Here is a 138,220-nt window from a genome sequence, read left to right as displayed (position 1 = left end):
GGATGTCGATTCAACAGCAGTTCACTGAGGATCACCGGCACTGCCTGCAAGGCTGCCCTAGGAAGACCGTGACACAAGACAGTCTGTCTTTAGGATTCCAGCGTAGGAAAAGTGGACACCCCTACCACCTTGAAGGTCAAGGATTTGGGAAAAAGCGAGTAACGGCATCTAACTTTGAGTTGTTGTTTTTAAAGAAAAAGAGATGTCAGTATAGTGAAACTTCATTCTCGGGGTGCTCTATGACACGTGAATCCGATGAGATGCTCCTTAGAAAAATGGATCTCGGGACTTCCCTGGTGGCGCAGTGGTTAAGAATCCTCCTGCCAGTACAGGGGACACGGGTTCGATCCCTGGTCCGGGAAGATCCCACATGCCGCGGAGCAACTAAGCCCACGCACCACAACTACTGAGCCTGCGATCTAGAGTCCACGAGCCACAACTATCGAGCCTGCGGGCCCCAACTACTGAAGCCTGCACATCCCAGAGCCTGCGCACTGCAACTACCGAGCCCACATGCCGCAACTGCTGAAGACCGTGCACCTGGAGTCCATACTCTGCAACAAGAGAAGCCACCGCAGTGAGAAGCCCGCGTGCCGCAACGAAGAGTAGCCCCTGCTCGACACAACTAGAGAAAGCCTGCACGCAGCAACGAAGACCCAATGCAGCCATAAATAAATAAGTAAATAAATAAAGAAAAATGGATCTCACAATCAAATTATTTGGTATATACTACATATTCTCCCTCTTAAGAGATTCAAGATGCATACTGGTGTGTTAAAGGCTCTGAGAAATCTTGTAAAAAAAAAAAAAAAAGAAACTGTTGAATGCATTTAACCCTGATTGTCAAACTCACTGGACGCTGGAACCCTCATTTTAAAATTAGAAACTGTTGAATGCATTTAACCCTGATTGTCAAACTCACTGGACCCTGGAACCCTCATTTTAAAATTTTCTAATTTAATGAATTTTATTCCCACAGAAGCAGTGTCCCACTTATAGGGAAAGCTCTGTCAAGTGATCAGGGGTGGTCCTGGCCTAGAAGCTGGCAGATGGATGAGCTGGCCCCAGGTATCACATTCCATAAACAAAGCGCAGCACCCAAGCTCTCGCCTTCCAAATGTAATACAACAAGGTACCAAACCACCTTGTGGCAGAGAAACTAAATCACTCTTAGAATCACAGACCTGTATTTTCAGAGCTGGAAAGACACCTTAGCAACCATTAAGCCTAATCCCTTAATTTTAGAGTAAAAGGAACTGAGACTCAGAGAGGTGAAGTGATTTGTCCAAGGTCACAAAGCCACTAAACAGTAGCGTTGATGTTAGGACGGAGATTTCTTGACCTTTAGCCTAGCTCTGTTCCTCTATTTTCTGTTGTTAAAACTTCAGGACACGGATTTCCCTGGTGGCGCAGCGGTTAGGAATCTGCCTGCCAATGCAGGGGACATGGGTTCAATCCCTGGGCCGGGAAGATCCCAAATGCCACGGAGCAACTAAGCCCGCGAGCCACAACTACTTAGCCTGCGCTCTAGAGCCCGGGAGCCACAACTACTAAAGCCCACGCGCCTAGAGCCCGTGCTCCACAACAAGAGAAGCCACCGTAATGAGAAGCCCGTGCACCGCAACGAAGAGTAGCCCCTGCTCGCCGCAACTAGAGAAAGCCCGCACACAGCAACGAAAACCCAACACAGCCAAAAATAAATAAATTTTTTTAAAAAAGTCAAGATAATATTAAAAAAAAAAAACAAAAAATCTTCAGGACAAGGCCAGCACGAGGTTTATCACAAACATATACTATTTAAAAGCTTCACCCAGACTCCCTTTTTCCTCTGGGACTAAGGCCTGGGCCTGTCTTTTCCACCCTGCCTTGGCCCTCACCCCCCCCCCTTTGGAACCCTGCAGCATCTACCTGCCTCTGGAGAGTCTATTCCCAAAGGAGTGGGGATGGGGGCAGGAGTTCGTGCTTTACAGACTCTCCCTAAGTGTTCCTGATACCCTGGGTTCAGAACATCAGCACTAAGCCATCTCTGCCCTCCCTTCCAGGATACCCCCGACCCCACTATGCATCACTGGTATCAACACAAGGCTTCTACTCCCATCCCAGCCTCAATCCCAATCTGGTCAGGAAACCCCAAATGTCTCCTGGGACACCTCCTGCTGTATTCCTAGCAACTTTCCCTTTTCTTGTCCTTCTCACTTTGGCATCTGGAGTCCCTGAGGTTGCTTAGCCTGGCCATCAGAGTCCTCAAGAGGAGAGGCTGTCTTCAACCTGCAGGGACACACATCTCATGAGAGTGAGGAGACCCTCGGAGACCTCAGGAACCACGGCTTCCCCAAGCTTCTGAACATCCACCATCCCGCCACAGCGTGGGCCCATCTTTTCCAGCACAGCCCTTTGGGGAGCTGATGGACAATGGAGATGGATGGAGTCTAGCTCATTTCAAAGGTTGAGAACGCTATTAAATTGGGTTTTTTTGGCCATGCCATGCAGCTTGTGGGATCCTAGTTCCCAGACCAGGGATCGAACCCGGGCCCTCCGCAGTGGAAGTGTGGAGTCCTGACCACTGGACCGCCAGGGAAGTCCCCCTGTTAAATTGGTTTTGCTCTCTGGGTCCTGCTGTGTGAACGCTGCCCAGTTCACGGCCACCCTCCCGGTACAGAAACACACCCACAACTTCACAAGTGATGACTCTCTTCACAAGACAGCTCGCCACACCATCGGAAAGACAGAAGAGCTCTGAAATACAATTCTGATTTGCGGAAGAGGTCTACGTCCAAATTTGCAGGAATCACAAGGTCCCTTGGAGCTCCAACCTAAGAGTCTGTAAGAGAACTGGCTGACCCCTCTCCTCCTTCCCTCCCGTGTACCTGACAGGATGGCCTTTTGTCACTGGGCTCACAGAGCCGCTTCATAGTGTGCCCCCACTGTCCACCTGCTGACTACTCCCACGGCTGAAGAATGATCTGATAAAGGGGGGGACAAAGTGGAGTCAACTACCCAACCAGGGAGGGCAAGAGGTATGACCTAGATGTGCTCACAGGTCACATTTTTTAAAGAAAGCATTTTAGGGCTGCTTTTATCCCTGGGGAACATCTTTGCTAAATTGTCCCCTCTCAGAGGTCAGTGAGAGAGGCCAAAGTCCAGCCTTCCAGGGTCATGGATTCCAAGCCAGTTCACTTTCCCTTCTAGAGTCTGTTTTATCTCCCCAACACCCAGGCACTGAGCCGTTATCAGTAGCAGAGGCACTCCGAGCTGCAATATAAATGATGATTATTCTATTATCAAATAATGTTGCCAAGCCTGGCCGCTCCCTCCAACGGTGGCGGCAGAGGCGAGCTACAAAATTCAACATTGATAAACCGTATATGGTCTTCTAGAACCACCCCTCTGCCTGACAGCCACTCTCTAAGGCTCCCACCATTAGCAGCAAAGAAGGGGGAGAGACTGGTTAGCGATGGCCTCTGGGGGGTGGGACCCTCAGGGAAGATGAAAAGTCCTCCAAGCCCACCACTTCCACAGCCCAACGTGAACCCCCCTACCCTTCAGGAGGGTTAATCTCAAACAAAACTCCCCAGAAAAATCTAACACTAGTGAGCATGAAGGGGAACCACAGTGTGATCCCATCTCTGCCACTCCTTCAGTGTGGCACTGGACTTCCTGTATTCCTTCTGGCGCTGACCTTTTCCAATTCTGCAGCTCAGCTCATGTCTTCTAAGGCTACTGTCAGATTTCTTTTTGGTCCTGAGCACTAAAAAAATTAGGGTCATGGTAGTAACTTTTCTAGGGAAATGGCTTAAGACCTTGAGCCCCAGACTGAAGGGCACACCAGATCTGCTCCCCACTGCAGGACCTTTGCACTGTCTGTTCTCTAAGGCGGGTGCATTTCCCTAGACAACTGCACACCCAGCCACCCCGCCCTCCCTCCTGCCCTTTGCTCAGGAGGTCTACTTGACCTCATATTTAATACTGACTCCTGACCCCACCCAGCCCCTTTACCCTGCTCTGCTTTTCCTTTTTTCCATTGCATTTATTACCTTCTATCTGACTTACTTGTTTTATTGTTTATTTTCTACTTCTCGCCTCTGGCAGGTAGGGATCTTGGCTTTGTTCAAGAATGTATCCCACCTATAATAGTGCCTGACACATAGGAGGAGCTCAATAAGTATTGGAATGAATGAAGCTAAGGTTAAAAGCGTACATGTTTCGGCCGGCCCCATCTGACTAATTCCATCACCTGGGGCTGGGTTTCTACCTTCTGGCAAGAGGGCTGATGAATACCCCACATCCTCCTCTGTCTCCATCACTGCCTGCAGAACATGCCACTCAGGAAAACCTGGATGTTTAAGTGGGATGTTTCCTGCTGAACCTTGAGCACTTTCCTGACCAGTGCTCAATGAGGCTGCTGAGCCCTCCTCCACAGACTTTAGTCCCCTACTCCAGGCCACCCCATACTAAAACACCAACCTCTACAGCCCTGATTCTCCAACTGGAGTAAGCACAAGAGTCACCTGATACGCTTCTTTACAATGCTTATTCCCAGGTCACCTTTCCAGAGACTCTGATTCAATAGGACAGGGGAAGGACCCAGAAATATGCATTTAACAACTCTCCCCATTCCCCAAGGTGATTGTAATAACAGGTATTGTTTGGGCCACACCTTGAGGAACTCTGGTGCAGACCAGAGCTAGGTGACTTACTAAGTCACCATTTTTCTGTCTCTTCTCTAAATCTACCTAACTCTAGTATGTGGCTCTGCCTAGGATTAGGACCAGAAGAAATGGACCTGTGAGGTGGGCGTGCCACTTTCTTTCCCACCAGAAATCCAACAAATTAAAACTGCACTTGGAGAAACAAGAAGAGAAACTGAGTTAGTGGAGGAAGGCAGCAGTGTGGAGCTAAGGTGAAGCACGCCCACAGGTAAGGGCACACACCAGAGTCTTGACTCTGTACCTTACTTTTTTTTATATATAAATTTATTTATTTTTGGCTGCATTGGGTCTTCATTGCTGCATGCAGGCTTTCTCTAGTTGCGGCGAGCAGGGGCTACTCCTCATTGCAGTGTGTGGGCTTCTCGTGGTGGCTCTTCTTGTTGCGGAGCACGGGCTCTAGGCGCGCGGGCTTTGGTAGTTGTGGCGTGTGGGCTCAGTAGTTGTGGCGCGCGGGCTCAGTAGTTGTTGCGCATGGGCTCAGTAGTTGTGGCTCGTGGGCTCAGTAGTTGTGGCTCACGGGCTTCAGTAGTTGTGGCTCACGGGCTCAGTAGTTGTGGCTCGTGGGCTCTAGAGTGCAGGCTCAGGAGTTGTGGCGCACGGGCTTAGTTGCTCCGCGGCATGTGGGATCTTCCTGGACCAGGGCTCGAACCTGTGTCCCCTGCATTGGCAGGCGGATTCTTAACCACTGCACCACTAGGGAAGCCCTGTACCTTACATTTTGACAGCCTCTTTAGCAGTTAGGTGTGAAGTTTAAATATCTCATCTTGGAAAGTAAGCAGATAAAAATGAGCATGTCTTCTAGAGCCCGTGCTCCGCAACAAGAGAAACCACAGCAATGAGAAGCCCGTGCACCGCAATGAAGGGTAGCCCCCGCTCACCGCAACTAGAGAAAGCCCACGCGCAGCAACGAAGACCCAACACAGCCAAAAATAAATAAATTAATTTGTTTTAAAATGGTCTTTTGGAAAGGGGTGGTATGAAAAAATAAAATATGATCCAGAAAGGCAGATAAAGGTCTAGAGCACAGGGTGCCTCAGTGAAGAGGGATCTGGCAGCCATGCTAGTCAGCACAAGATACAACAGTTCCCGACAGAAGGTCGGGAAGGAGAGGGGGTGAGTGTGGCCAATTTCCTCCATCCAGGGCAATCTCTGCACAGAATTTAGCCATAAGGGAGCCAAGGATTCCCAGGCATTTGCATCTCTTTGCTGAGGCCAGAGCCTCAGCCTTGTACCTTCCAGTTTTACCCCCTCCTCCCTTTTTCCCTCTGCAGATTGCAGAAAAATCCCAGAGCCCAACCAGACATTTTCCTCCCAGCAGCTCCTGGTTAGGAGGAAACAGAGTTGGCCAATAGGATGCTGGCTCAAATCAGCCTCATCCATTTGGGAGTCCTGGCCAGCCAGAGCCGGCAAGCACAGTTGGAAATAAGGGAGGAACTCAAAGTACATTCCTCCCTGCTCACAGCCAGAGCTAGATCCAGGATCACCAGTTTGCTGCCAGTTTTGATAAGCTGGTCAATTAAGCCTCTCCAACTGAATACTGCCTCCTATCCTGTACCTCTGTAGGGTTTCTGTCCCAATTATCACTCTATACACAAAGAAGAACAACGCTCTATACACAAAGAAGAATGTGTATGGAGGGGAGGGAAGTAGGAGGTGGTGGCATGTTTTTTCTTTTCCTTTTTAAGATAAAGAATGAATGAAAAAAAGCCTGCATTGTGGGGTGGTAGAAAGGAAACTGGGCTAAAAGTCAAGAACTCTAAATCGGCGTCTGGCTCTGCAACTCACAACTCATGAACTTGTGCTGTCCATGTCACTCCCTGAACCAGTCTCTTCATGCAAATGAGGGTGCTGGCCCATGTGATAACCACATGTACAAAGTACCTTCTATATGCCAGGTACTATGAGAAATGCTTTATACTTATTTCCATTCCTTGTAAAATTCTATGAAGTAGTTATTATCTTCATTTTGCAAACGAAGCAACTGAGGTTCAGAGAAGATAGGTGACTTGCTAAAAGCTATGCAGCTAGGGAGTTGAGTTTTAAGGTCAGGTTTTTTCAGATCCCAAAACGCATTAAGCCATATGCTATTGCTAAACGACCTCCAAACTTCCTTCCAGGTCTAATGCTCTGGAATTTCTTGAATGATCCCTCACTGTCACTTTTTTCTTCATTCATCAGTTCATGCCATCAAGATCTGGAAGCTAGGGACTTCCCTGGTGGCGCAATGGTTAAGAATCCACCTGCCAATGCAGGGGACACGGATTCGAGCCCTGGTCTGGGAAGATCCCACATGCCATGGAGCAACTAAGCCCGTGCGCCACAACTACTGAGCCTATACTCTACAGCCCATGAGCCACAACTACTGAGCCCGCATGCCACAATTACTGAAGCCCAGAGCCCACGTTCCGCAACAAGAGAAGCCACTGCATCAAGAAGCACGCGCACTACAACGAAGAGTAGCCCCTGCTCACTGCAACTAGAGAAAGCTCAGGCGCAGCAACAAAGACCCAACGCAGCCAAAAATAAATAAATAAATTTATTTTAAAAAAAAGAAGATCTGGAAGCTAAATTACCCAATTGTACTTTCTATGGCCACAGAGGCAAACACGCCAAATTATTCAAGGACCCCAGATCCCCAGGGCTTCAAGAGGCTCTTACCCCTCCACATATTTATTCTTCCATGACTCACATAGGAGAAAAATCAAGCCTTAGGAATAGAAGGCTTCCTGAATTCATCTTTCTTTTTCCTCTGATAATTATTAAAGCAACTGAACTTTTTTTAATTTTTATTTTTGGCTGCATTGGGTCTTCGTTGCTGCACACGGGCTTTCTCTAGTTGCACTGAGCGGGGTCTACTCTTCGTTGCGGTGCGCGGGCTTCTCATTGCGGTGGCTTCTCTTGTTGTGGAGCACAGGCTCTAGGCGCGCGGGCTTCAGCAGTTGTGGCTCGCGGGCTTAGTTGCTCGGCGGCATGTGGGATCTTCCCGGATCAGGGCTCAAACCCGTGTCCCCTGCATTGGCAGGCGGATGCTTAACCACTGCGCCACCAGGGAAGCCCAAGGCAACTGAACTTTTTAATGTATCAAACAATGTTTATTTCTTCTCATTTAATTTTAGAATTGTTTGTTTCTCATTGTTGTTTACTTATTCCTGTGTCTGTGATCCAAAAGACGGCAGGGCAGGCCCATTTTCAGTCTGGGTGCCAGCCAAAGCTGCCCTATAATCAAGAGGCCTCTTGATGAACTGATGATGATCCCGCCCTTTAGTGGCTTCCACTCAAGGTAGCCTGACCCACACATTCTGAACAGATCACAAAAATGTGGAATAACAACAGCTAGTAAACAAAGAAAGTGTTAAAGCAGAAAATAAGCAGTTCGTTGAAACAAAGTGTTACGTAATTCTTCAACTTGCCTCTCCCTGTGCCAATAGGTAATTGAGATAAGTCACTCTGGCTGTAAGCAGGGTTATGCCTGAACCACTGCAGACCTATCACTGATTGCAGGAGGGAGATGCAGACAGGCAAGAGGATGTTCCAGAAGAGACACAAGATTTAGCCTCTTAAAAAAAAAAAAAAAAAAAAGTCTATGTATGTCAGAGAACAGGCCCAGGACAGAGGTCAAAAATAATAGGGGAAAAGTTACCCTAGAGTTTAATCAAAAGAGATCTGTCAATATTTGGCCTGTTCTGCAAGAGACTATCCAGAAGAAGCAATTAACATAAAGCAAATTCAGGGGAAGAGCTGCAGCGTGTCCTGTGCTGGCAAGGGAAATGGCACTCTCACAGGCTGCCGGTGGAAGTATAAACTGGCTTATTAGCCTTTTCGGAGGGCAACTTCAGTCTCTATTAACATTTCAAACTTCTATCCAGCAATTCTACTTCTAGACATTTATGAGAAAAATAATTTAATACTCTTTACAACAACAGTGTTTAGAATAATTCCCATCATTAGGGAAATAGTTACATAAACTATAGACATTATGTAGCAGTGAAAAAATTGAGAAAGACCTTTAGGCAGAGATATGGAAAGATTTAAGATATATTATTAAGATAAAAAAGCAAGTTATAAAACCCTATGTATAGTGTGCTCCCATTTATGTAAAAATAAAGTAACTATAAAACACTCACAAAACCATGTATTTCTGTACATACATAAATACATGGAAAAGAATCCATAAGATATACATGAATTTGATAATAGTGGTTGTAAGAACTGCAGTGAAAATCAAAGGGGTTTCCCTTATCTGTATTGTTTGAAACCTGCTTTAGAAATGTATTCATGTGTAGTAAATAATGACCAACACCCTCTAAAAATGAACTAAATTATGTATATATAGATATATACACCTTTATATATGAAATGAAAGATGTTCAAGGTATGTTTTTAGTGTAAAAAGCAAGTTACCAAACACCAGGCATAGTATAATCTAATGATGAGGGTGGAAGGTAGAGGGTAATGAACATCAGCCTGGAGTAAGAGGCCTGAGTTCAAATCTTCACTCTGCCACTTAATGGTCCCTTGATTGTGGGTAAGCTGCTTAATCTTTCCAAAGCCTTGGTTTAAGAATTACCTAGTACATGGAGTGCTATGGGGTTTAAGTGAGAATGTATAAAAAGTACTTTCCACAGAGCCTGGCACAGGTAAGCACTCAATAAATGGTGACCATTATTTGTATTAATAATAATAAATTCAGTATCAAAAATTGGATCTCTGAGATCATTCCAAAGAGAATCTATGATACTTGATGATTTAGTTGTAACATTAATCATTATTTTTTTTAAATTACTAATTCTGTGAGTTTTAGTCATTAAATTTTAGACCTGAAAAGAATCCCAAGAATTCATCTAACGTGATGGTCCCAAATCTGGCTGCATAGTAGAGTTAGCTAGAACGCATTAGGGGAGGAAAAGAGACATTCCAAGGTTCCACTTCAGACTAGATTAGAATTTCCGGGAGGTGGGATCAAATGATCTCTTTATTTACAAACGTTCTTTATCTATACATGTGCTTATACATGCATAGAACACCTCTGGGGAGGGAAATGAGGGACAAAGGTACAAAGGAAATTACATTGTATTCCCTTTTGTAGTGTTTACATTTTTTACCTAATCAAAAAATAAACTCTTTTAAGGAATATAGGGACTTCCCTGGTGGCGCAGTGGTTAAGAATCCGCCTGCCAATGCAGGGGACATGGGTTCGAGCCCTGGTCTGGAAAAATCCCACATGCCACGGAGCAACTAAGCCCGTGCGCTACTACTGAGCCTGCGCTCTAGAGCCTGTGTGCCACAACTACTGAGCCCGCGAGCCACAACTATGGAAGCCTGTGCGCCCTAGAGCCCTGCTCCGCAACAAGAGAAGTCACCGCAATGAGAAGCCGCGCACCGCAACGCGGCTACAAGAGTAGCTACAAGAGTGGCCCCCACTCGCCGCACCTAGAGAAAGCCCACAGGCAGCAACAAAGACCCAACACAGCCAAAAATAAATATTTTTTTAAAAAAATTAAAAAAGAAAAAATAAAAATAATCATAACCTCCTTCAGGTGAATCTAATGCAGTCACTCCACAGACCAGAATGGTGGTCTTTATCCTTTGGCCCAGAAATTCCATTTCAGAAAATTGCAAAGACTCTGTATGAAGATGTGGGTAGCCGTCACAGAAGGAAAATACAACGACAAACCTGCAAACATCATAAATGTCTAACAAAAAGAAATGATCTTATAAATTATGGTATATACATGATGAGATATTACGTGTTAAGTATTTTTTAATCCGACTTTTTAATAGCATAAGAAAATACACCACTACGCTAAGTGAACAAAACAGGGTACAAATGTGTACAAATGGCCTAACCATAATTTTGGAGTGGGAAGATGGTGAGAAATGTCTATAAAACAGTAAAAGGAAATACAGTACATATAAAAATAAGCCTATGTCCTTTCCTCTGCACTCCACTGCCACTCCTCAGCCCCGGCCCCTCTTTAGGAACTGGCTTAGAATCCTATTGAGGAGCCTAAGCACTATTATACTGTGTAGTGACCTCCCTTGGGCATTACATAATTATCTTACTCATCATCATACTTATTGTAACTTTTTGTGTCCTCCCTCCAGAGGACAAATATTTACCACAACTAGGAATGTCACAGACTCTAAAGCAACTATTATACCTTGATATATGGCTCTATGCCAATTCAACACATTTGCCGAACAGCTGGGAATGTGTAAGTCTTTAGGCTAGTGCTATGTGTACCTCAATTTAAAGACCTGGATTTCTGCCCTCAAGGAGCTAGCATCCCATCTCTGTGGACAGCTAAGACACATATATAAGAAAGAGTAAGTAACAATATAAGAGGACACAAAAGCAGCACAGGGAATAGGTGCTACAAGGAGTTCACACCCATTTGCACATAGACACACAAAGTGAGTTACTGCCCTTTATTGTATATTCTTTATTTCCCCTTTGAACCAAAATATAAACCCCTTAGATGTAGCAGTTCTATCTCATCCCTTATTTTTATATCTAAACCTAATGCCTAGTTTGTCTGGCAGATAGTAGGTGCTTAATAAATGTTTCTTAATGACACTCTTTACTCTGCACGTTTAACATGCAAACTTTTGAGTGAATTAATTACTGCAGTATGAATAACAGTGGGGAATGCCATCTAAGTGAACGGTGGTTAGGAGAGTAGACATGATAGAACTTGCTCCTGGTGTATTTCAGACTGAAAACAGTTGGGAAACACTGGGATAGCTGCCATCAGGAGGCTCTGCTAACCCAAGGGACTCCTCCCAGACTTCAGTTCTTTGGTGAAGGGCTAGACAGGGAGGAGTCTCAATCTGCATTGAATATAGTCCCTTTACTTTTCAGAGGAGAAAAACGATGACAAGCAAGATGTTCCTCTTTTTTTCAGGTCGGATCACAGTAGTGACCTTAACAGAATCTTCAGTGCCAACCACACCCTTGTCAATGCACACCCCAGCCTCCCTTCTTCTGCTCCATATACATCTGCAGCTCTTCTCTTGTCTCTCCAGCCCTCGGTCAAGGACAGAAGCCACGCTAGCCATCAGACAGTCATCTCTTTGAAATCCTAGCTAGGAATCAGTGCACTAAACACCCCAAGGAAGTAATTATCTGATTTGAAGAGAAGGCTCATCTCAAAAATGTTGACTGGACCACAGAGATCAAACTCAAAGTTCACCCTGAATGCAAGGAGGAAAGGGAACTGAGAATGAATCCTGAATTTTCCTATCCTGGATGTTCTTGGTTCTCCAGGACACAGTACACATTTAAGGATTAATGTGTCTGTCTAGAAAAAACCTTCAAAGTTCATCCGGCTTTGGGCAAACTTTAACCATTCTAGACAGATAAGAATTTATCTCCCAAAGAGTTCCTTCACTAGAGCATGTCACTGACTTGCAAGGAGGAAGTTCTCCTTCATTTCTAACCTAAAGCACTCTTATTAAAATTGAGATTTATTTCTTTAGAAGACGTTCAAGGCAGCAAATTAGCATCCTCTATATCATTATTTCTCAGGTTATTCATGCATGCTAATGTTTGAGACCCACAGCTCTACCTCTAATCTTTAGAAGCTTCAAGACACTCTCATTTCTCCAATGTTCCTAATTCTAATTATTCTCTTCAATAGGCTCCACTCTCCATGATTTCCCTTCCCTGTCTCTTCACACCTCCCTCAGATTTCTTTCTGCTCTTAGATTGTTCTTTCCTCTTCAACCCTTCAGCCCCCTTTCCATCCCTAAGTCTCCTATCCTAAATGGACAGAAGCTTTACCACCTCCTACTTTTCTGACCTAGCATTCTTCCCTGTAGGAATGTTAATTAGCGTGTGGGATTTAATTAATTCAGCAGCTAATTAAAAATGGGAGAGGAAGAGTGGGAGAGGAGGCGGGCGGGAGAGACAGAGCCCGCCTCAGTGCAGAAGGCACCGCAGATGGTTCTGGGTTGGTTGGCACCATGCCACCGCCCTCCAACCCTCCCCCCAACAGCACGCACGGCGACGGGGGAGGGGCAAAAGTGAGGGGCACAGCCTGGCAGAGCCTCTAGACAGACACATTCAGTCCTGCCGCCGCTTTGTGCTGGGGAGAGACAGAAAGAGGGAGAAGACGAGAGACGAGAGAAAGGGTGGGAGAAACAAGGACAGACCACACTCAGGAAGAGCCAAACAAGGGGGTGCCGGAGCCGAACGACCGGGAGAAGCGAAGGGGAGAGCTGTTTATCCCCAAAGACAGCCAGCGTCTTGGGGTTCCCTGGCTCCTGAGGACAAGATGGGGAAAGACAGCCACTGATCCTCTGGAGAAAAAGGGACCACCTACTCTGACAACCAGGGACCCACTCTGCAGCCATTCTTCCCATAGCATGCTGCTTCTTCAGTATGGGCAGGCGATGAGGAAGACGGCTACTGAAAATGAAAGACGGGGTGGGGGTGTGTGTGCGTGTGTGGAGAGAGAGCGGGCGCAGATGGGCGACGGTGAGCAAGTGGACGAGAAGGAGATTTAAAGGAAGAGGAATGAAGGGTATTCATGAAGGGAAGGGAGAAGTGGGACAAGGTGAAGGAGAAGAAATAATGGAGGAGAAAGAGGAGGAAGTCAGGGGCAGAGCCATGCTTTGTTTGCCAAGAAGGATAAAGAGGGCTGGAGTGTCTGTGCAGAGGACTTCCACATTTGATCCCGCCCAGCCTAGGCCAGGCAGGGGGGTACGGAGGCACTGCAGGGAGGGGGGCACGAGCAGATCCCTCTGAGGGTCAACAAAGGTGCCGGAGACAGGGGACTCATCCCATAGGATCTTCCTAAATTCTGGATACTTCTGCCACACCAGGAATTTATCAAAAGCAATGGAGAAAAGCTTCCAAATGAACACAAAAGGAGGCTAGGATGACAGGAGGCTGCAGAATCTGATTCCAGGAGCTCCAGCGGGGAGATGGGTGAGGAATGGGATTTTTAGCAGCACCCAGCAGGCTCTTTAAGGGTGTCACCTGACACTCTGAGGGAAATACAGCCATTAGGGGCTCAATTTGAGGACTTGAGGGATGAGAAAGAGAGGAAAGGCTGGGTTTCAGAAAGCACCCTTTTGGTGGGAGGCATCTAGGAAGCTTTGGAGCTTGAAGCCTTGGGAGGGAATAAAAGGGCAAGAGAAGCCTGCCATCAGCAATAGATTACTTAAGACTTGACTGAAAGAAACTGAGAAGGAGGGTATGAAGCCAGATGAATCTTCTCTGGTGTTAACTGCCACAGAACTGAACGCAATGGCAGACAAGGGTCATTGTAGCTAAGAGACAGGGTTTTCCTGGCTAGGAATTCTGATTTGATCTCTTTACCACCTAGTGCTTTCTGCAAGAGCTAGCAGTGAGTGAATCGAAATTGGGGAAGAGGAAGTAGACACTCAAGGGCTTTTTATTCTCCAGATCTCACCCGTGGGGCTAAACCCAAGGCTGGCAGATGAGACAAAGCAGTTCTCAGAGTAAGTTGCTACAGGCTCAGTCTAGTGGAAATACACGAATGCTTTCTGAGCTTATTTTCTAGTCTAGGCTTTAATTAACAACAAAAATTGTAAGAACATTTATTAAGTCACAATGATGCCTTTACAGTAGAGATATATTCTTTAAGATTTAGGATTATTAAAAAAAAAAAGAAATTTAGGATTATTAGCACTAATAGGAGGAGGTGGGTGGTCCACAGAGCCTTTTATTATTTTGTTGGTCCCCGGACCCAACAGTTAGTTGCAAATGAGCTGCAAGGCAAAAAACAGAGACTCCAGAGTTTCTGGCATCCAGCACCAACCATGCGCTATCCGGCCCTGAAATATTTTTAAGGGGGGCGGGGGAAGGCTTAGGGCAAGGGGTATATTAGTTAGCAGTAAGGTCAAATTAAACCTGGAATGGGCAAGAGCAGCCAAGACTTCAGAAATTCTCTACCTTGCTACTGTCAAGGCCCCCTCCAAGAGGCTGGACTATGTAACACCTGAGGGGAGTGCTAGCCCTTCCCAGGGAGTCGGCTACCTTCTCTGCCTGCACACCCCAGCTCTCGCACTGCTGATGCTCGCCCTCAGCAGGCCAGCCGAGGGTGGCTTAGCTACAAAACCCGACTGTGCTGCTGGCTTCAAAGCTGTCAGTGACTGTGGGGATGAAATGGGAACACTGGCTTCGATCGGGGTAGTCAACAAAAAGTCAGACCTAGGTGTCCGAGAGAATGTGGGTTCTAACGCCAGCTCTGCTAATGACTTATCTGTACAGTTTTGGGCAAACCACTTTCCCCTATAGCACCTAGTGGAAGAAAACAAAAATTTTAACCAATACAATTTTAGCTACAGTACCGTAAGCATCTAGAGAAGAAATAGTTAAAATTTTATAACTCTTGTAGAAGGTACTAAAGCTGAAAAGTCCCTACCATTCAGGCAACAAATATTTACTGAGCCTTGCTTGGGAATTCCCTGACAGTCCAGTGGTTAGGACTCAGCGCTTCCACTGCTGGGAGCCCAGGTTCAATCCCTGGTCAGGGAACAAAGATCCCATCCCACAAGCTGTGCGGCGTGGACAAAAAAAAAAAAAAAAAAAAAAAAGAGAGAGAGACCTTAACAGGTTTCTAAGTTACATGAGTCCACGACCCTAACTAGAGTCCCCCGAATAGGATGAGAGGTCTCTGAAAAGGACAGCAGGAAAATAAGCTGAGGAAACGAAGCAGCCACTGGCCCATTTGTCTCCACCAATATACACACCTTAAGACGGCAGGAGAGGCAGGCAAAAGAGAGGTTTCCATAGGTACCTCCAAGGCTCAGGTAATAAAGTGAAGGATGTGGTGTTTTGCACTGTGGCTCTTTCCAGGGCGCTGCCTCTCTCCATAGTCTAGGAGTCAGCCTTGACTCACACAGCAAGGAAAATGGAAGCCAGTCATTCTGAGGCTGCCATTTATGCTAAGGAAGATCTCCTCTCACCAGGGAATGAAAGAAAGAGGCCACACCATCCATCTTGTGGGCAATTCCTAGGCCATACACAAGGCGAAGACTCTGCACTATTATCCAGGGAGTTACCAGGATGCTATTAATCCACAAAAGTAATTCAATAAGAGGAAAATTAGCCATCCTAGAAACTGGGTAACTTTACAACCAACAACACTGCTGAGTTAGCTGAGGGGCTGTAGTAGTCAACACAATGAATGAGCAGTTTCCAGATAAAGTTAATAAGCAAGGTGGGGCAAGAGCAAGAGCAAGGGTACTCTCTGGTGAACTGGGGTTATATTCTGGAAGGACTAAACAAATAAAGGGAGCTATGGCTGAGTGGGGAACCCCATGAACTTGGCTGAGATAAAGGAGACATGGAATGATAGGAGGAGGAAGTAGTCCCAAGAGAAAAAGGAGGTTCTACAGCCAGAATTGTGCTCAGTAGTGACCAGGGGGCCAGGGTACCCACCAAGTAGGCGTCACAGCTGCCCTGGCAAGGACCATTTGAGGACTCAAAAGATCAAAAACAGGACATTTCCTAAGGGACCACAGGACAGGTTTTAGGGCATGGTTTTCCTCCAGATTCTACAAAACACAGGATAACAAAAGCACAGCTATCCTTAGCAATCTAAACCAAAAGTTTTGGGATGAAGCCCTTATTATCTGAATTCTTGTGACTCTCCATCTTCCATTTTCCCAGCAAGTGGAACTAAATTCTACAGATTCAGGTAACACCAGGTCCCTTGTCAGCTGAACTCTATCTAAAATCCAGACACTGAATAGACTTGGACAGCAAAGGATATGTGTACTTTCCCTTCTCCACTCATTCTCCCCAGAGCCTCGGCCTTCTCTTCACCTAGCCCTTAACACTGACCCCTGAGTTCCCCAACCCTGTCCTCTTCTAACTCACTCTCACCCATGGCCCCTTTTAATTACGAGTCATCAGAAAGATGCCAATGGCAGAAGAGATAAAGAAAAAAAAGGGAAGTAAGGAAGACTGTAGATTTTAGATAGGGGAGTGAGATGGAAATCCCACAGACAGAGAGAGAGAAATAGAGACAGAGAAAGCAAGGGAGCTGGAGCAAGGGGGAGGGGAAGAAGATGGCACTGCGGAAAAAAGAGCGCCACAAAATTAATTTGAGAAAGGGAACAGTAGAGGAGACGTTGGTGGAATAACAATCAGGCAGTAGAGGGCTGGAGAAAGGGGGAGGGCGCCAGGGGAGGGGAGGACCGGTGCTGGGGAGGACCCTACATGCAGAGCAACAGCAGCACCACCTATGGGCATGGCGGAGGGTTACAGACAGCAACAAAAGAGGCCCCCGCCTGGGCACGGGAGCCTGGGGTGCAGGTGGGGAGGGAGAAGTCATGGCTTCTGCCCTTCAAGCCTTTCAGTAACACAACATGCGGGCTAGAAGACTAAATTCTATATGGCTCTCCTGGGAAGACAGTGATTTAACAAGGTAAGGGAGGGGGACAGAGAACTCCTGGCTTTTTCCATTCCAAGGGGGTTTCCCTCTCAGAATTCAGGTAGTAGAAAAGAGAAGGGTAAGGAAGGGGAGGAATGCCAGGTACTGAAAGGCATGTGTGCGCCTGCTTCTTCTTTCATTAGCTGGAGGAAGGATTTTCTCTTTATTTCCAAGTGATTTCCTTTCCCCACGGGATGCTGGAGTATAGCTCCCTCCCTGGGGCAATGGATGCCCCTCACTCAGCTGCTTCCTCCCAGCATTGCCTTGAAATTCCCAACCATCATTAGAAACCCCCAGGGAGCCACCAAGCTCTGAGAAGGAAAGGGAAGGGTCCCCCCCAACAAACAGACCTGGGGGGTGGGCGTGGGGGGTAGGGTGGGAAGGAGAGAGAGAATGCAAAAGCTCTGCAGATGGAGGGGAGAGAGAAATGTGATCAGTGGTATTTGTTGTGCTTCCTGGGAGGAAGGATCCTTCACATTTTTAATAATAATAAATACATGAAGACAGATTTGCCAGCATTGCTCTGGCTCCTTGGGAAGTGTGGGGGAGGGGAGCCAATGCAGCTCAGCACAGACCAATATCTCCCTGGCCCCTTCCTCCATTAGATAGGCTCAGTATTGCAGCAGCCTACCCCTCCCCCTCTAACTGCAGTCCTCCCCATCAGAGCCCACCCTTTTCGTGGTCCCTTCATACAGCCCTGCCCCTCCCTCCTCCACCTCTCTCCCTCTCTCTACTCCCCCAACCCTAGACTCTATCCTTTCAGCACAAGTCCTCATTTAACACAGTCTCACTCCAGCTCTCAGAAGCTCTAGTACCCACCTAGGTATCGCCCAATCTGAGGCCCCGCTCTTTCCTGCCAGTGCCCTTCACAGCTGACATACAACACCTCCACAGAAGTAACCCAGCACAGCTCAGCATTTCCCAGATCCCACCAAAAGGGACTGCTTTTCCCCCATTTTTATTTCAATGTGACCTCCTTTCTCACAACCTTAAATATAACGGCCATTAAATGTGCTTGTACTCAGGGGGTGTCAGGGCCTCGGGACTAGGTGACTACTGCCACCTATTGACCCAAATTTGTTTGAGACAGACCTTTAATACACTTCTTACACAGCAACGCTCTGTTATTTCAAAAGCATCAATAGCTTAAACATGCAAAGGCATGGCTCTTGGGGCTTCTCTGAGACCCTCTGAACAATGAGATCAAAGAAATACAAAAGCAAGACTGGGCAGAGAGCCAGATCAATGATGCCTTTCTCCATGCAGAGGCAGAAAAAGAGGCCAAGCCCAAGGAATGAAAAAGCAACTTTCAGTCTCCTCAAGGGTCTGAAGGCAAAGAAGAGCGGGGGACGGACAGAGTTTTTCTCATGGGCTGTTAAAAACCTCGTGCATCACAATATGAATGATGTTACCAATAGAGCAGAAGGCAGTATTTCATTCATGTGACTCAGTCAAATTAGCCAAATCCTTGGATAAGTCTCAACATGAATCAGAGGTTTACACACCTAATAGATCCCAGGGAGGATGGGGATACTCAGGACTGCTGCTGACTCACACTCAATCCATACCAATCAGAAATGGAGATGGAACAGATAAACTGCGCTATGCGTAAGGGCAAGTCTACACCAGGCAGCTCTATGGATTGGTTTAGCTCTGTACCTTCCACCAACCCAAGGCAAGGAACAAGATGAGAAAGCTTGAACTCTCCATGGTGCTGAAAGTGGACATAATTGAGTCATCCTTCCCTCATAAACATGTTTTTCTAATACAGTAGCCATGAAGACTGCTGTGAACTCCTGACAGACAGTTGCCCAAGCCTTCATAAAATCATAACAAAACAAAGCTTCAGAGACAAAAAAGGCCTTGATCAAACCCTCTTCCACCCCCTCAGATGACAATACTAAGGCTTATCAGTACTGGAGAAAAGATTTTCTCTTTATTTCCAAGTGATTTCCTTTCCCCACTGGATGCTGGAGTACAGCTCCCTCCCTGGGGCAATGGATGCCCCTTACTCAGCTGCTTCCTCGGAACTCCCAACCATCATTAGAAACCCCCAGGGAGCCACCAAGCTCTGAGAGGGAAAGGGAAGGGTTCCCCCACCAGTCAAACAGACCTGGGGGGTGGGGGGATGGGGTAGAAAGAATGACAGAGAGAATGCAAAAGCTCTGCAGATGGAGGGGAGAGAGAAATGTGATCCGTGGTATTTGTTGTACTTCCAGGGAGGAAGGATCCTTCACATTTTTAATAATGACAGATTAAATAAATTAAAACAGGGCTTCCGGGTGGCGCAGTGGTTAAGAATCCACCTGCCAATGCAGGGGACACGGGTTTGAGCCCTGGTCCGGGAAGATCCCACATGCCACAGAGCAACTAAGCCTGTGCGCCACAACTACTGAGCCTGCCCTCTAGAGCCCGTGAGCCACAACTACTGAAGCCCAGGCGCCTAGAGCCAGTGCTCCACAAGAAGAGAAGCCACGGCAATGAGAAGCCCACCCACCACAAGCAAGAGTAGCCCCGGCTCACCACAACTAGAGAAAGCCCGCGCACAGCAACGAAGACCCAACACAGCCATAAATAAATAAATATAATTAATTAATTAAAACAGGTAATAATAAATCCTAAGACTCTCCTTACCATCACATGATAAAACTGAACAAGTGCCCATGAGCACTAACGATATACATTACTTAGTGAACGTTGGAAGTGATCTGCCGTTAGCACTGCACTGATGAAATCTGACATTCATGTGGTCTGAACAACGAGAGAACTAAATCTGAATAGGAATAAGAGAAAGAATAGCAAACGACAGCCATAAAGAAACCCTGAAATCTTCTCAGTTGCCCTGCCCTACTACTGTAAAAGTGAGTTTTAAAGTACATTCTATGGAGTTCTAAAGGTTCCTAGGAGCTCCTCAGAAATCCTGGGGAAAGTGGGCCATGAGAACTCGAAGCTCCAGGACCCCTCATCCCCGCTTCAACCACAGTAACCTAGCCTTTGCCTGTTTTACAGGTTGAGAATCCACGCAAAACTTTGTCAACAATGGACTCTAAACATTGTTTGATGACTCTGGTGCAAATATTCTCAAGATTACTCATTTTTTATTGGAAACCTCTTTCAAATATCGCCTGTCATCTAGAAGGCCAGGGATAACAAGATTTCCTAAGATTAAAGACTGGATTCAATTAATATAAGGTCCACAAAGGCAGGGATTTTTGTCTGTTCAGTTCACTCCTATAATACAAAAAGGCCAGAATAGTGTCTGGAACTTGTGGTTTCTTTGAAGGCAAGGGCTTGAACAGAAATGGTGCAGTAAAGAGGGGAGAGCTACAGGTCATAAACTACCTACCAATACATTTTTAAAGGAAAAAAAAAGGAAAAACAAAATCCTGAAGACGTTCATGAACCCCAGGACACTTGGCAGTCCTCCATCCTCTGTGTTCCCCAAGCACTGGTTCTCTAACTCATTAGTCGTGTAACCCTGGGTAAATAAATAACCTAAGTTTCTCAGTTTCCTCATTAGTAAAATAGAGATAACATATATTTTGCAAGGATTAAGTATAAAGCACTTAGCTCAGGATGTAACACAAAGTTAAGATCTTTTTTAAAAAAAGAGCATCTCCTTTTCCTTGGCAGTTCCCACAATCCAAAAATCCTTAATAAATTAGATGCAAATGCAACAGCTAGTCCTAAAAAGAGAATGTAGTAGTCCTAACCTCTTGTCCAGTTAGTTCAGCCAGAAAGGAAAAAGAATCTCTAAATATGTTCTTGAGGCTCTTTGCTTAGATTCACTCAAGGAGATGGAAGTATGAGGGCTCTGGGCACATCAGGGTCACTCAGATCTGCCAGGGACTAAGTCAGAGGCCCCAGGAGTAAGCGCATCTTGGTTACCATCCATGAGAAACAGCTCTAGGCTCTCTGGTTTGGAGGAAATCTCAGAGAGTCAGTCTAATACATTTATTTTTCAGCTGAGGAAAATTAAAGGCCAGAGATGTCACATGATTTGCCCAGGATCACAGAGTTAACAGAAGACAGTACTGGGTTGTCTCTCTTAACTACTTCCTACCAAGCTACAGCTGACTGAAAACAGACCCCCCCCCACCCCAACTGGGCAGACCAGTGTAAGTCCAAATTCATAGGACTTATAATCAACTAGGTTTTACTGATGTAATGATCCAAATTATATCCCTCTCCATGACACATCATTAACTCCAATGAATTACTTCTAGACTCAACTCTCTTCCCGTCCCTCTTTCCACCTTCTACATTATCCAAGGCCAGAGGGATCTCTCACTAACAGAAGTCATTCTCTGAACAGAATACAAGATCTCAGATATGTAACTCCCACCAGTCTCCTGACTTGGGCTGATATGACTGAGGGGTTTTCATTCTCTTGGTCTTCAGGAATTTTCTGTCTGCCTGCTTGCTGGCATTCTTTCACAAGCTCTTTGTAAAAGGGCTGGCGTTTGCTCACTGGTAAACTGAAGACTTTGTTGAAAGAGGGTCAAAGAGGCTGAAAAACACAAGACTATACTGATTCTTCACACTCCTCTCATTCACTCTACTGTTCTCTCCAGATAAACTCTACCTCTCAATAACTGACCTAAGATCAGCCCTACGTCCATGCTATTTTAGAAAGAAAGGAAAAATTTTCAGAGAAGTGGAGACAAGAATAACTCTTGGTAATGAGAAAAGGTTCTATCTAGCTTTTGATTATAGTCAAGCACCGAAGGAGGTTTCCTAAGCCACTAATGCCACCTGGTGGCCAGCAAGATACATTAATAAATCTTAAAATCCATATATTTCAGATGATCTGTATTATAATTATAACAAATCATACAGGAACTTGGGGCAACGTGGGGTTGAAAGAGTGGATTATACTACTCTAATCTCTCAATATTTTTTGATTAAATAACCAATTTTTAGTTTCTGGTGAAAATGTATTATCAAAGAAAACCATATAAAGCCAAACTTTCTTATTCCCCCCAAAACCTCATCCTTCCCTTTTCCATCACCCTCTCACCAAAAATACCCCATACCCAGTGATTCCAGTCATATAATACATGTGCAAAAGGGGCTTCAATTCATAAGTAAAATCAATTTTATTAATAAAGATCTTTCCACATGTCCAGAGCAAATAATTAATTCCGAGGAAAAAACCTACATACAGTGAAATTAGAAGTATCCCAGGATGACAAAAAATAAATTAAATATGTACACCCATAATCACCGCCGCCTCCGAAAACCTGAAAGGAAGGGAAACCAAGAATGAGGCAAAGGACAGTTGGGAAAAGCCAAAGGGACAGAAAAAAAGGACATCTAGAGAGAAGGGCTCGATAGGAGTGGGTTCCCTCAGCAATACTCTCTATATCCTCCCAGGACAAAAGACTAGAAGCAGGATAGAAACTGAAATGGGATAATGGTTCCTTCAAGTGACACTTTCATAGTTTACTTAAGGAAACCTGAACAGGGACTGTGGGGCCTTCAGAAATAGAATCCAGAAATCTCTTTTGTGAATGATGCTGATTTTCATCTTGGGAAAGAAAAAAATAAATGCCCACCTCTAAAGAGATTAACATCCAGTATGGAAGAGATACTATAAAGGTTGGTAAAACCTAGGATGGCAAATCTGGAGCTGGCATCCCAATTCGTAAACCCCATCCTGCACTTGATCACCCAAGTCCTAGTCATTCACTAACCTTTTTTCTTCTGACCTTTCTTAGGTATCTTCTTCCGCTTCTTAGTAGAATTCTGATCCTGGAGACACATGGAGAAGGGAAGGAATGGCGGTGAGCTTCCAAGTTTAGTGTCCCTTCCCAAGTTCCTCATGGTAATAAGCCCACATACATTTAGCTGAAAGCATGAAGGTCACCTCCCATCACTGTATCACTTCCTCACCTCATCAAGATGAGGGGTTCCTCCTGTCAAAGCACTGATGTCACTGAAGTGCGTGAGGGAATGAATTTGTGAGCTCATGACATTTGCTCGTTTTCGCCGTCCTTTCTCCCGCTTACTGACACTTAAACGCACCATCATGCTCTCCTCATAGTTAATCCTGCCAGAGAAACACAGACACCACTTGCAGCATGCTCAGACCATAGAGGCAGAAAGTTGCAGCCAAGAACCTGGGCCCAGGTGTTTACTCACTCCACGTTCAGACAGTTCTCAAGAAATTTCATAGCAAGTCACTATAGTATTTAGTGAGGTGATACTGTGTGCTCAACACTCAATGCTCAATACTCAATGAAATGTTCTCTGCACTAGAACTTCCCTCCTCCCCAGAGATGAACTCACAGCCCATCCACAGGAATACTTAAACTATAACAGGAAATTCTTTATATTCCAGTTCCATAAACAGGATCCTCTACATGAACCTTCTCACCCAAACCTACCAACTGCAGAGATGGACACCTGGGCAAAGTTGATGAGTCTGTGTTCAACTTATAACTGCTTTTCTACTTTTCTTCCCTGAACTTATCTAGCACTCTCCATGCCATTATAAAAACGTGACTTTCTTGCTTTCTGCAGAAAATAAACAGCAGTGATAGTGAAACACAGAACTTTAAAATCCTACTAGGTGGAACTGCATATATTCTCCTCCATGTAGCACTTGTTCAGCCTGAACCCCTGGGGGAAGAAAAAAGACATTTCCCCCGCTAGTTCCTATTCTGTACTTCAAACCGCTAACTCTTAGAAACCGTCACACCAAATTTTGCACTCCACTTTCTAGATAATGTGGGTTCTCTTGGAATTAGACTTAATCATCGTCATTCAAAGGCCAGGTCTCTACAGCATAGAAAACAATTTCTAAATGCAAGGACTCGGACCTGTGCTGATCCTCCTGGCTCTGCCGAGTAACATGAGGATGCCGAGCATCACGGATTTCCTCTGGAGCATCTGAGTACTGCTCCTTTAGTTCACGAATGACAGAACTGCTCAATGCCCGTCTCTTGGCTCGTTCTAGGCGCTTCTTCTCCCGCTCAGCTTCTGTTTCATCTATGTGATAAAAATCAGCAAGGGTTATCGCAGAACAGAGAAGAGAAACACAATTCATGCTGAGGAAGCAGCCTCCACAGTTCATACCGTAATGCACTGGAACCAAGCGTGGTGGAACATACTTCTTAGCTGTCCCTTTTCCAGATTTCTTCCCTGAAGCCCCAGACTGGCCTTCCTCTGCTTCATCTTCCTCCTCATCCTCAGAGCTCAACTACAAAAGGAACATAATGTCCACAAACTTAGGAAGCGTTAGTCAAACAAGTGATAAGAAAATCCAAAGATGAAGTACTCTGGGAAGGTGGGAATACAAACAAGAGGGAGAAAGGGGAATCTCACATTCAACATTCTAAGGCACGAGCTGGGAATCAATGGTAATAAGAGAATCCCAGGAGATCCAGGAGCATTACAAGGCTCATTCAGGCTTAGATTCCTGAGGAAAATCAGGATAATGCTACCTCTTACCTTGCTCATCATATTGCTGGGATGAGGCTTAAAACGGAGTGGGTCACTCTCACCTAAAATAAAAGACCCAAGAGATTTTACAAGATCTGGAACTTTGTGAATGGCCCACACATAACCTTACAGCTTCCCCCACTTACTGAGGCTGCCTGTCACTGCCGTCTTCACCAGTTTGTCAATTTGATACTTCAGTTTTTGGTCCAAAGGACGAAGCTTTTCCAAAACCTATAATGTGGTTAAATAGGATTACATGTCCTCCTCAAAATTAAGCATACACCAAAAGTCCCTATGTTAAGTTGCCAGATAAAGCACCTAAAATATGCACAAAGTAGAGCAAATGAAGACAAAAATGCTTTTTTTCATTTGGTTTCCTCCCTTAAACATGAGAACACCCACTTAAATGAGAGCTATTGTGTTAGTCCTGGAGTTCAGGATATAGAAACGCAGAACTCTAAGATGACAAATGCCTCATACCGTGCGAATCTCCACCAGTCTCAAAACTGCAGGATGTCCCTGAAGAGACCCTCCTGAGGCTTTGTCCAGAATGAGATGGCTCAGATCCATAAGGTACATTAACAACAGCTGATCTTTCACTTCCAAAAGGCTGAGACCCTGAGTTGAATCAAACAGTAGGAGATGCAAATTCAGTTTTAACCACAGAATAAGGAGGAGAGTCTAGGGAGAACACGATAACTTTTTCCAAGTTCAAATTTTTTTCCATGCAGTTCATATAAGGTATCTGGAGTAGTCTCAAGGAAGTGGCTGTACCTAAAATGGCCACAGAGAAAATTATGCTAACACAACAGAAGCACAGCTTAGAGAATTACTGTATGACAATAAGAGCAGGAAAATCAATAAAGTATCCCCCAAAATGACCATAGCAAGGTTTCTCAAACTCAGAGCTATTGACATTTGGGGGACAGGTAATTCTTTGCTGTGGAGCGCTGTCTGGGCACTGAAGGATGTTCCACAGCATCCCTGGCCTCCATCCATTGATGCCATCCCCCAAGCTGTGACAATCAGAAATGTCTCCATACAGTAATGAATTTTAAATTAATTTAACCAAAACAATCACTGATTTTATCCCCATACAATGGAATTATATGATATAGGTAAAAACAATGACCTGTACATACTGACATGGACTTACTTATGTCGACACACTTTCTACACTGTATAGAAAGTGTGAATAATGTGGTTCCAATTAAGGGGGGGAGGTGAGAAGTATAATACACACATTTTATATGTATAGAAAAATATCTGAAAATAACATAATTAGCAACTGCTACCCCTGAGGATCGAGATGAAGAAAAGCAAGAAACGGAGTGCTTGTACTGAAAAAGTGGTTTCCCATCAAGCATATATTACTTTTACAATCAACAAAATAAAAAATGTACCCCAGTGATTATCTCAGAATGGTGATTACACTGATTTTTAATTCTCTTCTTTGTGATTTTATGTATCTCCTAAACTTTCTAAAATTAAAAGTGTATTAGGGGCTTCCCTGGTGGCGCAGTGGTTAAGAATCCGCCTGCTAATGCAGGGGACACAGGTTCGAGCCCTAGTCTGGGAAGATCCCACATGCCGCGGAGCAACTAAGCCCGTGCGCCACAACTACTGAGCCTGCACTCTAGAGCCCGCGAGCCACAACTACTGAAGCCCATGTGCCACAACTACTGCAGCCTGCGTGCCTAGAGCCTGTGCTCTGCAACAAGAGAAGCCACTGCGATGAAAAGCCCTTGCACCGCAATGAAGAGTAGCCCCCGCTCGCCGCAACTAGAGAAAGCCCGCACGAAGCAACAAAGACCCAAGGCAGCCAAAAAATAAAAAAATAAAAAAAAAAAGTATTATACTTACAGGCAGAAAATCATAAATTATAAGTGTATTCTTTTAAATAAAAAAAGTCATGTGTGTAAGCAGACCTAAGCTATAGTTATTAAAAAAAAGGCACCGAAAAAAAAAAAAGTCACCGTGACTGCATAAAACGAAAATGAAAAAGTCCACAGCCCTCGGAAGACCTATTTCAGACAGATTAAATACTCTGCCTAGGATTACATAGTAATAGGAGTACATCTGGGATTCAAACTCAGCCTGACTCCAACACCCAAGCCCTAGGTATCTGTAAACCAACATGCTAAGCTCTTGAGATCAACACTAGCATGCTACAGGAGCAAAGGATTTAAAGACAGACAAATTGAGTTCAAGTTTTGAATTAGGCATTTAGCAGTCAAATATTGGGTAAATCATGACCTCTGTCTCCTCATCTATAATATGTACAGTAATTCCTTCCCACCCCCAAAAGTAATTATGAGGCTCAAATAAGATATGAAAGTACTTTGTAGCCTAAAAAGCACCTACTAGAAGTCTTTGATCCTGAAGGTTAATAAATATCTGTTCAGTGAATAAATATATAGTGATCTAAGATACACGTGCACAGCCCATCTCAAAAAGGCATTAAAATGGATGAAAGCATGATAACAGAATAAAGATAGCCAAGCATTTGAGAAATAGGCTCTTCTGACATGCTTGGGCATTGTCAAGTTGTAATGGGTTACAAGCGTATGAGAGAAAGACAAAATAAAAAGCGAAGATTAAAAAATGAGAAATAAGAAAAGAACGAAAATGAATGATGCAAAAGAAAAGGCAAAAAGAAGATACATTAAAAATTCGGGGACTTCCCTGGTGGCTCGGTGGTTAAGAATCTGCCTGCCAATGCAGGGGGCACATGGGTTCGACCCCTCACCCAGGAAGATCCCACATGCCGTGGAGCAACTAAGCCTGTGCACCACAACTACTAAGCCTGCATGCCACAACTACCGAAGCCCACGCGCTCTAGAGCCCGTGCTCAGCAACAAGAGAAGCCACCACAGTGAGAAGCCTGCGCACTGCAATGAAGAGTAGCCCCCGCTTGCCCCAATTAGAGAAAGCCCGCACGCAACAATGAAGACCCAACGCAGCCAAAAATAAATTAAAAAATTAAAAAAAAATTCGTGTCTTTTTAAAACACAATCCGCTGTAAATCTCATGCTTAAAAATCCTTCAATGATTTTTATTAACCTACTATGATTTGCATATTTCTGTTGACCTATGGAATGTTTTGCTTAAATGATATCTTAGGACGAAAGCTCAATACATAAAACAGGTAACACCCAAGTTTTCCAGCTCAAGCAGGTATGAGGGATCCAGAGACCATTGTTTTTTTTAAATGATTTTTTGGAAGTGATCCATTTTTAAAGTCTTTATTGAATTTGTTACAATAAACTTCTGTTTTATGTTTTGGTTTTTTGGCCGCGAGGCACGTGGGACCTTAGCTCCCTGACCAGGGATTGAACACACACCCCGTGCATCGGAAGGTGAAGTCTTAACCACTGGACCGCCAGGGAAGTCCCCAGAGACCTCCTTCTATACTGCCCCACACTCAATGGTCCCTGAGAAGGTTCTATAAGACCTTAATTTGAAAACTACCATATTTAATTTTAAGATAGACATCATTTTTATATTTTAACATCTCTGAAGTCAGGATACATCTTTAAATCAATGGTATCTTAGCATTATGTCATAGATTAACAAGCAACATTGTATACTCAATGTAAGTCAGTGATACGTCGCCAATTAACAGCATTTTATATTAAATGAAATACAGTTGGCCTACAAGGCTCTTCACACAGAGTGACTACTTCTCTGTCCCCAACACACACACAAAATGTACACCCAAGCACACTACACGACTTACCTCCTTTCCCAGAATATCACCATGCTTTTAGGTCTTTGTGCCTTTGCATACGCTGTTTCTTTCTATCCCTCTGACTCCTATTTATTCCTCACAATCCTGTTACCCCTCTGAGATGCCCCCGCTAATTCCCTCTGCTTCGTGATATTTAATCTTGCTCCTCAGCTCGCACAGCCGCTCATCATGACTGCTACTGCTTATACCTATTGCTTTCACCTGCCTTCTCTACTAGACTTCAGCACAGAAACTGGATCTTATTCATCTTCAAAGCTCCAGCACTAAGCACATACAAGACACTCAATAAGTCTACGATGGAAAGAATTGTTGAGAACATCAAGTCAAGGGGTGCTTACTCTTCAGTTATGTCCTACCTTCTCTGTAGGATAGGCTTTAGCTTGAACTTTTTTGGTCAGAGCTTGCACCTGTGCAGTGACAGCCATCACCTGAAATTAATCCAAATAAAACTACTGATTAGAATACATCAAGTTATCTCTGTGAGCTGTGAAGTGCAAAAGCTAAACAATGCCACCTAAAAATTATCTGAAACACTGCCTAAAGTACACCACTATCTTTTCAGTTCTGAGAAAATATAGGAGAGATGGTTTCTGATACTTCTTCAAAAGGTAGAAAAACCTTTCCACCTCTTCTTAAAGCTAAAGAGACCATCTTACCAAACCAGGGGGAGGGGCTGGGGGCTGGGACAGTGGTGATGGGGGCATTGTAGCTTTGTACCGGTTGAACTTGCAATGCATAGAACTATATAAACGTATATGAGCTAGGCACCCAAAGGGCAAATCGTGTCACCGTTTTCGGCATCGGTTTCCTTAGCTCTAAGAATAAAGAAAATTGATTCAGATGCTTTCTTTCTGGAGTTTTCTGTATTCCTTTGGACGCAGAAATCAATTACTCTGACTTGTAGCCTGAAAAGGTTTTCATTATATCATTTTGCTCTTACTGTTATCTGGTCATTCAAATATGTGCCCCCAAATCACGAAAGTTTAGAGGTGCGGCAAAGTCAAAGCCGATTCGTGACTAATCTATTCCGAAGGGGTGCCATTACTCACCTGCTCCTGGAGGTTTTTCAAAAGTGCTACGGCATTTGGCAGGTCTGACTCCAGCACCTCCTATGGAAGGGAGAGAAAAGAAAAAAACATTCTTTCCTCAGGATTATAAGATGAAACATGTGAGGTGGAAAAGCCCCCTCTCTCCTTCAAACACCCCGGACTTCCTGCCTTCCCACTCCGGTGCACATGCAGCCTCGCCTCAGAGCCCGCCAGCCTCTCAGGTCACTCGAAAGGAGCGGTAAATCCAGCCACGTCTCCCTACTACTGCTTTTGCCCCGCTGCGGAAGGGAGGGCGCCTCCCTGGAGTTATTTCCATCACCACCCTTCCCTCGCCCCAATAATTTGCCTCGAGGCACTGAGGAGAAAACAAACGTCCACAATACCAAGCCGAAGAAGCAAACACACTACACTCACCGGCGCCGCCATCTTCCCAAAGCCCGCCCCTTCCGGAACTGTACTTCCTGAGTGCTGACGTTGTCTTTATAGACGAGAGGCCGCCGCCGCTTGCAAACCTAAGCCAATAGGAATAAGGGCTCTCTCACTTCCGCCCCGAACAGGATGTACGAGAGGCGGGGCCGGGTCCAGCCAATGGAATAGAAGAACTGGTTAAATTCGTCAGACTTAGGAGGAGCTTTAACGACGTAAAGATGCTATTGGAAAGAAGCATGTTATTAGTAAATTGAGTAGAATGAGTGGAGCTAAGCCAGTAAAAACTCGGCAACTGATTGATTGACAGGTAGAAAGACCCAATGGAAAAAAGGAGTTAACTGAGCGAACTGAGAACGTATTGGCTCCTGGACGCCGCAGTACCCAGAATCTTTTTCAAGAGGCTTCTCTTGCATTGCCTGAACCCGCCGCTAGGTGACGGGCCTCGGCATCTCTCTCAGAAGGCGGCCACGTTATGAAGCCGCCATTGCTGGATGCTGTTCCAAGGCGGGCTGCGCTAGATTCCTCACAGACCCCAAGGCCCTTGTGTGATCGTGGAGAAGTCATTCGTTCTCTGAGCTTTTTTCATCTATAAATAGGAGAGTTGGGCCAGAGAAGCCCAGAGCCAGTTTAGACACGGACAGTAAGGACACTCACGCGCCTCATACGCACCTGGGGACGCTGCGGAGAGACGCCCCCAGCTGCAGCCCCAACACTTCCTACTAGTTCGGCGACGTGAAGGGAGGGACGTTTAACAAATGAAGCCAGTTCAGATTTACGTGACTTGCCCTGGTCACACAGGCCCCGGCAGAACTTGGTTTAAACCCAGCCTGTGCATATATAGTATTTCGTTATGCTCTGTCTCATCTTTCCCCAATACTTGAAAGTATGTCAGCTCACTCCTGCTCTCACAGGCTGATGAAGTCAGTTGGGTGGGTATTAATTGTTCCTATCGTCTGCCTTGGGAAGTAAGCACTGCAAGGGGAAATGATGGTCTTGAATTTTACCTGCAACTGTCGAGCAGAGCTAGGACTAGCAATCAGATTTCCTGACTTGGAGTGGTCTTCTGGAATTAAACAAGGAATAACTCCCATATCTCGGCAACCAGGGTGGGAAAATCCTGGTTTCTAAATCTTTTGAGGGATTCAGGAAGAAAAAGGCAGGGCCTAGGTATCCAGTCCTCATGCCTCTGCCTCAAGCATTTATTTGCTGTTTCAGGCCCAGCATGGAAGCTCAGTGTGCCTTGACAGCCTACTCAGTCCATTAACCAATAGTTTTATACCGTTTATCAGGATTTGTATTATGAAAAGTTTCCATTTCAACATAAATTTGTGACCTATTCAGATCCTCTGCCCATTTTTTAATCAGGTAATTCTTTTGCTATTTAAGTTGTATGAGTTCTTTATATATTTTGGATATCAACTGCTTATCAGATATATGATTTGCATATATTTTCTCCCATTCCGTAGGTTGCCTTTTCATTTTGTTGATGGTTTCCTTTGCTGCGCAGAAGCTTTTTAGCATGATGTAGTCCCACTTGTTTATTTTTGTTTTGTTGCCTTTGCTTTTGCTGTCAGATCCAAAAACAATCATTGTCAAGACTGCTGTTAAGGAGCTTACAGCCTATGTTTTCTTCTAGGAGTTTTAAGGTTTCAGGTCTTCCATTCAAGTCTTTAATCCATTTTGAGTTAATTTTGTGTATAGTGTAAGATGGGGTCTAGTTTCATTCTTTTGCATGTAGCTGTTCAGTTTTTGCAACACCATTTATTGAAGAGACTGTTCTTTCCCAATTGCATATTCTTAGCTCCTCTGTAGTAAATTAATTGACCATACATGTGTGGGTTTATTTCTAGGCTCTCTATTTTGTCCCATTGATCTATGTGTTTGTTTTTATGCCAATATGATATTGTTTTGATTACTATAGTTTCGTAATATAGTTTGAAATCATGGACAGAAATAACATTTAACCAACTATCTGGGCACTTCATGACTCAGTCAGGTTTACACATAAAATTAACCATCATGCTATACGTAAAAATACTCATAATCATTGACTCAGAAATCTATTTCTTGGAATTTATTCTGACAAAATCTTTCAAAAAAAGAAAAGAAGCCATATATATATATATATATATATGTTTACAGAGACATTTTTTATAAGTTCAAAAAACTGCAAACAAGGGGTTAGAGAGTGATTGTTAATGGAAGGGGGTTTCTTTTTGAGGTGATGAAAATGTTCTAAAATTAGGTAGTGGTGATGGTTACACAACTCTGAATATACTAAAAACGACTGAATTGTACACTGTAAAAAGGTGAATTTTATGGTATATGAATTGTCTCAATAAAAGTGTTATAAAACTATAAGCAATCTAAATATCAAACAAGTAAATTTTCATATATTATCACAGAAATAGCAAATAGCTCCATTTATTGAGTGCTTACTATATGCGAGGCATTATTCTGAACACTTTACATGTATAAATTCAGTGGTTTTTCAAAGTGTGGTATGGTACTTGATCTAGTAGTATCTGGAATGCAGATTCAGGCACCCCACCCTGTCCTACTGAATCAGAATTTCTGAGGCCAAGGCCTAAGATGCTTTATTTTAATAAGCCTTCCGTGTATTCTGCAACATGGTCAAGTTTGAGTGTCTCTGTTTTAACTTGTTTAATTCTCATAGTAAACCCATAAGATGGGCAATATTGTTTTCTCCATTTTATAGCTAGTAGTGGAACATCTGCCATCGTAAAAATGATAAAATCTAAGATTGCAGAAATCTGGAATTCTAATGGCTAGAACATAAGATTATGTACATATTGTATGTACCCACAGCAGCCCTATATATATACCATATATGTACTTTTGTATGTATGTATATAATAGAAACACACACACACCTTGGAAAGAAGCTGAGAATTGAAAATAGTTAATGTGATTTGGTAGGAGATCTTGGGTGTTATTTCTGTACTTGCATAGTTTCAACAAAGTTTTGTTTGTGTTTCAGGAGCAGCCCTGCTGAATCAAAAAGTACTTTCGTAGAAGAGCCACTGATACTACTACATATAAAATAGATAACAACAAGGACTTACTGTATAGCACAAGGAATTATACTCAATATTTTGTATTAACCTATAAGGGAAAAGAATTTGAAAAAGAATATAGATAGATAGATAGATAGATACCTGAATCACTGTGCTGTATGCCTGAAACTAACATGACATTGTAAATCAATTATACTTCAATTAAGAAATGCACATTAGAGGAAATTCCTTGGTGGCACAGTGGTTAAGAATCCGCCTGCCAACGCAGGGGACACGGGTTCGAACTCTGGCTCAGGAAGATCCCACATGCCGCGGAGCAACTGAGCCCGTGTGCCACAACTACTGAGCCTGCACTCTAGAGCCTGCGAGCCACAACTACTGAGCCCACGTGCCGCAACTACTGAATCCTGCACACCTAGAGCCCATGCTCTGCAACAGGATAAGCCACCGCAATGAGAAGCCTGTGCACTGCAACAAAGAGTAGCCCCCGCTTGCCGCAACTAGAGAAAGCCCTCGCACAGCAATGAAGACCCAACACAGCCAAAAAATAAAGAAAGAAAAAAAGAAAACAAAATTTTTTTTCTAAATGCACATTAGAAAGAATCATCAGAGGATCTCATCCATTCCGTCAACATTTTTGTTAGTTATATATATTGTGGTATTGCTGAATGTTTAATCAGAGCCAGCTAGGCCTTTAAAAACTTGAATTTCCACATTTGAAAATGGGAAAAATATAATTTTGCTACTCAGTCTTGAGAATCTACTGAAGCAAAGTATGTGTAAGTACATTATAAATCATTGTGGACTTCACAAGTTAATGATATTTTTTTTATTTTAATTTTTTAAAAATATATTTTATTTTACTTTATTTTTATTTTTGGCCGTGTTGGGTCTTTGTTGCTGCGCGTGGGCTTTGTGTAGTGTGGGCTTTGTGGCAGTGTGTAGTCTTCTCATTGTGGTGGCTTCCCTTTTTGTGGAGCATGGGCTCTAGGCACGTGAGCTTCAGTAGTTGCAGCACACAGGCTCAGTAGTTGTGGCACGTGGGCCCTAGAGCCCGCGGGTGTCAGTAGTTGCGTCACGTGAGCTCAGTAGTTGCAGAGTGCAGGCTCAGTAGTTGTGGCGCATGGGCTTAGTTGCTCCGCGGCACATGGGATCTTCCTGGACCAGGGATCAAACCCGTATCCCTGTCATTGGCAGGTGGATTCTTAACCACTGCACCACCAGGGAAGTCCCTAATGCTATTTTTAAGTGATTCTGGGATATATTGCTGACAATTTCTCTATTAATAGTGGAATAGTTTAAAAAAAAAAAAAGAAGAGTCACTGAGCAGTGCCTGGAGAGGCAGGCAGCAAAAGTCCCAATAAATTTAAAGAGGTGGGAAAGCCCAGCCTGGGGTGAGGGTACTGTTAGGAGACCAGTCATATCTGGAGATGGGAGGTTGTGAAGGGCTAAGTTGGGACAATCTGGGGCCAGTTTATGAAGTGTCTTTAAGTGCCAGTCAGGAATTCAGGCTTTGTCTCTGAGACAACATGGAGCCCCGGAAGTTTCTATGAATGACAGATATGTTAGAAGTGGTACTTTAGAAAATTGAGTCTGCCAGTCATTTGGTGAGATGAGCAGATGGAAGACTAGTTAAGGTGCTATTGCAATTATCCAGGCATGAGAAGGGGCCTTGCCTCATGACGTTAAAGAGAGAATGGGGAAGAAGGGAGGAGGCGGGACCTTTTGAAGGTGGAATCTACAGATGAATAGAAATGTGGTTGGCTGCCTTTCTCCTGAACCCCCTCCCCTTTCTCATGTCTAATTCTCAGCTTCTCTGGGTAGTTCCCTTCGTTCCCTATCTGTGACCACAAATCTAGAATCTCCTCTGCAAATGAAACAGAAATGAATCGGAAAATGAATGAATCCGAATGAATGATGAATCCGAAAACTCAATGTCACTTTTCCCAAGAATGACTGGTTATACCACCAATTCTATAAAATCAGATAATATAACCACCCCCCCACCCCAACCCTGCCACACACACACACACCAGCACCTTAAAACACATTAATTGAAAAAAAAAACAACACATTAATGGCTGCTCGGTGCCTGTAGGTTAAAATTCACACTCCCTTAATTTGGTTCATGAGGTCCTTTGTGACCAGCCTTCACCTGCCTCCCAGGCTCTTCTGCGGTCGGATCCCCCGATTACTTCCACTCTTTAGCCACACTGAGTTCACCTCAGTTCCTCTCAGGCCTTTGGACAAGCTGGTCTCTCTGCCCAGCTCCTTCTTTTCTTGATCTACTCCAGCTCATCTTCAAGTCTGACCTTAAAAGTCATTTCCTCCAGGGAGCCTTTCCCGATCTCCAGTCCAGATTAGGTGGCCTTGCTTTGTGCTCCAGGATTTCTTCCATCAGAGCACCTGGCACTTCCTCCATCACAGTACCTGCCACACTATACTGTCACTGCCTGTCCACTTGTCTGCCTCTCCGTAGTAATCTGTGAGCTCCTGAAGTCAGGACTGTGCCTGCCACAAAGTTGGTGCTTGATCAGTGTTGGTGGAATGAATGTTCGTTCCTGGGCTATGGTAGGGCACGCTTCCATTAACATTATCATTCTCATTAACATGAGTTGAACAATCAAACTGGAAGAAGCTGGGATCTGGAATTATTAGACAGGGCCCACTGAGATGGGGCAGATCCTGGGGAACATTGTCATTGCAGATGCTGGAAGAAAGTACAGACCAGCCTGGCAGCAGATGAAGGGAGTTAGTCTATTAAAGCAGTCAGAATCAGGAAGGTATTCTAATAAGAGGGCACTGGAACAGGTTTGGAAAGCCAAGCAGGCAAGTGGAAGTAATATTAATAGATACCACTTATTGAGCATCCACTGTTTGTTGGGAGCTGTGCCTATAACTTTTTTTTCCCCATCTTTATTGAGGTATATTTGACAAAAAGTATATATATTTAAAACATACAATGTGATGTTTTGATATATGTATACATTGTGAAATGTTTTCCACAATCCAGCTAACAAGCTAATTAACGTATCTGTCACCTAACATAGCTACCTCCACCCTTTTTTTGTGTGTGGGGGGGTCAGAACAATTAAGAACTACTCTCATAGCAAATTTCAAGTACACAATACAGTACTTTTTACTATAGTCACCCTGCTGTATGTTAGATCGCTAGAACTTACATCCTTCATATACGAAACTTTGTATACTTTGAGCAACATTTCCCCCACCTCTCCAGCCACTGGAAACCACTGTTCTACTCTCTGCTTCTAAGGGTTTGTCTTTTTTTAGATTTCACATATAAGTGAAATCATGCAGTATTTGTGTTTCTGTATCTGGTTTATTTCACTTAGCATCCCACTCTCCACCTTCATCCATATTGTCACAAATGATAAGGTTTCCTTCTTTTAGGGCTAGATAATATTCTTCATCCAGTCATCCATCACTGGACATTTAGGTTGTTTCCATGTCTTGACTATTGTGAAGAATGCTGCAGTGAACATGCAGGTATCTCTTCAAGACAGTGATTTCGTTTCCTTGGGCTATATATACCCAGAAAAGGAATTTCTGGATAATATGGTACTCCTGTTTTTAATTTTCTGAGGAACTTCTCTACTGTATTTCATAATGGCTGTACCAATTTTTTTTTTATAACTTCATATACATAATCCTTAAGTCAAGTATATGGGGTGGGTACTACCATCCACATTTTACGGTTAAGACTGTGGTTTAGTGCTGGGATTCAAAAATAGTTCTTCCTGGACCTGTCCTCTTTTCTCTACATGAGTGCTTCTCCAATTTTAATATGCATTAAATCACCTGGCAGGGGTCTTGTTAAAATGCAGATTCTGTTAAAATGCAGAAAGGTAACTCAGGCCTGGGTTGGGGCCTGAGATTCTGCAATCCTCATAAACTCCCACTGATGAGGGTATATCAGTCCACGGGTCATACTTTGAGTCACAAGACTCTGCACGATACTTCACTTTTTTCTCAGAGAGGTTAAGTAACTCACCTAGGTCAAACAGCTAGTCCATAAGCCAGGGTTTTTGATCACAGGCCTATTTGATGTCAAAACCTATGCTCTTAGTCATTAAGATATACTGTCTCCCTCTATTCGAAGGAAACAGGGCCCCCCGCTTCCAGTCTGGGGCTTAAGGGAAAAAATCTAATCCCTGAGAAGTAGACAGGCACCAGAGAAACTAAGAGGGTTACCAAGACAGGGCTTCTGGCAGAGGGAACGAAACCAGGGCTCAGTTACCAGACTGTGGCACAGGGTGGGGCCCAAGTCTTAGGAACAAGACAGAAGCTGCATTTCCAGAGCTACAGCACAGAAGCAAGGGTGACTTGATGATGACACTCCAAAGGTGGGCAATAGCTTGTTCTATCCCTCCTGCCTGGAGCCTGAAATGGGGCCAGAGCCTGGGGCAGGACTGATCCTGCCAGTGTGACAAGGTCACATGGGAGAGGAGAGAAAGATCATAGGGGTGGGAGCCACACCACCTTCACACCCTCCTCCCTGGGATCCCTGGCACTGCCCAGAGAGGCTAGGCCTTCCTAGGGCTCACCAGCATCCTTTGGGGCTGCTGACCCCATCCCCTGCACTCTCCCTTTCTACCTTCTCTTCTCTTGATTTCAAGCCCTCCTCCCACCTCAATCCTCTACATACCAACTCCCTGTTTGAATGACAGGATGGTTCCATATTTCAGGCCCCTCTCCTATTGACCTTGTTCTATCAGGATCCATAGCAATTACCTTAAATTTTTCTTTCTTTTTTCCATCACCTTAAATTTTGCCTTGTTCCTTTTGAATGCCCAGGGTATAGGTATCTGGGAAGTGGCAGAAACCAGGGACGCTTAGTACTGGCTAAGTCTGGGGTCTTCAGTGGGGGGGGCCCACAGGAGTAGCACAGAGCAGGGTGAGAATCAGGTGCGGGGTATTTCAGATGCTTCTGGACTTATGCTTCCACAGCAGGAAGCCGGCCATCCATGTTACACCAGCTGTCATCTCAGGAGCTGCATCAGAGTCATCAACTATATTAGGATCTTGGTCAGAACTTTTGATTGACTTCTGGCTAAAGGTCAGCAAAGGACAGGTACAAATGTGACCTAAAGGATAAGTTACAGAGCCCCAAACAGAAAAATGACCAGATAAATTTCTGAGCATGAAAAATGTGACAATTCAGAATTGGCTTTGCAAAATAAATTAGCAGACATCTTTATGTCAGTGTTAGGGTTGTGCAGAGACAGATATAACCTCTGCTGTATTAGGATAATTTCCCATGGCCCCAAAGCCCACCACATACCTCCTGCACTTCTGCCCCCAGGCAGAGTCCCTCTGTCCAAGTGACCCCTCTTCCAAGAGGAGGATGTCCAGGGACAAAGACAAGCTGAGACAAAAGGGGGATGTTTGTTGGTATCCCTTACATATCCTCCTGAGCCTCTTGGATTCATTTTCGTTTGGGTTCTTTTTTTTTTTTTTTTTTTTGCAGTACGTGGGCCTCTCACTGCTGTGGCCTCTACCATTGCGGAGCACAGGCTCCGGACGCGCAGGCTCAGCAGCCATGGCTCAGGGGCCCAGCCGCTCCGCGGCATGTGGGGTCTTCCCGGACCGGGGCACAAACCCGTGTCTCCTGCATCGGCAGGCGGACTCTCAACCACTGCGCCACCAGGGAAGCCCCAGTTGGGTTCTTTTTTAAGAGCTAATTACTGTTTAGCCTCTGGAGACTCTAGTAATCGTCCAAATGCAAGTTACTTGAGGAGGGACCCCTGGTAAACCTCCAAAAGTACAAACATTTCATTTTTGTGTATCCCAGTAAAAAAAAAAAAAAAATCCCAAGCATGTATTTTATACATACATATAAAAGTGTATCTGGATGGACACTCTCCAACTATTAACCATGGCTGCCTTTGCAGAATGGGACTGTGAATAGTGGAAGAAGCTTTACCTCACTTGCCTTGTAGAAGATATATTGTTTGAATTTTTAAAGTAACAAGCATTACTTTTATAATATGGGAGGAAGGAAAGAAAGAGGAAGGGAAGGAGGAAGAAAAAACGATTTGAGAGAGAGAATAAAAGTAGAAAGACAAAAAAAGAGGGAGGGAGTGAGGGAGGAAGGAAGGAAGGGGGGAAGGAAGGGAGGGAGGAAGGGTGAGAAAGAGAAAGAAAAAGGAACAGAAAGAGAAGCCTCCTCCACTCTCTCCCTGAATAAGATCCAGGGAATCTCATCTATGTCCCTATCCTGCAGGAGCAATTGGAGCCCTCATAGGAAAGAGAAGAGCAGCTGTTCACCTTCTTTGGTACATTATTCATCATGCATTTATTTTATTTAGATTCATCAGAGTTGAAAGAGCTCAAGATAAAAATATACATAATAACTTCTGGCCATTTAAAATATCAAAACAATGAAAAATATTTAAAGAGACTAGAGGCAAGAGGGAGGGCAAGGGGAAAACAGAAAAAGAACAAGAAAGAAACAGCAGTTTCAAGTAAATAGCAACAAATACCAGTGTGCCTAAAAATCCTGGAGGCTGCTGCTCCCCGTTAAGCCATGACAGCCTTGTTCCCTGGAGGCTGGGCCAAAAAGGTCGACATAGAAGCCTTTGTCGCCCTTATTTCCCCCGGATGGACACAGCTTTGGACAGTGGCCATGGATGGCGTTGCTCAAGATCCAGCCCTTTCAGGACCCACCTCCAGCTTACCTTCCGCAGAAACCTTCCCTCATCGCCCTCTCCCCTCACTGTCCTGCCTCTGCGTTCCTGCATTTATGGACTCAAATTTTCAGTTATTATACCCATGTTAAGTGTTGCCACTCCAGACCTGTGATCATGTTGGCCGTGTGTTCATTGATCTGAAAACTCTGAGGACAAAGGGGCCTCTGACCTGCCTCTTTACCCCCTCGGAGTCTAGGTGCTGCCTGGTCCACAGAGGGTGTGCAGTGACCTTCCTGTCCCCTTCCCTCCACCTCTCCACGCTCTTCTCCAGTGACAGTGCCAGAAGCCAGGAGGACCCTGGTTAGCAGATGACCATGCAGGCACGTCTGTCTAATTCTAGCCAAGGGCATGGGGGAAGGGACAGAGCCCAGGGCCCTGTGGCCTCTTCTCTGAGAGGACGCAGGGCTAAGAATAGGACGGGAGATTAGGGAGGGATTTGAACTGCATTGTTATCTCACAGGAATGGCGTTCATTTGGGAGTGTCTGTTTTCCAAGCTCTTCCAAGAGCCGCCCCACCTCCTCCCCTGCCCTGTGTCTCTGTAGGGGTGCCCACCACTGTTCTCTCACCAATTCTTTCTCTTCTCTTTCCATCTGCTCTTCTCTGCGAACGCCCATCCATTCCCGTCCCCTCCTCCTGTCCCCCGTTGCTCTCCAGCCCCATCCTAATTCCTCATCCCCTTTCTTCCTAAGTTCCTACCCCTTCACCTATTTTCCCTCCTTCTCTGCCTAGATCTGCTTCCTTCCACCAGGTTCCACAAGTCCTTCCCACTTACCTTTCCCCCTGCTTCTGTCTCCCTCCTGGCCCCTTTGCCCACCACCTCTCCTCACTCCTCACTCTTCAGCTTCACGTGCCAGATTTGTTTTCCAGGCTGGTGGCCTCTGACTCTCCTTTCCTAACACTTTTGGACCAGTGTCTTGTCCACTCCTCCCTCTGTCCTGCTGCTGTGTCCCCTCCCTCAAAGCTGAGCTGGACAAGCACAAGTAGCAGAGATTGAGGTGGGCTGACAGCCTCTACTCCCCTAACTACTAGAAATCATCAGCACTACACACCAGGCAAAGGGATACCTCTGAGGACGAGACCCAGGCCATGCAGGCCATAAGGGACACCTCCCGCAGCCCAGCCAGAGCTATTCTTAGGAACCCAGTACCACAAAAGGGCCTTTTGCTTTGTGTCACACCACCCCCATGGAGCTGCTCTTGGCAGCCGAGGCTGTAATCTCAGAGACAAGGGGCCCAGAAGTGGGAGGCTGGGCTGGAAACTGCCCCCTGCCCTGACTTCTCAGAGCATAAAGGCTCTGTCCTTGGGGCAAGGTCATCTCCCACCACAATGCACAGACACCCAGCTACACAGCTCTGCTGCTCTTTCTGCAGTCTTGGTCTGTTCACAGCTGAACCTCAGCTCTGCCGCCTCACCCCTTACTCCTCCGCTGTATCTCCTGGTCCCCACGCACCCTTTCCTGGGTTCTTCCCCACTCCCAGCAAACCAACTCCCCATCTTACTGCCTCCCCATTCTTCCTGCTCAATATGGGTCAGGATTTTTTTTATCTAGTCAGTCCATAGTCCTCTGATAAAGGCTCTTCTTTCCTTGCTGCAGGTGGGGAAGCTAAGACCCCGGCTCCGGTCTCTTGAGACCTTGAGGACTGTGACCAGCTCTCAGTCCCTAGTCTGGTCCATGGATCCGAGGTGAGCTGGCAGTCAGGTTGCCTGCTGCCCCTGAAAAGCTCCCCTGGGAGAAAGCAGCAGCCAGCCCCCCGGCTCCTTTGTTCCAAATCAGACCCAGGGAGGTTGCTTAGCGCCCCTGCCCCATGACAGGAAGGACCTGCGTGATGGATGGATGTGTCTCTTTGTGTTCTTAATCAGTTTCTAATATTTGTGTAGAACTTTGGGGCATATGTGGCAGAGGATGGGTATCAAAGTCCTGCACTAAAACTCAGGCTTGCAAACCCAGCAATAGGAAGGCTGCCCAGCACTGCAGCGCAGGCAGATCAGAGAAGAACCGGCCTCCACCTTCCATCCTCTTGGAACACCAGCGAGAGCCCTGCTCCAGGAGACCAGCCGTTCTCCCACGGCGGGTTATGGGTTGGGACAGGCAGAGGTACCTGGGTCGTCAAACCAGGAGCATCATCTTTCCAGGTGCAATAAACATACTCAGGCATAAGGAAGCAGAAGAAGCTGAACCACGGGTGCTACCCATGTTTCCAGATCACTCTGTAGGGCTACTCTCTGCCCTCCAGCCCTAGGCTAGTACTCATACCGTGGAACACAGGAGGCCTCAGTCGGTGAGGGCCACAGGATGACAGCACGGCTGCCCCCGTGCTCTGCTGTGAGCTCCCTGCGTGCATCTCTGGGAATGAGGAGCGAGCCAGCTGAGTCTCCTCCCGTTTGCAAGCCCACTTTATGGAGGCAGTCACCTCAGCCCTCCAAGTATTCCCAAACCACCCCTCCAGCTTCCCGAAAGAGAGAAGGAATAAGAAACTAGAACCAGAAAATGTAAAAGGGACTGGAGAACAAAACAAGGGCAACTTTTATCACCCCCTCTTCACAAGTGCAGGACTGCCCGATTTTTTTTTTTTTTTTTTTTTTTTTTTGTGGTACACGGGCCTCTCACTGTTGTGGCCTCTCCCGCTGCAGAGCACAGGCTCCAGATGCACAGGCTCAGCAGCCACGGCTCACGGGCCCAGCTGCTCCGCGGCACGTGGGATCTTCCCGGACCGGGGCACGAACCCGTGTCCCCTGCATCGGCAGGCGGACTCTCAACCACTGCACCACCAGGGAAGCCCAGGACTGCCCGATTTTTAAAACAAAGCAAATCGTGTTACTCGGCCCTCTTCCCCTTCTAGTTGCTGTCTAATCTCTCAACTCACTGCCAAGCTCCTCAAATGCAGGGGTCACACCCTCCACTTCCTGGCCACTCATCCTTTTCTTAATACCTTGCTGCAGCCTGGCTCTGCCCTGTGACTGCGGAAGGTGCTTGCTCCAAGATCACCCGAGTTCCTCCTCTCTGCCACCCTGACATTCAGTCTGTCTTTGGCATCTGACGCTATGGCCACCTGCTCCTCCTGAAGAACTTCTTCTGGCTTTTAGGAAACTGCCCTTTTCTCGTGCTCCTCGGTGCTCTTTGAGTCGCCTTCTCCAGGCTCTCCGATCTCATGGCCATCCCCCGAGGCAGTTGGTCTCATGTACCAGCCCTGCCCGCCAGTCCCATTAATTCTAACTTCCTACAGGGATGCAGACCATCTTCGTCAGATGCCCCACTGTGACCTCCAACTCCCCTGAACCAAACACGTTGTCCTCTTCCTGCCCACCTAAGAGCTTGTTCCCTTTTGCTGCTACCCCCATCCTTGCCAACATCACACAGTCATGAGTCTGTCTTCCTTATCTCCTGCGTCCAGTCTGTCAGCAAGGCATTTTATTTCTACCTGAGAAATCCTTCCAGCCTCACCCTTTCCCCTTTGCATCTGCTGGCCCCGCTGTTCTCCCGACCTTGATCGTTACCCTACCCTCCTCTCCAATCTCCCCGCCTCCAGCCTCTTCTCCCTCAAAGTGTCCAGTAATACCTGTGCTGGGCCCTCAAACTGTGCTGTCATGACATCACAATGACTGCTCCCAGGTCTACAGAGCTTTAGTCATTCTTCGCTGCCTCTAGGACACTGTCCGTTTTGCTGGTCTGGGACACATGGCAGAGTCAGCAGAAAGCACCCTGGAGTAAGACAGAATGGGGCTTGAATCCCAGCACTACACTTCCTGCTTGATTTTTTTAAAAATAAATTTATTCATTTATTTATTTTTGGCTGTGTTGGGTCTTTGTTGCTGCGCGCAGGCTTTCTCTAGTTGTGGCGAGCGGGGGCTATTCTTCTTTGCGTTATGCGGGCTTCTCACTGTGGTGCCTTCTCTTGTTGCAGAGCACGGGCTCTAGGCACATGGGCTTCAGTAGTCATGGCACGCGGGTTCAGTAGTTGTGGCTCGCAGGATCTAGAGTACAGGCTCAGTAGTTGTGGCGCACGGGCTTAGTTGATCCACAGCATGTAGTATCTTCCCGAACCAGGGCTCGAACCCATGTCCCCTGCATTAGCAGGCAGACTCTTAACCACTGCACCACCAGAGAAGTCCTTCTGCTTTATCTTGAACAAACCTCTTAGCTCTCTGGACCCCATTGCTGAACCATAAAATGCAATTTAATTGATTGGCAAATGTGAGCGTTAGGGAGATGATATGCATCAAACACCAGGCGTGATGCTTGGCACAGATAGGCACTCCACGTACGAACAGCCCTTTCCCCTCTTCTACAACATGAGCCCACCTGAAATCTCCAGAGCCCAGAGTCTGGCCAGGCGTATGTCCTCTGAGTCCTTACTACCTCACCATGCCATTCCCCTGCCATGCCTCTGGTCATGCTGGGATTCCCACCACCTGGACCACATCCCTGCTCCCAGTGCTTCTCAAAGTCCTACCTTCCCTTCAAGCCCCACCTAGAAACCTTTGTTCCAGCCCACACTGAACAAGAGCTTCTCTGCCTTGGGGCCGTCCTGGATGTGGACCACACTGTGTAGCCCTGAGCCATCTTCACTTGGTTTCCAGTGTGCTACCTGTGGCTTCCTGATGGGAATGCCTGTGAGTCAGAGGCCATGTGATCTTCCTGTGGCCCCCACAGACCTGGGCATGCAGCAGGCTCAGCAAGGTGCCTGATTAAGTGACTGACTGGGACCCAGATGGAGGGTGGAAGGAAGAATGAGACAGGCTGGCAGCTGGAAGAGAGGCATTCCTGGCGAGTTCATCAAACGCTAATGCTCTGTCTTGAGACTGGCTACAGATACGGCTCTGTCTCTGTACCATAGGTGTTTTGCAGAGATGTATACATACCCATGTATGTGTAAAGTGTGTAGGCACATGTGCTCATGGCCACTCACCTGAATTTATGGTAGGAGTAGAGGTGGGGAGACAGGCCATGGTACCAGGGAGGCTTGCTTAAGAAAAGGAGGTCTCTGACTAAACAAAAATAGAGAACCCCTTCTCCCCTTGGGGAGGGGCAGCCGATTACTCAACCTCTTGGTTCCTCACTGAGCAATTACCAGCCACTCCTATGAAATCCCGTGGTCTCTCTATATCCTGGGCTGATCCAGGCTTGGCAGCCAGGATACTGCCCCAGAGATGCCTGTGAACAGAGCAGAGGTCCTCGGGTTGCGGAGCCGGGGACCTGGGCTGGGTCCCCAGCTAGAGCCCAACACAGAGAGAGCAGTGTGCAGGGCTCCAGGTCTAACACCGAAGTGCCCAGGTGACTCCAGGTTGCTGGTTTTCAGTTTTCCCGATTATTTCATAGCACAATACCCTGGCCATTCTCCTTCCGGAGGTTCCTAGGCCCTCTACATGCTAAGTCTGGCTCAAGCCCAGGGATGGTTAGAACTGCTGAAGGAACCTCGGTCAGTCCCCTCGCTGAGGACCTCAGTTTTATCTGCACCCCTCCACACCCCAGCTACCATTCCCTAGGGCCAGCCCAGCTCCATTAGGCAGCTCCACCCAGGATCACTAAGAGCTTCAGGCCTGGACACACACACAAAATCTAACCGATGGTTGGTTCTAATGGTCAAGCAGCTTCCACCTCAGGGCATCTGGTCCCGTCAGGTGTCCTTGGCCAGTGTCACCACTTAGTCTGGGTGACTCCTGGTGGGACTCAGCACAGTGGCCTGTCAGTCACGCAGTGGTGTCTCTCCCGGCCTCAGGGCTGGGCTGTGGGCCTGGACTGGGCCTAGGACAGCCCGAGGACTGCCTCTTGATCATGCTGCTCCCAAGGGCGGCCACAATCTGGGCGAAAGAGACCATGGGCCTGCTGGATCTCTGACCTACCTTGGCCCAGACCATCCCCTGAACCAAGTGGACTTAGTGGGACTGAGGGAGATGTGGGGCACAGAACCTATGGCAGGGAAACCACCTTACCTGCCTGCAGTCAGGTCTGTGTTCCTAATGCCCAAAGCTGCCATTTAATATGTCTAGGGACATACAGTGTGTTGGAACTGTGTTGGAACCTTTATCTGTGCAAACTCTAATGGTCTTAATTGCCCGTGACTATCCCCGTGTTACAGATGATGACACTGATTCAGAGAGGTTCCGTGACTGACATCAACCACACAGCTGGGAAATGGAGGGGCTGGGTTTCAAAGTGGACCTCTGTGACTGACTCCAAAGCTTGCCAGGTTGCCCCTCGAATGCTCTCTGAGGCCTCCAGCCTAGATCCAGACAAGTCACACACCCCCAAGCCTCTCTTTTAGTGAGTTGTGCCCCTCTAAACACTCCCTGAAGGCAAGATCTACCTTCCCCAGCACCCCAAACTAAACTGGGCCAGCCCCATCCCCCCAGGCCCCTCTGTCCAGCTGTCCACTGTCTATCGGAAAGCAGAGACTGGACAAGGGAGTGGGGGCAGAGCGCAGGGGGTCAAAGATTTGGAAGCCAGCAGGAAGACAAAAGAATGACAAGAAGGAACAGCTGTTTCTAAAGGGAAACCTGAGACAGGCACAAAGCTCAGGCCCTAAGCCCAGGCTCGTGTGGAGCCAGGGTAGGGATCCCCCCAAGGTCAGGGACTCTGGGGGCAGGCAGATAGGAGTGCTGGGCCCACTCCAGGGTAGGTCCCCTCTCCCATGTGCACAAACAACCCGTGCCTCCTTCCTCTTCCTGGGCCAAGACCCCTGCCTCTTTCTACCCCTCTCCTGCCCCCATCCCTTTGGGTTTGGGGACTCCTTTCTGATTTCCCTCTTTTCATGCTGAGGTCTCCTCTGACTTGTCCTAGTGCACCCCTCCTCCTCCCATTCCTGGTAGTAATTTTAGCAACTTTTCCTCTGAACTCCCGCTGGCATGTTCACAGCAAATGGCCCCTGTTTGGGCCTGACACTTGATCAGGGTGGTGACAGAGCCCAGACAAAGCAGTCACAATGCTGGGGAGGGGAGAGCAGGGGAGACAGATTACCTTCCTTCCACTCCAGGCCTTATTTGGTCTACCTTGGTGAAGCGGCCCTCCCTCGGGCCCCTCTTTATTTATAGCATTTCGCTCTGCTCTCCTTTGTCTTGTCTGCTATCACTCCAGTACACTCTGCACTCTCCCCACACACCCGCCACACAAGGGGCCCCTGGCCCCTCGCTCCTCCCACCACAAACGGGCATGTGAGCAAAGGCACTGGCTCTAAGCTCAGGCCTGGATTTCACTTCTACAAACAGTTGAAGAGAGCTGTCTGGAGGAAGGATCTTTGTATTGGTCACTGTTAGATGCTTATTGACTAGAACAATGTCTGGCGCATCGCTGTTCCATAAATACTCGTTGAATGAAGGAATCAGCTGCTCCGTCTTCAAACAGTAGTGAGCTGAAGGAAGAGAATCATGATGGAGTCAGGAGTAGGTGCCGGAGGGCTGGAGAAACAGTGGGCATCTTTAGGACCTCAGACCCTCCAGTCTGTCTCCAAATTGGGGCACTGGAGCAGAGAGCCTAGAGGCAGACAGGCGAGTACTATTCTGAAGTGGGGTGTGGAGAACAGTAACACCATAATACCTCAAACACAACGGGAGGGAAACAAAGTACGATTGATTTACTAACTGTAGAAAAGGCTTTCCAGTTCCACGCCACAGAGGCTGGCCCATGATGAAGATACTGCCTTTGAAATGGCTCAGCTATCTCCCAAACACTCTTTGTGCATCTATGTCTGAGCCCTGGGAAACCAGGGAGGGGCCGCAGCTTTATCTTGGAAAGATGGAGGGGTGGATGAAAAGAGATTTTGCCCTTCATCACCAGTCCTGAGGTCCCTACCAGTGGACCTAATCGCTCAGCACCTGGCAGGGCCTGGTCGGGAACCCCCAGAATTTGATCTGCTGAGCAGGGCCTGTGGGGACTACCCAGCAGCTGCGTACCTTGACACTGCGGAGCTGCGGCTGCATTGGACGCGCAGCCCCTGCGGTTCACGGTCCGCCCCCCACTTGCCTGCTCCCTGCCCCTAATGCTGCTCAGAGCCCTCACACTGTGTCTTGGTTATCAAGCAGCCCTCACCGAGGCCCCCACTTGGATTGGCCCTACCCTGCGGCACCGGCCCCCCCCCGGCCCCCGCTTTCAAAGTGTACCTGTGCTGCACCCCACCCCCCAGCCTGCGGCTCTCCTTCCAAGCAGACTAATCAGATGGAGTGATCCACGTGCTCTGAAGAGCTGTGATTGGGAAGGAGGGGGAATTTCAAACCAAACCACGCAGTGGTTGCCTGGACACGGAGCCAGCGAAGCTTGCACACCCAGTTGCCGGAGGAGTGGCATCGGCTACGTTCTGTGCTCACAGGCTGAGCCCCAGCTCCCTTTCCTCCCCTCCTCTGTGGCTTCTCCTCAGGCCCCCAGGGAGGTGGGAGATCTTTCCTGTCCCTCTGCCCAACTTGCCAGAATACCAATCTCACCAGAGCCGGAGAGATATCACCCCACAGAACACAAGATGGGTGTGGGCAGGCACCGCTGTCTTGGTTAGGCATCTCCTTCTAGATCAGGGCAGCTGTATTATCTATGGCCCTGGGCTAGGGCATTATGTACCTGTGGGCAGAGCTAGGAAAACGGGCAAAAGGCTCCAAACTAGGACCATCAGGCAGCCGGGTCCTGCCCTCCGCGCACAGTGGGTCCTCGAATTCTTGGACTCCCAGCCCTCCTTGCCAGGCCTCCCTCCACAGGCTGGGCTCCATCTCCATCTGCTGAGCTCCTCTCCAGCGCCCTTGAATCTTGCTGCCCTGACTGGCTGCGTGACCTTAAAGAAGGCATTTCCTCTTTCCATAAAGTGAAGGACTTGGACCCATCACTAAGACCTGTCTGGCTCTGAGGCTTGGTGACCTCAACACATTGCCCAGCCATCCAAAGAAATCAGTGCCCGAGCCAGAGTCCCCGTCTCTAAGCTCCCTGGTCGTCGTTCTTGCCATTTGGCTGGGAAACCTCCTTCTAGCTGCCCCCATCTAGCCCCTACCCTGGGCCCAACTCTGCCCTACCCCTCTGCTGCTGACACTCAGCCCCGTCCTATCTCACAGTTGGATGCAGGACCCAGGCCAAGGAGTAGGAAGGACACTGTGCAAGAGGAACCAGGCTGGTCCTGGGGGCAGGGGCCCTGAGGGCAGCAGTGTCAGGGGCCAGGAGAGCACGGAGTCAGGGGAGACGGGGAGCAGAGGGCCAGGGCCCTGCCTGCCTGAGGTCATGGTGGTCGTGGTCAGTTCCCTCTCCTGCCAGCTGTGGAATGTGAGGCCTGGCCTGGGAGATATTTTGGCTGTACTTGGAGCCATCCCCGCCCCCTGGAATCAGACCCTGCTCACTCCATGCCATAACAATGACAACCACTTCCAATTGTTTCCTAGCTGGAGGTGGCGGGGAGGGGAGCACGGTTTGGGAAGGGGGGGGGGAGCCTGGGGGAAATGCTTCTAGTGACAACAGTCCTTTCTAAATCTGGCTGGGGACTGGGTGCAGGTGGGGGTGGGGGGCGCCCTGCTGCCCCATATATACAGCCCCTGACCAGGTCACTTCCACAGCTCTCTCCTGCACTCTGTCTTCTTTCCTTGCTGCTCTCAGGTAAGAGCGTAGAGCTGGGGGCCTTTCTCTGGGAAAACGGGCCCCAGGTTTCGAAAGGAGCTCCCTAGGAACAGCAAGCTGTATGCAGGGCTTCATGCAGAGTGCCAGGTCCGGTCACTGAGCACACATGGGAAGGTCTAAACATGCCTGTATGTGCCAGGGGAGTGGGGGGCTCATGTGTTACAGGGGGAGGTGCGTGTATCTGAGCATGTGGGACCGTAATGCACAAGAGGGGTGTGTGTGTGTGTGTGTGTGCACACGTGTGTGGTGTCTGAATGCATGGTGAGGGAGGCTATGTACCTCACTGCCTAAGACACAAAAATATCAACTGGGAGACATGTTTATGATCAGGCCCGAGGACAGGTAGGTCCATCTGTGGGGAGGGGCAAGAGGATGGCGGAGGACGATTGTTTAGGAAGTGTGCACATAAATGCTAGGCTTGCGATGTGTAACTACCCACGTCCATGCACGTGGAGGGGCTCGTGTGCACAACTAGGAGTCGAGCCCACTGCCGTGTGTGTGCCCCCTGCAGAAGTTGTCCCCAGGCACAGGCACGTGGTGTGGCTATTCCTGTCTTCGTACCCTTGACACTGTACTTGTGCTGTATACATACTGAATGTGCACGTCTGTTGTGGAGAGCGTTCGGCTGTACCATGGGTCTGTCTACAAGAAGAGACCCACAGCGGCTCCTCTCTGACAGTGTTCACCACAACTGACGATAAAACGGGGACAGGAAGGATGAGAACTGGCTTTGGAGTCCTGAGACTGGGGTTCAAGTCCTGGCTCCACCACTTATGTTACGTGTTCTTGGACAAGCAAGCCGGTTAACCTAGATTTCCTCCTCTGTAGAATGGGGTGAGGACTGAGTAGGAGCATGTGCATAAAGGTGCTCTGTAGGCTGTAAAGCCCCAAAATGTGACCACTGGTTGTACATCAGGTGGCTCAAAAAGGCAAGCTTCACTAGATGGGGGTAGGCAAGGGTGGGGTCATCTGCCAGGAGTGAGGAGTGAGGGGCTCATTGAGTTGACATCAGGAACCTGGGCGGGGAAAGCAAGAGAGAGGACAGGACCAGAGAAGCCACCACCACCGCCCACCCACGTTCATGCCTGAGATGGAGGGAAGATGAAGGGCGGGGCCAGGGCGAGGCAGGGAAGTAGTCCTCACCAGCCAGCCTTCCTTCTCTCCAGGCCCCAGCCAGCTTGACCCCCTTTCCTCTCGAAGGCACATCCGAGAAGCCAAGGTAAGGAGAGCTGAAGATGGGGTGTGGGGGATCTGGGAAGACACACAACTCTAGTTTCTGCCTTGCCTTGGGAGCATGGCTTGGTGGCCAGGAGTTCTTACCTGTGACTAGTGAGGGAGCCAGGGAGGGATGAGGCTCAGAGACGGGTACGGTGGGTATAGTTAGCTTCCTGCTCGCAGAAGCCGGGGACACTCCTCGCTCCTCTAGGAGACCCCCAGCCAGGACAGACGTTAGCCTCCCTGCTCTGCCCCGACAGGTTTGCTTGGGAGTTCTCAGGCTAGAGGATGAGCTCAAGGAACGAGGGACTCTCGGTGACCCCTCCTGAGCCCTGAGCACAGTGCTAGGCTTCGGGGCTCCTGCTGAAGGGGAGAGCCCCGAGAGGGGAGTGGGGGGGAGGGCAGTCAGCTCCTTTTCCCTCCCGCTGCAGGCCCAGCCATGGGGGATGCAGAGATGGCTGCGTTTGGGGAGGCCGCCCCCTACCTGCGCAAGCCGGAGAAGGAGCGGCTGGAAGACCAGACCAGGCCTTTCGACCTCAAGAAGGATGTCTTCGTGCCTGATGACAAAGAGGAGTTCGTCAAGGCCAAGATTTCGTCTCGAGAGGGTGGCAAAGTCACCGCTGAGACAGAGCGTGGCAAGGTAGGTGGCAGGGCCGGTGTGAGAGGCCACCATAGATGCCCCCCACACCTGGGTGGCCAGAGAGGGGTGCCACCAGGATTGCCCTTCCTCTGGGTAGGGACCTACTCCCTCCAAATAGCCCTTCTCGTCCCCAGCATCTGGTCTTTCTTCTCTGGGACCCTGGGTCCTTATCTCATGAGCATCGTCGTCCTGTAACTTGCCCAAATCCTATCCCTGCTGAGGGGGCTGACAGCAGGACCTGCACATGGGCTGTTGCAGACGGTGACCGTGAAGGAGGACCAGGTGTTGCAGCAGAACCCACCCAAGTTCGACAAGATCGAGGACATGGCCATGCTGACCTTCCTGCACGAGCCCGCGGTGCTCTACAACCTCAAGGAACGCTACTCAGCCTGGATGATCTACGTGAGTGCACCCCGGGACATCCCTCTGAATCTAGTGGCTTCCTGCTCCACGTAATTCCACCTCCTGGAGTCCCGAGAGTTTCTGTCTTTTGTGCCCAGGCAGTATTGCACTCTGTCCCAATCCTTGCATCCTTGGTGCAGTTCTAATACCCTGAGGGCTGGGATTGCTCAGATTGAGCGCGTTCATATGTTTTCCTTTCTCTTCCTCTCCTAAGACCTTTCTGTAACTCCGAAAACCGCCAACCCTCCCCCTTCATCACTGGCAACTCACTCCTCGTTTTCCTCCCCTAGACCTACTCGGGCCTCTTCTGCGTCACCATCAACCCCTACAAGTGGCTGCCGGTGTACAACGCCGAGGTGGTGGCTGCCTACCGGGGCAAGAAGAGGAGCGAGGCACCGCCCCATATCTTCTCCATCTCCGACAATGCCTACCAGTACATGCTGACAGGTGACAGGCCCCAAGCAAAGGGTTTCCAGAGGGCCCTTCCTCCTCTGGAGGGGTTCAGGCCGCTGGGAGTTGCCGAAGAGAGGCAGGGAGCTGGGGCGGGTTGGGGGGTGGGGAAAGCCAGATGGAGCATCTTATGTGGCTCCTGACTTTTCCTCCCCATTTTCCCCCCACCAGACAGAGAAAACCAGTCCATCCTGATCACGTGAGTGTGGCTCCTACCCGTTCCCTTCCAGAATCTCCCTGAGCCCAGCCCCTATGAGGACCACAGCCCCTGTGCATAGACCCACAGTTCTCTTTCCCTCCACCTTCATGCCAGCTCTGATTTCTTCTCTGGCCTTCACCCTGACCTCTCCTTGCTCTCCCCCTTCCTTTCTGCTTCCCATCCCTCTCTTATTTTTTCCTCTCCCATCTCCTTCACTCACGCCCCTCCAGCTCATCACTCCTTTATCCATAATCCCAGTAACACCACATCTTCTTCACCTCTTCATTTTCTTTCATCGTTCCCTTCGCAAACCTTCCCCATTCTTCCAGCCCCACCCATTCTTTTCCAAAACAGCCCAGGCCCATCTCCTCTGATTGACCTTGCCCAGCTAAGACCAGGTTCCACCTGCCCAAATCCACACCTTCTTTCAGCATCCTTCCTGGTTGCTACCCTTGACCATATGTACGTCAGAGTACAGCTGTGTGTTTGAGATGCATATTACCTGGTGGCTTCCTGCTTCAGGGCTCCCCCTGCCAAGTAAAACTAGGCAATCTCTCCTGACTTTAGGCTTGTTGGTCTCAAACAATGTTTGTTCACTGCCTAATAAGCCCAACTGTCCCAACAGTGGAGAATCCGGGGCAGGGAAGACGGTCAACACCAAGAGGGTCATCCAGTACTTTGCTGTCATTGCCGCCATTGGCGATCGCAGCAAGAAGGAGCAGGCCTCAGGCAAGGTAGGCCTACTGTCCTCCAGGGGCCTGCACTGCAAAAGGGAGGAGGAGGCCTCTCACCCGCCACCCTTCTTGACCTCTGCAGGGCACCCTGGAGGACCAGATCATCCAGGCCAACCCCGCCCTGGAGGCCTTTGGCAACGCCAAGACCGTCAGGAATGACAACTCCTCCCGCTTTGTGAGTGGTCCCTGACTTTGGACTTGGGATTTGGGCTGGTCAAGGGATGGTGTCAAGTATGAGCCTTCCCTCAACTCATCACCACTCTTCTCCACCTCTCCAGGGGAAATTCATTCGAATCCATTTTGGGGCCACCGGAAAGTTGGCGTCTGCAGACATAGAGACCTGTGAGTGCCAGGGATCTGCTAGGGCTCAGCCTGAGCTCATCCTCATTCTAACCATCTCCGTTTCAACCTCCCTCTTTGTCTTTCTCTAGGGCCCTGCCCCTCAGGCTCTCTCCCTCTCTCCACCTCTGTGTCTCTAGGTCTATATATTCGTCTCCTTCTGAGACTTCCTCTGGTCTTTCTCCATCACTGTCTCTGCACATCTGTGTGTCTTTCTCTGGGACTTTTCTTGGAGATCATTTCTCTCCTTCTGGGACTCCATCTCCATCTCTGTGTGTCTGTGTATGCGTCTCTCTCCCTCTCTTGTCTCCCTCTCCCTCTGTCCTTTTCTCACTACATTTATCATTCCTTTTTCTCTATTTCCTTATACTTAAATCCCAACCTTTTCTTCCTCTCTTTCTTCTCCCCTACTATTCACAGACCTTCTGGAAAAATCCAGAGTTATTTTCCAGCTGAAAGCAGAGAGAGATTATCACATTTTCTACCAAATCCTGTCTAACAAAAAGCCTGAGCTGCTGGGTGAGTCACAGCTACCAACCGAGACCAACTATCTCCATGGCAACCTGGTCACCTCGGCTTGTGGCTGCTTGTTGACAGGCCCTGGGTTTATGGCACTGCTGGATTCAGTTCTGTGGGATGTAGGACCCTGTTAAGCCCTGTTCATGTGCTTTTCTGCAGGTCATGTGGCAGATAGCCCCAGGGAGGGCCAGGGGTTTATACTCACATTCTAACCACGTCTTTCTCCCCCGCCAGACATGCTGCTGATCACCAACAACCCCTATGACTACGCATTTATCTCCCAAGGAGAGACTACTGTGGACTCAATTGATGATGCAGAGGAGCTTATGGCCACTGATGTAAGTGCATGAGGACCCAGCTGAGAGGCGAGGGGATTGGCAGTCAGGGGTAAATGGGGCCAGTTCACTGGCCCACGAATAGAGCTAAGACACTGGCTGTCTGTTGTTCAACGTGGTACGGCCCTCCCTGAGGACCAGAATGTGCCCTATGACCAGGATGTGCTGGGGTACGGGTGTGGTTAAGACAGGGCAGGCCAGTACTTGGTGTTTTCAATCAAAGCAGAGAGGGTTGAAAGCCATGGGACAGAGAAGCAGACAAGCGAAAAAGCAAGGCATTACCAAGGGAAACGGGGTAGTGGTGGTCACGCAGATGCCGTGGGCCTGGGGCAGGCTGTCAGGTAAAGAACGGGTATAGACACATATGAAAGGTCCAGGCGGGGAAGCAAGGGGAGGGCCTAGAAGAGGGGTAACAGTAGGAAACATGAGTGGGCAACCCTCAGCGCCTCCAGCGCACAGCCTGACCACTGACGCCGGGGCTGAGGCAGTCCACACCCCACCCAGCTCTTGTACCTCCCGTCTCAGTTTTGGAGTTCCCCACTGGGGACGGGAGTCTCAGAGCTCACAGGGATTCGGGAGACAAGATCTCTCTCCAGTTCAAGAGGGGTCTCACTTACCTGCCATACTCCCATTTCTGGCTTCCACCAATACGGGCCTGCCTACAGAATGCCTTTGATGTGCTGGGCTTCACATCAGAGGAGAAGAACTCCATGTACAAGCTGACGGGAGCTATCATGCACTTTGGAAACATGAAGTTCAAACTCAAGCAGCGAGAGGAGCAGGCTGAGCCAGATGGCACCGAAGGTGGGAGTCAGGGATGCGGGGAGCAGCTGTGGAGCCCCTGAAGCCTACCTCTGCAGAGGAGTCATCGCATCCTTTACCAGCTTTGCTACCTGCCCTTTCCTTCCAGAGGCCGACAAGTCCGCCTACCTCATGGGGCTGAACTCAGCTGACCTGCTCAAGGGGCTGTGCCACCCTCGGGTGAAGGTGGGCAACGAGTACGTCACCAAGGGGCAGAATGTCCAGCAGGTGGGTCACCTTCAGAAGTTAAATGGGGGGCTAGCATGGTGCAGTGGGAGCTTTGCAACTCACTCTTTCCTACCACTCTCTCATCGGGGCCTCTCCTCCACCTTCCAGGTGGAGTACGCCAGGGGGGCGCTGGCCAAGGCCGTGTACGAGAGGATGTTCAACTGGATGGTGACGCGGATCAACGCCACCCTGGAGACCAGGCAGCCGCGCCAGTACTTCATAGGCGTCCTGGACATTGCCGGCTTCGAGATCTTCGACGTGAGTGGGGAGCCCCGGGGCCGGGAGAACAGTAACTCACTGGTTCGCACAGGCAGCCACCGCTGGCTGAGCCGGCTGCAGGCCAGGCGCGGGGACGGCGGTGTGCTCTGGTGGAGACGGTCATGTGTCTTCAGGGCGCCCTCCCTCCCCGCCCTGACAGGGGAGGGGAGGGGCCAGCTGCACCCCTTGCCGGGCTGGACGCGGCCCTGGGCGCACCGCATGGGCCACGGACAGCTGCCCGCCTGACCCGCTCCCCTCCCGCACCCCCCGCTCTGTAGTTCAACAGCTTTGAGCAGCTCTGCATCAACTTCACCAACGAGAAGCTGCAGCAGTTCTTCAACCACCACATGTTCGTGCTGGAGCAGGAGGAATACAAGAAGGAGGGCATCGAGTGGGAGTTCATCGACTTCGGCATGGACCTGCAGGCCTGCATCGACCTCATCGAGAAGGTGCCGCTTCGGCCCCTCCGCCTGAACTCTCCACTCACACCCCACATGCATGAACGGCCCAGAAAAGTGGCAGACCCCTCTCCCTTCTGGGAGATCCAGACAGCAGAAGAAGCCCGAGCCCTAGTTCCCAGAACCTTGCAGGAGAGGGTGGTGCCTGGGAGAGCTGAGTTTCCAGAGGCTTGAGAGTGGACACACGGAGGACGGGCACCTCAAGGATGGCCTCCCATACCAGTGTGCTTGCGGCCCTGGTTTACCCATCAAGGAGCAGGAAGTTTGAGGGCGGCACAGGGGCGCATGAGAGAACACCTATTTTCAACCCCATCATCTCAGGGATCTGGGCGATGGAATGGTGTGTAAAGCACCTGTAGCATCCACATTCCCAGACTTTCACAAAGTCCCTCCGAAATCAAACAGAGCCCCACCTTGGGAAGGCTTGAACAGGTGCCAGTCAATAGACAACTGTACTCAGAGCTGACACTGATACCTAATACCCAAAGGAGCAGCTCCATTTGCAAATACTGACCCTAGAGCAGGGTCCATCTCCATCTGCTTAAAGCAGGCTCAGTGATGCTCTCCCCTCCACCCTCAGCCCATGGGCATCATGTCCATCCTGGAGGAGGAGTGCATGTTCCCCAAGGCCACTGACATGACCTTCAAGGCTAAGCTGTTTGACAACCACCTGGGCAAGTCCAGCAACTTCCAGAAGCCACGCAACATCAAGGGGAAGCCGGAAGCCCACTTCTCCCTGATCCACTACGCCGGCACGGTGGACTACAACATCATAGGCTGGCTACAGAAAAACAAAGACCCCCTCAACGAGACGGTGGTGGAGTTGTACAAGAAGTCCTCGCTCAAGATGCTCAGCACCCTGTTTGCCAACTATGCTGGATTTGACACACGTGAGTGGAGACTGGGACCCAGGGGACTGGGAGAAGGACTTCTGCCGTGGTTCTGAGGCAGGTCATGTGCTACACCCCACCACTTCCATGTCAGGCTGGGCCTCAAGCTTTACAGGTTCAGTGAGATAGAATTGGGTGGAGAAGCTGAGGCACCCACAATGAAGACCCTGGCCTGCAGGCTAAATGTGAAGAGAGGTTGTGATTCCTCACCCCCTGTCCAGACTCCCCACGTGCACACTCGTCCCATTTTCTCGACTCTCCTTCCCACAGCTATCGAAAAGGGCAAAGGCAAGGCCAAGAAAGGCTCATCTTTTCAGACCGTGTCAGCTCTGCACAGGGTGAGCATGTGGCCCAGCGCCACCCCAGTCCCGCTTGCCCCCTGCCTGGTTCATCCCCAGCTCCTGCCCCTCAGTCTCTTCAGGCCCTTCCTGATCCTGTCCACCCTGTCTTCTCTCCCCTTCATCTGCTGGCCTCGTCTCCCACTCCTTTCTCATCTCACCTCACTTCACTGTCGCTCCTGCCTCCCATCCTCTCCCTCTCCACGCCTCCCCTAGCCCTCCTTTATCCTCTAGTTCCTCGAGTTCTCTCTGTCTCTCTTTCCCTTCCTTCCTCTCCGCTCACTTCTCTTTCTTTCCCTTTCTTTACTTTTCCCTCTTGGGTTTTGGGCCACAGGAGAATTTGAACAAGCTGATGGCCAACTTGCGCTCCACACACCCCCACTTCGTGCGGTGCATCATCCCCAATGAGACAAAGTCTCCAGGTAAGCCCAAGAAGTCGGGCCCAGCCCAAGGTTGAGACGCGTTGCCCGGGGGTCAGGGCCTTCTAGGTCACCTCCTGAGCTCCCACCATGGAGCTTTCCAAATCACACTCTTCTCCTCCCACTGCCCATGGAGTCTCACACACTACCTCCCAACTCGGCCACAGTGCTGCCTTACATTTGGAATGTGTAGCTCAGAGTAATGTGCAAGGCACTCTGATGGACATTACCTCACTAGTGCCTTACAACCGCTGGTGACACGTGTAAGGATTGTTTATCCCTTTCTGAATGAATCATAAGGAGATGGAGGAGTTCAGGTGCCTAGGTTCAAGGCCTGGCTCTCTTCTGATCAGTTCAGTGACCTCGGTCAAGTCCCTTAACCTGTCCGGGCTTATTTTATTCTCTAAAAAATGGGCTATATTTGCCCTGGCTATCACCTATGATAATAGGCATAAACCATCTAAAATAAGGACCGTGAAAGCCTTTCGGTTATTCTCAAAACACGGCTAGGAAAAAATACTGACTTGCTAAGGTTATAGGCCAGTACGTGGCAGAGCCAGGATCAGAACCCAGAACCCTTGGCTGTTAGTCCCGTGCTCTCTCAACACACTCCTCTCTCTTCCCCTCCTGCCACAGGGGTGATGGACAACCCCCTGGTCATGCACCAGCTGCGCTGCAATGGCGTGCTGGAGGGCATCCGCATCTGCAGGAAGGGCTTCCCCAACCGCATCCTCTACGGGGACTTCCGGCAGAGGTGGGTACCAGGGCCCCCCAGGGCTCAGGGAACAGGGGGAGCATAGGCAGCCTCAGGTGGGAGGGGAGTCTTCAGGTGGCCTCAGATTCTCTGGGCAGAGAAGATCAGTGCAGAACGTGGGTAACTACGGGCACCTCCCTCCCAGGTACCGCATCCTGAACCCGGCAGCCATCCCCGAGGGCCAGTTCATTGACAGCAGGAAAGGGTCAGAGAAGCTGCTGGGCTCCCTGGACATTGACCACAACCAGTACAAGTTCGGCCACACCAAGGTGAGGAAAGGGAAGAAACAAACTGATTACAGGAAGACCTGTCTTGTCCTTTGACTCCTCACCTCATGGCTCCTTTCCTTTTACCAACCATCTCAGGAACATTACTGAACCACGTGCTAGCCCTCCCCATGGACCAGACAGCACTGCTCCCCCATGCCAGCTCCAGCTGCCATTGACCTCCTTCCTCCAGTTCTTTCCTGCATTGTTAGCCTCTCTAAGATAAGCACCCCCTCTTTTCCATCCTGCCTGTCCTAGTCATGTCCACACACACCTTCTCCACAGGTGTTCTTCAAGGCGGGGCTGCTGGGGCTGCTGGAGGAGATGCGGGACGAGAGGCTGAGCCGCATCATCACCCGCATCCAGGCTCAGTCCCGGGGTGTGCTCTCCAGAATGGAGTTCAAGAAGCTGTTGGAACGCAGGTGAGAGATCTCAAAAGGAGGTTCTCAGGTCTCTAAGGCCCAGGTTGGTTCAGGGCAGTATAAGGAGAAAGAGCACACCAGGTCTTCAAATGACAAAGGGGGCACGACACACATACAGACACAGGGTGGGCCTTGCTGTCGGAGTGTGGGATGGATGGAGGACAGGGCCATGACCCAGGAGCCAAGGCCTCAGGACGGGGAGGAGGGAGGAAGCTCTCTCACCAACCTTCTTGCTGTGCCCCTGCAGAGACTCCCTTTTGGTAATCCAGTGGAACATTCGGGCCTTCATGGGGGTCAAGAACTGGCCCTGGATGAAGCTCTACTTCAAGATCAAACCGCTGCTGAAGAGCGCAGAGACAGAGAAGGAAATAGCCCTCATGAAGGAGGAGTTTGGGCGCCTCAAAGAGGCTCTGGAGAAGTCGGAGGCTCGACGCAAGGAGCTGGAGGAGAAGATGGTGTCCCTGCTGCAGGAGAAGAACGACCTGCAGCTCCAAGTGCAGACGGTGAGGCTCCCGGGCCTCTGCTGGCTCTTCTGCCCTACACCTGCCCACATCCCCCACACACCCTGCACTTCCCCACCCAGGGGCTCACCATCTTGTGCCCTCATAGGCAGAGGATTCTGGAATCAATACTTCCAAAGACCTCCAAAGAGGTCTCTTGAGGGAAAGAAAGGGAAAGGGAGAAAGAACTAACTTAAAAACATGGGCTTTCCACCAGGGTTCAACCTGGATCCACAGCTTAATAATTTTGCAACCTTGGGCAAACCATGCATTATCTTTGAGTCTCAATGTCCTCATCTCTAGATGGGAAATAAAGCCACCCATCTCACTAGGTTGTAAATATGTAAAGTGCTGGCATCAACAAACACAGTTCCCTCCCGTTGATGGAAGAACCAGAGGAAGAGGGCCAGATAAAGAGACTTCTGGTTCCCTTCCTCTCGGCTCTCATCCCCCAGTGCTCCCATCACATTGCCCTAAAACTCTTCCTCTCCCCATCCTTCTGAGGTTCTTCTCAGCTGGGGAGATACTAGAGCTCCCCTCCTATAGTGAGGGTGGAGCCTGTCCCTCCATGCACTTGCCAGGGCGAGGACCCCACCCACCAAACAGCCTCCCCTCTGTACCTTGCGCTCAGGAACAAGACAACCTGGCTGATGCGGAAGAGCGCTGCGACCAGCTGATCAAGAACAAGATCCAGCTGGAGGCCAAGGTGAAGGAGATGACCGAGAGGCTGGAGGACGAGGAGGAGATGAACGCCGAGCTCACGGCCAAGAAGCGCAAGCTGGAAGACGAGTGCTCTGAGCTCAAGAGGGACATTGATGACCTGGAGCTGACGCTGGCCAAGGTGGAGAAGGAGAAGCACGCCACAGAGAACAAGGTGAGGGCAGCTCCCTCTGGCTCCAGCCCGTGTCTCCTCAGGATTCCCAGACCTGAGTGTGGCCCAGGTCCTTGGCATTGGAGGTCTCCACAGATGTCTGGTTGGTGACCTTTGACCCTAAAGGGGATGGGGTTCTTGGTCAACAGGTGAAGAACCTGACAGAGGAGATGGCTGGGCTGGACGAGATCATTGCCAAGCTGACCAAGGAGAAGAAAGCTCTGCAAGAGGCCCACCAACAGGCCCTGGATGACCTTCAGGCTGAGGAGGACAAGGTCAACACCCTGACCAAGGCCAAGGTCAAGCTGGAACAGCATGTGGATGATGTAAGTAGATTGTCACAAGGGCCTAGATATACCATGTCCATCTGTGCTTGTGTGTGTGTGTGTGTGTGTGTGTGTGTGTGTGTGTGTTTGGGGGGGTGGGGCTGGACAGTGCTCCCTCTCCTGACACCTTTCTAGAAGGGAGCTGGGGAATAGAAAAGGGGAGGGGTGATCAATTCTGAGTTATATATCTTATCTTGCTGATGTGATCCACAGTAGAGATGGGCTTCCTTATTCCACTTGATGTTCAAGCCTATATGTCTCTCCCTTCAACCACGGGATTTAGAGGGTTAACTTGTAAGAACATGAAACATTTTCTTGGGAATTTTGTGAAGCTCCTCAAAGATGATCTTTGGACTTCTAATATTTTAGCCAGGATCTGATCCTTAGTGATCATTGTTCTCACACGTAGTCCTTTGAGCATATCTCTACTGAATCACTCTTTGTCACTCTGTGTTATCATTACTGAAGTATTCGTCCCAGCCATAGACTGGAAGCTGCCTTTAGGTGGGAACTTGGATTTATTCAATTTTGTGCCTATAGTGCCTAATAGGGGGCCTGGTATCCAGTAGGTGCTTATAGGATGCAGAATGAATGAACATAGCTTTGGGATTTCATCCCACAGTCATTCATTCAATCATTTATCAAATAGTTACTGAGCATCCCTCCATGCTAGGTGCTCTCACAGTCCCCTGGCAACAACCGGCCCATTCTGGGGAAGCTTTCCCAAGTCTTGACACCTCTCAGGATTCCTCAGCCACAGAGGGACTTAGCTCCCAAATCACCAAATAAGGATGCTTGGCCTAACAGGGCACATTGGTCCTTTTCTCCATCAGCTGGAGGGATCCCTGGAGCAGGAGAAGAAGGTGCGTATGGACCTGGAACGAGCCAAGCGGAAGCTTGAGGGAGACCTGAAGCTGACCCAGGAGAGCATCATGGATCTGGAGAATGACAAGCAGCAGCTGGATGAGCGGCTAAAAAAGTAGCGTGTTCCCCGCCCCATCGCCCTTCCTCCTCCCCCGCCCAGCAGACTGTTCCGCCCATGGCAATATTAGCTGAGCCAAGACATCCAACCTCAGAGGCAACAGCCTCATGCAGCCTCCATAAGTAGGTGCAAAACTGTGGGCAAAGCCTCCAGGAAGAGGGCTTTCCTCCCCCAGACACGCACATCAGGGCCCGGCAGGCCTCCCTGGCAAAAGTCTAACCCGGATCCCTCAAGCCCTCTCTTCCTGCTGGGCCCTCAAAAGGGATGGAAAATAACAGCTCACCCCCTTTATACACAAGTCTCTTTGGAGACCAGTTGCTTAACACGGAGGAAACCTCCACACAAAAGCCTCTCAGGTAAATCCTTTCAGGTCCTTCACAGAGAGCCCAGAGGACCGCAGAGAAACGGCTCAGCCACCACGTGTGAGCAGGGCATGGTCTGGCTACTTCTTTGTTCAGTGATCTTGTGGTTCCAATTCTTATTGCAAGATCTTCAAAAATGTGTGGATCCACTTTTCATACCTGGCGAACAGTGAGTCTGTGGGGCATTTCTGGATGATCAAAGTGCTTTAGCGTCAGGACTATGAAAGGCTGTGAAACTCATCCTGGTCTACAATCTCACCAGGAAACCTTCACACTTCCCCAGGCACAGTACTTGCTGAATGAATGAATAAATATATGATCCCAGTGATCCTCAAACCACCTTTTAAGAATGGTACTTGGGGCTTCCCTGGTGGCGCAGTGGTTGAGAGTCTGCCTGCCGATGCAGGGGACAAGGGTTCGTGCCCCGGTCCGGGAAGATCCCACATGCCGCGGAGCGGCTGGGCCCGTGAGCCATGGCCGCTGAGCCTGCGCGTCCGGAGCCTGTGCTTCGCAACGGGAGAGGCCACAGCAGTGAGAGGCCCGCGTACCGCAAAAAAAAAAGAATGGTACTTGAACCCCACTTACCAAAGAGGAAAGGAAGGCTCAGAAAGGTTACCAAGTTGCCCAAAGTAACAGTGACAGAATTAGAGACCATCAGAGCTAAAAGGGGCCTTTGAGTCGACCTAGTCCAACGCCTTCATTTTATAGACCAAAGAAGGGAGCATCTCGGAGCCCAGGTCCTGTCACTCCACCTACAGTGCTCTTCCTGTTATATTTCCTATTGAACTTCAATCCTTCAGCAGGTGTTACACTTTCAGGGACCTTACAACAGCCCTGGAAGCTGGGGTTTTTTTGATGAAATTTTGCTCCTCGTTTGTTTCATTACCATCTCCAACCACGGGCAGGCCCTCCTGGAGCCCAACCAGCCTCCCTTGCCTCACCCTCCCTCCTTCCCCGCAGGAAGGACTTTGAGCTGAACGCCCTCAATGCAAGGATTGAGGATGAGCAGGCCCTGGGCAGCCAGCTGCAGAAGAAGCTCAAAGAGCTTCAGGTAAGGTCCCTGGGCTGGTGCTCAGCCCCCCAACCCTCCTCCAGGCCGTTCTCTCCCAGCGTCACAGGCACTGGCTCTGTGTCTGTGAAGGGAGGTGCTGGGCCATCACAGTTCCCCTGTGGAGCACCTCGAGGAGGGCTGGCTGATCCAAGGATGACATAGGAAGAGATCTTGAAACACTCACGGGTCTGGGGACAGAAATCCCAGCTTCCTATATCAGCTGTGGTTCAGCTGGTGACTGTGGGTAGTCCACTGCCAATCTCTGGGTCTATATGTCCTCCCTTGTTCCCTGTGGCTTTTAAGGTCCCTTCAGCCCTGATAGTCTGTGACTTCAGTTCTTACCTCTAGAGTGAACGCTGTGTTGGGTCTTTAGTTGTCTGGTCAGACGAACGTGGCTCTCTCATTCCAACTTCTATTATTTTTGCCACAAAACTGCTTAAACTATCCCTGGAACACAGGTCTCTTTGTCCTTCTTCAAGAGCAAGCTTCAACCGCTTTCCTTCCAATAAAGACAATGTACAATGTTCCGGCCCAAACTCAGCTGTCCAAACCATCTCACCAAAATCCTGTTATTTCTACCTGTCCACTGGTGGAACTAAGCTGCCTGCTGTTCCAGACAGGCCAGGAGCCTTCTAGAGCCCTGGGGAGGGGGCTGTGATAGAGGGTTCAGGCGGTGGGTCTGAGCCCCCTGTACCCTGCCCAGGCGCGCATCGAGGAGCTGGAGGAAGAGCTGGAGGCCGAGCGCACTGCCCGGGCCAAGGTGGAGAAGCTGCGCTCAGACCTGTCCCGGGAGCTGGAGGAGATCAGTGAGCGGCTGGAGGAGGCCGGCGGGGCCACGTCCGTGCAGATTGAGATGAACAAGAAGCGCGAGGCTGAGTTTCAGAAGATGAGGCGGGACCTGGAGGAGGCCACGCTGCAGCACGAGGCCACGGCAGCCGCCCTGCGCAAGAAACACGCCGACAGCGTGGCCGAGCTGGGCGAGCAGATCGACAACCTGCAGCGTGTGAAGCAGAAGCTGGAGAAGGAGAAGAGCGAGTTCAAGCTGGAGCTGGACGACGTCACCTCCAACATGGAGCAGGTCATCAAGGCCAAGGTGGGCCTCTGCTCTCCTCTCCCCTCCTCCCCTTCCCTCCACCTGCCTCCACTTTCTGTCCGTGCCTCCTCTCTCTTCTTTGATGGTTCAGCTTCCTGCTTCCCTTCTTTGACCCAGTTCTTGGACCCTTTTGTTCCTCCATGCCTTTCTCTTCCCTTCTCCTTTAATTGCATCACTCACACCCCTTCAGCACCCCCTACATAGATCGTATGACTCCCCTTCCTGTCTCAGGCTAACCTGGAGAAGATGTGCCGGACCCTGGAGGACCAGATGAATGAGCACCGAAGCAAGGCCGAGGAGACCCAGCGTTCTCTCAACGACCTCACCAGCCAGCGGGCGAAGCTGCAGACCGAGAATGGTGAGCCCCATCCTAGTCTCCCAACTTCCTGAGCCACCACAGGCTTGGGTGCACACACATATCTCTCCAGAGAATGGGACCTGAGGGTTAGGGGAGGGGTTGGGGGAGAGAGGACTGACTGACCTTTGAGAGTTGAGCATGCCTCGGTGCCTCTCCAGGTGAGCTGTCCCGGCAGCTGGATGAGAAGGAGGCGCTGATCTCCCAGCTGACCCGGGGCAAGCTCACCTATACCCAGCAGCTGGAGGACCTCAAGAGGCAGCTGGAGGAGGAGGTTAAGGTGAGGCCTGGACTCAGGGCACTTGGTCCAGCATACTGGCTGGCCTCGCATCCACATCACTTTCTTTCCTAAGAATGAGGCTTGCCATCTACCCAGTATTTTCCCATTTTCCAAAAGGGATAATAGCCCAGACTCTACCACGCGCCTCCTTAATCTATTCCCCATGCGGAGGCCCTCTGTCTTTCTGCTGCTGTCTCTGGAGGGCATGAAGTAAGGGTGCCCAGGTCGGGGGGAAGCGAGGTGAGGAAATAAACTAGGGAGATGTGATGGCCTTCACTGGGTATAGGTATGGGATGCAGAAACTGTACAAGTGGTCCTGGGATTAGCAGAGCAAGCTGAAAACTGCAGAAAGAAACTCCACTGGTTCCTGAAATTCTTAGCACTTTGCTGGGCTCATGAAAAAGGGAAACGACTATGACTTTTAAAAAAGGCCAGGTCTCAAATCCTAACCTGCCTCTTAGAGCTTGGTGACCTTGGGGAAATCAACAAACCTCTGTGAGCCTCCGTCTCCTTCCCTGTAAAACAGGGGTGAGGATGATAACGCCTGCTGCCGTGAGGAGCACGGGGGGGACGGGCAGGAAGCATTTTGTAAATAGCGCAGTGCTGTACGGACTTTCTTTGCTTATAGTACTTAGTAAACCGTTCCAGGTCCACTAGGGATTTAGAGATAGGTGAGGCCACTAGGGTGTTAGTGCTGAAATTTAGGGTGAGGAGACGGGCAGGAACTGGAGTTGCATCACAGGGAAAGCTGAGCCCGCCTCCCGGTGCCGCCCCTCCCAGGCGAAGAACGCCCTGGCCCACGCGCTGCAGTCAGCCCGGCACGACTGTGACCTGCTGCGGGAGCAATACGAGGAGGAGACGGAGGCCAAGGCCGAGCTGCAGCGCGTCCTGTCCAAGGCCAACTCGGAGGTGGCCCAGTGGAGGACCAAGTATGAGACAGACGCCATCCAGAGGACCGAGGAGCTGGAGGAGGCCAAGTGAGTCCCGGGCGGCCTGCCTCTGGCTGAGGCCCCTGTGAGGGTAGGATGCAGCCCAGCCCACTCCTCAGTGGGTCTGGCCCAGGGGATGGATGCTTAGCTGTGTTTTGACCACACAGAGGACCCTGCCCTGGCCCCACCTCCTTCTCCTCTCAGGGAAGCTTTTTGCTCGCGTTATGTTTCTCATCCGAATATAAGACGAACAAAAGGTTTGTCTGAGGGCAGAGCGCTCCCACCTGGGGCAGGGTGCCATGGCAGGGGAGATGGGGGCGCTCAGAGCCCATGTGTCCTCCGTGTCTGCAGCCTAGAGCCTAGGGATGCCTCGCAAAGGGCCCTCCGGGTGCTGTGGGTCTTCACACCTCCCAGAACCTCTGCCTGCCCCGTTCTCAGCCCCTGGGCCTGTCCTCAGGTTTCTCCAACAATGCTTCTGAGTTTTCAAAGACTGTTTTCTACAAGCCTCACAATGTGTACCCTTGTCCAAATCCACACCCTCCATCCTCCCCACCCTCTTCCACCACTACCCCCCTTCCCCCAACACGGGCAGGAAGAAGCTGGCCCAGAGGCTGCAGGACGCCGAGGAGGCCGTCGAGGCCGTCAACGCCAAGTGCTCCTCTCTGGAGAAGACCAAGCACCGGCTGCAGAATGAGATCGAAGACCTGATGGTGGACGTGGAGCGCTCCAACGCGGCCGCCGCGGCCCTGGACAAGAAGCAGAGGAACTTCGACAAGGTGGGCCCAGGCTGGGGACTCGCAGCCAGGGGCCAGAGCAGGCGGGCAGGCGGGAGTCAGGAACGTCCTCCCAGGAGGCAGAGGCTGGGAGGAGGCTGAGCCCAGAAGAGGGGCCTGGGTGCCCCTGGACGTGGGGCTGGGGCTGCCCGGTGAGCCGCGTCCCGTCCCCGCAGATCCTGGCCGAGTGGAAGCAGAAGTACGAGGAGTCGCAGTCGGAGCTGGAGTCCTCGCAGAAGGAGGCGCGCTCCCTCAGCACCGAGCTCTTCAAGCTCAAGAACGCCTACGAGGAGTCCCTGGAGCACCTGGAGACCTTCAAACGGGAGAACAAGAACCTGCAGGGTGCGGGCCCAGGCCGGGGGCGGGGGCGGGGCAGGGAGGGTCCGCACGTGGCGCCACCCAGCGGCTCCTAGAGGCGTGCCCCCCGTTGGAGCCCGGCTGCCCCCCAGCTGAGCGGCCCGCCCCTCCCACAGAGGAGATCTCCGACCTGACCGAGCAGCTGGGCTCCAGTGGAAAGACCATCCACGAGCTGGAGAAGGTCCGCAAGCAGCTGGAGGCTGAGAAGCTGGAGCTGCAGGCGGCCCTGGAGGAGGCCGAGGTGCGCACACAGGGGTAGGGGGTGCGCAAGGGGTGGGAGAAGAAGCTGAGCTCTAGGCTGTGGTCCCTGTTCTCATCTCCCTTTGTTTTTGTTCACTGCTCAATTCTCAGAGCCTAGAACAGTGCCTGGCACATAGTAGGCACTCAACAAATATTGTGGAATGAATGAATGAACCCGGTCACTCAGTTCCCTTCACACAAACATTTTACCTATTACATCTTAGACAAGATTTCCTGTTTCACTCCCCCACCCCCCTTCCATCTCTGCCTCCCTCTTCGGGTTTTTACATTCTGTGCCTGATTGCCTCGGTTTCCTTGGCAACACCACTCTCTTCATTTTCCTCTTTGTCTTCATAGCTTGCTCTCCTCTGTGAGAGCATGAATCACCTTCTCTTAGGCCTTTTTTTTTCTTTCTTTCAAATTCTCTTTTCTTCTTCCTCCTTCTGCTTCTTTGACTGAACCACTTACACCACCCTTGAACTCACTTTCTATCCACGATTCATGGACAGACCCCTGCCCCCATCCTGTTCCCTGACTTCCTCGGACCCTCTCTCCCCACCCCACTCCAGGCCTCCCTGGAGCACGAGGAGGGCAAGATCCTGCGGGCCCAGCTGGAGTTCAACCAGATCAAGGCAGAGATGGAGCGGAAGCTGGCAGAGAAGGACGAGGAGATGGAGCAGGCGAAGCGCAACCACCTGCGGGTGGTGGACTCCCTGCAGACCTCCCTGGACGCGGAGACGCGCAGCCGCAACGAGGCCCTGCGGGTGAAGAAGAAGATGGAGGGCGACCTCAACGAGATGGAGATCCAGCTCAGCCACGCCAACCGCGTGGCCGCCGAGGCCCAGAAGCAAGTGAAGAGCCTCCAGAGCTTGCTGAAGGTACCTGGTGACTCTTGGAAGCAGGAAGTCACCTCACCCAGAGAGGGGCGGTGGCCGAGTTGGGGGGTGGCGTCCCATCACAGCACCAGATCCCTCCTGCCCCGGGGCCGTCGCAGGCACCTCCCACAGGTCCCACCTGAGCCACCGCCAGGGGCTCTCCGCAGCATCCAGTTCAGCTGACGGCCTCCTGATGGGCCAGAGCCCAGCTGCCTCTCTCACGCCCACTCTCGTGATGCGCAGGACACCCAGATCCAGCTGGATGACGCGGTCCGTGCCAACGATGACCTGAAGGAGAACATCGCCATCGTGGAGCGGCGCAACAACCTGCTGCAGGCCGAGCTGGAGGAGCTGCGGGCCGTGGTGGAGCAGACGGAGCGGTCCCGGAAGCTGGCCGAGCAGGAGCTGATCGAGACCAGCGAGCGGGTGCAGCTGCTGCACTCCCAGGTGAGAGGCCAGGAGAAACCTGCCGAGCAGCAGAGCCAGGACACCTAGCGATGCTCTGAATCAGATGGCCTGAGAAAGCATATGTCCAAGCACATGGATCATAAATTATTTCATCTCTGGGACCAGCTCGCCTCTGTTAGTCATGGCTGCGGAACCACAACCTTGAGAAAGGGGTCTACACTTAAAAGCTAAGAGTGTCATGGTGGATTGGTGGTGCCTGGCAAAATCACAAATCTGGGAGTCGTGGAATGCACGCTGTTATGTGATATCCTACCTCTAGAAGACAGCCAGCCTCAGCTTGCTGTATTAAAATGGGACTTTTGGGCTTCCCTGGTGGCGTAGTTGTTGAGAGTCCGCCTGCCGATGCAGGGGACACGGGTTCGTGCCCCGGTCCGGGAAGATCCCACATGCCGCGGAGCGGCTGGGCCCCGGAGCCACGGCCGCTGAGCCTGCACGTCCGGAGCCTGTGCTCCGCAACGGGAGAGGCCACAACAGTGAGAGGCCCATGTACCGAAAATAAATAAATAAATAAATAAAATGGGACTTTTGGAGTTGAAAGAAGCACAACTGCATCTACTTGCAAACCAAATTCTCCACAGAACACCATTTTTCTGCAATCCCATACACACTGTTTTCAGCTATACTCGGTAATGAGTTTTTACATCCATCTCACTGCACTGCCCTGTGGAGTTTTGTTCTGTAATCTAGTACATATGGGAATGACATCACCCACGGATGTGGTCCTCTCTTCCTTACCCCACTCCTTCTATAACTATAATCGCTTCCAGGATACAGTCCCTTTAACCAAGTTTCTCCCATTTTCCTTGGAATATTTTCATCCTCCTGCACAGACGTGTTACTACAGAGCTCAGGAGTAGAACAACAGACCCTTTCCTGCTTGAAGTCTTTCTTCAGAGCCGAGTCCCTTTAGATATAATGTCTAGAATATACCTATTTTCATAGGAAAAGAGAAAGCAGGTGCAAAACAAGGAAAATACTAAAATCAAGACATGTTTTTTAAAAATGACCAGTTCTAATTTTCTCTGGGTAAAAGTGTAGAATCAGGCAGCAAAGCATACATTCAATAGTTTTCTTTGCCTTTATCTAGAACACCAGCCTCATCAACCAGAAGAAGAAGATGGAGGCAGACCTGTCCCAGCTTCAGGGCGAAGTGGAGGAGGCAGTGCAGGAGTGCAGGAACGCCGAGGAGAAGGCCAAGAAGGCCATCACGGACGTGAGTGACCGCTCCCCTCAAAAGACTCGAACCAGGCCTGTGGGTCCAGGCCAGGCCACTGTGCTGTAACAGCAGTGACTCTGCCACTCTGTGGGTTTGAGGGCCTCAGGGAGCAAACGGCAGGATGGGAAAGAGGTGATCCTTAATGGGAAAGAAGAGGCCCCGGGATCCTGTTCTTTTACGCTCTCTGTCGTGCACAGGCCGCCATGATGGCGGAGGAGCTGAAGAAGGAGCAGGACACCAGCGCGCACCTGGAACGCATGAAGAAGAACATGGAGCAGACCATCAAGGACCTGCAGCACCGGCTGGACGAGGCCGAGCAGATCGCCCTCAAGGGCGGCAAGAAGCAGCTGCAGAAGCTGGAGGCCCGGGTGCGGGAGCTGGAGAATGAGCTGGAAGCCGAGCAGAAGCGCAATGCAGAGTCGATCAAGGGCATGAGGAAGAGTGAGCGTCGCATCAAGGAGCTCACCTACCAGGTGCGGGCGTGGCAGCTGCTCTGGGGCCAGGGCCTCTGCATTATGGCATGAAACCAGGGTGACAGCCACCCCAGAGGGATGAAGTGTTCTCTCTTAGCCTCTTACAGGTCAAGGAGTGAGAGTACAGCCCCTGGCTGCCCTGTTTCTACCTCTGCCTGACCCTGTTCTACCCTGAGTGTCCCCTGGCTCAGAGGGCAGTCTCTGAGCCCCTGGCCTTCAAGTTCCACCTCAGCATTCCCCCTCAGCCTTTCCCCTTCAGACACCAGAGCTCGAGCTAGAGCTCACCCTGCACAGATTACCAGAAAGCAAATATGTAGCCAAACCTTAGCCTGGCGTCATCACCACCAAAAAACACCAAACCATTTAAACGAATCTCAGAACTTTTCGGTTACTCAGGGAAGTGTAGACTTTAGCTCTTATGGTGTTTTCTAGAATCAGACTGTCAATCAGATTTTCTTTCCATTCCAATCCAGAGATTCGCCATCCCTCTATGCATACTTGTCCTTAACCTAGATCAAGTCAATGTCATTTCCCAGCAGCCCAGGAAACCCCGTCAGGCCTGCAGTCCCAGAGTTCCTGCCAGCACACGCTGGGTTCTAGAAACAGGGGGCTTACTCTCCATGGGCCCCCAGGACCCCCCAGGACCCCCCAGGGCCTGTGCACACACACAGTTTTGTGTGCAATTTCAGGGAGCCCATCCGCTCCCTAGACTCTTTCTTGGTACAAACCATTAAAAGTATTCATACCTTTTTGGGTAAGAAATTGTGAGGGGAACTCAAGTGTTTGGTGAGGATCCAGGAGTTGAAATGGGTCAGGATATTGCATTCAGGGTAAAGCCGATGAGTGGGGAAGGGGCTGCAGTGCTTCCCATGACCATGCCGTACTCACTTCTGCCCGACCCCCAGACGGAGGAGGACAGGAAGAACCTGCTGCGGCTGCAGGACCTGGTGGACAAGCTGCAGCTGAAGGTCAAGGCCTACAAGCGCCAGGCCGAGGAGGCGGTGAGTGACCCCGATGGGGCCCAGGCCTGGAGGAGGGGACAAGGAGCCGGCCCCCAGGCTGGGAGTCTAATAATCCCTGGCTCCTCTCGCCTCATCCCCCCGCCCCCCCCCGAACCCCCGCAGGAGGAACAGGCCAACACCAACCTGTCCAAGTTCCGCAAGGTGCAGCACGAGCTGGATGAGGCAGAGGAGCGGGCGGACATCGCCGAGTCCCAGGTCAACAAGCTGCGGGCCAAGAGCCGCGACATCGGCGCCAAGGTGGGTTTCCCGCATGGCAGCGCCCACACACACATCGGTCCCCCTCAGACAGAGCCCCTCGCCCCAGCATCCCTCCCCTTCATTCACCCCCACAGCTGAACCCCACGACCCCAGAGGCGGGGTAACTCAGTCCTCCACGATTTCTAGGCTTCTTCCCATTCTGACTACCAATGATTTTGTGAATCCCAGCCCTAGGGTGGTCAGCAAAGACCCCAACTGATAGACACCTAGTGTGTCCCAATTTCCCCCAACTGCTATTTCTACTTCTCTTCCACCTAGTTTAGGCCTTCAACCTTGTAATTCCAACCTAAGGTGCACCTCCCAGAGGACCCCTTGTCCTCACCCAGGAAGCATCCCTCCAGCTGACCCCAGAGCCCTACCCTCCAGGACTTGCCCTCCACACTGACCCCTAGGACCCATCTCCCACCACCAGGGGGCCTCCCTCAGGCCACACGGTGGTCCTGCCCCCATCGGTGCCCATCTCCCCTTTGTTGCCTGTGCCCATCCCTGCCCAACACCCACCTCTCCGGAGCTAGTCTGGACTTTGTTTCCTTTCCAAAGGGCTTGAACGAGGAGTAGCTGTGCCACATCTCCTTGATCTGCCCCGTCCTGAGGGTGCAACGAAGCTCCCAGTCCTGGAGCCTGGAGAGCAGCCCCTTTGGAGGAAGCAGAATAAAGCAATTTTCCTTGAAGTGAGATCCTGCCTCTAGACTTTTCTTCGCAGTCTGCCAGCCACAGGAACACAGGGACATGGACGCGGGGTGGGGGTGGGTGCTCCGGAGGAGGAGTCCAGACCCAAGAGGCCTCCCTAGGGAGCCTGTGAGGCTCTGAGCATCCTGGTGCAGCCCTGCCAGGTGCTCCCCTTCACTTCCTCCTCAGCAGGCGACACCTCTCCTGCCAGCCCTCCCCCTAGCCCAGAGACCCTGGGAGGTAAAGGAGATTTAGGGAGGCCCTTAAGGCTCTCCTAGAGCAAGTGAGCCCACCTGCATGGCCCTACACCCCAAATCTGATCAACACGACCCTCACCTCTGACAATACTGAAGCTGGGCTGTGGGGAGGAGGTTTGGTGTGTAAGGGTGCCCCCTGAGGCATGACCCACTTGGGCAGGTGGGCCCCAGCCCCCGTCCGCGGCAGGTATCTGAGGGACACAAGGACTTGCATCCACAGCCCACCCCCTTCCAGACACGGCCTCCATGGTCTCCAACCACCTCCCCACCACGACCAGGAGAACTGTACCCTAGCCCACCTTCCTCTCCTCCTCACCTCCTCCCGGGGCCTGGCCCTTGGTCCAAGGCACTCCATTCGTCTCCCTCGTTACTTCCCACGGTAGCTTCCGTTCCCGAGACCCTCCTCGTCTGGTCTTGCTGGAAGACGGGGTCCTTTGGCCCATTTAAAGCAGGCCACCTGGAGGGGAGGCAGGCAGAGGAGGGATTGGGGAGAGTCACGTGTGAGCAGGACCCTGGGGAAGGGAGGGGAGGGAATGGGTTGCCGGAGGGCTGGAAAATGGAGGAAGGAGCAGGCTCCCCTCCACCTAAACAAGCCTAGCTCCCCTGGAGTCGCTGCCACACCTGGGCTGCTCAGGGAAGGCCTGGGACTATGGGCCACAGAGGGCAGGGGCTTGGGAGGCCCTGGCCTGAATCTCCCCCATGCACCACACACAGCCATTCTGGGCTCTGAGCTCCCAATGCAGCAGCTGGGAAGAATGGAATGCCAGTATTAGAGAATGGGAGGAGAGGGAGAGGGGAGAAGGGGAGTAGGGAAGGAAAAAGGCAAGACCTGGGCTTCCCTGGTGGCGCAGTGGTTGAGAGTCCGCCTGCCGATGCAGGGGACACGGGTTCGTGCCCCGGTCCGGGAGGATCCCACGTGCAGCAGAGCGGCTGGGCCCGTGAGCCGTGGCCGCTGGGCCTGCGCGTCCGGGGCCTGTGCTCCGCGGCGAGAGAGGCCGCAGCAGTGAGAGGCCTGCGTACCGCAAAAAAACAAACAAAAAAAACCACAAAAAAACCAAAGGCAAGACCTGAGGAGTGGGGCAGTGGAGAGAGAAGGAGAGGGCTCAAAAACCTGGAGGACGGTGACCAGGGAAACCAACAGAGAGAAAAGATAGAGGAAGTGCTGTGTCCTCTCCTCACATCCTCCTCCACTCTCCTCGCCTAGCCCTGCTCCTCTTCCTAGGAAGGACCTGGAGAGCAATGAGGAGATAAGTGAAGGAAAGAGAGGGACACACTTGAAATGGGAGACGCAGGGGATGCCCAGAGAATCCAAGCTCCCAGAGCAGAGGAGAGAGGCTGAGGAACAGCCAGAGACTGGGCAGCAGACCGGGGGATGGGGGGCGGTTGACAGGGCTGGCAGCCGAGCCACAGAAGGAGGGTGCCGAGAGAGGATTGGAGAGGAGACAGGGAGGGTGAGCCTTGGATCAAGAAGCTGGGAGAGCGAGGTGGGGTGGTACTGGGCAAAGGAGAGAATTCTGGGTCACCTTCAGATGCAAGCAAAATCAGGAAAGTGGAGAACAGGTTAGAGAGAAGCGGATGAAGACCCTGGAGCAGGGTGTGGAGGCAGAGATGAGACAGGCAGAGAGCAAGCCGAGGTGGGCTTAGAGAAGGCAGAGACTTATGGAAATGCAGGCATGTCAGACCCCGCGATGGGCAGAAACGTGGTGCGAGGGAGAATCAGAGGCCAGGCCCAACTTTGAGACAGGGAACCAGGAAGAGGGAAAGGGAGGCAGACATACAGGGAGCCAGGCACAAGAGGGGCAACCCGGTGCCAAGGCTAGCCCTGCCTCCGCGTCCCCTTCCCTGTGGCAGGAGTCTCCATCCCGTGCCCTCACTGGCCAGGACTTCTAGCAGAATGAGGAGTTGCTCTAGGAGGCAGTGGAGGGAGGACAGAGAGCAGGGATGGATGTGAGAGCTGGGGAGAGAAGGGGACCTAGGAAAGGGAGAGAAGGGCAAACCAGACCAGATGGGAAGCAGAGCCCTGGGACCAATTTAACCCCTCCCCTCCTCCTCCTTCCACAGGAGACAGTGGGAACTGCCTGCCTACCCCTCACCCCCACTCCACCTGTACCCAGTCTGGCCTGCTCAGGACAGAGGGTTCCCTGAGGACAAAGCCTAGTCTTTGTCATCTGGGCCTGACCCAGCCTGACCTGGTGTTCTCAGCCCCTTATCACGTCCCCGTGGCAATGGGAACCAGGCAGTGGCGCACTGGGCCACAGGCTGACCCCCAGCTTGCACGCTAGGTCCTCCAGTGACCTAGAGCTGGGGACAAGTAGCTTGCATCCCCTGGGGGAACAATTTGGCATATGTACCTGCCGGAGGCGGGAATGTGGGGTTGATTCAGGTCCCCCCAAGGACACTGGATATGGAGTACGGGTTCCCTGCAGACAGATGTATCCCTGAGTCCATTAATGGGGCGGTGGAGGGTCCTAAGGAGTTGGCGCATTGGGGGAGAGACCACATATTTGGTGGAAAGCAGAGAAGTTGACCCCTGTCCGTCCTACCCACCTCCCCACTCTAGAGCTATATTGAGAGGTGACAGGAGATGGTTTGGGAGGGGCAGCTGGGAGAGCGTTCCTGGGTGTGAGGGTGTAGGGCAAGCCAGGGCAGGGGAGTCTGGCTTTGTTTCCTGCACACAATGTCCACTTAGTCATAACAGGCATGGCCTGTTGAAGACCTGACACCTACCGCCTCTGAGAGACAGCATCACTGGAGGCTGGGGAGGGGCGCCCTGAGGGCCTGGGGCGCTGGGGGACACCCATGAAGATGGATGTGTGAGTATGACCCCCACGACGGTCGGGAGGGAGCGCTGGGGTTCTACCTGGGGAGGGGGAGCAGACGGCAGAGCCCCGCCCCTGCCCTGCAGAACGCAGAGCTTGGGGCCCAGCTCCTGTAAATCCCTGGGGCGGCCAGGACCCCAGCCAGCCTCAGCAGCACCTGCACCCTCTGGCAGCCCAGAGAGGCGGAAGGGAGCAGCCCCCACCCCCTCCCGCCTCAGGCCCTGGGATTAACGCCTCTTGCCCCTCCCCACCCTACCCCGCCCCTCACCGGGAGCAGAGGGTGGCAGAGGAGGGGTAAAAGCTTATGTGTGCAAATGTGTGTTTCAGTGTGCATAAAAGCAAGAAGGAAAATCTGCAGACTTAAGTGTGTAAGTGTGAAATATCTGTACGCGTGTGTTTAAGAATGGGCACGGACCCATGGTGGCCAAGGCCATGTGTGAGGGTGCTGGACTGTGGGTCTGGGTGCGAATCTGCTTTGGTGGCGTGGGGAAATCCCTTTCCCTGTTTGAGCGGTTAGACGGTGGTCACTGTATCAGGAGCAGCAGGGGAGGGGCTGGGGGCTCCAGATGTGTCCCCCGAGTAATGCAGCCTCACGTTCCCAGGAGGACACCTGCCTGCAGACTTGGGGATCAGAAGGAAACCAGGACCGCATAGAGAGGACAGCCTGGCAATTCTTTTCCTGACAAAAGGAAACTGAGTCAAGGATCTGGGAAGTAGAGCCCCTCCCTGGGCATCCTGGCTCCGGCTGCCAGTCCCCAGCACCATGGGACTCCAGGTCCAGAGAGAGTGGGGAGTTGCTCCCAGCCTGGGCTGTGTGAGGACAGGCTGGGGAGGAAAGGAGGGAGGGGAGCCCGTGGTTGGGGGCAGGGGACAAGCATCTGGCCTGCAGGAGAAGGTGGCCCTCACCAAGAGTGCTCAACTCACCCTTCAGGTTAAAAATAACCAAGGTAAGGGCCTGGTGGTGCCGGGTGCGGGGTGGTGGGGGGGGTGGGGGGGGTGTGAGAAGTCCTGTCTTCCCACTATCTGCCCATCAGTCCTTTGGAGGGGAGGAATGTGCCCAAGGACTAAAAAAAGGCCCTGGAGCCAGAGGGGCTAGGGCGACAGACCTTTCATGGGCAAATCTGGAGGCCCTCTTGTCCTCTTGTCACCTCCAGAGCCAAGGGATCAAGGGAGGAGGGGCCGGGAGGGGAGAGAGGTGGGAGGGAGGGTCCCTAGGGAAGGACTCCAAATTTAGGCAGTGGGTGGGTGCAGCAGGATATAAAGGATCATGCTCTAGGGACAGACTGACACTCCTCTGAGCCAGGTAAGATGGGGTTTGGGTGGGAGCTCCGTAGCTAGCCCTCAGAGCCCCCAACTTGAGGAGAACGGGGGTGCAGGTCAGTCGGAGGCCCAAGGGTTCTGCTAAAACTGACTTTCTCCAGCCCTGGGACGTTTCCACTGACAGAGGGGAGGTTCCAAGGGGAAAACCAGAAACCTCTTTTCTTCTCCCATCTGCATTTCTTTCCCTGCATCTGTCCTCTCCTGCTTTCTGTGTCCTGCGTGTGCTTTCTCCATGTCTGTCCCTCCTAGGACGGCTTCCCTCTCTTTGTCCAATTTTATTTTGCCTCTTGGTCTTTGTCAGTACTTGTCACTATCATACTTCTTTGTCTGTCTCTCCTCCCGCCCTTCACAGCTGCGTGTTCTAATCTCCTTGCCTCTCTGTTTCCAACTCGTATTCCACATCCCACTCCTCTCACTGTTACTAGCTCTGCATCCTTTCTTTCCTGTCTCCCTGCCTCTCATCTGCCCGACTGCCCATGTCGGTCTGTCCCACTCGGCTGGCTCTCGGTTTAGCTTCCCGGCTTACTTCTCCCCACGGGGCTACCTCCGTTGTTCCTCATTCTCCTTGTCCGTTCTTCCCTCTGCCTGGCTGTACCTCTGTGGCTCCGCCCATGGTCCAGAGTCTCCAGGATTCTCTGTGAAGAGATCGCCGGGTGAGAACCACCCCGATTTTCTCCTGGAAGCCAGGTTGCTGCTCTCCTCTGAGCAGCTCAGCACCTCGCCTTAGCAAACGCTAGCCAATTCCACCCCACGCAGACCCCTCACAGATTCTCCCTCAGCTTCACGTCAGAGGGCAAGGGAAGCAGAACCCGAGTTGGGGAGGGCTGGACCCAGGCCAGGTAGGGAGGTGAGACTGATAGGACCCAGGTGGTGAGGGGGTGGGGCAGAGAGTCAGGGGCAGAGGGCAATGCCACCCACTGAGGCCTGGGCCCTCCTGTCTCAGCCGCAGAGGAGGGACAGGATGACCGATGCCCAGATGGCCGATTTCGGGGCGGCGGCCCAGTACCTCCGCAAGTCAGAGAAGGAGCGTCTAGAGGCCCAGACCCGGCCTTTCGACATCCGCACTGAGTGCTTCGTGCCGGATGACAAGGAAGAGTTTGTCAAGGCCAAGATCTTGTCCCGGGAGGGAGGCAAGGTCACTGCCGAGACAGAGAACGGCAAGGTGCGTGGGGCACAGCACGGGGTGGTGGGTGCAGGGTGGAGCCACATGCAGTGGGAGCTGAGGGGCTCTGGAGAAGAGCCAAAGCCAGTGGGGGTGCTGGATGAGCCCCCTCGAGAAGCCCAGCATCTGAGTAAGAACTGACCTTTCTTGTTAGGTCTGAGCAGGGGTAACGAGGCCCCACGCCAGCCCGTTGCCAGAGAGGATGCTGGCGGCCAAAAACCTCAGCTGGTTTCCTCTTCAGAGGGGACTTGTAGATAAAGAGGGCATAGACACAGCATCAAATGAAGCGCCCTTCTCAAACCTGTGTCCCTCCATTCTGCCTCAGTTTCCTCCATGAACCGAGTCTCCCCAGTCCTCCCCAGCCATACCAAGAGCAAACTTTTACCGATGAACGCAAAGAGCAGGAACTCTTGAGTGGAATGTTCAGTCCAGAGCTGACGACTGGCACTCAGAAATCCACAGTCCTTGTCCCTCGTGCCGGCCACGAGAACTGCCACTGGTCAGCAGCAGTGGCTCAGAACCTCTGGGGACTTTGACCCTGAACCCAGCTCTGCCACTAGCAGCCACCATGCTGGCAAATCATTTAGTTATTCGATCCACAGCTTTCTCCACTGTAAAAAATGCTGGAATACCTACTTGCAGGATCTCATGATGTCAGGGCACGGCAAACTGACCAGTGGAGATCGAACCATTTGACAGTGACCAATGAAGAGTGTAGGGTAGATGGATGAGATGTTTTTCTGTTAGTGGCAAGGTTTGCCCTGAGCAATTGATGCCCTGAAGTACTGCCCCCAGGAGTCAGGGTAAGGTGTGTGTGCACAGGCCAGAGAGTGGCCAGCCCTAGACAATTAAGCAGGGACTGAAAGGTGATGCTCATGGGCACAGGGTCTGGGGAACTGGCAAGACACAGGGACTCTAGGACAGTCTCTAGAAAGGGCGAGACAGTGGGCAGGTAAATTATCTGGTGTCATGGGAAGCTATGGGCTAGGGCCCAGGCACTGGTGAGAGAAGAGCTAGGGGAACGAGGCCAGGTCACAGCCTGTACTCTGGGAGGAGGTAAGTGGGCAAGGCTGGCAAGGGTCCTGGTGGGAGTGTGGTCACCCCTGTCTTACTGCTGCACCCCCTCCCCAGACGGTGACCGTGAAGGAGGACCAGGTGTTGCAGCAGAACCCGCCCAAGTTCGACAAGATCGAGGACATGGCCATGCTGACCTTCCTGCACGAGCCTGCAGTGCTTTTCAACCTCAAGGAGCGCTACGCAGCCTGGATGATCTACGTGAGTGTGTCCTGCACACGGCGGGCAGCCTGTCCTGCACAGAGTCCAAAGTAGGCCGGGGCGATTCTCTCACGGGGAGGGGGTTGGAACGCTCCCAAAGGGCTCTCTGCCCCTATCCCATCCCTGGTCAGCTGCAGGAAGAGAGGAGCCAGCTGGGCTGACCACGGACTCTTCTGCCTGTCACCACTGCCCATCCCAGGCTCTCCCTTCCAACTTCTCATGACTGCCCTATCTCCCATTTCAGACCTACTCGGGCCTCTTCTGCGTCACTGTCAACCCCTACAAGTGGCTGCCGGTGTACAACGCCGAGGTGGTGGCTGCCTACCGGGGCAAGAAGAGGAGCGAGGCGCCGCCCCATATCTTCTCCATCTCCGACAACGCCTACCAGTACATGCTGACAGGTGGGCTGGCTGCTCTGACCTGTGGCCCCTCAGCCCCACACCCGTGGACCTGGGCCCTCAGCCCTGACCCCATTGCCTCTGCTCTTTTCTCTTCCAGATCGGGAGAACCAGTCAATCCTCATCACGTGAGCAAACACCATCCACCCACAGAGGGGCGTGGGCTGGGGGGGACCCAGGCTGATTCCTGGGGGTGATGGGGTGGGGAGGAAAGGTTTAAGGCGGAGATTGCAAGGAACTGGGCTCTCCGAGGAGTGCCGGAGTGACCTACAGTGCTGGGCAGACTCTGCAGGGAGCTGGGCCCCGGGGGAGGAGATTAGATGGCTGGGACTCTGAGAGAGGAGGGTGCAGTGCTGAACTTTGAATGGAGGACGGTGGGAATCTGGGTTCTGATGGGTCCCTGTTGCCCCCAGCGGAGAATCTGGGGCAGGGAAGACTGTGAACACGAAACGTGTCATCCAGTACTTTGCCAGCATCGCAGCCATAGGTGACCGTGGCAAGAAGGACAACGTCAATGCAACCAAGGTGCCGGGTGGGCCACAGGCTCGGCAGAGGGGGACCGGGGGGTGAGCTGACCAGGTGACCCTTAGCCCTGCCCCGGGAAACAGTGTGGACTGCACCCCTGAGCTCAAGACCTACCTGGCAGGAGACACACACTCTGAGGGTCTGAATATGACCCGTTGGAGCTGCAGACCCCCCAGCAGTCCATCCGGCCACACCCCCGGCCTCCCCACCACCACCTGGAGGTGGACTGGAGATGCAGCCCCACGCTCTGCTCCCTCTGCAGGGCACCCTGGAGGACCAGATCATCCAGGCCAACCCCGCCCTGGAGGCCTTCGGCAACGCCAAGACGGTCCGGAACGACAACTCCTCCCGCTTCGTGAGTGCACCTGACCACTGCCAACTGGCCTCATGCGGCCTCGACAAAAAAAGGGGGGTGCAGTTTTGCCAACAGTCACCCCACCTGGTTGATTGTCCTGCATTTGGTTTTGGGATATCAAATAACACACACACACACACACACACACACACACACACACTCCAAACCCTCCCCACTCAGCCTGGCCCCCGAGTGCTGGGAACTCAAGAAAAGAGACCCAGAGCTACCACAGCTGTTCCAGAGCCGAGTAACAGGGCTGATTTGGGTCACAGTCTAGATTTTCCTTACGACTGTTTCCAAAGCTCTTCCACACTGGAAGTGGAAAGAGAGCGTGGGCGTTGGAGCCAATTCCCCAGCATTCCATCTGCCCAGTAAGTCCCCACACCTCTCTGAGCCCCAGTTCCTTCATCAGTGAGACAGAGGTAGTAGTAGCTACCTTGCTGGTTATTGGGAGGATTACAAGAGATCATATCAGAGGTACAAACAGGACAGATTCTATCAGTGCTCATTCCTGTGTCATTTCTTTCTTTTTTAAAAAAATATTTATTTATTTGGCTGAGCTGGGTCTTTAGTTGTGGCACGTGGGATCTTCATTGTGGCATGCGGGATCTCTAGTTGTGGTGTGCAGGATCTATTAATAGTTCCCTGACCAGTGATTGAATGTGGGCTCCCTGTATTGGGAGAGCAGAGTCCTAACAGCTGGACCACTAGGGAAGTCCCCTCCTGTGTCGTTTCTGCTCAGAGATCCCTGGGTGGCATGTGGGGATGGGCATCCTCTTCCCTGTTTTACTGATACTAAACTGGGATTCCAAAGAAGTCATTTACATTTCCAGAACCGTCCAGGGCATTCTGGGTTGCGATGAGGTCCAGGATCTCCATGCGTCTCTTCTGGCCAGTTCTCTCACTCTTTGTCCCATCTGCCCCCAGGGGAAATTCATCAGGATCCACTTTGGAGCCACTGGAAAGTTGGCTTCTGCAGACATAGAAACCTGTGAGTACGTGGGGAGCGCTGCCCACACCTCTGGGTCCTCCACCTCTGCCTTCATTCCCGCCGGATGCCCCACCTCAACATTTCCCCTCCATCTTCTGTCTCTGTCTACATTTGCCTCTTGGCTTTAGAATTCTTCTTCCTTTAAACCGTATCTTTCCCCGGGCTCTCTCCACTTGCCATGAGAGCCCTTCTCCCCTGACCTCCATCCTGTTGCTGGCTTGGCTTTTTCCCTCCTTACCTGCCTCCCCGCCTTTCCTCACTTCAGATCTCCTGGAGAAGTCCCGGGTGATCTTCCAGCTGAAGGCTGAGAGGAACTACCACATCTTCTACCAGATCCTGTCCAACAAGAAGCCAGAGCTGCTGGGTGAGCCCAGCCCAATGGTCCTGCTCCCCCCAGCGCCCTCCGCAAGCCCGCCTGTGCAGGGCAGATCCCTCCTCCTCACCCGTCCCGCCAGACTTCTCACCCCCCCTCCTTCCATCTGCCCATTGCCTTTCTCTTCCTCCCTCACCTTGGACTCCCCTGTGTCAATTCTTGCCTCCCTTTCCACCCTTCCTTGCTGCTTTACTCCTTCTCCTCTGCATTTGCCTCCCCTTCTCCCACCTGTCATTCGCCCACCATCCTGGGTCCTCGCCGCCCACTTTTCCTTTTCTTCTGGGCCCTCCCCTTGGTCCTTGCTGACGGTCCTCCTCTCTACCTGCTCCCGCTCTTTCCTTCATCCCACCCCTGCCCCTCACCGTGCCCCCTCCCACCCCCTTGTCCCCTGCCCTGTCCCACGCCTGGACAGACATGCTGCTGGTCACCAACAACCCCTACGACTACGCCTTCGTGTCTCAGGGGGAGGTGTCCGTGGCCTCCATCGACGACTCCGAGGAGCTGGCGGCCACGGATGTGAGCTAGGAGGCAGTGGGCGGGTCCCGGGGCTCCTGGGCCGCCCGCCCCGCCACCCACTCTGCCTCTCTTGCCCTGCCCCAGAGCGCCTTCGACGTGCTGGGCTTCACTCCTGAAGAGAAGGCCGGCGTCTACAAGCTGACGGGCGCCATCATGCACTACGGAAACATGAAGTTCAAGCAGAAGCAGCGGGAGGAGCAGGCCGAGCCCGACGGCACTGAAGGTTCGAGGACAGGAGAGTAGGCGCTGAGAAGGCCTGAGGGGATGGGCGTCTGCCCGTCATGCAGAGACGGTCCTCTGGGAGCACGGTCTCCCATTCTGTGTCCCAAAGGGGTGCCTTTCAACGATTTTTTTTTTTGGCTGAGTTGGGTCTTTGTTGCTGCGCGTGAGCTTTCTCTAGTTGGGGCGAGCGGGGGCTACTCTTCGTTGTGGTGCGCAGGCTTCTCATTGCGGCGGCTTCTCTTGTTGCGGAGCACGGGCTCTAAGAGCGCGGGCCTCAGTAGTTGCGGCACGTGGGCTCAGTAGTTGTGGCTCGCAGGCTTAGTTGCTCCGCAACATGTGGGATCTTTGCAGACCAGGAATTGAACCCGTGTCCCCTGCATTGACAGGCGGATTCTTAACCACTGCGCCACCAGGGATGTGCCCCTTTCAATGATTTTTAAGGAGTTATGTTCACAGTAGCGATGTCAGGACCTTGATAGAGAAAGTGGAAAGAAACCAGGAATAGGAGAAGCAGGTGGTTGAAAGGCTGTGCTTTCTCCCAGGGCGGGCTCAGCCCCACCCCAAGTCCACCTGGCCCAGGCTCCAGGCTTTCTTCTCCATTAGAACCTAGCCAGATGCCACCCTGCATCCCAGACAGGCTGGCTCCCAGAGGACCTGAGGTTTGTGGGTGGGTGAAGGCAGGGACATGGGAGAAGTGGGCAGACAGGGAGGCACCTCTCAATCCCGCTAGCTTCTCAACCCAACTGCACAGAGCAGAAGTGAATTGGGGAGATTTCCTTCTGCACCCAAGACACCCCCAAGCCCAGGAAAGCAGAGAACTGATCTCTGCACACCCCTATCACTACTGCAGTGTGTATGTGAGGGATGCCCAGGCCTTGGGTGAGCCCCTCACAGCCTCCGTGCCATGTTCTGTTTGGGAGGCAGGAAGCCAAGGGTCAGGACACAGCTCAGGGCATTGGCACATCACCCCCATCGCTGGGTCTCAGTTTCCCCCTCAGTGGAATGGAGCGAAAGTCCTTCCCAGCTCCCTCTAAGGCTATCTCGAGAATCCTTTGAGAAGGAGATGTGAAGGGGTGTGAACAGGGCTGGCCCACCTTCAAGGACCCCTTCTCCATGTCTGTCCAGATCAAATGCCAAGCCTCAGTTTCACAATAGCATGTTGCCAGTTATCACAAAACTCTTGAAATTAACCAAATAAATTCCTTCTAAATAGATATCATATGTTGGATGGCATATTTGGAGAGCTGGGGATTGGGGGAGGGTGACCAACATGCTATTAGGAACCTTGATTTTCCAGCCGGCCATGTTGGCCAACACATAGATTCAGGGTAGAGCAGGCCCAGTCCTGGGCTAGATCCTGGGATTGGGGACAAAGGAGGAAAGAAGCAGAGGACAGCATCAGCCACAGTCCCTGCCCTGGAGAGATGAAGGGATGCAGTGTGGTAGGAGGTCCTGGGGTGAGGGAGGGGCCTGGGCTCCAGCCTGACTCGGGCACACACTGGCTGTGTCACCATTGCAAGTCTTGTGCCCTTCAGGCCTCTATTTGCAACTCTTTTTTTTTTTTAATTTATTATTTACTTTTGGCTGCGTTGGGTCTTCGTTGCTGTGCGCGGGCTTTCTCTAGTTGGGGCGAGCGGGGGCTACCCTTCGTTGCGGTGCGTGAGTTTCTCATTGCGGTGGCTTCTCTTGTGGCGAAGCACGGGTTCTAGGCGTGCAGGCTTCAGTAGTTGTGGCACACGGGCTCAGTAGTTGTGGTGCACGGGCTTAGTTGCTCCGCGGCATGTGGGATCTTTCCAGACCAGGGCTCAAACCCGTGTCCCCTGCATTGGCAGGCGGATTCTTAACCATTGCACCACCAGGGAAGTCCCTATTTGCAGCTCTTTAACGAGAGAGGCAGGACCTGATGGTCCTGGTCAGGGAAAGAGGGTCTGCTGAAAGTGCTTGCTTATCCCTTTCCTTCTCCACCAGATGCTGATAAGTCCGCATACCTCATGGGGCTGAACTCAGCTGACCTGCTCAAGGGGCTGTGCCACCCTCGGGTGAAGGTGGGCAACGAGTACGTCACCAAGGGGCAGAATGTCCAGCAGGTGTACTACTCCATTGGGGCGCTGGCCAAGGCCGTGTACGAGAAGATGTTCAACTGGATGGTGACGCGGATCAACGCCACCCTGGAGACCAGGCAGCCGCGCCAGTACTTCATAGGCGTCCTGGACATTGCCGGCTTCGAGATCTTCGACGTGAGTGGGGAGCCCCGGGGCCGGGAGAACAGTAACTCACTGGTTCGCACAGGCAGCCACCGCTGGCTGAGCCGGCTGCAGGCCAGGCGCGGGGACGGCGGTGTGCTCTGGTGGAGACGGTCATGTGTCTTCAGGGCGCCCTCCCTCCCCGCCCTGACAGGGGAGGGGAGGGGCCAGCTGCACCCCTTGCCGGGCTGGACGCGGCCCTGGGCGCACCGCATGGGCCACGGACAGCTGCCCGCCTGACCCGCTCCCCTCCCGCACCCCCCGCTCTGTAGTTCAACAGCTTTGAGCAGCTCTGCATCAACTTCACCAACGAGAAGCTGCAGCAGTTCTTCAACCACCACATGTTCGTGCTGGAGCAGGAGGAATACAAGAAGGAGGGCATCGAGTGGGAGTTCATCGACTTCGGCATGGACCTGCAGGCTTGCATCGACCTCATCGAGAAGGTGCCGCTTCGGCCCCTCCGCCCGGTCCCCTTCACCCGCCATCCCAGACAAAGTGGCAGCCCTGTCCCTCTACACCCAGGAAACTAGTCCCAGAACCCCAAGCCCTGCTTTCACACACCGTGACATCACAAGCGTACACAGGTCCAGCCCTTCCTTCTCTCCCCAACACCTAAGACCTTGTCCTGTCTGGTGGACACCTCCCAGGGTCTTAAGAGGGGGGTGTAGTGAAGGTGAGGGTTCCTGCCCCCTCTGACACCCCATGAGAAGTGTCATTCGTGGAAAGAAACTAGGCTGAAACTAGACATGTCGGCTTCCCATCCTCTCCCTGTTGGCTGAGGATAAGCCTGTGTTCAGCTCCTCTTATCTATGGAGGTTCCTCAGAGGAGACAGGACGGAGCTGGTGGGAGGCTCCCAGTGCTCACTTGCTCCCGGGGCTCCATTGCTGATGGAGGCCAGAGGCCGCAGCAACTGCCCCTCCCCCAGCCCAGCCGCGGCCAGTCAGAAAACAGGGCCTTCCCCACAAGCTCTGCATAGTTATCCAGGGTGCTCCTCTTCCAGAGGCCTCAGATTTCCCCGAAATTGTATGTAAGAGTGTGTGTGGACTGGTCGTGGGCAAGGTGTATATGCAAGTGTGTGTGTGTGTGTGTGTGTGCATTTCTCTGGGGAGGGAGTCTTTGGATTCGCCAAATTCTCAGTAGGATCCCTGTCCCAAGAAAAGTCAAGAGCTGCTACACTTTCTGAAGTGCAGGACATTGTGCAGAACCTGGATCCCGCTAACCGTTCCTTGAACGATTGTTACCCGTCATATAGGCAGGAGTCTGGCCTGCCCTGTAGTCTGGTGCCTCTGACACATTTCTGTCCCAGCCTTCACCCCGTGCTGGGGCAGGGAGCCATTCAGGAAGAAGGGGCTGTTCTTGAGCCCTGGGGGGCCGGGGGCTGGGGATTGGGAGTACAGGGCTCTTCTCTGGGTCCACTGGGGCAGAAAGGTTACATTGCCCAGATCTGAATGTATTCGGATTTAGGTTAACTCCAGGAATATTGGCTTCCTGTATCGGGACACGAGGTACCAGCTCAGGCTCTCTGTGGCCTGCCTGCTACACTGGGCTGCAGTCTCTCCTCTGTCGGGGTATGGGACTCTGCAAGCCTGGGAGTGCACTCAGTGATGCTCTCCCCCTCCCCACCCTGCCATCAGCCCATGGGCATCATGTCCATCCTGGAGGAGGAGTGCATGTTCCCCAAGGCCACTGACATGACCTTCAAGGCCAAGCTGTACGACAACCACCTGGGCAAGTCCAACAACTTCCAGAAGCCGCGTAATATCAAGGGGAAGCCGGAAGCCCACTTCTCCCTGATCCACTACGCCGGCACGGTGGACTACAACATCATAGGCTGGCTGGAGAAGAACAAAGACCCGCTCAACGAGACAGTAGTGGGCTTGTACCAGAAGTCCTCCCTCAAGCTCATGGCCACACTCTTCTCCTCGTATGCCTCCACTGATGTCGGTAAGAGGGCAGCCCTGCACTGCCAGAGCAGTTCCGGAGGTGCAAGGGGCCAGGATCCCGCTGCTTCAAAGCACACAACTCTAAAGGCAGGAGGGAGCCCGTGAGCCACGGGAGGGGGTCAGGAGATCCCACAGCGGCCCATTTCTACCCCTTCTGTGGAAGTACCATTTTGCCCTTTGGGTTATGGACGTTGTTGTACATGCTGTGCATCTCTTCAAGACTCTGAGCAACTGAAGATCAGTGAGAGTGGCACGCACATCACTGCAGCAGGCCTGGCATGGAGCCGTGCCTGCAGGAGGTCACAGTAAATGTTGAGAGGATCACTGAACATACAGTAGAACAAACGAGCCTCCAGTTCAGAGAAGGAAGAGAAAGGGTGTGAACTGAAACGATGAGGGTAAAGTACAAGAAGAAAAGTAGAAAGTGGAAAGATGTAAGCATGGGTAGGGGTTAGAAGGGAACGGGAAGAGAAAGCACAGATGTTATTTCAATGCCTGCTTTGTGCCAAGCACTGGAAAGGCACGCTCCATGCTTGATCTTTTCTAATCTTCTCCTCCTCATGAGAAAACTGAGACTTAGAGAATAACTTGCCCAAAGTCACACATCTAGTGAGCAGCAGAGCCTTGTCCCTACCCGAGGGCTCCTCCGTTTTCAAGCCCTTGTTCATCATTCCTTCTCTTGTTATTAGGGGACAGCAGTAAAGGCAAAGGAGGCAAGAAAAAGGGCTCATCATTTCAGACAGTATCGGCCCTCCACCGGGTAAGAAGGGCCCAGGGATGCCAAGAGACTTGTGGTGGGCAGGCCCAGCCCAGAGCATTTTGTCTGCACCGCCCTAACCTGATGCTCTGAGTTTGGAGAGGAAAGAAGCTAGAGTTATGTGGTCATTTTTGGCATGTAAATTCTATACAAGCCTGAACTCACATCATAAATTATGTATCAGCTCCCTATCCCTTTGAGGGTTCTGGTGACAGGTTGTCTGGGTCCCAGGGCTCAGGGACCAAAGGGATGGTCCCTGTGGCTCCTGACCTCCAACTCTCATCCACCCCCAGGAGAATCTGAACAAGCTGATGACCAACCTGAGGACCACCCACCCTCACTTTGTGCGCTGCCTCATCCCCAATGAACGGAAGGCTCCCGGTGAGCGATGCACAAGCGTCTAGTCTGGAGAGGGCACTTGGCATCCACTTGCCCTAAGGCTGACCCCCTCCCTCTCCCTTCCTGCCACAGGGGTGATGGACAACCCCCTGGTCATGCACCAGCTGCGCTGCAATGGCGTGCTGGAGGGCATCCGCATCTGCAGGAAGGGCTTCCCCAACCGCATCCTCTACGGGGACTTCCGGCAGAGGTGGGTACCAGGGCCCCCCAGGGCTCAGGGAACAGAGGGAGCATGGGCAGCCTCGGATGGGAGGGGAGTCTTCAGGTGGCCTCAGATTCTGTGGGCAGAGCAGATCAGTGCAGAACGTGGGTAACTACGGGCACCTCCCTCCCAGGTACCGCATCCTGAACCCGGCAGCCATCCCTGAGGGCCAGTTCATTGACAGCAGGAAAGGGTCAGAGAAGCTGCTGGGCTCCCTGGACATTGACCACAACCAGTACAAGTTTGGCCACACCAAGGTGAGTCTAGAGCCCCTTAGGGTGGCGTTGCAGGATGTGCGACCATGCTGAGCGGACCAGCTGGTAGCCTGATTCCTGGCTACCCGTATCAACAAAGGGCTGGAACCCAGGCTTCCTTTCTGTCTTGTTTTTCACATTTCACTCCCAGGTCTAGGATGTGTGGGTAACAGGGCCCTGGGAAGCTGAGCCAGGGTCTCCCACACTCTCCCTCCACCCTGACTACCCTTCTCTGAGGCTGTGGCCCCCTTGGCTCTACCCCTCACCCCCAGGTGTTCTTCAAGGCGGGGCTGCTGGGGCTGCTGGAGGAGATGCGGGACGAGAGGCTGAGCCGCATCATCACCCGAATCCAGGCACAAGCCCGGGGTCAGCTCATGCGCATTGAGTTCAAGAAGATCCTGGAGCGCAGGTGAGGCTGGAGGGAAAGAGAGAGGCACTCCCAGAGATGTAAGAGGCAGACAAGCAGAGCGAAGTGGCGTGGGTCAGGAGACCTAAATTCAAATCCTGGCTGCACCACTTACTAGCTAGCCTGAGCAAGTGACTTTGCCACTCTGGGTCTCATTTTGAATTCTTTAAAAAAGAAAATTCCCCTTAGGGAAATACAAATTAAGACTCCAATGAGATACCGTTTTAAAACACTAGATTGACAAAAACCAAGAAGTCTGACCCACTGCTTATGGATGTGTAGATGTGTGCAATCTCTTTGGAAAACAATGTATCATTTTCTTTTAAAGTTGAACAGTTACGTACCTTTCCGCTCCTGAGTGCATTCCCCCAGAGAAACTCCTGCACGTGTTCAACATGAGACAAAAAATGAATCTTTATGGTAGCATTGGTCAAAATAGCAAAGATCTGGAAACAACTTGAATTTTCATCCACAGGAGAATGGGTGAATAGTAGTATACTCATTCAGGGGAATATTATAAAGCAATGAAAAAGGAGGGAACTAAAACTACATGGTACAATACGTTTGCGCCTTAAGAGCATATTGCTGAGTAAACAAAAGCAAGGCACAGAAGGATACTTATTGTGTGATGCAATTTTTATAAATCTCAGAAATAATTTTTAAAATAGCATATTGTTCAAAGATGCATACACACATGGTTAAAATATTTTTTGAAAAAGTTAGGAAACAAAAAACACAAGATTCGAGGTAGTGGCTGCTTCTGGTGGAAGGACCAGGAAAGGGGATGGGGTGGAGCCCACAGGCAGAATCAGCGATGGCAATGCTCTAGTTCTTGTTTGGGTGATGAGTTCATGGACAGTCATTTTGTTTCATGCTTCATAACTTACACATATATTATAGATATTCCTAAATGGAAAATATCATATTTTTAACATGCTTGAGGTTCTTATGAGATTAGAAACACCGAACACGGTAGACATTCTACTGTGGTAGACATTCTACTGTGGAAGTGGTAGCTTCCATAGCTACTAATACTCCAGTAAGGAAGATATAAACTGCCCTTTTGTTGAATTGATCAATCAATAACTATTTATGGAGCAACTCCATGTTCAGTGTGGTTATGCTGAGGTGGGGTTGCCTATCAAGGCTACAAGACAGGGTTCCTGCCGTCAGGTGCCTACAAACTTGCTTAGATGTGCTGGGAGCCGAGTGCTGCTGGCCCCATGATTGCGAAGCGCTCTTTTACAGTGCCCTTCCCTGCCTCCATGTTTCTTTGCCAGGGATGCCCTGCTGGTAATCCAGTGGAACATTCGGGCCTTCATGGGGGTCAAGAATTGGCCCTGGATGAAGCTCTACTTCAAGATCAAACCGCTGCTGAAGAGTGCAGAGACAGAGAAGGAGATGGCCACCATGAAGGAGGAGTTTGGGCGCCTCAAAGAGACGCTGGAGAAGTCGGAGGCTCGACGCAAGGAGCTGGAGGAGAAGATGGTGTCCCTGCTGCAGGAGAAGAACGACCTGCAGCTCCAAGTGCAGGCCGTGAGACCATTTCTCCTCTCCCCTCCCCTGGATTATAGCCCATCTCATCACCAGGGACTGAGTCTCAGAGCTCTGGCTCTCTTTAAGACCCTGGATCTCTCCTCTCTGTCCTCTTCTCCCAGGAACAAGACAACCTGGCTGATGCGGAAGAGCGCTGCGACCAGCTGATCAAGAACAAGATCCAGCTGGAGGCCAAGGTGAAGGAGATGACCGAGAGGCTGGAGGACGAGGAGGAGATGAACGCCGAGCTCACGGCCAAGAAGCGCAAGCTGGAAGACGAGTGCTCTGAGCTCAAGAGGGACATTGATGACCTGGAGCTGACGCTGGCCAAGGTGGAGAAGGAGAAGCACGCCACAGAGAACAAGGTGAGGGCAGCTCCCTCTGGCTCCAGCCCGTGTCTCCTCAGGATTCCCAGACCTGAGTGTGGCCCAGGTCCTTGGCATTGGAGGTCTCCACAGATGTCTCTAGGTTGGTGACCTTTGACCCTAAAGGGGATGGGGTTCTTGGTCAACAGGTGAAGAACCTGACAGAGGAGATGGCTGGGCTGGACGAGATCATTGCCAAGCTGACCAAGGAGAAGAAAGCTCTGCAAGAGGCCCACCAACAGGCCCTGGATGACCTTCAGGCTGAGGAGGACAAGGTCAACACCCTGACCAAGGCCAAGGTCAAGTTGGAGCAGCAGGTGGATGATGTGAGTAGTAACAACCATGCTCCATCCCTCTCAGGTTGGGATTTTTCAGGCAACACCAATGGCCAAGGGGTTCCCAATCCCTAGAACTAACTTCCATGACCCCTGGGGCCCTTTTCTTTCTACAGTTCCTCACTAGGCTGGGTCTCTAATGCTTCATGCTTGCAGGGCTAACTCTGCTGGTTTGACTTCCAATCCCATTGGACTTTGGGTTTAGACGGGAGCAGAAGAGGATGCACTGTGGATCTCAGGTTTCCTACATCCTGTTCATTTTCTTTTCTCCACCAGCTGGAGGGATCCCTGGAGCAGGAGAAGAAGGTGCGCATGGACCTGGAGCGAGCCAAGCGGAAGCTGGAGGGTGACCTGAAGCTGACCCAGGAGAGCAACATGGACCTAGAGAACGACAAGCTGCAGCTGGAAGAAAAGCTCAAGAAGTAGGAGCCTGCAGCGGCCAGGAAGGGCTACTGAGGGTGTCTGGCCTGAGGGTTAGAGTGCAAGGTGCTGCAGCACCTCTGGCCAAGGCTGCTCTGGGCACACAGCCCCCACCCCCAACCTTCACCCTCGGGGCCAGGGGGAGGGGACTGGTCCTCGAATACCGATGCAGAAGGAGAGGATGGGCACAGGGAAAGGAAAACCACCTGTCACCCTCTTCTCCTCCAGGAAGGAGTTTGACGTTAATCAGCTGAACAGTAAGATTGAGGATGAGCAGGCACTGGCCCTTCAGCTGCAGAAGAAACTGAAGGAAAACCAGGTGAAGTTCTTCTGGGTGTAGCCACCGGGAGCTCAATGGCGCTGAGGCAGCTGAGGCTGTAGGAGCTGCTTAGGGTTCTAGACAGTATCTAGAACTCCAAGCCGCCCGGAGGCCCCAACAGCCCTGACTTACAGGCACTTGGGAACATCAGCCTTCCCCCATTAGAGCAATAGTGTCTTATTTCAGCAGGACTATTTGGGGGAGAGGGTGGGGATCATACTTACTAAAAGGGCTTCTCTTGCTGAGCTATGCTCCACCTCATGGGTTTTCTGCTCTGGGACAATTGGCAGGGCTCCGTTCTCCTCTAACCCTTACTTTTGGTGCTTCTCCCCACTTCATGGGGGTGAGAAGGGCCTTCGTGGAGCACCTTGCCATGGGAAGCTCTGTTCTTATTCTTCCCGGGTATTTACCCTAGCCACTAACTCAGGTTGGATCCCCACAGAGCACCGTGATATGGAGTCAACTCCCGCAAACTTAAGCAAGTCACTCCCCGTCCTGAGCCTCAGATTCTCCTCTCATCTGTAAAATGGGACTAATGACCCCTGCCTTGCAGAGGACCAGAAGAGACATTGTACAGGAACCCACTTTGTCAACCAAGAGGCAACATATATATGTTATTTTAATATAGCTCAGGCTAGAGAAGTGAGCCAGCCACTTGCAAGAAGATGTTCTTTTGTCTTTCGCATGGCTTTCTCATCCCTCTGCAGGAGGAGATTGAATTAACAGCCAGAGTCTCCCTTGCCTTTAATGAACTGAATTTTAATGTGCTTTTAGTCCCATGTTTGTCAGAAGAGCCCTGGAAGCAAGGAAGGCAGGTACTCTCGTTCCCATTTCATAGCTGCAGAAGCTATACGGCCACATCTGGACATAGTGGCCCCAAGGCCACAGGGACTCAGCTATTTATCCTCTCATTTTCTTATGAGGCCACTAGTGGAGAGAGCTAATCTCCCCTCAGCATTCAGGGTTGATGGCCCAGGGTGCAAGTGACACATGAACACAATTCCCCTCCTCTAGGGGCTGCTCAGGGGCTGGTCTGCCTTCAGTGATACTCTTCCCTCCCATCTTCTTGGGTGCCCCTTCTGGGTTTTAGCCTGAATATTAGGACATCCCCAGGTTCTCCTAGCCTGGTCTGGGCAACCTCTTTGACTGTTGAACCCAGAACAACTGTGCTGTTATCCTCACCAGGTCTTGGCAGTGGGCTGTGGCTCCTCCTTCTTCCTGCCCAAGCTCTTGCACTCAGTCCCCATTCTCCATCCTGGGAGCAAGGGTCTGGTGGTTCTCTCTCTCCTGCTCCCAGGACCCCCTCACACACATTCCATCACCACCATCCATAACCACAGGTGAAGGGATCCCACCAATCCTCCCCTTTGCTCCTTGCTAGTCAGACAACAGATCAAAATTGTAAATGGGACATTCTGCCAATTTAGTCAGGCCAAGGCTAAGACCAGAAGGTAGGGACATGATACAGAGGAGGGCACCCTGCTAGCACTCACCGGGCCTGGAAGGGAACAATTAAGCTGGAACCGAGCCCTGGGCCTAAATAAAGTAAGCCCTGGAGAGTGAGGAATGTGGTTGATTGGAGTTTGTGGTTAATTCGGAAGATTACAAAAGCTTTTGATTATTTGGAGGCATACTGCTGCAAATATTTGTAAAATACAAGCACCAGCTTTCCTGCCTTATCATTAGCAGAGCAGAGCCTAGTGGATCTGTGGAATCTTTGAGACCCAGGACCTCACGGGATCTCAAGATCCCTCTCTGAAGACAGATTCTCAGGATTCAGGGCTGCAGATGCGCAGACTGGGTCTGAGATGCCCCTCCGGGAAATGCCTTGAGAGTTTGGCTTCAACCAAATTCCCACTGACGGTCTTGCATTATAGGATGTTTGGCAGCCTGCCTGGCCCCTGCCCACTAGATGCCAGTAGCAACACCCACCCCCTCCCCAAGTCACGACAATCAAAACTGTCTACAGACCTTGTTGACTGTCCCCTGGGGTACAGAATGTCCCCTGGTGAGAACCACTGCTCTGCAGGACCTGGGTGCTTTGGCCAGGAGCCTTCTAGAGCCCTGGGGAGGGGGCTCTGATGGAGGGGTCAGGCGGTGGGTCTGAGCCCCCTATACCCTGCCCAGGCGCGCATCGAGGAGCTGGAGGAAGAGCTGGAGGCCGAGCGCACTGCCCGGGCCAAGGTGGAGAAGCTGCGCTCAGACCTGTCCCGGGAGCTGGAGGAGATCAGTGAGCGGCTGGAGGAGGCCGGCGGGGCCACGTCCGTGCAGATCGAGATGAACAAGAAGCGCGAGGCTGAGTTTCAGAAGATGAGGCGGGACCTGGAGGAGGCCACGCTGCAGCACGAGGCCACGGCGGCCGCCCTGCGCAAGAAACACGCCGACAGCGTGGCCGAGCTGGGCGAGCAGATCGACAACCTGCAGCGCGTGAAGCAGAAGCTGGAGAAGGAGAAGAGCGAGTTCAAGCTGGAGCTGGACGACGTCACCTCCAACATGGAGCAGATCATCAAGGCCAAGGTGGGCCTCTCCTCTCCTCTCCTCGCCCTCTCCTCTCTCACAGCCTCGCAGTGTGCCTTCCTTCCACTTCCTCTCTGCCATCGCTCTTATTCTCACTCCCTTCGTCACCCTCTGGTCTCTCTCCCTCTCTCCCTTGCACCTGCCTTGCCCTCCACCTGTGTCTCCATCTCCTCACCATCTCTCCCTTCTTTAATTCATGCATCCTCTCCAGATTGTGCCCCTCCAGCCCCGCCCCATTTCACCCCCCACCCCCTGCCTCTGTGCGCTCCCCAACCTTGGCCCTCCCTTCCTTCCTCCAGTCAACCCAGCCCCTCCCACATTCACCTTTCTCTTGTCCCTTACCGCCTGAAGGCAAACCTGGAGAAGGTGTCCCGGACACTGGAGGACCAGGCCAACGAGTACCGGGCGAAGCTAGAAGAGGCCCAGCGCTCCCTCAATGACTTCTCCACCCAGCGAGCCAAGCTGCAGACGGAGAACGGTGGGTGCCCCTAACCAGCCCTGTGCCTGCCTCACGGAAGAGCATCAGTTGCCCCCTTCCATGGCCCACAAACCCTTGTTCCCACCTGCAGGTGAGCTGTCCCGGCAACTGGAGGAAAAGGAGGCACTGATCTTGCAGCTGACCCGAGGGAAGCTCTCCTACACCCAGCAGCTGGAGGACCTCAAGAGGCAGCTGGAGGAGGAGGGCAAGGTGAGGCCCGGCTACGGGGCAGCAGACAGGACTGATGGCAGCCCTGGGGCAACCAACCTCAGAAATGGAGCCTGGAAGCTGCAGAGAGGCTGCTAATGAAAAAACCTCCAGGCCAGGTTCTTCCACTCTTCAGCTAAGCCACACCCGAACATCACTGAGTGCCTCCTTTCTTATTTGGAAGGGATGGGCAAACTGGGAAGGTACCTTAAGATGTTGAGATTCCACACCAGCCCTCACCCTGAAGGAGGCCGGGGCTTGGTTAAAGTTCATAGATATGAAAAGGATCTGGAGAATGGGGACAGGGCCTTCCCTCCCACCTTCCCAGATGCTGAACCCACCTCCCGGTGCCGCCCCTCCCAGGCGAAGAACGCCCTGGCCCACGCGCTGCAGTCAGCCCGGCACGACTGTGACCTGCTGCGGGAGCAATACGAGGAGGAGACGGAGGCCAAGGCCGAGCTGCAGCGCGTCCTGTCCAAGGCCAACTCGGAGGTGGCCCAGTGGAGGACCAAGTATGAGACGGACGCCATCCAGAGGACCGAGGAGCTGGAGGAGGCCAAGTGAGTCCTGGGCAGCCCCCAACCCTGCTTCTAAGAGAGGAAGGCTCGAGAGGACATGGGTAGAGACAGGCAGAGTGGGCACGGGAGGCAGATTTGAGGTGGAAGAGAGGAGGTGGGGAGAAACGTGGTGGGCAATACAGGTGCTTGCGAGGGAGCTGGGATCCTGCACTCTGAGTGAACCCTGGCTGGCCCTGACTCACTTCCTGTGACGGGCGAGCTTTTGGCCCGGGTTATACCTGATGCTCACGTATAAGACGAGCAAAAAGCTTGTTGGTCAGAGGAGCTACCGCCGATCAGCCTGGGTGGGGAGAAGTGAGGGCTGCCACCCTGAAGCTGCTCCCCATAGGGAAGAGCCTCTGTTCTAGGCACCCGAAGCCCTGGCTCCCTGGAGGCTGGGGTTCCAGGGTCTGAAGGGCTACTCAGTGTCCCAAGGAGCTCTGTGGGAGGGCCGGGCCCTCCTCATCTGGCAGTTCAGGGAGGGGTCGTCCCAAGGCCCCGCTGTTCCCAGGTAGAGTGACACACATACACCCAACCGCGCCGGGCAGGAAGAAGCTGGCTCAGAGGCTGCAGGACGCCGAGGAGGCCGTCGAGGCCGTCAACGCCAAGTGCTCCTCGCTGGAGAAGACCAAGCACCGGCTGCAGAATGAGATCGAAGACCTGATGGTGGACGTGGAGCGCTCCAACGCGGCCGCCGCGGCCCTGGACAAGAAGCAGAGGAACTTCGACAAGGTGGGCCCAGGCTGGGGACTCGCAGCCAGGGGCCAGAGCAGGCGGGCAGGCGGGAGTCAGGAACGTCCTCCCAGGAGGCAGAGGCTGGGAGGAGGCTGAGCCCAGGAGAGGGGCCTGGGCGCCCCTGGACGTGGGGCTGGGGCTGCCCGGTGAGCCGCGTCCCGTCCCCGCAGATCCTGGCCGAGTGGAAGCAGAAGTACGAGGAGTCGCAGTCGGAGCTGGAGTCCTCGCAGAAGGAGGCGCGCTCCCTCAGCACCGAGCTCTTCAAGCTCAAGAACGCCTACGAGGAGTCCCTGGAGCACCTGGAGACCTTCAAACGGGAGAACAAGAACCTGCAGGGTGCGGGCCCAGGCCGGGGGCGGGGGCGGGGCAGGGAGGGTCCGCACGTGGCGCCACCCAGCGGCTCCTAGAGGCGTGCCCCCCGTTGGAGCCCGGCTGCCCCCAGCTGAGCGGCCCGCCCCTCCCACAGAGGAGATCTCCGACCTGACCGAGCAGCTGGGCTCCAGTGGAAAGACCATCCACGAGCTGGAGAAGGTCCGCAAGCAGCTGGAGGCTGAGAAGCTGGAGCTGCAGGCGGCCCTGGAGGAGGCCGAGGTGAGGGCCTGGCTCTGCCTGCACCCCTGCCTCCGACCCTCTCCTACCCACCCCTGCCCTCCTGTCTCTGACTCCGCACTCTCCCTCACCTGGGGGTGACGCTGACCCAAGACAAAATCTATCAGCTCCTTATTCTGAGTCCAAGGTCATATACCCACTACCCATGACTACCTCCAAAGCCAAGGTCTGTGCAAAGGAAAATGCCACACACAGCTTGATCATAGGTTTGTTTCCCACTGGGTTTATAAAGTTGAAACCTGGCCATCATAAAAACCCCTCAGACGGGGTGGGAGCATGGGCTCCGGACTCAAACAGACTTGAGTTTGAAACTTGGCTTCAGGACCACCACTTTGTCATTGGGCAAGTTCCTTAAGCTATCTGTACCTCGGTTTTCTCGTCTGTAAAATGGCATCAGTTGTACATACCTCATGAGATGTTACGCATGACTATTATGAAGATGAAACGAGGTATCGTGCTTAAGCGCTTAATATATGTTAGCTATTGTTACTGTTCATTTGTAAGAACCTAGCGATAGCCCTGAGATTTGGGGCTTCTAACTTTTTTCACTACAGGGTGAGCGACCTGGGAAACAAAGAGAAATGTTCGAATTTCTGGTTGTAAAACTCCTTCCCTTTTCTATGCTATTTTAGATGGGTCGGGATCACGCAGTGTTGGTGCTGGAGGGTCTTGACAGTTGTGAGCTCAGAACACTTTCCTTGACGGAGGAAACCGGGGGTATCCAGCACTTCCTCCCCCAGAGCACCCGGATGGCCTGGGATGCAGGTCCCCCCTCCCCATCTTTCTCAGCTCTTCTCCTCTTGGCTGACACCTTGCATCCTCCCAGCCTCCCTCCCCAATGTACCCTGTGCCCTGACGTCCTCGGACCCTGTCTCCCCACCCACCTCCAGGCCTCCCTGGAGCATGAGGAGGGCAAGATCCTGCGGGCCCAGCTGGAGTTCAACCAGATCAAGGCAGAGATGGAGCGGAAGCTGGCAGAGAAGGACGAGGAGATGGAGCAGGCGAAGCGCAACCACCTGCGGGTGGTGGACTCCCTGCAGACCTCCCTGGACGCGGAGACGCGCAGCCGCAACGAGGCCCTGCGGGTGAAGAAGAAGATGGAGGGCGACCTCAACGAGATGGAGATCCAGCTCAGCCACGCCAACCGCGTGGCCGCCGAGGCCCAGAAGCAAGTGAAGAGCCTCCAGAGCTTGCTGAAGGTACCTGGTGACTCTTGGAAGCAGGAAGTCACCTCACCCAGAGAGGGGCGGTGGCCGAGTTGGGGGGTGGCGTCCCATCACAGCACCAGATCCCTCCTGCCCCCGGGCCGTCGCAGGCACAGGTCCCACCTGAGCCACCGCCAGGGGCTCTCCGCAGCATCCAGTTCAGCTGACGGCCTCCTGATGGGCCAGAGCCCAGCTGCCTCTCTCACGCCCACTCTCGTGATGCGCAGGACACCCAGATCCAGCTGGATGACGCGGTCCGTGCCAACGATGACCTGAAGGAGAACATCGCCATCGTGGAGCGGCGCAACAACCTGCTGCAGGCCGAGCTGGAGGAGCTGCGGGCCGTGGTGGAGCAGACGGAGCGGTCCCGGAAGCTGGCCGAGCAGGAGCTGATCGAGACCAGCGAGCGGGTGCAGCTGCTGCACTCCCAGGTGAGAGTGGGACTTTTGGAGTTGAAAGAAGCACAACTGCATCTACTTGCAAACCAAATTCTCCACAGAACACCATTTTTCTGCAATCCCATACACACTGTTTTCAGCTATACTCGGTAATGAGTTTTTACATCCATCTCACTGCACTGCCCTGTGGAGTTTTGTTCTGTAATCTAGTACATGTGGGAATGACATCACCCACGGATGTGGTCCTCTCTTCCTTACCCCACTCCTTCTATAACTATAATCGCTTCCAGGATACAGTCCCTTTAACCAAGTTTCTCCCATTTTCCTTGGAATATTTTCATCCTCCTGCACAGACGTGTTACTACAGAGCTCAGGAGTAGAACAACAGACCCTTTCCTGCTTGAAGTCTTTCTTCAGAGCCGAGTCCCTTTAGATATAATGTCTAGAATATACCTATTTTCATAGGAAAAGAGAAAGCAGGTGCAAAACAAGGAAAATACTAAAATCAAGACATGTTTTTTAAAAATGACCAGTTCTAATTTTCTCTGGATAGAACTGTAGAATCAGGGGGCTTCCCTGGTGGCGCAGTGGTTGAGAGTCCGCCTGCCGATGCAGGGGACGCGGGTTCGTGCCCCGGTCCGGGAAGATCCCACATGCCGCGGAGCAGCTGGGCCCGTGAGCCATGGCCGCTGAGCCTGCGCATCTGCAGCCTGTGCTCCGCAACGGGAGAGGCCACAACAGTGAGAAGCCCGCGTACCGCAAAAAAAAAAAAAAGTGTAGAATCAGGCAGCAAAGCATACATTCAATAGTTTTCTTTGCCTTTATCTAGAACACCAGCCTCATCAACCAGAAGAAGAAGATGGAGGCAGACCTGTCCCAGCTTCAGGGCGAAGTGGAGGAGGCAGTGCAGGAGTGCAGGAACGCCGAGGAGAAGGCCAAGAAGGCCATCACGGACGTGAGTGACCGCTCCCCTCAAAAGACTCGAACCAGGCCTGTGGGTCCAGGCCAGGCCACTGTGCTGTAACAGCAGTGACTCTGCCACTCTGTGGGTTTGAGGGCCTCAGGGAGCAAATGGCAGGATGGGAAAGAGGTGATCCTTAATGGGAAAGAAGAGGCCCCGGGGTCCTGTTCTTTTACGCTCTCTGCCGTGCACAGGCCGCCATGATGGCGGAGGAGCTGAAGAAGGAGCAGGACACCAGCGCGCACCTGGAACGCATGAAGAAGAACATGGAGCAGACCATCAAGGACCTGCAGCACCGGCTGGACGAGGCCGAGCAGATCGCCCTCAAGGGCGGCAAGAAGCAGCTGCAGAAGCTGGAGGCCCGGGTGCGGGAGCTGGAGAATGAGCTGGAAGCCGAGCAGAAGCGCAATGCAGAGTCGATCAAGGGCATGAGGAAGAGTGAGCGTCGCATCAAGGAGCTCACCTACCAGGTGCGGGCACGGCGGCTGCTCTGGGGCCAGGCCCTTAGGAGTGGACGTGAAAGCGCATCCCTCGCGCCCCCCCTCCTGACCCACACAGGCCCCACACAGAGCCACCCGGCCCTCTTGCCACCTGCTCCTTGAGAAGCTGTCTTGAGATTAATTTTCTTTCACAATCTCTGCAGATAGTTTGGCTTGAGTCCATGAATTTTTCTAGCGAAGGGAAAATCTACTTCTACTTCTTGAAAGCTCTTTGAACCAGCATTTCCCCAGTTTTTTAATAAACTGAAGCGCTACCATGAAGGCTTCAGAACAGTCCAAGCAATCTTTCCACCAGTCTCAGAGGCAGGGGCATTGTGTGGCATTTTAGTGATAAAAGTCAGGGATGGGAAAAGGCTCAGATCTTCCATGGAACTTCTGGGACCACAAACAGAAGGCCTTAGAGAAAGAAATCCCCAAATGTTCTAAGCCCTCCATCTGTATAGCTCAGAGCTTATGCCTTTGACCTGTTATTTTCACAGTGTGCCTGGGCAGGAGAGACAGAGAAAGGGGGTATTGGTCCGTTTGACAGCTGGATATGAGAGACACAGGAAAGAGATACAGATGTAGAACTTCAGGTGTATTGTGGGCATAAGTGGCAATAGCATCCTAGCACATGCAATGATCAATGCAACGCGACATTGGAGCCACTGATCCTGGTGCCCGATACCTGACCCAGTACAACGTATATTGGGTTATGATAGATTAGAATGATCTGGATTTTGATAATCCCTTCTTTCTGCTTTCCTCATTAGTCCTCTCTGGTCACTCCAGAACCACTGGCCAAGAGCGCCTCTGGTGCTCCAGATGAGAGCTGGAACAGCCCTGATGTCTCCATACTATCAGATGAAGAAATCCCGTTTGCTTCCGAGCCCCTCCTCCCATTTCTCACCTTAGGGCCACAGCCCTCCTTGCTTTTTAGATCCTGGACTGAGGACCTTGCCGTGCCCTTTGACCTATAAGTAGTGTCAGAGATGAAGTTTCCCCACCACCTCTTTGACCTGGCCTGTTGGAGGGAAGAGCAGCTAAGGCGTGAGGAGAAGATGGGGTGGTGAGGGAGGGAGAGATAATCGCTCTTGCCCCCACAAAAAAAACTGGCTTCTCCCGTGCATATGCCCCCAGACGGAGGAGGACAAGAAGAACCTGCTGCGGCTGCAGGACCTGGTGGACAAGCTGCAGCTGAAGGTCAAGGCCTACAAGCGCCAGGCCGAGGAGGCGGTGAGTGACCCCGATGGGGCCCAGGCCTGGAGGAGGGGACAAGGAGCCGGCCCCCAGGCTGGGAGTCTAATAACCCCTGGCTCCTCTCGCCTCATCCCCCCGCCCCCCCCCGAACCCCCGCAGGAGGAACAGGCCAACACCAACCTGTCCAAGTTCCGCAAGGTGCAGCACGAGCTGGATGAGGCAGAGGAGCGGGCGGACATCGCCGAGTCCCAGGTCAACAAGCTGCGGGCCAAGAGCCGCGACATCGGCGCCAAGGTGGGTCCCTCCCCAGACCCCGCTACTCAGCCCCCTAGCAGCGCGGCCCCAATGTCAGTGCCCTCTTAGTGGGCACTCCTCCCCCTGTATTTGGATAGCCCTGAGGGTCCCACAGCACTCACACCTGAGCATCCCCCCTCCTGCTCAGAGAAGCCCCCCACAGACTGGAACCTCCTTAGAAAGCCCAGTCCCACCCCCCCGAACCACAAGGACCCCTAAATGGGACCCCAAGATTCCTGAGGCCTGAACCTCTCCCCACTAAGGGCATCTCCCTTAGGCCTCTCAAAGCCCTAGAGATTCCTCCCCACACCCTTCCTCCCTCCCGCCAGCTGCCCCCTCACACCTTTAATTCTTTCTCAGCAAAAAATGCACGATGAGGAGTGACACTGCCTCTGAGCCTCGCTCTTGCTGACCTGCAATAAACATGAGTGCCAGACTCTGCCTGAGCCCCTATCCTTCCCCGCCGACCATCCAGGAGCCGTCCTGGACTCCTGGGGGAGGGGGGCCCTGCCCCTGTGTCAGAGCTGGGGGAGCCAAGACACCCCACATCTACCGAAGAGGAACCGAGGCCCATGGAGGTGAGGCGGCTTCCCTGAGGTGGCAGAGCCGTGAGTCCCCCTACTGCTCAGCCAACCAGACAAGGGACGAGAGGGAGAAATTCCAAAAGTGGAGAAAACAAAGGCACCAGAGGGTGAGCCAATTCCAGACACTAGGAGACAGAATTGCACTGCGGAAGCTGAAGTCACCCTCCACCTACACCACCCCTGAGGCCACAGGAGTTAAAGTTGTCCTGGGACACCTGTTTCCTCCAAAATGAATTCCCCACCGATGCCAGGAGAGGCTCAGAGCTGGCTGGGGATGGAGATGTGGATAAAGAGGGTGACGCAGGTCCCTTTCTGGTCAGCCCCTTGAAAGTAACCCACAGGGAGTCCCGCTCCCCTTAACCCCCCGGTACAGTCAGCTGGGGCCCGGGCCTGTGGGCCACACCCCATCGTGAGGGCATCCTGAGACCCTGGAGCCAGCTGACACCAAACTGAACCAAAGTGTGGACCAAACCTAGGTCCCGCTTGTCTCATCTTGACCTCTCACACAGACACAGACGAGCAGGGCACGCGCAGGTGCACACCACAGAGCACACTTCTGCTCCCTTTGAGCTCCCTCCAGGGACAGGCTGGCCCGTGTCACACGGCTGCTCAGGGGACAAGGCGGGTCCTTACCCCACTCTGCTCCTAGCAAATCCCTGCCCCCTGCTGGGCTTTACTATGGCCAGGCCCTCCTGACCACCTTCTCATCCCTTCTTTGCCCCCCACCATCTCCTGGACTCCCCTGGCTAAGCCCTCCCTCTCCCTCTTCTGAGGCCTTGACCGCCCCTGCCCAAGGTTGGTCACCAGTGTTGAGAATGGCCTGTCGGTAAAGTCCTGAGAACTGTGAGCAGAGACCAGAGCAACACAAAAGCCAGTCGGTTCTAGCCCTGGAGAGGCTACCAGTTCCAGTGAGGAGCCAGGACATGAGGTCAGGAGAACAGGATCCCAGAGGCAGGAAAAGCCAGACCAAGAGTGGCGGGTGGTTAGCACCGAGGGGAGCAGAGCAACTCTACCAGAGTTCAGGTGCAGGCAGGGCTTGGGTGCTGGGGCCTGCATCTGGAAGGAGCACCCTAGAAGAAGGAAGGCATTTCAGGGCAGGGACGCAGAAGCACTGGAGAGGGGCTAGCAAGTCAGCTTGGACGAGCTAGGCCACGCTGGGCTCTGCGGGGTTGGGCAAGGATGTCCCGGCCACATTGAGCTGTCACGGGCCAGGCAGGGCTGACTCCAAAGTCCCCCTGAGCCATGACTGCCCTTCACTAGCTGGTCTTCTTCCCCATCTGTGAGCGTTCAAGGATGGACCTGCTGGGCACCTCTGAATCCCTGGGACCCAGCACGGGGTCTGCACATGGGATGCTCAGGAAATGTCCTGCTGAGGCACTGGCAAGCTGGGAAGGTGGACCTGCTGGTGGAGGGAGCTGGAAATGAGGCTGGGCCATTTTTTATGAGTTACAGGGGCTCAGTACCGTATCCAGAACACCTGTTCAGGTGTTAGGCGAGCTGGGCTCCAGCCCTAACTCTGTCACAGACGAAGAGGTCACTTCCCCTAATTGGGCGTGTCCTCTCGTATGTGAATTGAGGGCATTGAACCAGCTGTTATCTGGGGGCTCATGCAGCTCCAGCAATGTGGGAATCTCTGCCCTCATCTGATGCTGACCTCTCCCTGGCAGCCTGCGGGCCAAGTCCTCCCCTCACCACTAGGGGGAGCTCTACACACGCCCCAGGCAAGCACCTCACCTCAAACCCACTAAGACCGGTATGTGAAAAGCTTGGCAAGTGGGCACTCATTCACAGACGGAAGGCTTGCGCCTTCTCAGACACAGAAGCCTGGGTGCCCGGCCACCAGGCACACCGCAAGGTGGCCTTGCACGCAAGAGGTGTGTCATGGAAGCTTTATGTTGAAGGATGTCTAAGCCCCACCCCCTTCCTCATTGTTCACACCTGGTCCCAGAGAAGGGACCATGACCTGCTCCAGGCAACATTCTCATGAATACTCTTTGGCATTCCTAGTCTGCCTAATTTGGGGGGAAGAAAAAGATTCACCAGTAGGATTCAAGTCTTTTAATTTGGGAATGACCAGCTTCCTCCTATACCCTCCCTTTCGTCCATAACACCCCCTCCCTGGCCGAGCATCATCAGAAGTCAGATCTTAGAACACCAGGCCCCACAGACAAATCCCCGGTGACTTCTCAGGCCTGGCTCCATCGCTGTAGGCTGGGGTGGTGGACAGTAGGCTGGGGAGCTAGTGAATCCAAAGGAGACGTGTCTGGGCTCTGCTGTTCCCCTTTTCTGGCTGGGCTCAGGAGCCAGGTAGCCCCAGTATCACTACTGGTCCCCTGTGAAGATGGAGCCAGGTGGGGTAGGGCATGGCAGGGTGGGGTAGCTGGGGCAGGGGGTGGAGGGGACATCTCCTCTTCCCAGAGCACAGGCACTCACCCTGGGTGGCCCTGGACGCCAACTCAGTCCGGTAGATCTTGAAGGCATCGTAGGCAAAGACGGAAACCAGGATGATGCCAAAAACCTGTGGGCGTAGGAGCAGGGATGGCACAACAAAGGTCATCGGGCCGTTGATACCGGGGAGAGGGAGGTGGGTGATATGGGGCAAGGTGTGAGGCAGGCCCTGGGCACTGAGTTGAGCTTGGGGTGGAGAGAGGCACACAAAGTGTGCAACCACCAGCCAAAGGTCCTTGGGGAGCCAGAGAGCTCTGTGGGGCTGGACTCACAAAAGCAGCAATGGCAGCTCCATCCCGGGAGGTCACAGCCGCAAAGGAGACCACCAGGAAGATGATGCTGGCGCTGACACAGCGGAGGAAGTCCTGGGGGTTGGGGGGGCAGGGTCAAAGGGAAGCAGAGGGCAGGGGGCATCGCCCCGAGGTTTTCCAGGCTAGTCAGCAGCTTGACCCTCAGGCACTGTGAATCCCTACACGGAGATACCCTTGGACACAACATAAAGTGCTTGAGAGACAAAGAGAGAGAGAGTTCACACAGCTCCCCAGGGGAGGGATGAAGATAAATGCGGAGCAACCAGGACCAGGACCAGAAGCCAGGGGCCTGGGCTGGGGCTGGATCTGGGCAAGGGAGCAGATCTGAGGGATGTGGGTCAAAGGAGTGTTTGAGTGTTGGGTATGGGAGCCGGACTCCTTGTTAAACCAGGAAAAGGAGAGAGGCTGGGAGAGGAAAGGAAAATTCAACGTGCAGAGAAGAAAGGGACCAAAACGGGGTGGGGGAGGCAGGGTCCCTCACCAGACAGGGCCAGTTCAGCCGATCGAAGCGCTGGTAGTACTGGGTGGCGTAGAGGAAGAGGAAGGCTAGCGTGATGAAGAACTCCAGTAGCGCAGCAGCCATGTAGGCGGAGATGGAGGCCGTGAAACAAATGAAGATGATGAAGGTCAGGGCCTGCGGGACCGAGGGTGGGAAGCTTGCCAGGAAGGGGACACAGGCACAGCCAGGCCTTTGCCCTCTCCCTCCCCGGAGCTCCCCCAGCCGGCCCCACCACCTGTCCTTGGAGGTCTCGCCATCCCTGGAGCCACATCCAGGGCCTTTGCCTACTGAGGCCCGACTCTGGCCCCCCACCTCTGCCCATCCATGCTCCCCCTGCCTCGGGATCCCAGCAGCCCCAGCAGTTTGGCCAAGCTGCACGGCTCCAGGGGCCGCCATTCTGTGAAATCCACAAGATAGTGTGTCCCCCTTTAGCCCCAAGTACAATGGGAACGCCGGCCCCTGGAGTGGCACCCACATCAGCCTGTGCCCCCAGGAGGCACCCCACGCCCCATAACGCTTCTCCCACTCCTGGATGCCTAAAACTCTTCTGACGAGGACCAGAGCCTCTGGTTCCATGCCAAGAGGCAAGGTTTAGAAGGCAGAGGCTCCAGGGTGGACTCTGGGGTCCCCTCAGCTCTGGCCATGTAGGATGGCGCATATGCAGAAGACTTAAGTTTACTAGTAGGTCTTGCTAAGTGACTAAGGGAAGCTCCTTTCCTGAGGACAGATATTCATGGGGAGCAGGCAGCAGATAAAGCGGGGCTGCAGGAAGTCTGCCCTTTTTGGTAGTTGAACTTCTCGGATCTGCCAAGAAGTGGCCATCTTAAAGCCCGGGGAAAGACCAGCTGGTGTCACCGCTGTCCCGTCCCTGTGCCTCACACCCCCTCGATGTCCAGAGAGCTGTCCTCTGTTTAACTTCAATCCTTCCTGCAGCAACTGAAACCTGCTGTGACTGCCTCCAGATGGGAGATGAGGGGCTGGGTGGGGGGGTGGGGCAGCTGGGGCCGGAGGGGTGTCCTGAGAGCCTGGGGAGGGAGGCTGCTGAGGGCTGAGCCCTGGTGGGGGGCCTGGGCTGGGAGATGGAGGCTGTAGGTCAGGGAGGCAGCTGTTACCAGCTCAGTTTCCAGCAGGATGCCTTTGAGGGACGAGAGGAACGTCTTGTCCACGGTGAAGCCCTGGAGCCCCGCAGCTGCCCCCTCTTCAGGGGGTCGGTCCCGGCGATTCCAAGCACTGAGCATCTCCACGGGGCCCACCGGACACAGCCCCCACTGCCACCAGCCAGGAAGGAAAATGGAAAACTGACAGGATGGGGAAGCAGAGAGGAGCAGGAAGGCACTGCGAGAAACCTGAACGTGAAGCGGGCAGGGCTGCTGTGGGACCCCGGGGAAGGCGGCTGCCCAGAAGGGCCTGCACCCAGCTGCCCAGAGTGCTCGGCTGGTGCGTGCACTGGCCCCCAGGCAGCACATGGGAGGGGAGGCGCGGGCAAGGGGGGCGTGGTCAACCCTCCCCTTACTTGGAGCCCAACCCCGCCTCCCGCAGAGGGGAGAAGCGTGGGGAGGAGGAGGTCCGCGGAGAAACCAGGATGAGCTGGGAGGTGAGCTGAGTAATGGGCCGGCCTAGGAGCCCCCAAGGACCCAAGCCTGAGGAAGTTTGTGGCCCTCTTCCCTAACCTTAACCCTCTTCCTCACCATCCTTTCTCCCTTTTCCTTTTAGGGAGGGTGGGAGCTGGAGCCCAGCCCAGGCAACACCCCCCAGAACCAAGCAGTAGCAGCCAGAACTGAGGACAAAGGCAGATTGTTGGGGGACAAGGGGGCGCTGTGTGCCTGCTGCAGTACCTCAATGGGCCTCTGTCTCTCCAGCATGCCAGGAGGGCGGCCTGACCCGCCCCCCCCCCCCCCCAGTGTTTAGGGCTGAGCCAGGGAGCCAGGGAAGGGGAGGGATGGGGGGCCACAGCGGAAACTCTGGACGGCAGAGGGAGAAGGCAGTAGGTGAGGGCTGACAGTGGGGAGGAAGAGGGACCAGGCTGGGGACCACAAGATGCTCAGGCACCAGGGATGCCAAAGACAAATCAGGCCACTTTATTTATTTATCTATCTTTTAACATCTTTATTGGAGTATAATTGCTTTACAATGGTGTGTTAGTTTCTGCTTTATAACAAAGTGAATCAGTTACACATATACATATGTTCCCATATCTCTTCCCTCTTGCGTCTCCCTCCCTCCCACCCTCCCTATCCCACCCCTCTAGGTGGTCACAAAGCACCGAGCTGATCTCCCTGTGCTATGCGGCTGCTTCCCACTAGCTATCTACCTTATGTTTGGTAGTGTATATATGTCCATGCCACTCTCTCACTTTGTCCCAGCTTACCCTTCCCTCTCCCCATATCCTCAAGTCCATGCTCTAGTAGGTCTGTGTCTTTATTCCCGTCTTACAGGCCACTTACAGCCAGTTCAAGTCTCTGTCCAACCTGCAGGGGCGGCAAGCGTCAGGTCCTGGGGATAAGGCTGGCTGGCAAACAGGGGACCGGCCAGGAGCAGCGAGGCCCCAGGGTGGAAATGCCAGGACTGTCGGGGGCTTGGCTTCTTATTCGAGCTCTGGTACCCGCGTGTCAGGTACCCGCGTGACTTTGAACAAGTCACCCCCTGTTCCCTGGGATTTATTTCCCCCAACTGTCAGTGAGGGTCGAGCATAGAAGAGTGACTTTCCAACTGGTCCCAGAGCCCTAAGGGAGGCGGGGCAGGTGAGCAGCTCCACCAGAGCCTCCACCAGACCAGCCCTGGTTCCATCTGATACATACACTGGGCTCTAGCCTGAGGTTCCTTTTTGTAATTGTTATTATTTTTTAGGGTTTTTTAAAATTTTAAAGTAAAAACTGCTCTTATATCCAAGTATAAGAAAATATCAAGTGAAGGCTGACAGTCTGTCTCCCCGTCCCCCTCCCCAGAGGAAGCCACCATCTGCCATATCCTGCCTGTCCTCCAGACACAGGCTGTGCACGTATTATAAGCACACATAAGAGTGTGTGGTAAGGCTTAGTGACTTATTCTAAAAGGATTTCATGTCCCTAAAAGGCATGAAAAGTAGGTGCTCCAAAGGTCTGGGACCCCAGAAGCCCAGAGGGAAACAGCCCCTAGGTTGTAAAACCATCCTCCAAACAGACAGGACTTCACAAACTGGGGCTCAGCTAGTGTGGCATTTCCCGGAGTGGCATTCCCCAATAAACACGCTGCAGCAGGAGGGGTCTGTCGCCAAATGAGTCTGGGAAGCGCTGAGTTTAATGATTTCTTCTCTGTGGACTTCTTGCCATGAAGGTGCTGGGCACACTGGGAACCTCCAAGGAGTGGGGCTTGCAGCAGTTTTTCCCCCACTTACTTGACGTCATCATTTTCTTTTTTTTCTGAGGAACAGCTTGTGGGACAAGAGTTGCAAAGAACACGCTTTTGGGGAAGGACAGCAGAGTGGTTATCGGGGGTTCACGGCCTCCCAACCAGGGGTCTAGATCCCAGCCGAGTCAGCCATCTGGTACCCAGCCTCCCCAAAGGGGCTCCCACCTCTTCAGATTTCGCCCAGAACCCAGCCAGCCTTCTGAGACCACTTCAAGACCTACAGTCTCCACCCTGGATCTAGTCTCAATCAAAGCTGACCCTTCCCTACCCACTGACCTACTCCATCCATCCTCAAAGCCAAGGCTAAGCCAGAACGAGACTTACAGAGAGTGGGAACACAGACACCCCGTGAGGACTCAAGACTGCAAGAGAAATATGTTTGGGATCCCTAAGGCACTAATTTTTAATATTTTTATTAATTGTCCCAATTTCAGGGCTTCCTAATATTTTATTTTACATCATGACACAAATACAGGATTATGTGTGTGGCACACAGCAAAAGAATAAGACTGCTCGTGATCAGAGATAACCAGGCTGGGGCTCCAACCACCCAGCTGCGCCCCCCAGAGCTGAGGGAGGGTATAATTATAACCCATTCATGGCTCAGGGCAGTAGCATTTGCTATTGGGCTTCTTCGTACCTGTATTGTACATTATTCTCTGATATTTTAGTTAGAAAAACACAGCCATTGTAGGGGAAGAAGAAGGAGAAGAAGGAAGAGGAGGCGGGGAAGAAGTAGAGGAAGAAGAAGAAAGGAAGAAACCAACATTTTCTGTACTAAGTACAGATTTTTCATATCTTATTTCCTATGATCTGCACCATTAGCCTATGGACTATTATTTCATTTTACAGATGAAAAAAACTAAGCTTTGAACACTTGAGTGATTGGCCCAAGGTCACCCAAGAAGAGTCAGAGCTAGGCCTTGTCTAACACCCAAACTTGATAACCTCCCTGAGGTAAAAGGGGGCAGGTAGGCTGGAATTGTCTGGAACCCCCCTGGTCTCTCGCACACACGCTGACCAGCACATGAGCAGGTGTTCGGGAGGGGACAGGGGCCAGCATTCGTATCTCCAGGGGGCGATGGACCGGCTGTTGAGGGGTCCGTCTTCACTGGCCTTGCAGGATTCCGGGTGGTGGGCAAGGCTGGTGGTCTCTGGGGGAGGCATGAGCACAGTGTTGCACTTCAGCCACTCCTCAGTGGGGTTCTGTCCTTTGCTGGGGCAGCAGCTGGGCCAGTGGGTACAGCCCTTCTGGGGCCGCAAATGGAGGGTGTGGGTTCCCAAGACCATTGCCAAAAATGCAACCACCTGTAGGAAAAGGCCAGTGAGAAAACTGCTTCCACTTAGTCCGGGTGCCCCCTCCCCCAGCTGTTCCCTGAGCTCCTGGATTCATGCCGCATCTGGTCCCCAGCCCCAAACCTGAGAGCTTCCTCCACCCTAGCCACATCTCTGCTCCTGCCCTGCTCAGCACGTCCCAGCCAGGCCCCTGCGCACTCACTTGGTACATGCCGGATGCTGCTCCCCCAGCCTGCGCACCGCGCTGGCTGACAGCAGGGCCTTGTGGAAGCAGGTTGACTGGAGCAGTTTAGGAGTCCTGGTTTTATCTGCAGCAAACCTGTTTTGTTTATTCAAATTTTTTTCCACTACCTTTTGGAGTGTGTGACCTGAGATTAAAAAACAAAACAAGGGCTTCCCTGGTGGCGCAGTGGTTGAGAGTCCGCCTGCTGATGCAGGGTACACGGGTTCGTGCCCTGGTCCAGGAAGATCCCACATGCCGCGGAGCGGCTGGGCCCATGAGCCACGGCCGCTGATCCTGTGCTCCACAACGGGAGAGGCCACAACAGTGAGAGGCCCGCGTACCGCAAAAAAAAAAAAAAAAACTGAAAACCCCAAAAAACTTGCAAGTGTTTTCAAAAGCTGATTTAAATGCTAGACTCACTGAAGTTGTGATTAACATCATTGTAAGCCCGATAACCTATTGGGTAAACTTTGTTCTTTATACTTTTCCAGGCATGGGTCAAAGCAATAGTATCCTGCTATTCTATGCCTTTGAGAACAGGCATTATAGGAATTTCCCTGGTTCGCTTGTTACCCAAAATTAGGGAACACCATCCTGGTCTCTCTCCAAGAGGCCTCGTTTCTATGATCCCTGCTGCTCCCACCCATGGTCTTGTCTCTTCTCTTCCCTTTCTTCTCAGATGTCCTCCTGATCACCGACCTTAGTGCAGAGTCCAGCCTTAGGTCTGGCACGTGGACCCCAGGGTGGCTTTTGGTGTTCCCGAGCAACCCCCAACCGCAGAAGAAGCTTTGAGGGGGCCTTCCAGAAGAGCTGGATCCCTTGGGTCTCTCCCAGACCAATCAGAACCTCAGAGGCTGACACGGGCCCGGACCTCTCGATCTTGGCCCCTATCCAGGACAGCGTGCTTGAAAGAGCTGGAAGTGATCCAAGCTACTTGTTTCACTTGTTGATGCCGCAAAGGACCCACGTGGGTTACATGGGACATTCCCTCCAGGAGAGGACTTTGGGGTGTCCCCTGCCTCTGTACCAGGACCTCCTCTAACGAAACCCCTGAAGGGCAGTCGCCCCTGCCTGACCAGGCCTGACGCAGAACTTGCGCTCTGAGCCACATGTCCCCACTCACCTCTTCCCATTTGCTCAGTCTCCACCCTTATCTCAGGAGCAGCTGTGGGTCACCTTAGGATGACTCCCTGCCATAAGAAGCATTTTCCAGAGGGTTCTCCTGTTGGGATGACTAAGAATCCCTGAGTCATTTCAGCTTCCAGGGAATCACTAAGGGTGTGGAGAGATGGGGGTGGCAATGGGGAGAATGTAGAGGCAGAAGCAAAGTTCACCCAGTACCCAGTATCACGGGTGCTTCCCCGTGTGTCCTCACCTGCCTGGGCCTGACCTGGCAGCCACGGGGGACCAGCTGAGAGTCCCACCCCCGAGCCTCTGGGAAGAGATCAGCCCCTAGCAGGAAAGAGCAGGGAGGATGTGACAGGAAGCACCCCACCTCGGCCAAGAAAGCTTGCAAAAGGCTACGATGGCTGTCCTGCCCTTCCTCAGAAAGTCACCGGAGTTCTCACCCTTCCCCTGCCTCTGATCAGCTCTTCGCCTAGGGGCCTCTCTTCTCTTGTAGAAATATGCATGTTTGCTGCAGCTTGGGCGGTGGGCTGGGGGTAACCTGAGTGGCCACAAAAGTGCCAACCAGCCTAGCAGCCCCTGCAACAGTGCTGAAACCAGCGCTCCACAGGGCCTACTGAAGCTCATCTGCACTCACCTGAGGTGGCGCAGGGGCACTGGTGGTTAAAATGCTGAAATATTACTTCTGTCCCGGCTGGTAAATAGGTACTGTCCTCAGCACTGGAGCACGTCCACACTACAACCTCCCTGTGATCCTGCAACTAAAGGGAGACCGCCTGGCCCAGACGGAGGCCTCCAGAACAGGCTCCCGTGTCCTGATGGGGATGCCATGATGGTACCGGTTGCTAATTATTTGTAGTATCATCTTTACTTACATGGTGCCTGGAGCCTGCCTTCAAAGAGAACCCAGTCTGGCCTGGGAGACACGCAGAGAATCAGAGTGAACAGGACAAAAAGCCTAGCAACTCCCTCCCCCAGCCCAGGCCTGGTGCCTCCCCCATGGTGGGCCTTTGGCTTACTCAACTCTGTCCTACAGTCATGGCTGCCCTGTTCATTCGCCCATTTGCCAAATATTTATTGAGCACTTATTATATGCCAGGCACCATTCTAAATGCTAGGAATGCAGAGGAGGACAAGCCAGATAAGGTCCCTGCCTCAAGAAGCTTACGTTTTAGAAGGAGACAGATGGTAAATAAAGAAACAAGATAATCTCTGATAATAATAAGTGCTATGAAGAAAATGAAACAGTGTTAAGAAATAGAGAATTACTGGGAGGTGGGGGGTGGGTGGAGGGAGGGGCAACTTAACTTTAAAAAGCCAGGGAAGGCAACTTCCCTGGTGGTCCAGCAGTTAAGACTTCGCCTTCCAATGCAGGAGGTGCAGGTGATCCCTGGTCAGAGCTAAGATCCCACATGCCTCGCAGCCAAAAAACCAAAACATAAAACAGAAGCAATATTGTAACAAATTCAATAAAGACTTTAAAAGTGGTCCACATCAAAAAAAATCTTAAAAAAAAAAAAAAAAAGCCAGGGAAGGCCTTTCTGAAGATGTGGAATTTGACAAGATGATGGAAAGGGTCTGGGAAAGAGTGGTCCAGGCAGAGGGAACAGGACATGCAGAGTCCTAGAGGTGAAAGAGCTTGACATGTTTCAGAAACAGAACGGACAGTGTGGGTAGAAAACAAAGGTTAAGGGAAAGGGTGGGATGAAATGAGGTGAAGAGGTGGGCAGGGACCAGCTCACATAGGATCTTAAAGCCTGTGGCAGAACATTTGTTTTTTAATTTATATATATTTTTTATTTTTGGCTGCGTTGGGTCTTTGTTGCTGCGTGCGGGCTTTCTCTGGTTGCAGCGAGCAGGGGCTACTTTTTGTTGAGGTGCATGGGCTTCTCATTGCAGTGGCTTCTCTTGTTGCGGAGCACAGGCTCCAGGCGCACAGGCTTCAGTAATTGTGGCGCATGGGCTCAGTAGTTGTGGCTCGCGGGCTCTAGAGCGCAGGTTCAGTAGTTGTGGCACACGGGCTTAGTTGCTCTGTGGCATGTGAGATCTTCCCGGACCAGGGCTCGAACCCACTGGCAGGCAGATTCTTAATCACTGCGCCACCAGGGAAGTCCGGAGCATTTGGATTTTATGCCAAATTCAGTGGGAAGGTATCAACTGTATTCAAGCATAATCTACATGATGTGGGTTTCTTGAAGGCAAGTTCCGTGTCCTTGACATTCTGCTGCCCCACAGAACTGACATCAGATAACAATAGTAACAGTTGCTTTGAGCCAACATTTACACATCATGGACCAGGCACTGTTCTCAGACTTCTTCTTTTTTTTTGTTTTAATGAATGAATCTTTTTTAAAAAAATAAATTTATTTATTTATTTATTTTGGCTGCATTGGGTCTTCGCTGCTGCACGTGGGCTTCTACTCTTTGTTGCTGTGTGCAGGCTTCCCATTGCGGTGGCTTCTCTTGCGGAGCACGGGCTCTAAGCGCACGGGCTTCAGTAGTTGTGGCGCACGGGCTTAGTTGCTCCGCAGCATGTGGGATCTTCCCCAACCAGGGCTCGAATCCGTGTCCCCTGCACTGGCAGGCTGATTCCTAACCACTGCGCCACCAGGGAATTCCAGTTCTCAGGATTCTCTTAATCCTCAGTTCCATTATTAACCCATTTGACAGACAAGGAACCAGAGGCTCCCAGAGGTCACATAGCTTGCCAAGGTTGGAGTTGGCTAGTGTTGGAGCCAGGATTAGAATGCAGCCAATCTGGATGCGGTGGGGTCCAAAGAGAGGAGAACTGGAAGAATCCATGAGCACCCGAGAAGTTCTGAGTAGAACAGGTCACGGGGTGGGATGAGGAGGACATCAGCCGATTGGCCCTGCTGGGAAAGGACAAGAGTGGGAGAGAAGACTGGGACCCAGAAAGCCTGATGGAGGGGTTCCTGCCTTTCTACCCCCTGAGTAGTGGCAAACGCAAGCCCCGAAGCTGAGGGCCCCCCTGCCTGAGGCTGCCGCCCACTCAGGGTCTCAGCCTACCACCCAGCCTGGGTTTTCTCCAACCTAACCTGGAGCCCAGAACTCTCCCTGACCAAGTTAGAATCACCTGAAACCTCAGTTTGCGAAGGAGAGGGCAGAGATGAGGCATAAGGACAGGAAGAAGGCTCCTCCTGCCCTCAACAAAGAAGCACTTTGAACTTTCATGAAGGTACCAGCTGGGGGTGCAGGGGGAGTTGTGGGGAGCCAAGGTGAAGAGGAAAGGCCATTGTGCTACACACTTTACATACATTTACTCCTCACCAAAGCAACTGTTCCAGATGAGGAGCTGAACTTCAGAGATGTTCCAGAACTTGACCAAGGTCACAGAGCTGACAAACCAGGATTCACTCCCGAGCCTGACCGGCTCCATTTCCTGCCTGGGCACTCCAGAAGCACAGACTTGTGTTCCTGCAGGTGTGCACTCTAACCCCCTCACCTAGCTCCAGGCACTAGCTAGGCGCTCAGCTACAATGAGGGCAGTGAGCCTCACTGCCCTCCTCCCAAACCACCATTTTGCCGGGTCCCAGCACTTCCTTCCTGCTTAGTCTTTTCCGGCCTCCATCTGTTTCCCCTGTGCCAATCAGGGCACTCATCTTTGGAACAGGGTTTCCTGCCCACCTCCATCTTGAGCCCCAATTTGCCTTGGCAGTCCCCTGGGCAGAGATCATATACCAAGTCACTCCCCAGAAGCTGAATATCTGTGTTCCAGGCAGCCAGGCCCCCCCCACCCAGGGCTGGGGTCTGGGAGAAGTTGGACCAGGCTGGAACTGGAATGGGGGAGCTCTCCCTTGAGATGCATCTGGAAATGTTAAAGTTCTTCTCCCATCCTAAAGGAGTCTGAGTTTGTTCACAGGTGCCCAAGCAACAGGGAGAGGAAGGAGCTGGGTCAGGTGCTTCCCCCTCCCCTGCTGACAAATGCCTGGAAGAGTGGGCCTGTGGAATGCGAAGGTGGAGGGGGATGGGAGGGGAGAGGGGAGCCTCTCTGTATCCCCGGCCTCAGGTTCACAAAGGGCCTTAAATTAGACTTCTGATGTTATCTCCAAATGACGCTATACATACATAGAGCCATTGTCTATGTGTTTGAAGTGTTAAATGTAAATATTGAAAACATGCTACAGTTTTTCAATCCAGTTTGGCATCTAACTTTTTAAATTCCAGGAACCTCAAAAACGGAAGAAGGAAGGCTTCTCTGGAGCCTCTGAGAGGCCTCGATGTGTTCTTTCCCAAAGGAAGAACGCGGGGTGGGCGGGGAGGGGGCGGGCAACTGGAGGGAGGCAGCGCACGCGAAGGAGCAGTAACAGGGCAGGAGAGGTGTGGGGGACACGAGCCGCGTCCTTCCAGCCGAAGCTTGGGGGCAATCCCAGCTCCTCTGAAAGAGTCCTGCCCTTTTGTGCCCGAAGTCCCCACTTTTGCTCCTCAGGAGCGAGCCCGAGTGAGGGCAGGGGACAGGTGTAGACTGGCAGAGAAGCGTTAAGAGGCGGCACAACCGGCCCGCCCGCGGCTCCGGGACCAGATGCTCAGGCATCACGTTTTCTCGCCAGGGCTAGAATCCGTGTCCAGCCCCAGACCCCTGCGGAGGCCCTGCCAAGGGAGTAGACAGGCTCCGCGGAGGACCCCAGAAAGGCGGAAGGAGCGTGCTCCCTCCCAAGGGAAAGACAGATGTGGGGCTAATGAAAGGGATGCAGAGAGGCGCGGGGCCGGCGGGGGAGATCGGGGGCGTGACGGGGAGAGGAAAGCTCCCGGGAGGGAGCGAACCAGACCACCTGGAGGTTCGCCGCGACGCCGGGCTGCAGCCGACGGGGAAGAGGAGCCGGGAGGGGGCGTGCAATTTGGCCCGAGGGTCCTGAGCTGAAACTCAACACCCGCCTTTGGAGGGATCGTCCTTCTTTCTCCTCCGCCCCTTCCCTTCCCCTCCCTTTTCCCCTCCCTCCTTTCTCTTAATCCCCGGGACTGAGCCCCGCGCCGGAGCGGAGAGGGCCCGAGGGGAGGAGAAAGGAGCTGCACAGAAAGGGCGCCGGGAGCCCGGGAAGGGGAGGGGAGGGGAGCCGCGAGCGGGGGGTGAGCCTGAAGGCCGCGCGCGACCCCCGGAGCCTTCCCAGCGCTCTCAGTGTCCCCCCCCCCCAGCCCCACCTCCAGGCGAGTCCGCAGGACCCTGGCCTCTGCTCCTCCTTCGCCTTCTCTTTGCTCCTTCTTTTGCTTTGTGGCCTTTCTCTCGGTTGCCAGAGACACCCGGGCTGCCCCGAGCCCTGGGGCGCGCGGAGAGGGCCCGCCAAGGGTGCGTGTAAGCGGGGCGGCGGGACCAGCGCCGAGGGCCGGGGGCCGAGGGTGGGAGCGGGAGCGCCGACGTCGAGGGCTGGAGGGGGGCGTGTGGGGAACGCCGTCCCGCCCCTTCGAGCCGGGCCCGCGTGCGGGTAGCGAGGCGTCGTCGCGGCGCCCCCAGACCCCCAGGCGCGCTGCGAGCTAGTGTGCGTGTTTGGGAACCCGCTTCCTCGCCGGGGCTGCGAGAGTCTGGGCAGAAGGCACTCGGGCCGCCCAGCCCAGCCGCCGCGCTCTCCGAGACATTCGGCGCCAGCCTGGCCTCGGTTCGCCAAGTCGGGCGAGTTTGAAGAGGGACGAACGTCTCAGTTTTCACTGCCCCCCCACCCCTCCCTCGCAGCGGGGCTGCCGCAGAGCCCCCGACGCCCCTCAGCCTCGGGAGCACCGCTCTCCGGCGCGGCAGCCGGGTGGGGAGGCTTGGCCCCTAAACTCGCTCGTCCAGCCCGACCGCCCCGGCGGCTTCTCCCTGCCCTCGGGGCCGTCCTGAGCGGCCCGGAGAGGCGTCGAGCGCAGCCCCAGCTCCCGCCTCCTCGCCCGCCCTGGCACTGGAAGGAAGCTTTGGGCCCGTGCGGATCCGGGGTGCCCCCTCGGCCTAGGACAGGCAGCTCCGGGGGCCTGGTCCACCCGGCAGCCCCCGGGAGGCCGCGGGGACGGGGCAGAGCGCGCGCCCTTGGATGAGGTCCCGCAGCGACGCCCCGGCCCGCCCCGCTCCTCCTCCTGCCCGGCCAAGCTGCCTCCCATTTGGGGAGTTTCGTGGGTTTTCTTTCTCCTCCTCCAACCTCTGCGGAGGCCACGACTCAGGCGCCGCAGCAGGGGGCCGCCTCCATGGTGCGGGGCAGCCGCTGCTGAAGTCAGCGAAACCGAGCCTGGCCTGGAGCTGGCCGCGCGGAAGGCCAAGGCCATGGCCATAGCCACGTCGGTGAGTCCACCAGAGAGAGGAGGCTGCCGGGCAGAGACGTCCACAGCCTGTCCTGCACTGCTGTCACTTTTATTTCTGCCTTCTCTTTGTCTCGCTCCTTGGTCCCTTGCTTCTTTGGGAGACTGTGTCCCCCTTCTGGCACTTTTGTTTCCCTTTCCCCCTCTCACTCCTCATCCCTAGCTCCTACTGGATCTGGCCTCCCCCTTCTCTCCTCCTGCTCCCCATTCTCCCCTTTTTCTTTCCAGAGGCTGCTCCTGGAAGGAGGGGAGGGGGCAAGCCTGAGTCCTATCTGCTCCTTTATGGGCGGGAACAGATGGCCACTGGAGGTTGGCAGGGGCTTGTGATTGGGAGTCTAGTAAAAGGTTGGGAGGGGGCTGAAAGAACGGAGGTGGCTTCAAGGAAATAGGAGAGGGCAAAGGGCCCAAGGGGGCCCTTCTCTAGAGGAGGGACGGCAGAAAGGTGGGAAATAAAGTAAAAGAGGGAGATCGGGCAGGGAGCAAGAGAAAATAGAGGGAGGAGGGGAGGTGATGTCAGCCAGCCTCTGGCCACTTTCCTAGGACTGGGGACAAAGGGAGGAGACAGCTGGCATGATGGGCCAGTGGGAGGAGGCCTCCCAGTGAGCGTGTAGCCCACGGCCACCCCCCTTTAAGACAGCCACTCCCTCACAAGTCAGCTGGGCCCCTGAGGAGGGGGTAGAGCTGGGGTGGCCACACCCATCATCAATCAGTCTATCAGGGACTCTGGCCTGGGTTCCCGCAATTGCAAGGCCCAGAGGTTTGGTCCCATTGGACAGAATTCAAACCTGACACAGGGAGGAACTCTTCACAGCCCCGCCCCTGCTTTCTGTCCTCTACTGCTTGTAGTCTGAATCTAAGCAACTCTGTCCCCTTTCCAGCCTTCCCTAGGCCTTAGGATTCCCAGGGAAAGCGAGGCTGCCACCTGCTTTCTGGCTCCCTCTGAATGGGCATCCTGCGAAGGAGGATTGTGAGGCTGGGAAGAGAAGCATGGCTTCTGACATCCTCCCACACCCCCCGAGGATGAGTTAGATTTTCGTTCCTTCTCAGACCAAATTCCTCTTAGCTCCTCAATCTGTATGATGGTGAGCAGACCCTAGTTCGGAGCCAGAAGAGGGGGAGGTCCTGAACATAGTGGGGTACTGTGACATAAAGATGCCTTCTCAGGAGCCAGCTGGTCAGCTGGTCAACTTCGTAGTCCCAGGAGGTAGATCTTTCTTTTGCCTGGGGGAGCGAGGGGTGTTGGTATTTATGCTTATGAAACTCACAGGATCCTAAAAACAGCTAATATTTACTGAGTGTTTACTGGCCCTAAGCTGGCCCTGAGCTTTGTCTGGGTTTGTCCTGGTTCTTTCATGCATTATCTCACCCAGTCCTCACAACAACCCTGTGAGGCTGGTACTGTTATTATCTGAAAGTGGATATTCAGCTATGGATATGGAATTCTATAAAGGAGGAAACGGAAGCTTGGAGAGGTTAAACAAATTGCCCAAAGTCACCCAGCTCGAAAGGGGCAGAGCCAGGACTCAAACTCAGGTCGGTCTGCCTCAGAAACCGTGCTTTTTAACCCCCTGGCTAGATCCAAAACGCCAATTTCTAATTTACAGTTAGAAAGAAAAAGGCCAGGCTAACCAGGAATTTGTGTCATCTGGCTAGCGTATTGGCTTTTTGTGGGACAACCTCCTTTAGAAGCCAAAATATAATCAGAAGAGGGTTTGATCATTTGGAATCAGGCAAGAGAAGTCAGCTTATTGTTAAAATCACCCACAGCCATAAAGGGCTGGACAACCTCTCCACCTGAGGGAAACACTGGCCACGAGGAACATGCACTCATGCTGGCTGAGCCAGACACCCTTCCCCCAGGGCCTGGTGGCCAAATGCAGCCTGCCAGAGATCTTGAGCTTGAGATGTTTCACTGAGTTAGTCAGCCCACGTGGATTACCTGTTCAGTAATGCCTAACTACCTGCTTTCTACCACTGCCTGGGATCCTGCCAGCAGGCTCGGGTCACTTAGGAAACATAGCTGAAGCGGAATATATTTTGACATTGTGAGTGGCTTAAGCTTGATTCTACCAAATAACTTGGTGGAACCAGAGCCCGGTGAAGAGAGACTAGCAAAGGGAACTTGGGCATCATGAAGACTTCCTATGAACTTGAGTCATGTTTGAGCCATGGGTCCTCTTTTTGTTTTGTTTTTTAAGTCTTTTTATTGTTGTTATCTTTTTATTTTATTTTTTAATTTTTATTATTTAATTCTGTTTTGTTTTGTTTTTTTTGCGGTACGTGGTCCTCTCACTGTTGTGGCCTCTCCCGTTGCGGAACACAGGCTCTGGACGCGCAGGCTCAGTGGCCATGGCTCACGGGCCCAGCCGCTCCGCGGCATGTGGGATCTTCCCGGACCGGGGCACAAACCCGTGTCCCCTGCATCGGCAGGCAGACTCTCAACCACTGTGCCACCAGGGAAGCCCTATTTAATTCTGTTTTATTTTTGGCCGTCTTGGGTCTTCGTTGCTGCGCACAGGCTTTCTCTAGTTGTGGCGAGCGGGGACTACTTTTGGTTGTGGTAAGCGGGCTTCTTATTACAGTGGCTTCTCTTGTTGCGGAGCGTGGGCTCTAGGTGTGTGGGCTTCAGTAGTTGCAGCACGAAGTAGTTGTGGCCCACGGGCTTAGTTGCTCCGCGTCATGTGGGATCTTCGTGGACCAGGGCTCACACCCGTGTCCCCTGCATTGGCAGGTGGATTCTTAACTACTGCGCCACCAGGGAAGTCCCTTTTTTTTTTTTTAATTGAAGCATAGTTGATTTACAATGTTGTGTTACTGCTGTACGGCAAAGTGATTCAGTTATACGTATATATGTACATCCTTTTTTATATTCTTTTCCACTATGGTTTATCATAGGATATTGAATATAATTCTCTGTGCTATACCGTAGGACCCTGTTGTTTATCCCTTCTATATATAATAGCTCACATCTGCTAACCCCAACCTCCCACTCCATCCCTCCCCCAGTCCCCTCCCGCTTGGCAACCACCGGTATGTTCTCTATGTCCATGAATCTGTTTCTGTTTCATAGATAGGTTCATTTGTACCATACTTAAGATTCCACATATAAGTGATATCATATGGTGTTTGTCTTTCTCTTTCTGACTTACTTCACTTAGTATGATAATCTCTAGTTGCATCCATGTTGGTGTAAATGGCATTATTTCATTCTTTTTTATGGGTGAGTAATATTCCATTGTATATATGTACCACATCTTCTTTATCCATTCATCTGTCAACGGACATTTATGTTGTTTCCATGTCTTGGCTGTCGTGAATAGTGCTGCTGTGAACTTAGGGGTGTGTGTTTCTTTCTGAATTATAGTTTTGTCCGGATATATGTCATGGGCCCTCTTGACTTAACTACTGGTACTTATATAAGAAGAAAAAAGTGGATCCTTTTTTTGGGGAGGGGTGCGCTGCATGGCTTGTGGGATCTCAGTTCTGTGACCAGGGATTGAACCTGGGCCACGGCAGTGAAAGCCTGGAATCCTAACCACTAGGCCACCAGGGAACTCCCAAAAAGTAGATCCTTATGCTTATGGTTGTGAAGAGGCAGCAGAGGAGTGAGTGAGAGGCTCTGGAATCCCACAGCCTGGAGTTCAAATCATGCTGCACCAGCTGTATGTCGTTGGGCAAAGTACCAACCTCTCTGTTCCAATTTCCTTTCCAAATGGGGATAATGATGGCTCCTCCCTCATCAGGTTGTTGTGAGGATTAAATGAGATGAGATGATTGGTGCAAACACTCGCTCAGTGTCTGGCTATATAATTTGCACTTGATGTCTGTGGCTTACCTGAGCCTGTAGCTCTCAAAGGAAAAAGCTTAGATGTCCCCACCAGACAGGACTGGAAACAGGCTGATAAATGTTTGCTCTTGGTTGGTCCACCAGCCCCCTTGCATACACACACACACACACACACACACACACACAAGTGTATACACTTTTCTCCATGATAACCTCAGCCTCTGCTGGTAGAGCCTTACTTGCTCAGACTGAGAACAAAACAATTGCTTTGGTTTCTGTTTTCTTCCTTATTATGTTGAGGCTGTGTCTGGGCTGGGCTTCTCCCACTCCTTCTCAGAATACGGGGTCTCTGCAGCTGCTTAATCTAACCTGCTTATAGGGGATGCTGACTGGGAAACAGGGAAGGTAAAGGAGATCCTATGGGAGACCTTTTCAGGACTTCCTCATGTAATTCATTCAACATATGTTCATGGAGGACTGATTCCAGGTTAGGCCTATTGCAGAGGCTAGGAATATAGAAATCCCTTTTCTCACAGGGCTGACAGTACAAGGGAAGAAATTGATTTTTTAAAGTAAATAGACAAATAGTATTAAGTACTGTGAAGGAAACAATGGGTGGAGACAGACACAGAATGGGGTGGGGAGAAGAGTGAGAAGAAGACATTTAAGAAGAACTGAAGGATGAAAAAGGGCCAGTCAAATGAATAGTCAGGGGACAGGTAAAGGGACTGCAAAGGCCCTGAGGTGGGAAAGAGCTTGTCTAGATCAAGGAATAGAGAGGGAGAATGCAAGGGATGAAGCTGGAGACAGGCAGGGCTGAGTCAGGAGGTAAGATTTTTAGCTTGAGGGAAGTGGGGAGCTCTATGTTTTGAGCAGGGGGTGGCATGACCTGACATGTGTGTGAAGACCCCTCTCCCTACTCCCACCTCACCCATCAGGCCCAGCTGGCCCGGGCACTGTACGACAACACCGCCGAGTCCCCCCAGGAACTGTCCTTCCGCCGAGGGGACGTTCTACGGGTGCTGCAGAGGGAAGGCGCTGGTGGGCTGGACGGCTGGTGCCTCTGCTCCCTGCACGGCCAGCAGGGCATTGTGCCTGCCAACAGAGTGAAGCTCCTTCCCAATGGCCCGGCGCCCAAGCCTGGCCTCTCCCAGGTGCCGCCAGCCCAGCCTGGCTCACCACATCCGGCCCCAGAGCACGGCAATGAGGACCAGGAGGTGAGAGCTGGAGCCCCCCAAAACCCCAAGCCAGGACATTCCCGTCCGCCGGTGCCTGCACGTGGAGGAGGGAGAGCCCTGAGACGGCAGCTCTGCACCGACTCTGCTGTACTAATCCTGCTGGCCAACCCTTTCTGGGCTCTTTCCCCACTGGTACAGGGAGGGGGTTGGAAGATGTCTAAGCTCCTCCCGGGCACACATTATCTGATCCCCTGGTCCCCACACCACCTGACCCACCTGCCTGTGTTGATCCCCCAGGTGTATGTGGTACCACCTCCAGCTCGGCCCTGTCCTACCTCGGGACCTCTGGCTGCACCCTGTCCGCCCTCCCCTGATCCCATCTACAAGGTCCCCAGAGGCAGTGGGACCCAACAGGCTGCCCCTGGAGATGCCCTGGAGGTGAGGGCTAGAGGTTTGTGTGTATGTTGGGCAGGGAACAGACGGCTCTCGGGGGTAGGGGTTAGCAGAATGGGGGCCCACTGCTGAGACTGAGAGTAACCAACTGCTTCCTCTCCAGGTCTATGACGTACCCCCCACTGCCCTCCGAGTTCCCTCCAACGGCCCCTATGACTCCCCGGCCTCCTTCTCCCGCCCTCTGGCCTGGGTTGTCCCCCAGTCCCCTGGAGAAGATGAAGCTCCCTATGACGTGCCTCTGGCCCCGAAGCCACAGTCAGACCTGGAGCCAGATCTGGACTGGGAGGGGGGCCGAGAGCCAGGGCCCCCCCTCTACGCTGCCCCCTCCAACCTGAAACGAGCATCCGCCCTGCTCAATCTGTACGAAGCACCGGAGGAACTGCTGGCAGACGGGGAAAGCGGGGGCACTGACGAGGGCATCTACGACGTCCCCCTGCTGGGGCCGGAGACACCCCCTTCTCCAGAGCCCCTGGCAGCCTCGGCTTCCAATGACCTAGACGCCCTGGCCCTGCTTCTGGCCAGAAGCCCCCCACCCGCACACAGGCCCCGCTTGCCTTCAGCTGAGAGCCTGTCCCGCCGCCCTCTGCCGGCCCTGCCTGTCCCGGAGGCCCCCAGCCCTTCCCCGGCTCCCTCTCCTGCTCCAGGCCGGAAGGGCAGCATCCAGGACCGGCCTCTGCCCCCACCCCCACCCCGCCTGCCAGGCTACGGGGGCCCCAAGGTCGAGGGGGATCCAGAGATCGGGGAGGTGGAGGACCATCAAGAAGGACACCACAATGAGTACGAGGGCATCCCGATGGCCGAGGAGTATGACTACGTCCACCTGAAGGTGAGCTCGCCTCCAGCCAGCCCCACCAGAAATGGCTCCAGGAGAGCCAGCAAGGAGGCCTGAGGCCCCAGATGCAGACCCCGGCTTCCTCCCTTCCCTTCTTCCGCATCCATGGCCCTGTACCCTATGGCCTGGGCCCCAGTACTTGGCCACATCACTTGTATCGGTGCCACATTCCTCCCCCTAACCCCAGCCTAGGGTCCCTGAGACCTCTGACCTGCCACCAGAGCTCTCCCGGACCTAGAGTCAAGGGGTTGCAGATCTGATGGCAGGAGAGACCTTCGGGAGGACGTGGGAGTGGGGAGGTGCAGGAAGACCATGGAGGCTAGACCCCAGCCTGCTCCCCCACCACTGCACTGAGACCCTCTCCCCCCCTGCAGGGCATGGATAAAGCTCAGGGAGCCAGGCCCCGGGATAAGGCCTCCCCAGGGGATCCTGAACTGCTGGAGAGGGGGCCACCAGAGCAGCAGGTAACCCCATGGGGGTGGTGCTAGAGAAGGGGGGGGAGGAGCAGGAACTTGGAAGAAGGGCTGTTCTCAACTCGAGCATCAAGGGAAATTGATTTAGGATGGGGGTAAGAGTTCAGTGAAACGGGACAGTTGGAGTAGAGAGGAGTTAGAATTCAGGAAGGAGCTGGAACTTAGAAAAGATATCAGGGGACTTCCCTGGTGGCGCAGTGGTTGAGAGTCCGCCTGCCGATGCAGGGGACATGGGTTCGTGCCCCGGTCCGGGAAGATCCCACATGCCGCGGAGCGGCTGGGCCCGTGAGCCATGGCCGCTGAGCCTGCGTGTCCGGAGCCTGTGCTCTGCCACCGGAGAGGCCACAACAGTGAGAGGCCCGCGTACCGCAAAAAAAAAAAAAAAGAAAGAAAGAAAGAAAGGGATATCAGGGATTCGGAAAGAGAGGAAAGAATGTGTTGGAGAAGAGTCAGAAAAGCGAGCAGTCAGGGGAGCAGAAGAGTTGCTGGGCCGGGTGACTTCCGAGGCCCCTTCCAACTGTGCATTCCTGGGTTCCTAAGAGACCCGGCTCCTAATCCCAGCTCCACCACTAAGAAGCCGCCAGTTAATCTCTCTGGGCCTCGGGAAAGTGAGATGGTCTCCTCGACCTGATCTAGAATGGTCCTAATCACGATAGCTACCATTTGTCAGGTTTGTACCAAGTGCCACACCCTGTGCTCAGCACATCGCGTGCGTCACAGCCATAGTTAGCACTCACATAGTGCTTACAGTGTGCAATTCTCTGTTCTCAGCCCTTTCTGTACATCGTATCAGCTAATCTCCACTGCAGCCTTAGGAGGCAGAGACGAGAGCTGCACTCTCCAGTCTGGTAGCCACCAGCCACATGCGGCTACCGATCCCTCCAAATGTGACCGGTCCAAACTGAAATGTACTGTAAATGAAAAGTGCACACCAGATTTTGCAGACTTAGTATGAAAAACAATCTCAATAATTTTCGTATTGATTACAGTGTTCAAATTACCACATTTTTAATATATGGAGTTAGAAAATATGGACCAATTTCTTTGGATTTTCTTAATGTGGCTACTAGAAAATTTGAAATTACATGGGTGGTTCGCCTTACGTTTACACTGGACAGTGCAGTCCTAGGCTCCCCATTTTAGAGACAAGGAAACAATGAAGTTCAGAGACTTGTTTTTGAGGTTGTTTGTATCCAGATTTATCTGACATCAATTCTGGGTACCTTCCTGCCACTCGCTATGAGAATCTAAATTGTCTGATGGGCAGAGGTACGATCTAAAGGAATTGAGCTCAGGGAGAAAGGAAGGAATGAGGAACAAAGGGAGGGAAGGAGAAAGGAAATGAGAACAAAAGCGGCAGTAGTGAGAGCAATCCCACGGACCACTCTTCTCGCCCGCAGGAGGCCCCGTCCCCAGGGGAGCCACTGGTTCTTCCCGCCGGAGATCTACAGCTCCTGCACTTCTACGCCGGGCAGTGCCAGGGCCACTACTCAACACTGCAGGCAGCCGTGGCGGCCCTGATGTCCAGCACCCGGGCCAACCAGCCCCCGCGCCTCTTCGTGCCCCACGGCAAGCAGGTGCTGGTGGCTGCTCACCGCCTGGTGTTTGTTGGGGACACCCTGGGCCGCCTGGCAGCCTCCACCCCTCTGCGAGCACAGGTCGGAGCTGCAGGCACAGCGCTGGGCCAGGCATTGCGGGCCACGGTGCTGGCCATCAAGGGGGCCGCCCTGGGCTACCCATCCGGCCCTGCGGCCCAAGAGATGGTGCAGCGTGTGGCGGAGCTGGCAGGGCGGGCCCTGCAATTTACCACCCTGCTCACCAGCCTGGCCCGCTGAGCCCCTTGGCCCTGCTCTGCCCTCGCCTGCCTGCCAGAGCCCCCTCAAGGCCTTGGGCAGCTGGAGGGCTCTGTTTTAGGGACTAGGAGAGGTGGAGGCATCTCTCCCCCTTCCCCCCTCTTCCAGTCATCTCAGCCTCTCACGGAGGCGCCTCCTTCCCTACCCCGCAGCTTTTTGTACGAGCCATTTTGTATAAATTATTTATATTTAATATTATTCCCTGCTTTGTCAGGGGCAGGCGCCAGGCCCTCCAGGGCAAGGAGGAACTGGACCTTCCTCCTCCCTCAGCCTGACGCAGAGGTTCTTGGGCACCGCGTGGCTGCCTGCCTCTGGGATTTCGGCCCCACAGAGGTTCAGGTAGCTGAAACCTGAATCATTTTCAGATTCTGGGGGAAGGGGCCACCCGGAGCCCCTTTCCTGTCCTGTGTCTTGGCTCTAGAACATCAGTGCCTCACTGTTAGCTAAGAGTGAGGGGAGGACGTTGGCCACCCAGAATGGGAAGGCCTGGGAGAGGCCAGAGGGCTCCTCCCCACAGGAGACAGGAGAGCTGGGCCTTGAGCGCTGGTGCATCTCAATAAACCAGGCTGTCTGGTTCCCTGACTCTGCTTCTTGGGAGCCTGGGGAGTGGGCCTGGCACCCTTGGCCAAAACGATGAGACGCACGGCTGTGGGCAGGCTGCCTTTAGGGTTTTGGGGAAAATTTTGCTGTTTCTTCAACAACTATTCATCTGGCAGGTTCTCTGCTCCCATGTGATGTGCCAGGCGCTGTTCTGAAGGTACATCATGGGGGTGGGCTGGATATAAACGAGTCAGCTAAAAGAAGTAAGTAAAGAAAGAAACCTGCCACGAAGTTGACAGTTGCTGGTAATGGAAATAAACAGGGTGATATGCCAGACCAACTAGGTGAGGAGAGAGGCCATTGGAGACTTTAGACAGAACTGTTGGGGAGGTGAGGTGGTATCTGTGCTGAGACTCGGAGGATGAGAGAACCAAGAAGAGTCTGCGACGCGGCATAGCAGGAAGGCAGGCCCTGATTTGTGACCAAGGCGTCTCCTCCAAGACCAATGTCAAGTGATGTCATTAGAGAGGTGCACATGTGGAGAGGGTGGCCACAAGAGAGCCTTCATGGTGCCGTGCTGGAGAGGTCACCCCAGCTGTCCTCAACTCTGGCCAACTGGAGAGCGCTGCTGGCCTGGGCGCCCTCTCCCTTCAGTTAACCCAAGAAGGTCTAGCCCCTTAAACTCCCCTCTCCAGGCTTCCTGACTGTCCTTCTGGACACACCATCTTTTAGAGGAGCTGAGGGGCCAGTGAATTTAATGCGTTGGAAGTCCATAGTCCACGGGGCTTTGGTGAAATTAATGGGCCATGGCTTAGATAGGGGATCACTCCAGCCATTTACCACAAGGGAAGTAGTCCAAGCCACAGATCCATTGCTTCAGTTCTGCTTTCCCAAGATGCTACTCTGCCACAGTGACTGGGTTGGAGGCACCCCAAAATTCAATCACACTCTTAGTCCCTTGGCCCCTTTCCCCATGCATTTGCCTCCTCCATTTTGGGTTCTTTGTTCTCATTTCACTCTCAAAAGGAAACTCATTTTCAGATTCTGAGGCCACCAAAATTTACCCCAGGTGTTGAAGACTTGTAACAGGGGCCATCCTCCATCACCTTCCAGAAAGAATTTCAAGAGATCGGCCTGGAATTAGAGTCAGAGGTCTCTGTGCAAGTTTCCATGTACCTATATGTCTGCAGGTAAATCCTATCAGTCCCTCCAAGTCCTGGTTTCATCTTTAATATGAAGATGAACATAATGGTCTCGCAGGCTTATTGTGAGGCCCTAACAAGACAATGCATGTAAACAGCCCAGCACCACAGAAAGTTAAAGGGATGATAATTCCAGGACAGACACAAGGACACAAACAAACCCCCAAGGAATGTTGGCTGTGACAGCACCAAAAGTAAATCCCGAAGAGATGCTCAAATGAGTTGGGGGAGGGAAAGTGGTGTGAGGCTGCTTATTGCATTAGAATAGTTTCCCATATTTAGAAAATTTCTGAACAGAGGAGGCAAATTATGAGTGTGGTTCAGTGGAGACAAGAGGGAATGGATTTCCCGGCTGAGACTGATAGGACATGCCTTTTCAGCCCTTACCTGGAATTAGAGAATAAAGTACCTATTAGATATCAAGTCTCTTAGAGAAGTGTATCTCAAACTTTAATGTACATACACCTAGGGATCTGGTTAAAATGCAGATTATGACTCAAAGGGCTGCGATTCTGCATTTCTAACAAGCTCCCAGGTTACACAGCTGCTGGTAGTCTGTAAATCACACTCTGAGTAGGGGGAGGAGAAGCCTTCTAGGTGTAAAGACCAGCTTAATGCAAGGGACCCGTGGCACTGGAAAACCTGAAAGAACGTCAGTGTGACTGGAGCGCAGAGAGTTTGGGGAGAGATGTGAGGTGGAGCTGCAGAGAGCACAGGGTCACGTTTGAGATATCTAGAAAATTAGTATTTACCTTGACAGTGAGAAGACATTGAAGGCTGTTAAGTAGGAAAGGGACATGAACAGATACACTTTTTTTTTTGGCTACGTGGGGTCTTTGTTGCTGTGCGCAGGCTTTCTCTAGTTGCAGCGAGCGGGGGGTACTCTTCTTTGTGGTGTGCAGGCTTCTCCTTGCAGTGGCTTCTCTTGTTGCGGAGCACGGGCTCTAGGCGCACAGGCTTCAGTAGTTGTGGCACGGGGGCTCAGTAGTTGTGGCACACGGGCTTAGTTGCTCCGGCATGTGGGATCTTCCTGGACCAGGGATTGAACCCATGTCCCCTGCATTGGGAGGCAAGGCAAATTCTTAACCACTGTGCCACCAGGGAAGTCCCAGATCTGCATTTTGAAAAGATCACTGTCTGCACTATGAACAACAGATGGGGAAAAGGGATGGAAACAAAGCAGATGCAGAACACTGGTTAAGAATCGAGGCTAAAGCAGTCTGTACAACAGGTAGCTTGACTAGTGGTGGTAGAGTTGGAGAGAAGCAGAATATCTGAGAACTATATAGGAAGTAAAACGGACAGGATTTTGTAAAGGATCTGACATGGGGGTAAGGAAGAGGGCACTCCAAGGGCTGTCAACTGAGCATCTGGCCACAATTGGATGATGAGGGTGCCATTCAGTGAGGAAAGAAGCACTAGAAGACAGCCAGGGTGGTGGGGGGTTGGGGGGAAACATGAGTTTGGTCTTGGATGTATTGAGTTTGAGATCCCTGTGAGTCATCCAAGGTAAGAGGTCAAATAAGAGGTGGCTTCATGGGTCTGGGGCTCAGAAGAGAGGTGGGAACTGGAAATGTAGATCTGGGGATCAGGTTTGTATTGGCTCGTATTGTTTATACCGGGGGTGATCAAAGCCATGGGCACAGGTGAGATCCCGAGGTGGAAAGAACAGTGTGAGATGAGAGGAGGACCTAGAACCAAGCCTCTGAAGATCGCAGACACTGAATGATGGCAAGGAGGAGGAGGAGAAGCCTGCAGTAGAGAAAAGAGGAGCAAGAGAAAGAAAACCAGGAGAGTGTGGGACTTAGCAGCCAAGGAAAAAAGTGGTTAGAGGAAGGGGTGGCCAACAGTGCCAAATGCTGTTGAGAAATGATGGAGACTCAGCCAGGGAGGTGGTGGTGAAACCAGACAAGTGGTCTTGTAGAGGACTAAGGCCAAGGCTGAGTACAGTGCCCAGCCCAGTCCACCATGTGCATGCCCCGTGTCATCATTTCCAGTATACCCTTCTGTCTCAGTAAGCTACTCCAAGGTCGGTCTTGTCCATCCTGTTATCCCCAAAGCCCAGCACAAGGCCAGAACATAGCAGACACTTAATAAATTTTACTGATGAATGAGTGGATGGATGGATGGATGGGTGGGTAGGTGGATGGATGGGTAGATGAGAAGGAAGAACTGGAAGCAAAGGAGGAATTGCTGGCATCTGCCTGGGATCTACTATCCTTCAGGGTCTTTTTTTTTTTTCCCTCTTTATACCGCAATGGTCCGCAGACCCAGGGAACGGAGACAGAGCCCCATCCTCTCCCTCCGCTGGGCCCTGGCCCCCCTTCCTCTCTCTGACGAAGAGTCTGGACCGAAGGTTCTGCTGACGTGGGAAGGGGAGGAGAGTCTGGAGGAAGGGGAGGGGAAAGCAGCGCAGAGATCGCAGAGACGAAGGAGGCGCCCGCGGCTTCAGAGCAGGGTCTCTCCGGCTTCTGTGTCCGGGCACCGGGCGCGCCACTGGGCCAGAGGGCTGTGCATCCTTTCGGTGCGGGCCGCCTGGGCCCCTGCGGTCGGCAAGCTGGCTCCCCGGGTGGCCACCGGGACCCCCGAGCCCAATGGCGGGGGCGGCAGCAAAATCGACAGCACTGTAGAGATCACCCCCAGCCCCAATGGAGTAAGTGCCCGCGCCCTGGGGGCTACGCCATCATCTCCCAGCACCCCCGCCAAGCGCCCGGCCTTTTCCTCCTGCGCCCCCTCCTCCGCCGCCCGCCTTCCTCCCGCTGGTCCCGGCCTCTTCCCTTACTCTGCGGTTTTCTCCGCTTCACTCTTCTCCTGCCACCACCTCACACACCCCTTACCTCACCCCCACACACAGCAGGTCGGGACCCTCGGAGATGCGGTGCCCACGGAGCAGCTGCAGGGTGAGCGGGAGCGCGAACGCGAGCGGGATGGGGAGGGCGACGCGGGTGGCGACGGGATGGGCAGCAGCCTGTCGCTGGCCGTGCCCCCCGGCCCCCTCAGCTTCGAGGCGCTGCTCGCCCAGGTGGGGGCGCTGGGCGGCGGCCAGCAGCTGCAGCTCGGCCTCTGCTGCCTGCCCGTGCTCTTTGTGGCGCTGGGCATGGCCTCGGACCCCATCTTCACGCTGGCGCCCCCGCTGCATTGCCACTACGGGGCCTTCGCCCCCAACGCCTCTGGCTGGGAGCAGCCCCCCAACGCCAGCGGCGTCAGCGTCGCCAGCGCCGCCCTAGCAGCCAGCGCCGCCAGCCGCATCGCCACCAGTACGGACCCCTCGTGCAGCGGCTTCGCCCCGCCGGACTTCAACCACTGCCTCAAGGACTGGGACTATAACGGCCTCCCCGTGCTCACCACCAACGCCATCGGCCAGGTGAGGCAGCCTGGTGGGCCGCGGGTTTGGGGGCGGGCCGAGAGCGACCAGCGAGGGGCCTCACACCCACTCCTTCCCTCTCACGTCTCTAGTGGGATCTGGTGTGTGACCTGGGCTGGCAGGTGATCCTGGAGCAGATCCTCTTCATCTTGGGCTTTGCCTCTGGCTACCTGTTCCTGGGCTACCCGGCAGACAGGTGAGGGCTGGGCAAGTAGAGAGGAGGGGGTGCTAGGGAGGCTGGCCCAGGCAGCTTGCCTTGGCAAGAGGCTGAAGGGGACTTGGTGGACTCTGCAGTGTTCTCTGGATTTCTTCTGTTCAATGATATGCAGCCCCACCCCTGTCTCAGCTTCACTCCCCATCAAGAGATACTCCTTCCATACCTCTTCCACACAGGGAATAACTCTTCCTTCCTTGCCAATCCCTAGATCTATGGATCAATGGCCTCATCTCAAAAGACAATAGCCCCATCCCTACTGACCAAAACCCCTATATCCACAGATCGAAAGTCCTAACTTCTCCTCTATCATCCCTATCACCACCAAGCACCTCCCTCACCATCATCATGGATTGATAGACTCATCCTTGCTAACAGCCCTATCCACCTGGACTGTTAACTCCATCTCAAAGGCCTCATTCCTAAAGCTCATTATGTTAATTTCTAAATATCAACAGCTCCATTCACACTGACCAATAAATAGCTCAACTCTATAAACAAATGACTACCCTCATGGGGGTCAATAGTTCAACCCCCATGGATCAGTGACCACAATAGCACCCCTCCCCCAAGACTAACAGCCCCATCCTCATGGATCTTCAGTGCTCTCAGGTCCTCTCAGATCAAAAGCCCCATTTCCAGGAATCAGTGGCCTCATCTCAAAGATCAACAACCCATCCCCACCAACCAATAGCTCTTCCCAGGGGTCAAAACTCCCATCTCCTCTGATCCTCGACACCATCTCCACTGACCATCCCTGTGGATTATTAAACTCATCTCCACTGGTCTACAGTCTCATCCAAATGGATTTATAGTTCAACTCCCATGGATCAAAGGCAACCCAACATTGAATAATCCAGTTCCCTAAAATCAATGCCTATCCTCACTGCCCAATAGTCACACACCCCTGTGGGCAAATGATCCTAAACCCATAGGTCAATAGCCCCTCCTTATGCATCAGTGGCCTCAGACCCACAGACCAGTAGCATCATTCCTGTGGAATAATAACCTCATCCTCAAAGACCAATAATTCAGTCTCCTAAATTCAGTAACCTTAGCCAATAAGCTTAGCCCCATGGAAAAATGGCTCCACCCTACTGGGTCAGTAGCTTCACCCTCAGGCTATCGGTGCCCCCTTCCCAATGACCATTGACCCCAGTCTACATCCCCAAAGATCAGTGGTCTTATCCCCCAAAGTCAATAGCCCAACTCAGTAGCCCTGTCCTCACTGACTTATAGTCAGTGACCATCATCATTGACCAATTGTCTCATCTCCTCTGGTCTGTGACCCCATCCTTACTGATTATTCCTATGGATTAATAGATTCATCCCTACTGGCCAACTGTCGCATCCACATGGACTGAGATCCCTATCCCATGAATCAATAGCTCCATCCTCAAAGATCAACGGTCAAATCTTCAAAGATTAGTGATCATCCCTGCTGATCGATGGTACTATCCCATAGATTAAGAGCTCCATTCCCATGGATCAATGGCTCCATCTTCTGGTCAGTGGCCCCATCCCCACTGACCACCCCTATGGATTAGTAGACCCATGCCCCAACCCCACGGAAAAATGGCCTCATCCCCCAAAATCAATTACTCAGTCCCCTAAGATCAAGAGCTCCACTTTCACTGACCAATATTATCCCCATGGACAAGTGGCCAATGGCCTACCTCCATAGATCAATAGCTCCAACCCCATATATCAATGACCCCATCTCCTCTGACCAGTCTGAGTAAGACAAGCTCCATCCCCACTGACCAATAGCTCTCTGCCCAAGGACCAATGGTTCCAAGTCCCCTAAGCAATATCCCATCCATTCTGATGGTTGGTCTCACTTCCATGAAGAAATGCCCTCATCTCTGACCAGTAGCCCCATCCCAAGAGTCAATGGTCCTACCCCCACAGAACCATAGCCTCGCCCCAGTGCCCAGTAGCCAACCATGGTCCCCATCCTCTCCCATCTTCTCTAGCCTCACTCCAGGGCCTCATCCTCATACCTCCAGCTTTGAAGTGGGCAGCTGGGCCCCACCCAGCAACTCCTCCCCCAGGGAGTCTGGGTGATCAGAGGCTCTCCCTACTTTCCAGGTTTGGCCGTCGTGGGATTGTGTTGCTGACCTTGGGACTGGTGGGCCCCTGTGGAGTGGGAGGGGCTGCTGCAGGCTCCTCCACAGGTGTCATGGCACTCCGATTCCTCCTGGGCTTTCTGCTTGCCGGCGTTGACCTTGGTGTCTACCTGATGCGTGAGTGGCATCCCCCCAGAGCTCCTTCCCTAGGGACTCATGCCTGCCTGTCTGTATCCCCAGGCCATTCCTACTGCTCCCTAAGATCCCCTCAGTCCCTTCTTCAGCCCCAGATTTCAGCTGTCCGGAATCTCAGCTGTCTTTCTGCCCAGGCCTTTGAAGGATCCAGGGGTCTTCCTTCTCTCCACACCCCTCTCTTCCCATGATCTTTAAGGCTTTCCTTGCTCTGGACTTACTGCTGTCAGGGAATGAGCCTTATTTTAAAAATGAAATCCTGAGTAGCTGTATGACCTTGAACAAGGGTTAATGTGAAAGTCAAATAAGAGGTCTGGTGTGAAAGGGCCCATAATTTGGGAATGCTGAAAACCCACCAGGGACTCCGACCCTCGAGCCCTCCCAGGTTTGAGTGGGAGAGGAGAGAGAACTGAACAACTCTCCACTCTTTGCCTTAGCGGTTGGCCTGTGGGAGGCGATGGCTGCAGCCTCCACTCAGGGGCTGACCTTGCTCTCTGTCCTCCTCCCTCCCTCTCCCCTCTTCTCTCCCTCGCCTTCTTCCTCCCTGGCCTCTCTTCCCTGTCCCTGCTGTATCTCCAGGCCTGGAGCTGTGCGACCCAACCCAGAGGCTTCGGGTGGCCCTGGCAGGGGAGTTGGTGGGGGTAGGGGGGCACTTCCTGTTCCTGGGCCTGGCCCTTGTCTCTAAGGACTGGCGATTTCTGCAGCGAATGATCACCGCTCCCTGCATCCTCTTCCTGTTTTATGGGTCAGTATCACCCTCCACCTGTTGTCTGGCCGTTCCCATCTCTACCTCCAGCCTAGCTCTAGCCTGGAGACCCCTCCTCTTCTCCATTGCCCCTTGTCCAGGCCTGCTCCAGCCCCAGCCCCTCAGAGGTGGGAGTTTTCCATCCCTGGGTCAGGATTCAGGAGGCCTCACAGTGTACCCCCCACCCCACCCCCAGCTGGCCTGGTCTGTTTCTGGAGTCTGCACGGTGGCTGATAGTGAAGCGACAGATTGAGGAGGCCCAGTCTGTGCTGAGGATACTGGCTGAGCGGAACCGGCCCCACGGGCAGATGCTGGGAGAGGAGGCCCAGGAGGCCCTGCAGGGTAAGAGACAGGGGTCCCTACAGGTGATACCTCAGTGTGCACACATGATGGTGCCCTCTGTTGTAGCTGTACCACCTTCTCCCAGGGTCCCTACCACCCATGTGGGAGGACCCTGGGTTCTCAGCTGTTCCTTCTAACAGACAGCTCCTCTCTGTCTCCCAAGACCTGGAGAACACCTGCCCTCTCCCTGCAACATCCTCCTTTTCCTTCGCTTCCCTCCTCAACTACCGCAACATCTGGAAAAATCTACTTATCCTGGGATTCACCAAGTGAGCCTGGGTGTCTGAGCCAAGGGCCAGGCCAGTAGCTGGGATGGGGGCTGGCCGGGTGGGGAAAGCCTGAGGACCCCTACAGAGGCCAGCCAGGGCTGTGAAAGGCTGCAGATGGAGATTCAGACACCTTTCTTCGCCTCCCCACCCTGTCTCACAGCTTTATTGCCCACGCCATTCGTCACTGCTACCAGCCTGTGGGAGGAGGAGGGAGCCCATCGGACTTCTACCTGTGCTCCTTGCTGGCCAGCGGCACAGCTGCCCTGGCCTGCGTCTTCCTGGGGGTCACCGTGGACCGATTTGGCCGCCGGGGCATCCTGCTTCTCTCGATGACCCTCACTGGCATTGCGTCCCTGGTCCTGCTGGGCCTGTGGGATTGTGAGCATCCTCCCTTCCCCACGGTGTGGGCTCAGCAAAGGAACCCCAGCAGAGGTGCCTCAGACGGGCTCAGCCACTGCTTCTGGCACAGGCCTCCCAAAACCAGACCAGACCCTGCCCAGATCTTCCACAATTCTCCCCCTGGCCGCACAGTCCTGTCTGTTCTCTCAACCGATGAGTGAATGCCCAGACCCGCCCGGCTAGGGATCAGAGGGGATGATGGCAGGGACTAGGCCAAGCATGACCTCCCCACCTCTGTTCACACGCTCCATCTCTTGCTCCTCCAGATCTGAACGAGGCTGCCATCACCACCTTCTCCGTCCTTGGCCTCTTCTCCTCCCAAGCTGCTGGCATCCTCAGCACGCTCCTTGCTGCTGAAGTCATCCCTACCACTGTCCGGTGAGAGCAGGGGTGCTGCCAGGGGAGTCTCCAGCTGAGGACAGGGCCTGAGGGATGAAAAAGGGGAGGCTGCTGGAGAAGAGCTGGGGTGAGGCCCACAGCTACAGGCTCAGTGCCTTGTCCGTCTCTCCCAGGGGCCGAGGCCTGGGCCTGATCATGGCACTGGGGGCACTTGGCGGGCTGAGTGGCCCAGCCCAGCGCCTCCACATGGGCCACGGAGCTTTCCTGCAGCACGTGGTGCTGGCAGCCTGTGCTCTCCTCTGCATCCTCAGCATCATGCTTCTGCCGGAAACCAAACGCAAGCTCCTGCCCGAGGTGCTCCGGGATGGGGAGCTGTGCCGCCGGCCCTCCCTGCTGCGGCAGCCACCCCCTAACCGCTGTGACCACGTTCCACTGCTTGCCACCCCCAATCCTGCCCTCTGAGCGACCTTCGAGCACCCTGGCAGGAGGCTGGCCCATACAGAAAGGTGGCACAAGGCCCTGGCAAGGAGAGCGGGAGGACTGAATGAGGAAGGCAGGGCTACCCTGAAGCCTCAGAGGCATCTCACGCCAGTCACCATGGAGAGCTCAGAGGGCTGCCCTCAACCCCATCTCCTCCTTGCTGCTTTGTGTTCACTTCCTTGGCAAGAGTCAGGGGACAGGGAGGGAGCTCCACACTGTATCCACCAGGTCTGGGCTCCATCCTATGCCCAAAGACATCCTCCCAGACCTCATTCTTTCTTGCTCTATCATTCTGTTTCAATAAAGACATTTTGAATAAATGAGCATACCATAGCCTGGACTTCCCTCCCTTCTGTTGTCCTTCTCACTGTCTCTTGGGGGAAGGTTTCTCTCAGTGGAACCCAAACCAGTAAAAATCTCCCTCCCTCTCCCTGCACCTGCCCCCTCTTCTCACTCCCCCACCATGTTAACTTACAGACAACTACCACCACCCCTTACTCACTGCTTGCTATGCTGCTAGGACTGGGCTAGGCACTTTACAAACTTCGTTTAATCATTTAAGCCTTACAACATTGCAAGGTAGGTGTTTGGATCAATTAAAGCTTCTTGTTTTTGCAAGCAATAATAACTGACTGACTCTAATGAACTTAAACACAAAGGCAATTTATTAAAGGGATCTGGTGGGGCAGGTTGTGGTGCAGAGCTCACAGAGTAGAAGGAAAAGCAGAACTAGTCATAAAAGGCCAGGAGCCACAAAAGGCAAGAGAGCAAGTGACTGGCTAGCTTGTGTATCACACCACCCCACCCCACCCCTATTACTGACAACTGGGGAGGGGAAAGCAGTACCTGAGTGCTGCTGGCAGAAGTAGGACTGGAGTTGTGCAGGTAAACACAATGGATGCCCACGACAGTATTCTTCTTTTACAGATGACGAAACTGACACTCAGAGACTCAGTAACTTGCCCAAGGTTACAAAGTTAACGAGTGACAGCTGGGATATAACTGGATCCTGGAGCTGGAGCTCTCTAGGGATGCACACCGTGGCCAGCTTCCCAACTCCTTCCAATCTTTGCGGGCGACCCTTGGAAGTGAGGAGTGAGTCTCTAGGCCCCCCTGGGAGGGGGCTGTAGGAGACTAGGCCTTCCACCTCAGTGCCAGGGCCTGCCTTTGACTAGCCCTGGCCTGGCTTTGGGCAAATCTCTTAACCTCCAGCTTCCTTCAAGGGTTGCTATGAGGATTAAACAAGATAGTACATTGTAAGTGCCTCTTAAATTATCCCACTAGATGGTAAGCCCCTTGAGGACAGGAACTTTGTCTTACGCAACTTTGAAACACCAACATGTGACCCACGATAGGTGTTCAAAAAGTTGTATTTGTTAATTCTTTAAACAAATGTTTCCTGTGCCGGATTTACAGACCAGTTCCATCCTGGATGTTTAGGGCGTGGGCCATCCTTCAAGGAGCTTAAAATCCATCTAACACTGGGAATATTAATGAGGAGGAAGAGAGACCAGTGGTTTGGAGCATCAAAAGGCTGCCTCCTGAAGGAGGTGAGACTCAGAGAGGCAGAAAGACCTTAGGCAAGGGCCCAGGAGACAGGTACATAGCTCTCAATTCAAAGGACATAGGGAGAGCAAAGGCCTGGAGGTAGGAAAGGGTGAGGAGGTCCTGGAGAGAGGAATTCTTAAGAAAAGCATGTCTTGAGGCCAGCCTCTTCCAGAGAAGGGGGGCCCTGTTACCCACAGATCCCTGCAACACCGGTGTTCCTATCTCCTTCCCCTCTGCCAGTCCATGCCCCAGGCCCAAAGCTGTAGGAAACTAAGCCATGCTTCTGGGCTCTCGATAATAATCACTGGAGAACTCATAAGAACCCTTCTCATTTAATCTTCATAGCCCCCTGTAATAGGTATTAGTAGTTTTATCCTATCTAACTACTGAGGAAATGGAAATGAGAGAAATGGAAGGAACTGCCATGAAGAGGCAGAGCGAGGACTTAAACCCAGGCCTTCTGCATCACACATTCTGTAGAACAGTGTCTGTGTGGTCCAAACTGACTCCAATGTTGACTTTTTAGCTTTGGGTTGCCAATGATAACACTCATTGAGAGATCATACTCATTGCTGTCTCCAGAGTTTCTGTAAGAACCAACAGGATGGTAGATAAGTACTTTTTGGAAGAGCCCAGGTAAAGCCAAGGAGTTACTTATATGCTAATGACACTGTCCAAAGCACACTGTGAGGAATGGTGTCAAAGAGGCATTTCAAAGAACCCATTCTCTGCATACCGCTGGAAAAAGGTCCATGGAAAGAAAATAAAAACACTCAGGAAGCTAGAGCAACCCCTGTAGGAGGGTAGGTGAAACACAGCAAGTCTCTCTGACTTCAACCAAAGAGGTAAAGGCAAAGAGAATGATAGCA

General features: G+C 52.6%; 5 protein-coding genes across 23 annotated transcripts; 3 read left to right on the top strand and 2 right to left on the bottom strand.

Moving 5' to 3' along the window:
* Positions 1–22,194: 22,194 nt before the first annotated feature.
* Positions 22,195–29,807, bottom strand: NGDN (neuroguidin). The gene is made up of 11 exons (XM_030854593.2): positions 29,780–29,807; positions 29,366–29,425; positions 28,673–28,744; positions 25,046–25,183; positions 24,712–24,796; positions 24,575–24,627; positions 24,200–24,323; positions 23,944–24,112; positions 23,015–23,171; positions 22,816–22,873; positions 22,195–22,362 (listed from the first exon to the last, which is right to left on the bottom strand). The coding sequence occupies exons 1-11, from the start codon at positions 29,789–29,791 to the stop codon at positions 22,343–22,345; spliced, it is 948 nt and encodes a 315-aa protein (XP_030710453.1). The 5' UTR covers positions 29,792–29,807; the 3' UTR covers positions 22,195–22,342.
* A 20,967-nt stretch (positions 29,808–50,774) lies between these two features.
* LOC115850386 (myosin-7) lies at positions 50,775–71,894 on the top strand. 4 transcript variants are annotated; one of them, XM_060294617.1, is made up of 38 exons: positions 50,775–50,975; positions 51,234–51,377; positions 51,668–51,824; positions 51,999–52,026; positions 52,652–52,760; positions 52,843–52,935; positions 53,039–53,102; positions 53,520–53,618; positions 53,853–53,956; positions 54,619–54,757; positions 54,864–54,982; positions 55,091–55,240; positions 55,519–55,689; positions 56,279–56,588; positions 56,859–56,926; positions 57,261–57,348; positions 57,982–58,099; positions 58,245–58,368; positions 58,651–58,787; positions 59,035–59,290; positions 59,919–60,161; positions 60,308–60,484; positions 61,318–61,463; positions 62,789–62,879; positions 63,583–63,972; positions 64,204–64,330; positions 64,489–64,607; positions 65,388–65,584; positions 66,129–66,312; positions 66,486–66,651; positions 66,783–66,907; positions 67,476–67,784; positions 68,025–68,228; positions 69,337–69,462; positions 69,663–69,938; positions 70,844–70,939; positions 71,063–71,197; positions 71,759–71,894. In XM_060294617.1, exons 1-38 carry the CDS (start codon positions 50,775–50,777, stop codon positions 71,774–71,776), a joined length of 5,808 nt encoding a protein of 1,935 aa, XP_060150600.1. In that variant the 3' UTR covers positions 71,777–71,894. The 4 variants fall into 4 exon arrangements, with proteins under 4 accessions (XP_060150600.1, XP_060150602.1, XP_060150603.1 ...); XM_060294619.1 differs by lacking the exons at positions 50,775–50,975; positions 51,234–51,377; positions 51,668–51,824; ... (3 more) ...; positions 53,039–53,102; positions 53,520–53,618 and adding an exon at positions 53,637–53,777; XM_060294620.1 differs by lacking the exons at positions 50,775–50,975; positions 51,234–51,377; positions 51,668–51,824; ... (3 more) ...; positions 53,039–53,102; positions 53,520–53,618 and adding an exon at positions 53,677–53,737.
* Positions 71,895–77,244: 5,350 nt separating this feature from the next.
* Positions 77,245–101,304, top strand: MYH6 (myosin heavy chain 6). Its single transcript, XM_060294603.1, has 37 exons — positions 77,245–77,445; positions 78,577–78,720; positions 78,965–79,121; positions 79,219–79,246; positions 79,532–79,643; positions 79,906–79,998; positions 80,926–80,989; positions 81,255–81,353; positions 81,775–81,878; positions 81,963–82,101; positions 84,069–84,337; positions 84,616–84,786; positions 85,979–86,288; positions 86,977–87,047; positions 87,338–87,425; positions 87,516–87,633; positions 87,779–87,902; positions 88,172–88,308; positions 89,586–89,841; positions 89,964–90,206; positions 90,356–90,532; positions 90,818–90,963; positions 91,190–91,280; positions 93,408–93,797; positions 94,149–94,275; positions 94,367–94,485; positions 94,846–95,042; positions 95,588–95,771; positions 95,945–96,110; positions 96,241–96,365; positions 97,274–97,582; positions 97,816–98,019; positions 98,816–98,941; positions 99,142–99,417; positions 100,567–100,662; positions 100,786–100,920; positions 101,281–101,304. Exons 1-37 carry the CDS (start codon positions 77,245–77,247, stop codon positions 101,302–101,304), a joined length of 5,820 nt encoding a protein of 1,939 aa, XP_060150586.1.
* CMTM5 (CKLF like MARVEL transmembrane domain containing 5) lies at positions 88,732–106,381 on the bottom strand. 13 transcript variants are annotated; one of them, XM_060294610.1, is made up of 16 exons: positions 105,875–106,370; positions 104,745–104,897; positions 104,225–104,317; positions 103,938–104,022; positions 102,518–102,574; positions 101,264–101,333; positions 100,807–100,887; positions 97,587–97,860; positions 97,268–97,462; positions 94,824–96,350; positions 94,690–94,723; positions 94,543–94,563; positions 94,140–94,467; positions 93,252–93,719; positions 91,168–91,265; positions 88,732–90,922 (listed from the first exon to the last, which is right to left on the bottom strand). In XM_060294610.1, exons 1-6 carry the CDS (start codon positions 106,226–106,228, stop codon positions 101,266–101,268), a joined length of 810 nt encoding a protein of 269 aa, XP_060150593.1. In that variant the 5' UTR covers positions 106,229–106,370; the 3' UTR covers positions 88,732–90,922; positions 91,168–91,265; positions 93,252–93,719; positions 94,140–94,467; positions 94,543–94,563; positions 94,690–94,723; positions 94,824–96,350; positions 97,268–97,462; positions 97,587–97,860; positions 100,807–100,887; positions 101,264–101,265. The 13 variants fall into 13 exon arrangements, with proteins under 13 accessions (XP_060150593.1, XP_060150588.1, XP_060150592.1 ...); XM_060294605.1 differs by having other exon boundaries at positions 94,140–94,259; positions 94,361–94,467; positions 94,543–96,350; XM_060294609.1 differs by having other exon boundaries at positions 94,155–94,259; positions 94,361–94,467; positions 94,543–96,350.
* Positions 106,382–116,912: 10,531 nt separating this feature from the next.
* On the top strand, positions 116,913–136,136 carry SLC22A17 (solute carrier family 22 member 17). 4 transcript variants are annotated; one of them, XM_060294601.1, is made up of 17 exons: positions 116,913–117,055; positions 121,798–122,076; positions 122,335–122,475; positions 122,594–123,316; positions 123,697–123,786; positions 125,196–125,372; positions 127,302–127,378; positions 129,659–130,043; positions 130,248–130,754; positions 130,847–130,950; positions 133,060–133,214; positions 133,809–133,974; positions 134,171–134,316; positions 134,480–134,585; positions 134,746–135,017; positions 135,251–135,362; positions 135,497–136,136. In XM_060294601.1, exons 1-17 carry the CDS (start codon positions 117,038–117,040, stop codon positions 135,783–135,785), a joined length of 3,747 nt encoding a protein of 1,248 aa, XP_060150584.1. In that variant the 5' UTR covers positions 116,913–117,037; the 3' UTR covers positions 135,786–136,136. The 4 variants fall into 4 exon arrangements, with proteins under 4 accessions (XP_060150584.1, XP_030710419.1, XP_060150585.1 ...); XM_030854559.2 differs by having other exon boundaries at positions 116,916–117,055; positions 130,245–130,754; XM_060294602.1 differs by having other exon boundaries at positions 116,919–117,055; positions 130,245–130,754; positions 134,746–134,963.
* The last annotated feature ends 2,084 nt before the right edge of the window (positions 136,137–138,220 follow it).

Source organism: Globicephala melas, chromosome 2, assembly GCF_963455315.2.
Source record: "Globicephala melas chromosome 2, mGloMel1.2, whole genome shotgun sequence".
NCBI classification, from domain to species: Eukaryota; Metazoa; Chordata; class Mammalia; order Artiodactyla; family Delphinidae; genus Globicephala; species Globicephala melas.
This window is presented reverse-complemented; position numbering and strand designations above follow the sequence as displayed.

Coding starts and splice junctions, on each gene's coding strand:
- CMTM5 (XM_060294604.1), bottom strand. CDS start 106,228: ATGTGCTGCCTGGGGGCCAGTGCACGCACCAGCCGAGCACTCTGGGCA. Junction 104,898..105,874: donor TCCTGCTGGAAACTGAGCTG/GTAACAGCTGCC, acceptor TCGGTCCCGCAG/GCCCTGACCTTCATCATCTT. Junction 104,023..104,224: donor GAGCTGCCATTGCTGCTTTT/GTGAGTCCAGCC, acceptor CTACGCCCACAG/GTTTTTGGCATCATCCTGGT.
- SLC22A17 (XM_030854559.2), top strand. Junction 123,317..123,696: donor ATGACTACGTCCACCTGAAG/GTGAGCTCGCCT, acceptor CCCCCCCTGCAG/GGCATGGATAAAGCTCAGGG. Junction 127,379..129,658: donor ATGTACCTATATGTCTGCAG/GTAAATCCTATC, acceptor AATGGTCCGCAG/ACCCAGGGAACGGAGACAGA.
- NGDN (XM_030854593.2), bottom strand. Junction 28,745..29,365: donor TGAAAAACCTCCAGGAGCAG/GTGAGTAATGGC, acceptor GATTAATTTCAG/GTGATGGCTGTCACTGCACA. Junction 22,363..22,815: donor GAAAGGTCAGAAGAAAAAAG/GTTAGTGAATGA, acceptor CCTTCCTTTCAG/GTTTTCGGAGGCGGCGGTGA.
- MYH6 (XM_060294603.1), top strand. CDS start 77,245: ATGACCGATGCCCAGATGGCCGATTTCGGGGCGGCGGCCCAGTACCTC. Junction 86,289..86,976: donor GTATGCCTCCACTGATGTCG/GTAAGAGGGCAG, acceptor TCTTGTTATTAG/GGGACAGCAGTAAAGGCAAA. Junction 97,583..97,815: donor GCCTCCAGAGCTTGCTGAAG/GTACCTGGTGAC, acceptor CGTGATGCGCAG/GACACCCAGATCCAGCTGGA.
- LOC115850386 (XM_060294617.1), top strand. CDS start 50,775: ATGGGGGATGCAGAGATGGCTGCGTTTGGGGAGGCCGCCCCCTACCTG. Junction 50,976..51,233: donor CTGAGACAGAGCGTGGCAAG/GTAGGTGGCAGG, acceptor GGGCTGTTGCAG/ACGGTGACCGTGAAGGAGGA. Junction 55,690..56,278: donor GCATCGACCTCATCGAGAAG/GTGCCGCTTCGG, acceptor CTCCACCCTCAG/CCCATGGGCATCATGTCCAT.